General features: G+C 36.1%; 1 protein-coding gene across 1 annotated transcript; it reads right to left on the minus strand.

Moving 5' to 3' along the window:
• Positions 1 to 26,746: 26,746 nt before the first annotated feature.
• Positions 26,747 to 83,664, minus strand: Oct-TyrR (Octopamine-Tyramine receptor). The gene is made up of 3 exons (XM_074099011.1): positions 83,485 to 83,664; positions 29,082 to 29,151; positions 26,747 to 28,988 (listed from the first exon to the last, which is right to left on the minus strand). Exon 3 carries the CDS (start codon positions 28,813 to 28,815, stop codon positions 27,403 to 27,405), a length of 1,413 nt encoding a protein of 470 aa, XP_073955112.1. The 5' UTR covers positions 28,816 to 28,988; positions 29,082 to 29,151; positions 83,485 to 83,664; the 3' UTR covers positions 26,747 to 27,402.
• Between the last annotated feature and the right edge of the window lie 60,515 nt (positions 83,665 to 144,179).

The following is a 144,179-nucleotide window of genomic DNA, read 5'->3' on the forward strand; positions in this document are numbered from 1 at the left end:
CTTGCGAATATCTAAAAATGGTAATAAAAAGGAATGATAAGTAAAACAAGAGATCTTCTGTAGCTAGAGGCCTTAATTGTCTAACAAATTAGATGGAATTACGATCGTTTTCACCGCTTCTTTCTATCACACGGAGAGGATACGGGTAGAAAGAAACGGCAAATTGTATCATGACTGTCGGTGCGTTAGATAATACGACTTCTGGTATGAATGTCTCTGCTGATTGTATCAGAGTGAGAAGAGTCAAATGCACATGCTCGTATTGAATTCTTTAGCACAAATGGACCGTCTCACCAGCATTAATATCTGCCACAGCGGAGCGTGCAAAAATACCTGACACATTATGCACGCTTGTTGTGTCAGATATTGGTGCTGGTGACTGTACTCGAAATGCATAGAGAAATTAATAAATAGAGCGATGAAATACTATAGATATTCAATTCCACGAAATATTTATTAGTGATTTGTAATTTAGGTACGCACTGGCACTAGTTTTTTTCCGATATTCTTTGGTACATTTAGAAAAAGCCATTTTAGAATGAAAACTACGTATCCCGTGAGACACAGAAACTATTATTTATATAATAGATACACGAGCTACAAACATTATTAATATTCAAGGTATGCTGGATATGTTTCGTATTAATTCGTGGTTAATTTTCAAGGTGAGCTAAGCTAACAGTGAACAGCGTACAAGCGTTTTTGAAAAAAAAACGAGTAAATTTACTAGTTGTTAGTAACTCCGTCTGCAAAAAAATAATTAATTGTAAGCCCGCACGAAATTTGGATTTTTTCTGACTAAAAACTATCATAGGTACATATTTATGTCCTTTTCCGCGACTTAAAGTATCCATATAACAAAGTTAATCTAAATTGGTCCAGACTTCATTGTATGATAGAATTAGAAACATCTATATCCCTTCATAAAAATATTCGCAGGACACGATAGGATTTCCACTTCATTGATTATTTTCTCCATATCCCCAGGAGTGGCAAGCGTCCGGGTTCCGGCACACCCTTGTTTGGCACGCGGCCGGCTCCCGGCAGCCTGTCAAACACCCTTGAGTGCCAAGCGACCGGCTCCCGGTCGTTGGTGGGTGTCGTATTTCACTAATAAATATCCACTCCAAGGGATATAGAAATGCAGACGACGCGAAGAGTTTGACTAAACAAATGCAATTGATCTATTGAATCAGGCGTTACTTTAAATGCAATTGAATTAACGAAGTTTGGGAATAGCCTTCAAGTTTGTGTTGCCTCTACTAATAGTTTCATTTTGCGCAATCTACGAGCTCCCACTCTCAGCTTTAGGCATTTTGGACTAGATTAAAGACCTGGGATTCACAACTCACAGCGCAAGTTTCAATTCACTGTTTGTATTTCAAATGGTTTATTTCGTAGTCTGACAGCTCGAAATAAAGTCGTCCAACGAACTGCGAATATTTATAAAATACATATAGCTTCACTGTGTACGACCTCAGTTTCCAAATTTGTCATGCATAAGTATTCGAACTCGTCTTTATTACCCACTAATGTTTACCCGCTGCTTCGCACGCGTAATATTCGATACTCAAGCACATACCCAAGTATCATACTAGCTGTTGCCCGAGGCACCGTCTAAAATAATTTCTTATAAATAAATAAATGCCTCTTATGTACCACGTTCATGTCACTCGTCAAAATTGTTAACTTTACATCTTTACATTTATTCCTTACGCCTTTTCTAGGTAAGTATGGGGTGCACAATACTGCATACAATGAAATATGATATTGTGGACAGCAGGGCTACTACGAAACTCGAAACTTAAATAGTCACAGGGACCGCACGACACGAACTTCGAGTTTCGAGTTTCGTAGTAGCCCTGCATATGATAAGAGAATGGAGCGACATCAAGAGAAAGATTCTTTATATAAATTGAATTCCTCTGCTGGCTTCAAAGTCGACATAATTGCGAAAACATAAAAAAAAACACGAATCAAATAGTTTCTTGTTTACTTTGGGGTAACAATTTATATGTTAGTGTTCCAGTTTATGACCGAGTACTTTATTGATCAACCTCTCAAGGTAATTAAAATGGGAGTAAACCAATTCTTAAAATGGATTGAATCAGTAGATACTCACACACATGTAAATCGTTCAAATTTATTTAGAATTTTCTTTCAAATGTGGCTTACCTACTTCTTCTTTCTTATTTAAGAGTTACACTCTTGTCGGTGTGGCCGATGAATGGCTCTCCACTTATTTCTACTCAAAGCTACCTCCTTAACCTCCTACCTATACCTACTTAAACTTTATTTAAAATTTTAATAATATTTGTTGTAACAGTTTTTTCTTCAGATATTTTTAAAGACGTGCATTACAACCGTTTCAAAAAGACTTAACTTTAACAATAAGAGTTCTATAATAATTCGTGTTCTACAATCTTAATTTCTTTTTAAAGAAAAGGCCAATCACTCCAGTACCCTTGATCGTTAAACGCAGAAATTATAAAAAATTGGAAAAAAAGTCAAAAACTTCCGATATTACGAAAGCGATGCCTTTCTGTGATTTATGAATAGGGGTCAGCCATATCAAAGTTGGGTCCGTTCTCGTAACTTTCCGGAAAAAAACCCTTCGCCGATAAATATTGCTTGTGCTAGAGATTAAAGCCGGTTGAACGTTAATTTGATGCTCGTTTAACAATCTGCTTTGTCCAACAACAGTCGGCTGAGCACATAAAACAAAAAGTCGATAAGGGGAGTTTTAATTTGGAAGGTCGATTATGAGACTTTTTTTCTTTGGGTATCGGGATTTTGTCGGAGTTGATGAGTCCAACGCTAGTAAGGAAAGAGACCAGTGTTCTGTATGTTTTTTGCAAGTGAGGGAACTAGCCCATTTATAATTGAAATGTTCCCTAACATGAAGTTTATTAATACAATAAATGTTTATTAGAAGAACCTTTTGTTCAACGATAAGGTTTTAAAAGGAAAAAAATACTGGTAGTTTTGTTTGCTAATGCGTTCTGATTTTTTGTGATTATTTTAGATTCGGATCTGACTTGACTTGTTTATGTTTTTATATCAAATTGCTCGACCGTAATCCGTCCGTTGTGTTGAGTTTTGTCATCCGTCGATTGCAGCCTCTATTCCGGATAAAGCTGAGGATGGATACATATACTTTATTCGCCATCAAGTTACAAAAATACGTTCCTGAGAATAGGTATTTTTTTCTCCATGGAGCTGTTTTCTGTACTTCATCGTCTTGGATGTAGGCCTCTTCCCTCTTATTCCACTCTTGGAATCTTGTGCCCATCTCATCCAGTCTCGACCTCCGTGTCGTCGAATATCGACCATCCAGCGTTGCGGTGGTCTGCCGCGCTCCCGAGTATCCGCTCTGGCTCTCCATTCAAGGACTCGTCTTGTCCAGCGACTCTCGTCCATTCTCGCAATGTGCCCTGCCCATGCCCACTTTCTGTACCTCCTGTACCTGTTTCTGTACTTACCTCACTTCAAAAAAGAGTCATTCTGTTGTTTTATATTGTTGTGGTAGGCTAGTGGTTTGAACTGTGTATAGCCCTGTTAATTTCATGTGTTTTATATTATTTTATGTACGAGTACAGTAAAGTAATTAAAAAAGTTAAGTAATTATACTTATTTAATAGTAAATTACCAAGTTCATATTACATTTCTTAATTTTAAAATAATAGACGTCACCCGTGCGTACAACTGGGAGCAAGCCTCGGTATTCTTCTCAATTATTTAACACCCTAGGTTCGCGACATAATATCCGTTAATTCATCAGCGCGAAAAACCCATGTCACACTCTAAGCCCTTTGATTCTGCGTTGACGCAGGTTTTCAATGGCTAATTAATGTTCGCGCTGCTACAGAAAACGTCAACACAACCAAATTGCCGTTACATTTTTGTTTCTTACGAAAGAATATTTTATATTATTGTGAGCCTAGAGTTTTGCAATAATTGTTTGATTACAATACAATACAAAGACTCTTTATTGTACACCAGACATAGTAAGTAGTAGTGATTATAGTGCTTTTACGTATTATATCATTTTGGTGTGTGTGAAGTTCTCAGCGTGGATCGTAGCAGCTAGAATGATGATGATGACGAACATTCTAAGGATTCGAATTGGTCTGAATGATTTTTTTATTTATAAATTTATACTAGTTAGATTGTACAGTCGACGAAATTGAATCGCGTACTACCTATTGCAAATGTGTGCACATGAATACATAGGGAATGCAGTTGTCTGTGAAAAGGTTCAAACAAAGGTTAAACGCTTCATTTCTTATTGTACAGCTGAATCGTTTGATCCCTATCCCCGAGTAGAACGTTATTACTCTCGATAATGTAAGTGTCGTAATGTTTTTCCTTGTCCAATGCGACGTCATTACGATATTTTCTATGAAAAGGTTCCACATTCAGTTAATTCGATAGTGCAATAATACACCAACATCACTCAAGTGATCACAAAGAAATCACTTAGATCGTTTTTTATTCAATTTATTTATTCAATCAAAGTTTTTATGAGGCAATCAAACAGCAAACAGAGATCACAAAAACTAACAAGCACCATTCACCTTCAAGCAATAAATTTAATGGAGATGCCGTTTCACACGAACTCGACGCAGTTTTTAGGCATTTATCGCTACATAATTAATTAAATATAATGTATCGTAAACCGCGCAGATCCAGGGCTTACGACCTTCACGCCAGTTCTAACTTTGACGGCTCTGGGAGAGTATCAGCATAATTACGTCGGTTTAGATGCCTTTAATAATTACCTCGCTTTATGAAGGCACTATTTCCTAAGGGATATTACACGGCTGGTACTTGGTTATTTTCCCGACCCAAATTAATTACTAAATTGTTAGAATCCACATTAAATAATATCTATTACACTCGAATTTTGCCATTTTGCCAAAGGACGGTAACTAACTGCGCGTGAAATTTCCAGGTGGATATTTTTAACCTTTATTCCCCTTTAGGCTCCATGGGCCCTTTGGCGTAACAGGGGATGTTTTCGCTGTTAACGAGTCAGGGTACAGAAAACATTTCCTTTATTAACCAGTGGGTTTCGCTCCGGGCTCGTAGCCCTGTCAAATTGGTCTGACCAAGTTGAATTTTTGCTTCGCATTAATTTTCGCGGAGCAACTCAAGGAATATGATTGTTGAATCGATGTAGTTGAGGAGCATATAGTCGTTAGGATCTTAGGCTTTGTTTGCAAACCTCGACATCTACAGTATCTTTAGTGTTATCTTAATAGTTCTTTATTATTCACTTTGATCGCCACGTAAAATAGGCGTTGAGTTGCGGAAATACTATCTCTTACTACATTTTGATCAAAAATGTATTGACGTTTTGGATGAAGTTGGATGTAGGTACTGACACTTTAGATAGAGAACACTGGTAGTTATTTAGTTGAAAATAGTATAAAGAATAGTTGTGTGACAACTAAAAATAAAATAGTTAGGACAACTTTTGTGTCACAACGGAACTTTTTCCAGTCAATTACTTGGTATAGTTAAACTGGTACATATCCAAGTTGCATTTTACTAACTCCTTAATTGAATATCGATGTATATGTGGAGTGGAGGTGGCGATCGGCGCGGAGCGGCGGCGACCGCACCAGCCGGTCTTCCCCACGCTCGTGGTCGAGGCTACACCGCAGATCAAAGGTCAAAGAGGACTATTTAGTACGCTCTCCTGTACAGGTGACTCTAAACCCGTCACGCGAAAAAAGTTAGGGACTAATGTAGAGTCTTGGACGCGTGACGGGATAAGCGGTGAACAGATTTTTTTTTCTTTCTCCGTACCCCTAGATTAAATACTTGCACGTTAGAATATGTAAGAATGTGTAAATGTTGTCCTAATGCTTACGAGTACTTACGTTGAATGATCCTAGACACCTCATGTTTTAAATGAACCTCTTTGTATTTGCTAGATGGAAACGTTCATAAAGACCTTGTGATGTAGATAAGGGGATCATTAGATTGGTCATTTTACTGATTAAAATTAACAAATATTAATCAATTAACGTTAAAATTTTCATTGTAAGAGCGAATTCATTGAATTTACTTAAAAATAACTAAAGCGTTACAAACTATATTTTTTGTGTATCACTCCTAAGTGATGACTCCTAAGTCATCGTGTCTATTACGACGGCTTAGCCTTATTCTTCACACCGTGCACCGTTGTCTTTTACACACACCCAAACATCACGCCTGTATTCCCAAATGGGGTAGGCAGAGCACACAAAACGTTACCGCTTCGGAGCCACTTTTAGCAATTTTAGGTTTTAAGTTTGACAAAAACGGTACAATAGTGACAGGTTGCTAGCCTGTCGCCTACGGTATACCTTAACCTATATCCTCAGTTACCTCTTACGACATCCACGGAAGAAATGGAAAGGTGTAATTCTAACCCAACACCACGCATTTATTAAACTTGCCCTGTTTATTGTTGTTGTTGGGTCAAACTTTCAGTGGTCGGATAGACTTGAAATTTATTATAAATATGTAGGTAAATTGGATGACAATGCAAGTAAAGTGACAAAAAAAAGCTTTTTAAAAAATACAATACAATACAAAACTACAAACTTATTTCCATTTGAATACTGTAGGTTTTAGTTAAACACAACAATAACATTTTAATTTCTAGCATTTCATTTGTTTTTGCAAACTTTTAATTAATGAAGTGTTTGTATATAATATTGTAAATGTGATTCAGTGAGCTGTTTGTTTAAAGGTTTCCTAAATTTTATGGTTCCGTACTCTAAGGGCCACAAATGGAATCCTGCGTTAAGGTCACTGTCTGTGTAAAGAATGACTACGAACATTTCGCTTAGAACCAGGGCTCTACTAATACCGGATTTGGACGTAACTACAAGTTGAAATTTGTACAAAACCCTTAGTGCTCGCGTTCGGCTCGCGCTTCACCGGTATTTTTTCTTAGGTACTTTGAGAAGTCGGTTTTACTTGAAATTTCCAATGAAATTAGTAGACAATGAAATCTTCAGCAGAAAACATGGCATAAGTACCTATATTTTTTTAATTGACTTATTTTACGAGTAGGTAAGCAACGGTTCATTAGACAACGAAACAAAATTGAACAAATCGATAGATTACCAGTCACCACGCAAAAAATCAATACATTGACTCGTCCATAACGTCAAATATGTATACATCGACCTTATGTTTAGTGGCATAAAGGTGTATAGATATTTTTGACGTCTTGGTAACGTATATATATTTATGCCCTTGACTGTAACTATAAACCAACTCAATAAGATAATCGACGTCATGTCATAATAATTATGTGATCATCTATAAACAAGAATTTAAATTAAGTGTCTATCATCATAATCAAAACTTTTCATAAATTCTTGCTAATGTTTATACCATAATGTAATAAAACTAATAAAAGTAAGACATATGGTACTTAAGAACAGGTTTCCGGGACTTACCGGACTGCACAACCGAGGGCGATTCTGTAATATTTATATATAATAACCAAGTTTGAGTTATTTTAAGTTTTTTAAGTTATATTTTTGACTAGGTTGAGTTAAGGAAATATTGCAACTAAAATGCTTTTATGTAAAGTACATTACGCTTAATATTACAAAATAATAAAACAATAACGTACCTAATGACAGTGTATACCTATATTATTTTCCTGTTTAATAGAATATAAATTGGCTGGAACTGAAAGTTTACTGACATTCGAGTCCCTGTGTTAACAAAGGAAGGACATACAAGCTTGATCACGATGTTCAAGCTATTATCTCTCTGCACCGTCATGTTGGTCGTTAATTTTAACGAGGGATACCTGTTAAAAGGAGAATATTTTCCTAAAATTCACGATACAGACAGTCTCCTGTTCGACGGGCCAACTAATGCGGAAGAAGCACCAGTTGAAGAGAGCCCAAAATTGAAAACAGCGGCGCCACCACAACCACCAGCTAGCAATGAAATTATCCATCCTGTGGACGAAGTACACTATTCAGGACCAAAAGAACGTGGCAACACAGATAACTTGCATTATGACTCGAAAATATATTTCCGAGAGTGATGACGATCTAAGTTAACCAAAGTGGATCACGACGACAGTACAAGTAGGTACTATGGAGCAAACAGTAATCTAAAATATTAATGATTATAGATATTTGATTGTTTCTAACAACCTTATTTTTAAACATTTTGGATGATAACTAAAAATCATATGGTATAATAAACGTTTGAATGTGTAATTTGTCTTTTTTTATTTGTAAAAAAATATATAGAAAACTTCCCTATTATTCAATAAATTTACAATTTATTTAGTAAGATGTTGGACGTGTGCTAAGATAGTTTAAACACATGAGTGCTCTTGGATTACGGCACAGAATATATAATAGTACTTACGTACAGAATGGCCAAGCTCCGCCCCGCACCGGTTCGAGTTACCCCACCCCTCAAGCGCAGATTGCAGGAAAACCGCAGGAAAGCAGTCGGGTGCACGGCACGGTTCGGGAGCAATAATTTTGCGAAATCGTAACGGTACCCTACCTACTTTCTTTTTCTAAATAAATAGTGATTTCTGAAATTAACGCGATTAATACATGAAATAACTACCTACCGAATGATTCTTTTAAGTTTGTAGTCGTATATCTATTGTAATTAAAAATAATAATGCGTAAAATACGCAGACAGACACATTTTAAGTAGGTTTAAATAAATCGAGGATATTCTGGCAGAACCGGATAAGTGCACAATATTTATTTTTTATACGGTTTTGCTAGATAAATAAAGCAGAAAACATCGAGTCGAGCTAAACTCGGTTTAAGACGTGAGTCCGTATCCGTTACAATATCATTTAATAATATTCAGTATGCCTATGTATGTAACTTTAAAAAAAGTTGCACTTATTCTGTTTTGCCAGATTACCCTCGAAATAGGTAAGATTAACGATTACATTTATTTGCACATATCTAAGCCATACCTACATATGAGCACCTTTAAATGTCATTGGTAGCACTTATAGTACTATACGGTTTTGCGATAGTCAGCCCTGTGCAGCTTACGCACACATTGACGCGTGTACAGACGTCGTCGTGCCTATGTAGATTCAAGAACGCGTATTTTGTACGGCGTGGCCGCCCTGTGACTACGGTCCTTTTTACTTGACTGCGTAAGGAGTTATTTTATTATTAGGTTTTATCATTTAGAAGCTCCTAGTTTAAATTGTTAGTGGTTTAGAGTTTACGTATATTTATACGTACAGCCAATTGTCAAATAAATGAATTATTCGAAGCTCTTTAAAATTTAAGTAATTTTGTCAGCCCTGCCGTTTGCGGCTTTAGTTAGATGTCTTGTTTTTACTTACTTAGGTATTTGTTTTACTTACATTAGCAATACGCTTGTCCAACTATATCCTGTCTGGCAAATGACCAAAGGCGTTTGTTTGAAAAGGTAATTATAGAATCTTAAGGATTGACACACATACTTGCTACATAAATATCTAGGTACTATTTCAATTGAATTTACTGTTCTAAGAATCTTTAAAAGCACTATTCATTAGCCATTATTTCCGCAACACGTCTTGGTATTACGCTCATATCCGTCTGTATTCTATTGCGGAATAACCACCTAATGTTATCAAATCAACTTTTGCATAAGTAAATCCAACAAGAACGAAGGCCATCGCCATTTGGTCGCGGAGTCATCTTCAGTCCGGACGCGTCATAAATATGTACAAATTTTTGCTGTTCACAGTATTGTGGTTCATTAACCTTACCGTGGGTGCTCCTTCTAGAGAATTTTACCCCTATTACTACTCAGACCCAGATGCTATAGTGTTTAAGGGGCCAACTAATGCTGAGTATGCATCAATAATCGACATAAGATTTAGTGAAAATCGCAATGTTAATGATAACCGAAGTGAAAGTGATGGAAGAGGTAGTGGGAGCAATGGTGATGACAGTGACAGTGAAATCAAATGCCCAAGTGGGACTTTGAGGTACGGTGATACGTGTTTTCCTAATGATTAAGCCGGAGTACTTAATAAGAGAAACTCCAACCTCGATATTGGCGGAATCATCAATAGTATCGATGGAGCTATATTTTCAAGAGTTTAATTGAATTCAATAGAATAACAATAGTGTATGAAAATTAGTAAAGAAAAGTGTTACAACGAGCAGCGACAAACTTTATTTATAAAAGAGGAAAAACGTTCCTGAGATTCCAAGATCGCAATAACCTTGATAGTTGGGCGATGGCACTTAGTTTTTTTAAGTGTGATTTAGCCAGAGAAAGATAATGAAATGTTCAAGTAATTTATAGATTTTTATGACAAAGCTATTTCACGAATTTAGATAAAACGAAGACGTATAGTTATTAAGCGTGACATTATAAAAAGTGACTTTCTACATTTCAACATAATAAACATCAGTTTTAAGTCATAATAGTTTTTATGTCCCATTTTCATGTTGTTGCTATGTGAATCGTGTGCAAAATTAGCCGTTAAGATTGAATATGCATGTTGTAATAATTTGCATCTTCGTACAACATTGAGGTTAAGTCTGATTGAAAAAACAAATGGTTTCAGAGTTTGCTACCAATTTTGTTGATTTAAAAAATTAGCCTTGGTTACAGAGTTAAAATAAAGAGGAATAGAAATATTGTCGTGTGCTTTCCTTCCACATTCAATGTGTCTCTTTTTTCAGTTCTCCCGCTAATATAGCACCATAATTTTGGGTGTTCTTGTGTTTTTATAGCTTTTAGTAGACAAGAGGTACTCAACAATATAAAGTTATTATTTTTGACCCATCTCTGCCATAACCCCTTTTTTGGGCCGTTAACCCGTCGAACGCCCTGCGCGCCACAATGGTGCTTATCTAAAGTACTTGTGATTAGTTAATTTTTGTTGCTAGTTTCGATCACCATTTAACATAGGGTCCTAATCCAAAATTGCCCAAAAAAGTCGTTGGTCGCGCGGCTGGTTAAGTAACTTCATTACACACTGCGCTGAGAATACGAGTATAAATTGTTGCCATATGCGCGGTTGCGTTTTTATCACGCGTGACCTTTCTATTTCTCTTGACTACAATTCTGTGACCTTGACATTGACTTTTGATAAACTTCATGACCTTTGTTTTATTTTTTTAATACAGTGTGTGTGTTTGCTCTTCTTTCTGGGCGAGCTAAAACTCGAAGTCGCGTTTTTATAGGATTACGTCCAAATTTGATAAATTTGTTCACTCGTGAACGTGGAAATACATTGGATCAGATAGATATGAGAGATATGTAGTTAAAAAAATATTTTCGTTAGTCAACACAATTATTAATTAAAAAATATGTATGTAGGTATGTATGTATGTATGATAGTGTTACTGACAGCAAAAATATTAAGAACAGTATTCTTATGTTCTTTATAACTGAAATATATAAATAATAGAAATTTTAAATTGTAATTTTAGTTTATTTATAACGAAATTCTGTTTTTTAATATTCGAGTGAGAGCATGGAACTTTCTCTGTCATTTTCGAATAAGAAATTTTAGTTAGCAACAAAGGCTCCTTTAGAACGCAACAATGAACGATAGTAAGAACGCCTTAGGGTATACGGCTACCGGGATTTTAAGGTATTTTAAAAATATAATGTGAACAATCGTTATTTTAATTTTGTACCAGCTTTATTTGTATCTACAAAAATCAGACTACGGCTGCGGCACTGAACCTAATATAAGGGTCTAGTCTGATTTTTGTAGATACAAATAAAGCTAGTAAAAAATTAAAATAACGATTGTTCACATTATATTTTTAAAATACCTTAAAATCCCGGTAGCCGTATACCCTAAGGCGTTCTTACTATCGTTGAATCCGCTTATTCATTTAATAATTGAATCAATTAATGAATTAATGAATAAGAGGATTCAATTATTATTATTTTTTTTGTTCGCCGCTAGGTAAAACATGTAGGACTTCTTTTCTTTTTTATGTGTACCAACTGTATTTAACTATTAGTCATGTGCAAATAAAATATTTTTGTCTTTATCTTTTTTTATCTTTATCTTTATTCCATACCTGAATTGAATTTTAAACGACAGCAAAGGAGCGTTTAACAAAATCTTATAACAGTTTGTTTTGCTACATAATATTTTGTTGTGTTTTGTATAACTTACTAACAAAGTTAATAAGTATTTTATTATTTTAACGGTACTAACAAAGCTGGATCAATTATGTAATCCGATAAATAAATGAATTATTATTATTGTTATAATTACAGTTAATTTTAATTTTTCAACTAGTTCACCATTCAATCATAAATTTTATTGACAGTCATCTGTGATGCTGTCTCTGTCGTCCCTTTTTGTCGGAATAAACAGAGCCAGCATCACATATTTTATCTGTCATATAGGTAACATTTATCGACGAGTGGTGAAACAGGCTCGAAGTGCTCCAAATTCAAATTTAAAAAACCGGCCAAGAGCATGTCGGACACGCCCAAAATAGGGTTCCGTAGCCATTACGAAAAAATTAAGACGTTCACTGCGGGAAACAATTTCGAAGACTTTAAATCGATGCGTCATAGGGTATGTAAGATCCGACATTCGACTTTTTGTTAGAGCGTTTGCGGGTCCAAAGGACCTGTTTGACATGCTCGTCTAAACAGGTTATTATCTGTATAGTTATGATAAATGTTGGTAATATTTTGAATTGTAATAGGTAGTCATATAGTTGTTCTTGGTACAGTTAAGTTCGTAAGTAGATGCAATCACTTAATACTATTAGAACATATGTGTAAAACTGACGGATCTTTTATGCCCGATATACGCACTGACAGAAAAAACTGTCGATAGAATTTTAGGGTTGCAGGGTAACAGAAAACATCGATATCGAGCAAAAAAATTAATTTTTAATTTCAGATGACGTATGTGTTACATTGTAGCATTCGCGGCAAAGAGATTTGTTACAATATTCACATAAAGTTTTGACTTTTTTGACTCTATTTGCGGTGTCTTTGCTGCTCAAAGTTTAACGTAATTTGTCATAGCACCCAGAACAATTTCGTTTCTTTGTTCCCATTTTTAAGCAATGACCTGTAGCCAAATCTGTATTAATTGTACAAGACACAGCGTTTGTTTTCGGTTAATTTTGCAAACACTCACGGAGAAACCTATCTTTTGTTCTTAGCACGAGCACTGCACTAGATAAAATAGCCAATAATCTAGTGCGGTTATCGGGTCATTGGGCATCGGGTCACTAAGATCCTATACCGCACCAGACGTTATTTTTTTCCTTTCAGTCGGTATAGGGCATAAAGGATCCGATGGCGTTTTTTTATAGGGACTGATTACTTTGAAAGAGGCAATTCCAAAACAGTAACTGTCTCAATCATACTCAGCTACTAACCTATTTAAACTTATCCCGCACCAGCGGTATGTCAAGTAATTTTTTCGCCGCACCGCAGGCTAGATGTGCATATGATCTATTCGACCCGAAACCGAAGTGAACGTGTTAAGTAATGTGGTTCCGTAGCCATTACGAAAAAATTAAGTAATTTTTTTCTAAGGATTTCGTATTTTATACGGAATCTTCCAAGTTTAGGTATATTTTATACCCTAGGCTGCTATTTAAGAGTAAAACTACTAATCATTCTCAAGCAAACTTAGCCGTTATAGCTTTCCTTAAAAGTTTGATATACTTACTACCATCCTGATTTTTTTCAAATTTTTCCGCCCACCGGTTAGATTTTAGAGGGGGGGGGACGCTCGTTTTAATAAAAAAATTGCACTTTAAAATTGAGTATTATTATTAGTATTGAAAAAAAAAACATTGAATCGAAAAATCGTCTTAGCAAACCCCACATGATTTTAAAAGACATATCCAACGATACCCCACACTATAGGATTGGATGAGATAAAAAAAATACCCCTACTTTACGTCTATGGGTGGTACCCAAAAAAAATTTCTTTTAATTTTTTTTTTGTACCATTTTATCAGCATAGGTTACATATAAATCCGTGCAAAATTACAGATTTCTAGCATTCATAGCCCCTGAGAAAAGCTGCGGACGGACGGACAGACAGCCAAACAGACAGACATGGCGAAACTGTAAGGGTTCCGTTTTTGCCATTTTGGCTCCGGAACCCTAAAAACATCCATCATCACTGGGATTCTATTCTCACAGATGTCCTTTAAAAAATCCGCTCCGTATACTGTTCAATTGAAGAAACCGAACCACCTACCAGGCTGGAATCTTTTCTTTGTGTATTATATTGTTGTCTTTACATACATTTGTCAAAGAAATAATCGTGAAATTGATTGTGAAAAGGTTCCAGTCAGTTACTGTTTATAGCTACGGGTATACATTCACATCAGTAGCCTCGTCTCGGATGTTGTCGGGTATTAAACGGTTGTAATTAAGTTGTTGTTAAGACATGTTAAACAAGGTTCACGTGAATTACCTTACTAATTATTCTCTAGCGCAATATGGTGATAGCTTTTAATTTAGTTTCACCTCTCCCGTTGTCTGTCTGTCTAATTTTCTGTAGTCAAATCTTGCAAGAATAATTTGACCAACTTCCAGTACTCAGATTGACTTGAAATTTGGAACACTTATGTAAATCGCGTGACAATACTGGTAGTGACATCCTGGTAGTCCAGCCAGGATCGTTTCCGCAGGACGGAACTCTTCAACGGTTAATAGCATCGACTTGAAATTTGGTGTGCAAATGTAATTTGGGTGACAATGCAAGTACAGTCAACAAAAAGTACAGTTAGCAAAAAAAGCTTGTGTTAAAATGATTTTTTACCAAAAACTTTTTTTTACAGCTAGTGATATGAATGTATGTACCCCGTTATCAATCGGACAGGTTGGTGGCTACCTAAAATTAATGATATGCAATAAAACTATCCAAGTCTCAACGTTGTAGCGATGTGTGGACCTCCAGATATTATCTGAAAACTCAATTAAAAAAAAATGACACTGCGCATCGCTAATATTAAGTAGCCAACAAACTCCCGGCCTGATAATGAGGTCTACTAATATGGTTAAAATGTATTTTTGCCACTCTTCTTCTCCTATGTAAGCTCGGTATATAACATTCATCATTATCACCCCAGCCTATATACGTTCCACTACTGGGCACAGGTCTCCTCTCAGAATGAGGGGACTTAAGACATAGTTCCCACGCGAGCCCAGTGCGGATTGGGATCTTCACACGCACGAATTGCTTTTACTTCAGCGTAAAGCTCGTGGAAAATATCAAATATAGTTTTGCACATGAATTTCGAAAAACTCATGGGTGCGTGTCCGGGCTTGAACCCACTATCTTTTTGAGAGGCCATGGGTCAAACCACTAGGGCGCGGCCATTGTTTGTGTGTAACATTAGTGTCTTGCAATTCCCATGCAACATAATGTCATAGGGCTACCATCAAGTCCTACCTATAGCTACAAAAAACTGACTACAACCAAAGAATAAGTAATCTACAACATTAGTTACATTGAGTGTCAGAATTAGAAATAGTGCGAAAGGGAACGCTGTGGTGTAAATGAAGTTTATAGTCACACGGATTAAGAAAAGGATGCTTGTATGTTTTGGGCATGTTGAAAGAGTGAATGAAAACAGTTTGACTAGCCAGATCTATAAGACGAGCGTGCATGGGGACGTTGCAAGAGGAAGGCCTAGACGAACGCACCACGATCAAATCGAGGACGTTCCGAAGTAAGGTCGGGTCGGGAGTACTCTAATGCATGAAAAGATTCATGGATGTAGAGGAAGCGAAAGTTGTATGCCAGGATCGTAGCAAGTGGAACAATGTAGTCTCTGCCTACCCCGTGAGGAAAGAGGCATGTAATGTAGTTACATAATGTTATGCAATACAATGCTATCGCTACCGTAAGCAAAACTTACGTAAAGCAAAGATATTGGACCTTGATTCAAAGTCATCAATGATCGATCTCTAAATGTGAACAGTGTTGGCAAAGTTTACTTAAGAGACCGTGCTGAGAAATTGATAGGCCAGGTTTATATACAAAGTCAGTGGCTGTTTAGGAAGGATTCGACAGGCTTGAAGCCTAGCAAACTATGTTAAAGGAAATTTGATAGATCGAAGATAAGTTAGTGGTGTTGAAACTACTTGTTGATTTATGTTTAATCGCTAAAGTATTTTCCGTTCTGATTTATATTTAAGTAACTAGTAATTTTTCAGGTGGTAGGACCTTGTGCAAGGTCCGCCCGGATTGCTACCACTATCTTGCTCGCTAATCCTGCCGTGAAGCGGCAGTGCTTGCACTATTGTGTTTCGGCGTGGAGAGTAAGACAGCCGGTGAAATTACTGGCACTTGAGGTATCCCATCTTAGGCCTCTAGGTTGGCAACGCATCTGAAATCCCCCTTGTGTTGCAGGTATCTATGGGCGGTGGTGATCTCTTACCATCAGGAGACCCACTTGCTCGTTTGCCATTCAGTTTTTTTTAATCTACCTAAATTTAAATATTATTATAAAAAGTGTGACGTGATGATTGACTTTGTATGACTAACCTAAAACTAACGAAAAAAGATCCTCACACTAGTAATACCTAAAGATACGGAGTACATTCCACTTTTAGGTTCACAGGAAACAAAGAATTGGGAATATCTTGAGACTGCTAAGCAACATTTTACAACGCAATGCCTTATCTATTAGTTATTTAGGGCATAATTTTAGGGACATGACCGTAATACTGAAGGTTCAATATAAATTGAGCCTATACAGGACGGGAATTCAGCCGTTGATAACCTAAAATTGGTGCCAAATAGTTCCGTCGAATTTCCGGAATTTCCGAGATTGTCGAATTAAATCTCGGAATGGACACTGAATTAACAAATGGTATACAATTTAAATGCCTACAGATCGGGATGTTTCAAATGCTTCGAATGCTTTCTTGAATTGAAAAGGCATTTTTTTTTCCTTGAGTTCATTGATATGGACCTCCGCGAAGTAACGCCTGATTCAATAGATTCTTTGTTTTCATGAACAATCAACAGTAAGTACTTAGATTTGATTTTTATAAAAAAAATATGACGCAATATTACAAAGAATTATTGTCCAAATGAGAAGCTTTTACGTGTTTTTAATATTTGAAGGAACACACAACATAAGAAAGTAAACAATAGATTTTTTATATTTTATTTCAAAATCTTTTACTTGAGTCTGAGATCTCAACATAGTAAATAATTCTGCAACTTTCTGTTCCTTGGTCAAAATGTGACATCATAGTAAACCTGTGGGGTAGGGTTGCAAGGACATTGTCCTGCCTTTTTGTGTTTCCTGGAACGTCCTTGAAAGTTTTTAAAACCTTTGTAGGTTTCCAAAGCACCCCGATAAGGTCATGTATCTTAATTTATTGAATCACGCTCAACTATGCGGAGGTGCGGATCGATCAATAAACTAAAACAAATTTAAATGTTTGTTTTAGCTCGTTAGGTCTAATATTTAGTAGTATGGTGAACGATTGTGATGCTCTGAAAATGAGCTCTGGTTGAGTTCGAAACGCGTCAGTGTAGTGTACATGTGTAGGTAAGTGTGGACCATGCACTTACTAAATAATTTAATGCTTTTTGTTTTCAACATACATAAAAAATAACTTTAATCTCGCTAATACTGGTACGATTATAGTAGTTTTTAATCCCCGACGCATAAAGAGGGGTGTTATAAGTTTGACCGCTGTGTGTCTGTGTGTCTTTCTGTGGCACCGTAGCTCTTCAATGGGTAGACCGATTTGAATGCCGTTTTTTTTTGGTGGTTATAGCTAACAGAGTCCATTGGGGTAGGTTCTGCCCACGTCTCCCAAAGCAACTTATATAGCTCATTGTCTACAGAACAGTAAACAAGTATCCGCAAAATAAGGCAGCGCCAATAACTCCTAAAAAAAACAACATACACAAAACGATAAACCCTCATGGCGGTTAGCTTAAGCGTAATAAACTTTTATGGGGTACTTATAACACGAGGTCGGAAACGGCACGTAATCGTAAACCAGTCATCACTTTGTTTGCTAGGTAAATATTTCTGACGCGTATGGAATATCATCGCAAGCACGTGGGAGTGCCCGAGAGCGTACGCGCAACGGCCGGCACTGACACGGATATATGACTGATACACGCACATATTTGCAGCATGACGCCGACACCTATTATCACAAATTGAACTTTAGACTTAGTTTAAGCCACACATTCACGGCAGATGCAGGTCGCTTTCAATCGAAGCAACTGTACCACCATGAGTCTACAGTGACCGTACTCGATAGCGACGGCGTAAATTATTTGTATGGAGAATTGTACAGCGCCCCTACAAACAATTTACGCCGTCGCTATCGAGTACGGTCACTGTAAACTCATGGTAGTGGTACTGGAAGTCTACAAGGAAGGCCTATGACGATGTTGATGATACTTACGACTTCGTTTTTGTATGGAATCTTGTGTAATGTTTATTTTTGTGGCGATAAATTATTTCGTTCTCTCTATGTAACTGAGCTTTGAGAATCTTGAACCTGGCCGTCTTACTTATCTAGAATAACAACAGAACAATTGGATTACGGATCAACAAATACACTTAAATAAATGAAAGCCATGAAACCGGTGAACATAATTTATTTGCCTCTTTGCAACGTGTCTTTACATCTAGATTTCTTTTTTTATTTATTCGATGGGTTCCCTTATCCTTCCGCTTTATTCTTACTCTTATTAGCACAGGTACAGAAAAAATCAAGCTTTTTCATTTTTTTTGAGAAATACGTATTTATATAAGCTTTAAGAGTACCAAAAAAGTAAACTAAATAAATATAAAAAAGTCAAGTCCGACTTAGATTTTAACATTAGATCTCCAGTTCTCTCCAACATTAAACACACAAGAGTAACTCTGTCTACTTGTTTGTCTGTTACCGCTTCATTTTTAAACCGCTGAACCGATTTAGATGAAATTTGGAACTTTATTACTCTTGCATACAATTTTTCAAATATTTTCTTTCAAACCACGTCCTGACAATTAAGTACAAACGCAACAATAAATTAATAAAATAAGTTTCTTTGATTCCTGTTTATTTATATAGTTACTAGATTTTGCCCGTGGCTTCGCCCGCGTGGAGTTCGGTTATCGCCCGCTGTTCCCGCGGGAACTATGCATTTTTCCGGGATAAAAAGTAGCCATGTTACTCTCTGGCCCATAAACTATCTCTATGCCAAAAATCACGTCGATCCGTCACTCCGTTTCAACGTGAAGACGGACAAATAAACAAACATCCAAACACACACACTTTCGCATTTATAATATATTACAGTACCTATAGTATGGATAGCAATACCTACCTACGTATTTTCCTGCTTTTCCATACTGCATGACCTTGTTCTTTCATCATAGTCACGTAAATAAACTTCAAAGTTTTAGGGGAAATTCGTGTCTGTACCGTTGACCATCGGTGGTGTATCGGTATAGCACGTGGTACGGAATACCGAGGACCTGGGTTCGATTCCCAGTGCTGGTCTTATTTTTCTGGTTTTTCTGTGCATCTATATTTCAGTTTGTATTTTCAATTTAGGTTTTTTGGGATGACCGTAAAAGTAAAAATTTGGAATTTAAATAAAAAATACAAAAAGAATCCAAAAAACCAATCTTAATTTGATAGCTTAGTAACGACATCTCTTGTCCGGGTGAGCGGTTAGTTCCAATGGAGTGCCGAAAGTTTCTCGATGAGGGCTACGGTATAGATGTCGCTAGCGTCACTGCTTAAGTGGCTAAATAAGAAACAAACAAGCTGAGATATGAGGTGCATAGGGGAAATTCGTGTCTGTACCGTTGACCATCAGTGGTGTAGCGGTATAGCACGCGGTACGGAATACCGAGGACCTATATTTCAGTTTGTATTTTCAATTTAGGTTTTATGGGATGACCGTAAAAGTAAAAATTTGGAATTGAAATAAAAAAATACAAAAAGATTCCAAAAAACCAATCTTAATTCAAGAGTTTTGTTTACTTACGAGTCCACTTGCGAAATTTGCGTGTTTACTTACGAAAACCACGTCCGAGTACAAAACATAATCAACAAGCTTTCTTAATTTCCCTAGCACATTGTTTTAATAAACGAATCGTCGCTTGCAATTAAATAAAAGGGTATTCACAAGACACAGCAATAAAACAAGGAAGTGTTTGCTGGCAACACTAATGAGGACGGAAATCAGACGGTGCTCAGCGGGGCTACTACAAAATTCAAAAATCGAAGTTCGTATTGTACCGTCCCTCTCACTCTCGTATTAAATAATATAAGCGTCAGCGGGACCACAAGATACGAAGTTCGAATTTTGCACTTCGTAATATAGGGCCTGATGGAGACGTGGCATTGTTTAACGAGCCACGATGTTGGTTCAGCGCTAGTTCAGCAGGGCTACTATGAAACTCGAAACTCGTAGTTCGTATCGTACCGTCCCTCTCGCTCTCGTATTAAATAGTATAAGTGTCAGAGGGACCGCACGACACGAACTTAGAGTTTCGAGTTTCGTAGTAGCCCTGCAGGGCGTGTATTCACGGGTATGTATCAAACTACATAAAGTTTATTATAATTAACTAGCTTTTGTCCGCGACTTCGTACGCGTCGACAATAACGTAAATAACCAGGGGTCGGACAAAAAGTGTATTATAAGAAAAGTTTATTATAAGAAACAAACAAGCTGAGGTATGAGGAGCATAGGGGAAATTCGTGTCTGTACTGTTGACCATCAGTGGTGTAGCGGTATAGCACGCGGTACGGAATACCGAGGACCTGGGTTCGATTCCCAGTGATGGTCTTATTTTTCTGGTTTTTCTGTGCATCTATATTTCAGTTTGTATTTTCAATTTTTGCATCGGGGGTTATAAAAAGATAAAAATTATCCTAACCATTTTTATCCCCTGTACGAAGAAACGAACGCTGCCCCACTCAGTGTTGATACGGAACTCTTGTTGTGTAAGCCTAACTCGCACTTAGCCGGTTACGCTTATGTCAATGATGGCACTGGTTTTGATTAGTTTGGCGTTTTGTGCTAGCTTTGTTCAAACACTAGTCTTTAAATAATTGATTGATAGACGATATTTTGCAGAAGTCAATCAATAGACTACAATATTTTGACCTAGCTTTTCTGCTACCAAACTATTACTACTACATATACTACTACTGTTGCTGTTACTGTTTCAGTGTTGTGTTAGTCTTTTTTTATTAAATTTTTCTTTATCCTATTTAAAAATATGAGCTTTAATCGGAATCTAATGGCTAATGGCCACTGGATCTGGCAAAGAAATGAAATTTCTGGATTTCAATTTTAATTAGATAGTCTTAATTTAATTAGTGCAGAAGTACCGTTTGTGGCCACACCGTTTATGGCCATTCATTGTTTAAATATACGTTTGAAATAAATTTATAGTAATAAAACATTACAAGCTTACGTTTCAGTATGAACTTTTGAAAACTCACTGAACATAAAATATTGTTTTAATACTATAACTTTTTATATATTACTTCAAATGTCAACTGGCCAAAAACGGTGCCCCTACCCTAAGTTGTATGACAATCAATTTTATTAATTTCAGGTCTAGACTTAACATGTTGGAGATTTGAGGATTTAAGGATTTTGGATTTTGATGGAAATATTAGGACAAAGGACAAACTGAATTTCATCATATTACACCTTATACGCACGCACACACATACTCGTAGACTTCCCTATTTTGAATATAAGTAGGACCTTTTACAAGCGAATTGGCTCGCGTAAATTATTAATGGCCTATTTGTATTCTATTTCAGGAAATGTATTTTTCCTTTAATAGAAATCTAATAAGTAAGAAACCCTAAAAATCCGAAATGTTTGATACTATTTAAATTATAACATCTTATAATTGGACATAGTTACTGACAGTAAATTATTCTTATTCTTGAGGCTGACTGCATGATTAATTTCATTAATAATAAATCACACCCATTCGTACCGATGTTACTATTTTTAACCCCCGAAGCAAAAAGAGGGGTGTTATAAATTTGACAGCTATGTCTGTCTGGGGCACCGTGGGCCGATTCAAATGCGGTTTTTTATTTGAAACCAAGTTTTTCAGCGATGGTTCTTAGACATGTTTCATCAAAATCGGTTCAACCGTTTTTGAGATATTGAACTTTTAACAACCATGTGTTCACTTCACCACTGCAACTAATTGACTAACAAACCATAGGCTCACCTATTCAAATATTAGAAGTAAACTTTAACTTTTTTTTTGACGACAGAAGCGTTTTACACTTCTACTAAATTTTAATGTACTTTTAATTTAGGATAGTTGTATGTAAATAATTACAATTTAATTGTCAATAAGGTACTGTTTTCTGTATTGATTAAGCATATAATTTTAATAGTTATTTATGATTTGAGAGCGAAGAAGACGTCTATTTCAGTGATAAAATATGCAATAAATCACGCAATCACGCAAAAATTAAAGCTAGTTACTTGTTCATGTGAATTAGTACTACATTTCGTGAGCAAAACAAAATCAACCGTCGCAATCATATTTTATACCGAAATAAAGTTGCGTCCTTGAAAAAGATTTCCCTTCGACATGTCAATCGTAACTCCAAAGTTTGCATAAAACCTGTCGAATTTTCCAGATAGAAATACCTGTCAGCTATTTATGTCTGCTATAAAATGTAATAGACGTGAGTTATCGGCAATTTGAGGGGAATCTATGGTGGCATCAGGATGTTTGACGGAGCCGTCGCCCTTGCGTCACGAGCTTATGGCCTGCACGCAACCCATGATGCCGTTAATATTGTTCCATAGTGTGAGGAGGTAAAAAGATATTCTGCCTACAATAGGATAAATGTGGAAGTATGCGAGTGTGTTTGAGTATTTATGTGCGTGTGTGCGTATGAATGAAATATACTAAGAATTTTGTAGAAAGAATTAGATGAAAAAAGTTCTGTTCTGCGAAACATAATTTTATACTATACTTGAAAGGTTTAGGTAAACAAACATCAGCTGCCACATTCGGCACATTCAAGGATTTGAAACATTTTCCTTATCTATCATTGTAATTCAAACTAGACTAATGTATTTTAATACAGAAAAGGAAAATAAATATTTAGATATAATGGGGCAATTTCAATATTTAAAATACCAAAATTGACGTTGTTTTATTTACATTAGTTAATAACCTAAAGGAAGGGTCCCTTCCCTTTCAAGTATAGTAGATTATCATATCGTATTATTCAGTCGTTTTGTATCGTTTACTACTGGTGAATAATGTTCAATCTAATGTACACCACCCTTATTTATGTACATACCTGTGTACATTTAATTTTTTTTAGTTACTATATTTTTATTTTCTCTACAAATTCTCAAAAAGTCTACTAACCGTGCACTACTTACAGCCCAGGCAAAGAGAATGGAAACAAAGTATTTCTTTATTCGGTTTAGTCTTTGTTTATTCGGACAAAACAAACAAAGACGGCATCACTGATATCCGTTACTTAAAGATAGTCGACAAGTGGTGAAACAGGCCCTCAAACTACGCCCAAAGCATTAAAATAACCGAATAATATATTGTAAAAATGTAAACAATATAAATTTGAGACAAGTTACTAATCGACCTTTTTAATTGTCTCTCTACGAACGTTGAATTACAATTTGACTAAAGATAATTTTAGTTACCTATTTACTTTTAAAATGTTCCATTTTCATTTTATCTCTTTTGTTTTCGAATCACAAATTAAATAAAATCATAGTTTTCTATGCATACTAATATTATAAATGCGACAGTGTGTGTGTTTGTATGTTTGTCCGTCTTTCATGACGAAACGAAGCGACGGATCGACGTGATTTTTGGCATAGATATAGTTTATGGGCCAGAGAGTGACAGAGGCTACTTTTTATCCCGGGAAAATGCACAGTTCCCGAGGGACCAGAAACCGCGGGAAAATCTAGTTGTCATATAAAGCTTGCTTCCATACTTTTGGGTTGGCGTGTAATAGTTACGAGTTTTACTTTAGGTTATCAATCTCCCTTATTTCTTAAACATAAGTAATATGCCAACCATGCACTAAAATGTGTCTTTCAGTAGTAACTTGCCATTCATTCACTTGCTTTCAACTTTTCCGCTCTCCCAGAAGCGCCACAAAAGAATTTCCCAGATAAAGTGACTTACATATTTCGACATCGTTCAGCAACGGCCGATCGTGCGTAATACGAAATTTAATGTCCCGTCGTGCAGAAACTTCCAGAAAATACCTTACCCGTTGAGCGGGATACAGTTGCGAATCTACCTAAGTAAAGGTAAAACTTTCGGTTCTTTCATAAGGAAAATATTTGTCCTTCGTCTTGGTGAAACCTACAGAATTTTAGAGATTGTTAGTTTATCAAACAGATTGATAGATACGCCTTAAGTTTATCGAGGGATTGTCCGACGTGTGTGAAATTTAATCGAGATTTAGATTACAACTATTAAGGTGCTTTTCCACCGGCGAGGCGAGACGAGAATTGAAATTAATTGTATGCCGGGGCCCGCTGCGGCCCGCGGCGGCTGCGGGCGCGCGAGAATGCATACTTTCAATTCTCTTCTACCCTCGTCTCGTCTCGCTTCTCCGGTGGAAAAATCACCATTAGTTGTTGGGAAGTTTTACAAAGCCGAGTTTTTATTTTTGACTTAAGGTAGGTGAGGCATAGAAGGCCCAGCGGGCAACAAGGCCCAGTATTAAAAATACCAGTTGTAGTAGGTAATGGTACTATTTATAAACGTAGCTGTTTCGCACGACTTGGCCGGAGGAGCAAGACAGATATTTTTTTTTAGGTACCACCTATAGACGTAAAGTGGGGGTGATTTTTTTTTCTCATCCAACCCTTTAGTGTGGGATATCGTTGGATAGGTCTTTTAAAACCTTTAGGGGTTTGCTAAGACAATTTTTCGATTCAGCGATTTGTTTGCGAATTATTCAACTTTAAAGGTGAAAATTTTCATTAAAATCGGGAGTCCCCTCCCCCTCTAAAATCTAAACCGGTGGATGGAAAATTTTGAAATAATTCAGGATGGTGGTAAGTATATCAAACTTTCAAGAAAAAATATAGCGGTTAAGTTTGCTTGAGAATTATTAGTAGTTTAAGAGTAAATAGCAGCCTAAGGTATAAAATATACCTAAACTTTGAAAATTCCATAAAATACGAAATCCTTAGAAAAATATTACTTAATTTTTTTCGAAATGGCTACGGAACCCTATTTTGGGCGTGTCCGACACGCTCTTGGCTGTTTTTGTGCATAGGGACATAAGAACTGTATCTGTTTAGCGACGTGGCACCTGTGGTGGAGTGTTGGATTTTATAATCTTGATTGTGTATTTGCAGTCAATGCAGTACCAAATAAACGTTTTATCATCTATATACGAGTAACATTAATTTTACCTGAGTAAGCGACCGCCAATCCATGTTCGCGCTGCCTATGTAAAACTTATTTTTTTTCGTAATGGCTACGGAACCCTATTTCAAGCGTGTCCGACACGCTCTTGGCCGTTTTTTTGTATTTTTTATTTCAACTTCAAATTTATTACTTTTACAGTCATCCCGTGAAATCCAGTGGTGGTGTAGGGGGTTCGATTCCCAGCGCTGGTCTCTTTTTCTGGGTTTTTTTTCAGTATATCCATGGATCAGTTTGTATTTTGGATATAATTTTAAATAAAAATGGGCCTTCTATGCCTAACCTACCTTACTGGCTATTAAAAAAAGATCGACACCTCTCGTGCTATTTTAATTGCCAGTATACTTACTCATCCAAATAAAAGAAACCTTCTCGAAGGCATACTTACTCGTATGTGCCATTTTAATAGCCCAGAACATACAAATAGAGACCAATTTTGTTTGTAACATTCGGCACGGATATTCTTACACTCATGCCTTAGCCTGTCTATGTCCATTTATACCATAAATTACTCAACGAGCCACACGATAAAACACTAATTCATTTCTGCAAATAAAAATGTGTTTATGACCGTTTTTGTCGTTTTTATGGTTAGCTCAGATTCGAGAATGACAAATATGACCCAGAGAGGGTATGTTTAAGTGTTGTATATTCAAGTGTTTTATATAGCTGTTACAATGACAAAGTGTTATGAGTATATTATAAAGCAATTCCCAACAGGTGCTGCCGGTGTAATGGCTCCAAAATGATGAAAAAGTGTTTTATGAGACAGCTAGGTACAGTGGTCTGAGGTACGGAAAACTAGCTAAGTGCGATTAGGACTTGCGCGCAGAGAGTTTCAAAGTTTTCAAGCAAGCACAGAGTAACTTCTTTCATACAATTTTCATGAAAATCAAATTTTATTCATATCAATAGTTTTCGGACGTTTCTTTTTACTTGTGCCGTGGCCTTACTTCTTCAAAGATTTGTTTTCTATTCAGACTGGTTTTGATTATATGGTTGTAAGAAAATACATTAAAAAAAACTGGATCTTCTCATTAACTTAGGAACATAAGTTTTACCTACACAGCTGCAAAAGATTGCAGACTTGAGTAGGTATTGGATAGTTCCTATATGATGAAACTGAAAAAAGGGTCTAGACAGACATACAAACAGACAGATGGACAACAAAGTGATACTTTCAGGTTTTTCTTGCGTGATTTATGATACCTTAAAAAGGATAGGAAAAAATCAAATGAAACTTCTGTAAGCGGTTTAACGTAATATCAATGAAAGACCAACCTTCAATTAGTACTTTATTAACGTTCCAAACAATAAAAATTGCAGTTAATATCCCTTTCAAAATACGGGCTCAAATTATTTTAAAGGGATATGAATTTTAAAACAACAAACTTCTACAAATTCAACATAACATCGTCAACAGCTGTATACATAATAATACTGAGAAAATCAATTCCAGTAACAATTATAATTATGACATTATAAACAATATCAAATTCAAAATTGCAGATGCTTATTTACAATTTTAATATTAGAACGTAATTCGTTGATAGTATGTAAAGATTCATTAAATTTAAATTCGATATTTAATTTAACACGAAGTATTTACATTGAAGCCATTTCTTACAGCAACTACCGTGCTATGCACATTAAAACCTGTAGGTGGGTAACCATGTACACCCTATTATAATAATTTAGAGTGACATACTGTAAGTATACTAATAATTTACCTTATATGGATTTAACTGGTACTGTAACTGTACACGAAATTTTAAAATTTCACACCAACCATCGTCTTATTTACATTACATGAGTTATATTCTATGAATTCAAATTAATATTCGTATTCTAATATTATTGTAATGAGTGAGAGAACTAATTAATTTGAGCAAACCAGCGGCTTACAAAAATCATAAGCTTTTTACATCTACAAAATTATGCGAACAGTCTTTGGCACCGAATGTAACAGCTACTGTTTCATACAGAGTAATTTTTTAAAAGCCCTTCTGAAGTCCATATTAAATATTGTGTATATTAAGGGGTTTAGGGCCGAATTAACGTACCCGAGCCACGTAATGAAGTTGATGAATTTGTTGGATAAACAGCAGCTAGCACAGAAGGGTATGACCAAGTAGATAACAAAGAAGGGTAGCCAGCAGACGACAAACACGCCCATAATAATACCCAGAGTGCGTGCCGCGCGACGTTCTCTTGTCAAAGAGATACGCTGCTTCTCCTCGATGAACTGGTATACAGTGTTCTGTTGATTTAACCGAGGCTTTGGTGGCGGTTTTTTCGTTACCGGCTCTACTACTACCACCTCGTCTTCATGTGTTTCTTTTGAGTTACTCTCCGAAGACGTGTTCCTGTTCTCATTATCGGCAACATCAGTTACCGAGTTTTCATTAGATAAGATAGGGATCGTCAACTTATTTTGAGGTTTCTCATCTTTACCCCAATACCTTCGTTTTGCTTTCTTTTTTGAGTTGGATTTATTCGAGGTTTTCTTTTTTTCACTATCAGACATAAGACGTGTCACACCTGGATGTTCGTTGTGGTTCGCCTCGGAACTAACTGAGTCTTGATCATTGTGATCACTATCACGACGCATGCATTTGTTCCGACCGCTAGAAATTGTGCTTATTTTAGTAGCCTTAGCTCGATCCCTTAGTCTCTTTTTAGTGGCCAAATAGATTTCGAAATAGACTACAGTCATAATAAGCAATGGTATGTAAAAAGAGCCAGAAGAGGAAAATATTACAAAGCCCGGCTGAGACGTCAAGCGACAGGGCGTGTCGGGCAAGAACACATCGGGCCAGTCGTTCCATCCTAGAAGCGGCGGGGAGCTAATGATAAGCGACAATGCCCACACTATGCCGATCATAAGGAGAACTCTCTCGAGGGTCCTTTTTTGTGCGTAATTGATGGGATCTGTGATAGCCCAATATCGGTCGAGAGCGATCGCACACAGATTCAAAATGGACGAAGTGCAGCACATTATATCGCAGGTCAACCACATTTTGCACACATATATTCCGAATACCCATTGTCCTAGTATGGAGTAAGCTACGTTCAAAGGCAGGACTAGAATAGCAACTGTCAAATCCGCTACCGCTAAGGACACGATAAAGAAATTTTGGACGATTCGAAGTGGTTTGTAGGTGAATACGCTCAGGATTACCAAGATGTTTCCGACTATCGTTGAAATGATGATGAGAGTGAGCACAATGGCTGTGCAGATTGCTTCCCATTCGGGGACCGCGAGAGTGATGCCAATGCTACTCGGGTACTTGGGATCGTCCGCGACCGCGCAAACGTCATCCGCGTCGAGCGAGATGTTGGCGGAAGTGAAGTTGCTATGTGAAGTCGCCGACTGCCCCATCCTGCCGCTTGCTACATCGCCAGCCCACAATTCACGTCGCACTATTCACGAGAACAGCTAACCGTGAAACCATTTTCGTGTCAGAGATTTTAACTAACAGATGACGCAAATATTTCTTCGTTTGAGACGCAACCGTGAGTTCTTGATGATTTATCCTTTTGTACGCCATTTTTCTGTAATAAAAACAAAAAGGTTCGTTGTAATGAGAAAATATTTGCAATTTTGTCGTCAAAAAATATCGCGTTGGTACGTAACGACTAAATTACCCTCGGCTCGTGATCTTTTCTAAGAACTCCCATTTGCGAGGCTTGTTCATTTTTTCGAGTGTACACAAATCTGAAACAAAAGATGAAAGTATATTAGAGGATATTGCGTGGATCAGAGTAAAATGTGACGAGGCTGGTTTCGATTTTTATGTGCGCTTTCGTACGTTGATCAAAAACTATTCCCTCAGCACACATTCCATTACGGTACAATATACCTGGATAATAATGCCTTTCTCCCGTGGGCATACATACGTGTATAGGATGTTGGTCAATGTAAAAGTTCGTACGTATTTTGTGAGGATTTGATCATTTAGGAGCCGACTAATGGAATACATCTTCGAAGTAAAGTTTTCAATATTAAAACATTAATTTTGGTAGATTGGATTTTTTGATATGTTTAATAATCAGCGAAACTTTCGTACCTACTTAAAAATGATTTTAAATTTTGAGTTAATTTGCCAAATTGGTTTCAATTATATTATGCTCACGATTGCTTTCCTACACCAGGCTTCATGTTTTGAAGTAGAGAATAATAATATTCTTGAAGTCAAAATTAACGTTTTTTTTATTATTAGCGTAATTGGTTTATTAGTAAAAGTTTCGATCATTTACGTAGGGGCCCGTCCGATTTTTTAACGTTGGTGTAACCGCAATGACGTAGTTCAAAGAGAAAAATTACGTTCATTTAAACATTTTTAAAATAAATAACAAACTAAAAATTTTACCGTTTCGGAAATACTAGTGAACAGCCGCGGTTACCTAGTGATAAATATTTATGACCTAGTATTATATAACCTTTGAAGCTGAGGGTCATGAGTTCAAACCTGGACTTGCACCTGAAAATAGCAATTGCAATATACCACGAACATTTAAAAATAATGAAGTGTAAAGACTCTGTGTAAAGTCTCCAATTCCCGCTGGGTCCGTAGCCGTTTTAAAAGTTAACGACGTGAGTAAGTGACGTGTGTAGTTTAGAACCACATAAGTAGTTTTAGTTAGAAACGTTCTGAGTTCCGCTGATCTCCATGACATACCTAATAAAATTGTTTCGTTCATATACAGAAACGTACTTAATAACTTTACAAATAAGCAAAATTTATTTTGAGGTTACAACTTTAAACCGCGAAATCAGATCATCTTATGAGAACTTCCGCGTCATTTATAACACTCAGAAAGTTTCCTTATATCTCATTTACTTCATTTGTTCAAAGTTAACATTTTGCGAAGAAGCCGTGGCTTGTGGTCATTGAACTTTGCTGCTAGATTACTTTTGCTATGTGTATCGAGTTTCAGTAAGTTGGAGTCACGATCGCCGTTCACCGTTAAGAAGTTGGTAAGTTGGCGCAATGAGTATCTTAGGAAACTTCCATATTGGGTGAAGATTCTGTCAATTGATTAAAAAAATGATATGTTTGCGATTGAATGAGGGTATTATCGTAGGCAAATCGATTCATGGGTTCACATAAAAGTCTTGTACGCGATTAAATTTTTCCAACTGTACTGTTTACAAATTGTGTAAATTTCAACGAATATGATTGGCCAATTTTACATATCTCGGCACTGTAAGAAACAAATCCAGGTATACTTATTACGTAAGTAATATATAGGATAGTAACGAGTAGGTCATTAGCTGTCGCCGGCTGAAGGGCTGAGGGCCGGTGTACTCTCACGGGGAGTGTACGGTGCATCATGCTATGAGGTACTATGAAGGATTTTTATATTAAAACTACTTTCACCACGAAAATGAAAACGTAAATTCTGTACTCCTATAAAGGTTGCAAGGCTTTTTTAATGCTATTTTTTGAGGTCTCCGTACCCTAAAAGGAAAATAAGAGATAAATTTGGCAAATCAAAAATAATTACTAAAGAAAAATAAGTCTAGTTTGTATCTTAAAAGTATTTGACAAATATTTAAAATCCAACAGTTGGGACCCATTCAAAATCGTGACCAGTTCTAAAATAAGGTATAATAGTAATTAATAACTCCTGATCTGTATTTAAAATGAAGGTCAATATTTCATATTATAAAGAAGTAGTGAATAATTATTTTCTATATATATTTCACAGGATATAAAATTTGTGTCTAAGTGTAGATAGATGTAGTCGAGGTCGGTTTGATTTTTGTGTCTAGAACACCGTAAAAGTGTAAAACCTAGTGTGTGTAAAACGTACGTAATCCACCTAAGTAAATCGTGTATTTTTATTTTTGTTTTATGTGTTTGCTGTTTTTTTTTTGTTTTGATATTAATAAATAAAAAATAAATGTCTTCTTTCTTTCTAAGTAGTTAATTGAAAATAAAAATAAAAACTGATAGAAATGTCATTTTTAATACAAGTTTTTTTTGCTGACTGTGCTTTTTGTTGACTGTACTTGCATCGTCATCTAAATTGCATATCCGTAACAAATTTCAAGTCGGTACTATTGACCATTGTGGAGTTCCCTCCTGCGGAGACGATCCTGGTAGGACCACTAAGATGTCACTACCAAATTTTGACCCAAACAAAAAAATAAATAAACAGGGCAAGCTAAAGTAAAGCTTGTAAAAATTGGCTCGTTATTGAACAGGAAAAATTGATTGATTGTAACGACGGAAGAATTTGTTAAATAAATAAATTTACATTATGTTCAACTACCATAATTTCGCACGTCACTTAACTGACAAGACAAAAACAAGTTTTCTGAAAAGATAACTTCAAAACAATTTTTGTTCGTTATTAGTTAAAGAAAGAAATCCAATTTTCCGCCGCATAACCAAATTTGTTAAAGTGGAAGGTCAATTATTCAATTATAAAAACGGGAGACAAATTTGTATCGCAGTTGAGTCTTGTTTTTTTAACGTTGAAGCAAATTGAGTTTGTTTTACTTGGAAAAAGTTAACCAATCAATACAAGTTGCGGTGCGAAACGCTAGCAAATCGGATAAAAGCTTAGGGTAGGAAAGGGGGTGAAGACATCTATAGACTTAATTCAAATAATAACAGCCACGAAATACTGGAACTCAAGAATAATAAATTAATAATATCGTTTCAAATAAGAACAATGTACCTATATATTAAGTCATCCCTTAAAGTGATACTTCCAGCATTCTTATCCCTTAAACTTATCCCTTAAAGTGATACTTCCAGCATTCTTGCAGCATTATTATTTTTTGATTTTATTAGTAGAACGTTTGTTCAAAGAAATATAAGATTTTTAAAACCGCTAACGGCACAAGGAACCGTGTTATTCAAAGGGATCTAGGTTGGATACTGTGGGGACTGTAACTTGGTAAGAGCTTAGGTACTGGGGATCTACGCGCGTGACTTTAAACTGTTAAATAATAACGTTGTTTTTCAATTATTTAGATTTATTGTGGAACTTATAAATACATTTACATAGAATGGCACCAGCCGCTTAGGCTATCGGGAGCAATCTGCTCTCCGGCATGTATACCGCTGTCTATCTAACCTGCCAGGTGGTCAGTTACACCACCTGCCAGCGGTATATAGCCTAGTTCCTACAATACACTTCTTTGGTGTACCTACTTAATTAACCAAATAAGTGTTTAAATCTCGCCATACTTGGCCATACGCTCCCGAGCATCTTTGTCATTGTTTAAAACAAAATAAGTCTTGTTAAAAATTTCCCTTTCAACACAAGCTTTTTTGCTGACTCTACTTAGTTAACTGCACTTTGCTTTGTCTGTCATCCAACTTACATTATTTATAACAAATTTCAAATCAATTCGCCACTGGACCTTTGTTCAAATGAACTTGCAAAATTTGACCCATAAAATTCAATTAGTTTATATAAACTAAGTGGAAAGCGCAGTGTGCACCGAGCGGGCGCCGCGAGCCTGTGACGTAATGGTTCGCTGCGTTGAGAGCATATCCCACTGCATCTAAACCAACGAGCTGACTAGAGTAGCCTAAATAGATGTTTGGACAAGTTTAGTTCGAGTAAATGGGCATTTCTATCTACCGTTGTACCCTGAGTTTTTCTCTCCGATTTCAACAGAATTTGGGAGGTAGACTCAGTCCATGATTCCGTGCTGGAAAAACAGGATCTCCAGATGTGTCCCCAAAATATTGTATGGATGTGTCCGTTTTGTTACAAAAAATATTAAGAAAAATTCACCTGTCAAAACGATTGAGTCAAAGACACATATTTGTTTTAATGCTTTTTATTCTGGACTATGGTATAAGCACACTCCGTTGAAGTTACAGGAATGAATTTTTGGTGTGATTAATAACGTCACGTTTTGACGTATAACTGGACTTTGGTCTGGAGTTAACCAAAGTTCCACGGGTGATCGAATTTCGGCAAATGTGCTGCAAGTAAGCAGATGGTTGATTTGTAAAAGACCTGTAAGATTATCCGGTGCGTAACGAAGGATATAACAACAATTGATATAATGTAACAATTGATATAATTTTCTTTTGATATACTTAATGCAATTTATCTTAAAAACCAAACTTATTTCTATTGTTATTAATTCGATTTGATGTACTTTCGGTTTATTTTATAAAAAAAATCTATGAAACTCCTATCCTTTGAAATTATATCAAATGTTGTTATACCGATCATTACACACCCGAGATTACCACATGAAAGAAAAACAATGGTTTTGAATTTTAGTTAAATTCTTATTTTACTTTTGTGTAGAAGTAGAAAATCACTCCTCTTCTTTGTTTTTGCTTGTCAACATTTTATTTTGATCGTTATTATTATTATTAATAATAACGATCAAAATAAAATTCTTATTTCACTTTTGTGTGGAAGTAGAAAATCACTCCTCTTCTTTGTTTTTGCTTGTCAAAATTTTTTTTTGATCGTTAATTCACAATTTTAGAATGAATTTTCATGAGTGATTTCAAAATCCCTTTGTTTTGTAGGTTTTTGTGTGCTAAATCATTACTACCAAATGTCTTGGCGCCTTTGAATAGGTTAACAAATATATACAACAGTTAGTTTAGGAACTAGATCCACTTTTCTTTTACACACTAATGGTGTGATCCACTTTCAAGCACTAACAAGCAAGGGTCCTGTTACTAGGCGTGGGGAGTAGAGATGGTTATCGGATAGTATGAAAATATCACAGAATGTTACAGAATGCTGTCATAGATTTTCATTTTGTAGCAAATTCTCATTCTGCACAGATTTTTCCCAGAAGCTTTGCCGTATAATGCTTAGGAAGGAATAAACAGGTACGAAGAGTGCTGAAGACAAAGTCTTATCAACTTCATTTGAAGCAGAAAATTAATTTCGGAAATTAGAATTGTTGGTGGCACTTTAGAAAGAAAACTTCAACTCATCACGTTGTTAAAATTTCTTCTTCCCGTCTCCATTAACAGCAAGGTTAATTTTGAGGCGAGTTGATGATTTAAGACTTATTAATTAATAACCTGCGACCGGAGCTTTCAAACCAAGACACTGCTTGGAAAAGTCTTTGCGTAAGTGCTTTGGGATAAGACAGATTTTTCTGAATAGAAGTTAGTTTATTATATGTCAAATTAGCAATGGAACTGACGACAAGGTGTCATTATTATTAGGCATTAGTATGTAGAATACTAGGACATTTACCTTAATATCGAAGCTTCATGATACTCGTATACATACGGCCACCTGAACCCCTTTTAATTGAATCAGAGACATCTCTATTCAGTGTCCTCGAAAGTGACGTACAAATTTAATCGTCCTTTACCTATATCAATCATTGTCCACGGTGACTTATCTATATTTGCAAAGACTGGGTGTGTGAAATACCTATTTATAAAATAATATGTGGGAATTTGAGATGCTTATATTCGTAAAGTACTCGTGTTAGGACAAAATTAAGCGACTACCAATTCTATAATAATGTCGTGTCTAGCTGATAAGTTGAAATTTGAGATGCCTCAGGGCCCGATCTAGCCGCTCTGGGCCATAGTACATTGTGTCTTAAGGGCGGTAAATAAGGAATTATGAACGAGAGTCTATTAGAACCACGGGTTTCATGACAAGCACCATTAAGGTCGAGGGTTTTATTTGGGGGGTTGCAACCAAGGTAGCTTGCATGTTACGACACTATTTACGAGCAAGGGTGATGAAAAGATAATTTTCGCCGCCCTATACATACACTAACGGCGGGTGGTGGATGTCTAACGGCTTGATTGGATTCCTATCTCAGGAATTAGTCAATATTGCCGCCCCTCATTCTTTGCCGCTCTAGATCGGGCCGCCTTTAGATCGGGGTTAGTTGCATGATACTCCCATGGGCATATTATCTTTTCTCATGTCTTTCGTCTTCATGTTCTTCTTTTGTTGTTTCTTTGTGGTCCTCACTGAAAGTCAGTACCACGGCTTGCCGTGGCAATATGTTGAGTGGGGACCTATTTAGCGTCATGTATGTCTTGTCTTTGTTCTATTGTTACGTTAATTGTGATGTTTTTATGGTGTTAAATAAATGTATTTTCTTTCTTTATTTCTTTCATGTGTATCGTAATAGGCGACTAACAGACCGTATCTAAGAGTAGACTAGCAGCGGTCTTCACCAGCTACGTACTCCGAACTCCAGGGCCCTGTTTCTCAAAGTATTAATTGTATGAGAAAATGAGACAAAACACTAATATTATTAGACTAATATGCTTCGAGAACCTGAGCTGAACTATTTTTTCCAAGAAAGTTGTCATAAAGGCTCACTACTAATTCTCTCCGAATAACACGACCATTTAGTCAAGACTGTAGCGACTTAGAAGATCTACTTAGTCAATTAAAAAAACATGCCAGAAATTGTTCACCTGATTATATAACACAAAAGTCAAATGTAGAAAAAAAAATCTAGAACCTAGAAGTGGAATCTAGGCCTCTTCAAGGCTAGAGTGAATAGGCTGTTACTGAACCTTTGACCTCATCTGCACTGCACTTAACAGGGGTCAACCACCAGTTATGTAAAAAAAGTGGGATATTACTGAGCTAGCTATATTTGCCGCACGACGGGCGAGTTGTGGGCCAAGAATATAACCAAATGGACGCCCACTAATTCCAAAAAGCGACCCGGCAGACCTAGACGGCGATGGTGGGATGAATTGGATTACTTTCTGGAGGATTGGCTCTTGTACCTAGATATGCAGTGGACAGAGAGCGGTGGAAGTATCGGGGAGATGTTTTTGCTCAGCAGTGGATAGGCAAACAATAATCCATACTTATATTATAAATGTGAACGTATGTGTGTTTGTATGTTTGTCCGTTTATATTTTTGGCATAGAGATAGTTTATGGGCCAGAGAGTGACATAGGCTACTTTTTATCCCGGAAAAATGCACAGTGCCCGAGGGAACTGCGCGCGATAACCGAATTTCACGCGGACGAAATCGCGGGTAGAAGCTAGTTATTAAATACAATACATTAACTGTTTAGTCTTTTGTACGAGTAAAACATGTTTTCTTGGCATATCTTCGCTTAAAAAAAACTTGAGTTGAAAAGAAGTAAATGTTTTACAAAATTCATCACCTTGAATTTTAAGCCTAAATAATTATGATGGGAGTTATTTTATGTAGGTATTTACCTACACGTTTCACGTTTAAAATTCAATTTCCCCAAAGAGCTAATCAATATCATCCACTTCAGTAATAATCGGTTGAGCTAAAGCTAAAGCGAAATTAGTAATTGAATGGATTATTATTAGTTTGTTAACTTTAAACTGATTGGTCAATTAAAGTAATTTACAATTTACGAAGTGTGTGCGGAGTTAAATTTTGATTCAACTAATGAATTTAATTATACGAAACCTCGAAGGTTTGAAAATTATAAAATAAGAAAAAAAATATGATTCACAATACGATACAATAAAATAACTATTTATTGAACATCAACACATAGTATATAGCAGTACGAAAAACGCAGTTATATAGGATTCTCCAAGTAGATGGGATAAAGAATGATTTATTGGAGATTTACTGATAATACCACCGAGCAAAGATCACTTGGTAGACTAGCAGCTGAAATATATTTGAATACAGCTCTACTCTGCTGACGAAGGACGAAAGAAGCTCGTGTTCAAATATTTTTGAATAATTTTATTGTTTTGATTTATCTGATGGCTAAATACTTCTGCATCGCTACGCTTCCAAAATAAAGGTCTCCAAATCTCCGACGTTTATTTCAGTCGTCAGGGCCGAAATGCTTTTATGGGTTAAAAAACCTTGGAAAATTTAGAGTACCAACGGGTTGTCTACTGGGTTTTTTTTTTCATAAATGGATCTTCCGGATCAAATTACCGTTTATCAACTGTGTGTTTTGACCAATTATGGAGAGCAACCACAAAAAAAACTGTCATCACTGACATGATGTAATTAGATTATTTAGAGTGAAAAAGTTACTAGCTGTGTCGAACGATATTCGAACCGGCATCTCATGCTATAAGCATCCGCATGTCACCAACTGCGCCACGACGACATCAATCACCCAAAAACATTAATCGCTTGCATAATTAGGATTTTATTGAGAAAAACGTTTTGCTAATAAAAAACAAATACAAAGGTTAGAGTACTTTTGACACTAAATGCCGGCTTTTTAGCCCGGATTTTCATCAGCACAATGTACAACGGCCAACCGATAGTGTCTTTTTCTACCTCTGCATTGGCGGAATCATAGATACTTTCGATGAAGCTATATTAAAAAGAAATCTAATTGAATTGAATTCATCTGCACAATCTGTATCTGTGTACATACAAACGGTGTTAATAGGTCGCTGAGTTCCCTTAGCTCGAGCTAACTCAGTTTTATTCTGCCGCGGGGTCAACCAAGATTGTCATGGCCACTTTAATTAAATCAGAACTCTCAGGCATAATAAGAAACTTAAGTAGACAACTGGGTGTTATAAAACCAATTAGGGGCGCGGCTACAGTGGCTTTTAGTCATTGCTTGAATCATATTTCATTATTGCTGGGCACAGACCTCCTCTCGGAACTAGAAGGCTTGGGCCGTAGTTTCTACGCGGGCCTACAGCGGATTGGGAACTTCACACGCACCCTCAAATTTCTTCGCCGGTGTGTGCAGGTTCCTTACGATATCTTGTTTCACCGCCAAGCTCGTAAATTACGAATGTAAATTTCGCACTTAAATTCAGATAATTTCAGAGGTGCCACCCACGATCCTTTGCTTGAGAGGAAACAGGTCAAACCATTAGGCCACCACGGCTTGCATTACTTTGCTTATTTTAAAACACCTGTACATGTGCACTTGGTAAGTATCGGTGCCAAGCTTGGTCTTTTTAACCCCCGGCGCGAAAAGAGGGTATTGTAAGTTTGAAGCCAATATCAGTCTGTCTCTGGCATCGTATCTCTCAAACGGTTGGACCAATTTCGATGCAGTTTTTTTACGAGAAAGTGCGTTTCCTTGCTAAGTTCTTAGCTATGTTTTATTGAATTTTAAAATGATAATGTGGGCAGTTATTTAACTGTTCTACGTTACTTAGTTAGATTATATTTATCTATCTCAAGATAGTATGAAGGCCGCTGGATCAAGTTGTTGTAAATTTGAATTGTACTTTACGGATTAGGACCTTTTGCAAGGTTCATTTGGATCGCTACTACCATTTTATCAAAATATAACAAAAAAAAAAGAATAAAAGAAAAGATGATAAAAATCATGCCGCGAAGCTACCGACATAACCCAAAAAATTGCGAAACCAAAGTGGCAGTGGGCCTAGGCGGGGCACATTGCTCGCAGGACTGATGGCCGATGGGGTTAGAAGGGTCTCGAATGGCGTCCGCGGACCGGGAGACGAGCTGTCGGTAGGCCTCCAACAAGATGAAGCGACGACCTGGTTAAGATCGCGGGATCGCGTTGGATGCGGAAAGCACAAGATCGGTCGGAGTGGAGAGCCTTCGGGAGACCTATGTCCAGCAGTGGACGTCTTTGCTTCTGCTTTAACAGCGCTTGTACTATTTTATTTCAACATGGAGAGTATCGACCGGAAAAAATAGTGATAGATGAGGTATCTACTCTACATTACTCCTCTGTTAGTGATAGGTAACGTTTCTGAAATCCTTGTGTTGCAAAATTCAATGAGTGGTTATGCTTAATAACTGTTTGATGACTCATTTGCTTATTTGCCACGTTATGTAGATATGTTTTTTTTTTCAACATTTTACTCACTTTTTCAAAACCATATTTTTTTTAAAACAACATGTTTGTGCACAGAAAGCATAAAACTAACAATTTCGAACGCCAAAAATCGTGAGTAATATTGGATGTTCAGAGTCAGTTCGCACGATTAACCTTTTCCCACGTCAATTGCCGCTTCATCTCTGTCAACAAACCTGCGGACAGACTTTAGTTTCACTTTGCGAGGCTACAATTTTTTTCAACAATTTCCTCGTTCCAAGTCGGTACTTTCAGATTTTTTTTATTCAAAGAACCAATCCTGTTCGGCCGAAGCTAAAGATCAAAGGAGTTAAAACTTAAGTAGGAACGAACCAGTTATTAAAGTTATCTTCGCGCCGACATAAAAGTAGATGGTAATCTCCAATTAAAGCTAATGGTTTGAATTGAAGGGTTCTTTATTAGTTGGTTAGAGAACCTGACTATGAAGCTTGAGGTCACGGGTTTGATCCGCGGTCGGGATAGATATTTATATGAATAATACGAATGTTTGTTCTCGGGTCTTGGATGTTTAATATGCATTTAAGTATGTATCTATCTATTTAAGTTATTTATCCGTTGCGTAGTACTCATAATACGGTCAAGCTTTGCTTACTTTGTGACTAGGTTAATTGGTGTCAAGTGTCCCGTGACATTTATTATCTTATCTACTAGCTTTTACCCGCGGCTCTGCCCGCGTGGTATTCGGTTATCGCGCGCTGTTCCCTCGGGAACTGTGCATTTTTCCGGAATAAAAAGCAGCCTAGATGTCACACTCGGGCCAATAAACTATCTCTATGCCAAAAATCACGTCGATCCGTCGCTCCGTTACAGCGTGAAAGACGGACAAACACACAAACATACAAACACACTTTTATAATATTAGTATGGATTATTATTTATTTATTATTATATAGTAAAGTGAGCGACTATAAATAGGTTGGTAGCTGTATTATATGAAAGGAAACTTAGTTCGCTTGAAACTGTTCCAAACTCATGACAACTGTACGACGAGGGACTGCGGACGGGAGACAGGTAAACACCGCTCTCGTGATATTATACTGGATTTTTTGCACAAATAAATCCTGAGTACATACCGCAAAATGTTGAAATGATTTTACGTAACGCTTGTATATAGATTATGACTTTGATTCATATAATATTTCCAGTCTAAATTTTATATAAGAAAGAAAGAATAAAAATAAAATTATTTGGTTACATTTTACAATAAGTGGTAATATTTTTACACGAGCCATATTTACGCATTTACGAGCTGCATTTTTGACAACCTTTTTTTTTCAATAATTAAATTCCAATTCAAGTATATATTATATATGACTTTTCTGTACAAAAAAAATATAAAAACCGTGGGTCAATTTTTTTAGACATCCCCAATTGCATTGATCGGGTTCATATAATTCTCAATGACTAACTTCCCGTTGCCTTACAAAACTTGAAATTTGGTAGTAATGTTTGTTATTTTAATTATTACTTATGTTTTACTAACAAACACTAATATAATAATATTGACGGCAAATAAAATGACACTACACTTCGTACACTTTGTTTAGAAGCAGGGGTTAATTTAAACTGGATATTTACAGATACGGCCATTGCTTGAGTCCGCTACGCGCTTGGCCGATTTTATCTTAGCGCAATATAAGCAAAATTACATTTTCCTTGCAAACAAGATACTCCAGAAAAATCTCTTAACTAATGAGGATGCTGTTTGATAATAAGGAGCCCTCTTGGAATCAATCGTGATCAAAAATGGCCTTTCAACAAAAAAATGGTATTATAATTTTGCTAATGGAATTACAAAGATCAAAGGTAGGTAAACTTTGCGGTTTTACCTGTATCATCCTCTTTTCCTTTACTATTAAGAATGAAAGTATGGTTAGTTATATTAAATTGAAAAGAAGAAACGTTGTTTTTAGCGATGTAGCTTTGAACTGGGTACTGTTTGAACTATCTTATAACTTACGAAAGATTTGCAAGTTTGTTATATTTGCCGTGGATATTTTCAAAAGACTTAATTTAACAAAGACAGATTTATTATTCTATTCTGCTTATATAGTATGTCTCATTCTTACTACGATTAACTGTCAGATACTTTAGTTTCCAGGTCTCATACTTCCTTATTTATCAGCTTGCATGTAAGAGGAACATGGATAAAATGCTTATGATTGTACATTGTTTTTTGTTAACCAAATACTTAGGCTGAAGGGGCTGTTTCACCACCCATTGATAAATGATTGTCCCATTGATTGGCGGATAAATGTAATGCCGTCTCCGTCTATTCGAACAAAACAAACAAAAACGGCATCACATTTACCCATTACTTAAATAAATTTAATCAATGGTCAGTGAAACAGAGGGTCCTAAAATATTTTCTGATACACTAACTGACAAAGTAAATTATATTTAATTTGGGAAACTACCCAATTTTTACCCGACTGCCTGAAGGAGGGTTATGTTTTTTGAACGTATGTATGTATGTATGTATGTATGTCCATTTCTTTGGTCCTCGCTGCAGCCTAAACGGCTGAACGGATTCTAACATATGCGGTATAAAAAAAAAATGTATGGTAACCATATAATGGGTATCAAATGAATGCTAATAATTAGCCCATTCTAAATACGAGTATATATGGGTTATTCTATACATATATTAAATCTACCATTTTCACCGCTCTGTGTCCGCGTGGCGACGTGAGATTCTGAGAGGAGGCCTGTGCCCAGCAGTGGGACGTATATAGGCTGAGATGATGATGATGATGATGACCATTTTCACAGAAATATCAAAAAGTATAGAATAAAACATTAAATTTAGTTAAATATTAACTGTCCAGTGCTTTAGTTTTCGTTTAGGTATCGTAAGTATAAGCTAATAATGACAGAGGAACATATAAGATTATTCTTTCGATGATATAAAGCTACGCGATTCTTAATAAACTTTATGTTGTTTCAATTTCTCAGATTAAGTTGAGGGCAAAAGCTCGATAAATTTCATTACGTAGTATTACTTCCATCGTAAAAAAAAATATTCACTTCCGTTGAATGTTACTTGGAGCCACCTCGCGGCGACACAGAGAGAAGGTTAGGATAAATCACAACAAATATCTGAAGTCATCGTCGTTTATTGCCGAATGGAATCGGTTTTGTACACACTGCCTTACAAGATGAATAAAAGTAAGTGTAGACGGGAAAAATACTGTCACTAACCTTTAGACATTTTTACTTATTCACTTTTACTTTTATTTATTAGTACTACATCTATCTTGATATGTACAAGTATTAGTTTATTGTGTGTACGAATATAATATATGCGTGTATTTTTACTGCTACATTTATTTAAGTTAAGAATAGGTTTAGGTTTCGGCTCTTTCAAATTTGCTTGACGTTGTTCTCTTGTTTCTGTTGTCCTGCCATCATTCAAAGGGATCCCTTTATGTGATAAGTTCTCCTTCCCTATAAACATTGGTTTATCTACGTAAACTATTATTTTTGTGTGTTTTAATGTACAATATTAAGTTATAAAATTACAATACACTTAGTATCAGTATAGTTGTTTGTACTAGTAGTAGGTAGTATTAGTAGTAGAGCAGTAGTATTTTAAGTTGTGGTAAGATATAAGAACAGAATTTAACAAAACGGACTCTTCAAAAGAAATAAATCTTTCCATCACTGATTATACTTTTGTGGTGTGTATAACATGCTTTATGTCAAAAATGCTTTATTCATTTTTGAATAGTGATAAATAGTTCTGAAACTGAATTTTAATTAAACCCCGCTGGAATTGTCTGCAGCTTTTGTTTGATGTTTCTCGACGAATATTAAATTATTTAACAATCAGTGGTACTTGAAATTTCAATAACGTCGCGTTTCACAAATTAATTTGTTGATCCATCAATTTTGGAAACATTCTGATATCAATTAGAATGAATATTAGACTTGACAAATTAATGAAGGATCATGCTGTGGTCTGGTCATAGGTTTATAGGGTAAATTAATTAATAGCTTTTGTATGGATAGTTATTTAACGTATAATCAGCTTGGTATGTGACGTGTTTTTCGAACATTAAAATATGAAGTACCTGGTCAATCGAGCGAACGCTGTACACTTTGAACATTGATCAATGTATTAGAAGTATTTATTAATAAATAAACGGAAAACAATTTATTTATGAAATTTAACTTCTCGACTCTTGTATTTATTTTAACAGTTCCCCGTAATGAATTATTTTTGTTTAAATTTTATTGTTACTAGAACACATTCGCTGCTTTTATTTGAAAGTGACACAACTCGAAATTCTAGGGCAGTACATTTTGAAATTTGTCACTTTTCATTCAAAGTTCAATTTTAACGCTCCCTTTATTTTGGATTGTGTACTATCAAATTATTTTTGTTTAAATTTTATTGTTACTATAACACATTTTATATTTTTTTTCTTATATTTAATGTAAAATTTAACCTAATGTAAACTAATATACTATTTAATCCATTTCACATATACGTTGAGCGTTGTCTAGTTGTTAGTAGACGACGCATGGCCTAGTGATTGGAGAACCTGACTACGAAGCTTGAGGCCCCGGGTTCGATTCCCGTGTCGGGGCAGATATTTGTATGAAAAATACGAATGTTTGTTCTCGGGTCTTGGGTATTTAATATGTATTTAAGTATGTATCTTTCTATAATATTTATCTGTTGCTTAGTACCCATAACACAAGCTTTACTACGCTTGCTTTGGGACTAGGTCAATGAGGGCTATCGCGTATGAATTCGCCGCTAGAGGCGCTAGTGTAGCGTGAGGTCTCCGAAATGTCAAATCTCATAGTTTTTGGGTGAGCTACGCGGGTTTATTTATAATTAGAATAATTTCGTGAATATTTTGCAATATCTGAAATTAATTATGGCAAATATGCGTTTTGGGGCAATGAATGTCTGTGTTTTGAGACAGTTTTGTCTTTCGGAAACCTTTGTCCACCCTTTTTTCCAAACAAAACGGGGACCATGGAACACTGTGGCATGCTCGATATTTTTATGGTACGGCTTTAAGGTGTATTAAATATGATTTTAATCTAAACTTTGTTTTCACGCCCGTAATAACAGACTTTGAAAGCCATACTTAAAAACCTCACACAACAGTGCGCCTTCTAGTGAGACAAAAAACGATAGCCCTCATTGGTGTGAATTGTCCCATGATATTTATTTATTTAGTGTTACATATAGTACAAGAACCATTGTAAATCTAATGTAATTTCCTGTGTAAACTCTGTTGGTATATCAATGAATAAATAAATAAATAAAAATAAAGTAAAAAAAAAAACAGAAAAGATTCATCAGACTCCTGGATAGTCCCTAACTGATTTCTTCCATCATCATCATCACTAAAAGGCTGAATGGTAGAGATTCTTTAAATAAATTCGTCTAGTATGTGTGTCTCGAAGTTTGTCAATTCTATATATTTCTTTTTTACTGTCGTATATACGATCAAGGATTTACATACGTACATTCCGAGATGCGTGGTTAACCCATACACTAACTATTAGTAGTATAGTAGCTGAAGCTCTCCCAGCGTAGAGACTACCACACCAAAGCTCAAGCATTCGGGTGTAGATTATTCAAGATCATCACTTATAGACTGAATTATTATGCAGAGCGCCAACTAAGTCCTAGCTCTTGGCTCGAGACCCCACAACGGATTTAGTACGCGGCTTTGCACTTGTAATGCGCTCAAGATGTTGGTACGAGACTGCTTGAATCATCTGCCTAAGTGCTTACAGTATGAGCAGAATTAATTTGGTAAATGTACCATCAGCCAAATAAGTAGTCTATTAACTTTTAAGCAAGTTCCTATCAAATGAATATGTCGCTAAATTCGAACTTTCAAGTTGACAGCCACGTCCATTGGCATTATTGTTTTATGACGTGCAAACGATTATCAACTTTAGGGTGGTAGACCACATATTTGGCTGATGGTACAGTCACCAGCATTAATATCTGCCACAGCGGAGCGTGCAAAAATATCTGACACGTCCTTTCGGCGCTAGAAATAGAGTCGTATCAGATATTTATGCACGCTTGTTGTGTCAGATATTGGTGCTGGTGACTGTACGTATATTATTATGTGCCGTGGTTTCTTTATGGTTAATTTTGGGGTTTGAGTCGCTTTAAGGGCCAAAGACACCAGAGGCCGTATTGTTTAACGCGCTGATGTTCGCGATCGCATTCACCATCTCTTTTTGCACTCGTCTTATACCGTGTGACATGAAGAAGTGGTGAAAATTATTGTGATTCCGAGTGTGTTAGACAACAAGGCTTAAAAAGCGGCCTGACAGGGCCGACTCTCACCGGCTTTCCTAATGGTTTAACCTATGTCTTCTTAAGCAAAGATCCTGAGATTAAGCCCGGGCTCGCACTTCAGAGTTTTTCGGGGTTTACGTGTGAAGCTGCACACACCGGTGAAGAAATTCAACGGTTGTGTGAAGTTCCTGATCCATAGTGGGTCCACGTGGGATCGACTGCCCAAGCTGAGAGGGCTTTTTCTGTAGGGATTGTGTCTTGCAGTAGGACATATGTGATTTTGAGGCATTTCTATTAATTTATTTCGAACTTTTTTGTGTCTAGGTAGAGCAATTGGAAAGTAGAAAAAGTGGAAAAGCGATGAATTTAATAATGATTGTCCATGAATTTTTGCCATCATTCGCGCAAAAACTATAATAAAAATTTAGGTAACGCTAGTGTACTTATATATGTGGAAAATATTTACGTAGGTGCCACTAGAAGGTCGAATTGTACGAATGTGGAATTGTGCTAATATGGAAATCGTACCAATGTGTCCGAAGGCTTTTTCCTTGCCTGTATACCTTATCCGTTATTATTGCTGGTAACTGTACTGTACTTAAAAATAAAATATTTTGACGTCATGATTATACATATTAATATATATATTTCAACGGCATCCTGTCAATGATCGCGGGCAGGCTGGACTGTGCCTAAATGACACATTGTGGAAAACTACATGCCCCCACTAGTGACTTAATGTGGTGATTTATTTATCTATTAATTTAATATACATATATGTATAACTAACACTTAGATTAAGTCAAACTAACAACATATTATGTGTCTAAGAAACATGAAATAAATGGATTTTAATTTAATTATAATCTTATAAGCGTATTTGGCCAAATCAACCCAAACTAATTAAATAACACGTAACAACTCCAAGCAAAAAATACTTCCTCTTCAGGTTTTTCCCGAGTTCCGTTTCAGCGAATTAGTGCTGTGTGAGCGATAGCCTGGAAAACTTGCGTGACTAAACTTGCAAGTTGCTGAGCTGGCGAAACGATTTATGAACTGGATTCGCTCTTTTCGAAGTGTCTAGATAGGCTCAGCTACCTGCTGAGTACTTGTGTTGAAGTTAGCATGAGGGTGGTAGTTTTATACCTTACTTGCTCCAAGTAGGGTAGAGTTTAGAAGAAAGTCAAACTGACAACAAAACGGCCAGTATTCAATTATTTAAAGAGTATGCAATATCGCTAGAACATTTAATTGCTGCATTTGATTCGTAAGTTAGACCGACTTTTTGCACAGCAAAAAATGGATTTAAAAACACAAACACAACCTGATTTAAAACATATTGTAATCGATTCTACTCTCGATTCAGACCCAATTCCTTTTTGGTTTTCAATTATTGAATTCAACTAATAATAATATATGGACCAAAGTAACGTCTGAATCCATCAATTATTGTAATAGAAATAGTATACGTAATTGGTGACTATCGTCATCATCTCATCAATTGCATGAGTGTCTCAAATATTACTTCTATTGTCATTGAAATATTATTTGAATTGAGTGTGTGTGGGATGGCAATTAAGAAAAAATTGAAATTTCAAGTCAACTGCCAGACTTAATGATTCATACGAACGACACCGATGCTGGTGTGAAATAACTTTAGGAATAAATAGCTCCTGGTGAGGTCCTTTTCTTTACGATTTATTTAAAAATGTCTTTAGATTAATTTGAAATTTATATATTTAATTTGAAGATTGAACTGTTCATAAATAGTGAGAAATAAAACAAAAAAAGTCACAATTATTATCATACTATTACTAATATAATAATTAATTAATTATCAATTTTTTTAAGGTATTTATAAGAGTATATTCCTGAATTTGTCTGCTCTATGTTGTAATTTAACTAGTAATTTTTCAGGTGGTAGGACCTTGTGCAAGGTCCGCCCGGATTGCTACCACCATCTTGCTCGCTAATCCTGCCGTGAAGCAGCAGTGCTTGCACTGTTGTGTTTCGGCGTGGAGAGTAAGACAGCCGGTGAAATTACTGGCACGTGAGGTATCCCATCTTAGGCCTCTAGGTTGGCAACGCGTCTGCAGTACCCCTGGTGTTGCAGATGTTTATGGGCGGTGGTGATCTCTTACCATCAGGAGACCCATTTGTTCGTTTGCCATCCAGTCAAATAAAAAAAAAAAAAAAAAGAAAATATAAAAATTCAATATTTTGCATGTTCAGTGGAGCAAAGTATTTATGCTAGAATAATAAATATATCATATAAATATCTGTATCTATCTTACTAATCTCCGCAAATACACATTTCATTTTATAATTCCAAACTTTTTCAAACATTAACCTAACCAACAAATAGTTCGAAAATCTCCGACTTTGTCACTTCAAAGTTCAATATCTCAAAAATGGCTAAACCGATTTTGCTAAAACATGTCTTAAAACCATCGCTAAAAAACCTGATTTCTAATAAAAAAACGCATTTAAATCGGTCCCCCGTTTAAGAACTATGGTGCCACAGACAGACAGACAGACAGACAGACAGATAGACAAACAGAAAGACAGACAGACACACTAGCGTCAGGGGTTAAAAATATCAACGTAGACTTGAAATCAACGCATATTTTTTGATTTTAAAGCAAACATTTACACAGGGTTTATCTACTTTCAAAATAAACTCTATAAGACGCTTGGCGGTTGTAAGTGCCTTTAACTTAAAGTTTATTCGAAGTGCCATTATAAGCCAAGTATCGATCGATCTTATGCGGTGTATCATGAAAAATGCATCGAGCCTGAGGCACCGTTATATTCATACTATCGATTGCCATTCATTTGAAGCGTTCAGTAAATTTCATAACTAGGGTATCTCGTCGACCTGAATACTGAATGGAATACTCTAGACGAGGTTTATTAACTAAGAAATATGTACAGTTATATTGAATTGTTCGTAGAGTCTGGCTAACGTAATCATAATGCATGGTTTTGTTTGTTTTTTTTTTGTCTATTCTTTCTTTTTGTTTGGAACAGGAAAGGTAAAGGCTTTGACATCTATGCCGTAAGGCACATAGATGTCAACGGGTAAAGGAGACTTGCCTGTGCCTATGTCTTCTTTTTGGTATGCGTTTGCCTATCCAATTTGTTTTCACTTCATAAATTGCGGTCTCACTGTATTTAATGATGTAATTTTTTTTTAATGTATGATGACCCCGATGGTCCCAAAGGAAGACCAGCGCCGTTCGCAAGACCGGCAGATTGCTGATTTGGGACCATTTCGTGGCATACATAAAACTATTTTTTTCTTATTTATTTTTTATTTTTTATTCATTGTTCTTATGTTTGCCACGAATAAATGTTTCTTTCTTCTTTCTATAAGTTTGCAGGAAAAGAGACTATAAAAAAAAGATTGGCGACACATTTTTTTAGCAGAACTAGCATGAATGGAATAAACGTGTACTGTAATAAAAGTGTACCCTCTTACACGTAAGGAGGGATGGTTTTTTTTCTCGTCTAACCCATTGTATCGTTGTGAAAGATCTTTTAAATTTTTTGCAGCAAAGTTGTTGCACCCTTGCGAAATATGAAGACAATAATTTGGTAAAGAGATCCCTCAAAAGAATAGGAGTAATCGCGAAAATTTGTTTGGTTTCCGCGGGTGTACGATATCGTCTATTGTAAATTAATAAATATTTATTTTATGTGTGCCATTTTACTAGTCATTGTTACTAACAAATGGATCTTAGTTATTTGAATAAATGACCTTTATTATTTATATTAGGTATCCATACTAATATTATATATGCGATAGTGTATGTGTTTGTATATTTGTCCGTCTTTCACGTCGAAAATGAGCGAGGGATTGACGTAAATCTCGGCATAGAGACAGTTTATGGGCCAGAGAGCCACAATAGGCTACTTTTTATCCCGGAAAAATGCACAGTTCCCGAGGGAACAGCGCGCGATAGATACTAAACGAATTCATCGCAGACGAATTCGGTGGTAACAGCTAGTGAGAATATAAACTCGAATTACCTACATTTCTCGAATCGTCGAAATGAAGCTTTGCATGGGACTGGTTTGGCGGCTTAAAAAGGGAAATACGGAAATACCTACAAATCGCGGAAAAGGGAAAGTAAAGAGGAAAATCTCAGTCAATCCGGCCGAAACTGGTTCAGTAGTTCCCTTGTCCTTTGAAGATTTTAATTTATTGTTATAACACTTCAAACATTTCTGGGTATGTTATGAATATCTGTTGCCAGCAGTATTGTCCACATCCCGTGGGAACTTTACATTTTGCGTTATGGGATGGGATATCTCTCGTATCGTATCTCGTAGTCGTGATTGTAGTGGCAACGTGGCAAAGGCGATAAGCAAGGAACCTTACTTACCGCCCTTAAAACACAATGTGCTGTAAATAGTCTCATGCTTATAATTTAGGGTTTGGGTACTAGTGAAACGGTGAAACCCCATACATAAAGCAGTGTTTAAATGAGTTTAGCTCGCAATTTACTAAGATCTCCCTTTTTCAGACATTATGTTCAATAAATTCACTTGAGTTTATTATTAACCTTGGAAAATTAGAAGTTGTTTTAGCGCTTACGTTTATTCTAATTTAAGAGGAACTTCTTCACTTTGATTAAATCTCGCAAGAAAGCGAAAGGGTTGACAAGACTTCGCATAAATTTCGAAAGTAGGTCTGTTTCTGTGCAGGCGACAATGATAGGTACTTGAGCTATTTCTTCTTTTTATTAGGATTCCGTACCTACATGAAGTATAACAATAGAACCCTAAGCCGTTACTGTCGCTCCGCTGCCCATATGTCTGTCTGTCACTGGGCTTTATCTCGAAAACCATAATAGATTATTATGAAATTCACACAATACATGATGTGTATTTCGACTAATGTGCCCAGCACTGAAGAATTACTTTCATCATTGACAATTACGAGAGTTTTCTAATACAATTTAATTTTGAACAGTTAGCACTCGGAGTCGATTTTTTTTTAATGGAAACCCCGGATCGACAAGAGGTAGAACATCCACCAACGAGACGGATGATCTGGTTAAAGCTACTGGTTCACGTTGGATGCATGCCGTTTTTTAACCGAAGCAACTAGAGGTCTATGGAAGAGGTCTATGTCCAACAGTGGACGTCCTATGGCTGATATAACGCTGATCATGATATAGATAAATATAAAATGACACTGAACGTTACCTTCAATATAACCAATCCCACCCGTCCCAGTATAAAGCCGATTTTCATGAATTGAAGTTTGAAGAATATCCTGGTATAGAAATGTGGATCCACTGCAGCGTTATTACTCTATCGAACAGATCCTAAATGGAGCTTTTAAGCTGCGATACGTATACGCAACGTCTTTATGAGATCTCCGAATGGTTTTTATGTCGTTTGAAAATGAAGCTATCGGGTCACAAGAACATATTAAATGATATATGTACGATCAGCGATATATGTACGAGTACATGTAACATCGTGAACTGGAATAGTTAAGCTACTCGCCAATTTTCATAATTTATCTGAGTTATGTTTACTCATTTTAATGCCTGACTACTTCATCATTAGGCCTTCGGTAACATTCTAGGTCAAAGTACACGCCTTAATATCGACACCTCCTAAGTATACTGGTACAAGTGCATAATCATAAATTTACAGGAGAGCTGTTCAAAGGTTCCAAAACCTGTAACTTTCTCATTTGATGATATAATTTTTCAAAATTTTGCATTGATTCCAAAGAAAATATTTGCTTTCTACCTGTATTCATGGAATTTTGAAATTTCTTATAGTTTTTGAGAAAATTGCAGATACACTACTATACGCGTATTTTACATCTTGTAGTTGTGCGGTATACTGAGCTAACTACCACTTGCTCCAGTATACGGCGTAATGCGTAGATTACTGATCTAACGATATTTTATATTGTATATGAATTTTTAGATGAAATACTTATATGGCTTGCAATGAACAATAAACAGATGCTCTTTTACCTTCATCTATTGATTTATAAACGTTTTTATCACTTGCATCAATATACGCTAACATTAGCATGCCACTTGTACCAATATACCGCTAGTAATGTTTTAAACGTGCTATACAAAATACAGAAATATACCTTTATAAAAAACCTCACTTGAAATATAAATGGTTTTATTAAGAAAAGTAATTGTATTAAGTGCTTTAAATTAATGGAAGCACATTCAATGGATTCGTATTCCTGTTCAAATGTGTACTCGTATTTTATTGTGAAAGGTTCCTCATGTGATACATATATCGCATCGCACCCATTTGTATCCACATAACGTTTTAGCTTTTTGTGCCTCTTCAGGGTTCCGTACCCAAAGGATATAAACGGAAACCCTACTACTTTATACTACTTCGCTGTCCATCCGTCTGTCACCAGGCTGTATCTCATGAACCATGATAGTTAGACAGTTGAAATTTTCACAGATTATGTATAACTGTAGTCGATATAATATATATATAACAAAAAATAGATCAGAATAAATATTTAAGGGGCCCCCATACAACAAATGTATTTTTTTGCAATTTTTTTGCTAATCCTAATGAAGTAGTATAGATGGTACGGAACCCTTCGTGCGCGAGTCTGATTGGCACTTTGCTTACATGATACAAGCTTTGACATGAAATATTGAGTCAAAGTCAAAATATCTTTATTCAATTTAGATTGTAACAAGCACTTATGAATGTCAAAAAATATACCACCGGTTCGTAAAAACCTCTGTTGAGAAGAGTCTGGCAATAAACCTAGGTATATTTTGTAAACAGATTTACAATCATATTTTAGTGATATCTATACATCACAAGTATTTAACACAACTACATATTTAAAACAGTTCTCAATTCGCTATTTATTTATTTATTTATTTTTTTTTTTATTTGGAGTAAGCACTCGCCAATGCGGATCGGAATTATTTCCAAATTTCCCTATCCATGATATAATCATTAATTTTAATAATACGCCTTATATATTAATGTCTTCTTGACAATAGATTTAAATTTTGTGTCTGTTTCTGAGTCTTGGGAAACTTCTATAACTTCATATGGTTTACCCGTTTTCGCCATATACATAGCCAGGTACCATTTCTTAGGTGTTTATAAAAAAATGTGTATAGGGTGTTATTAAAAACCTGTACTATAATTTAAACCACATTAGGGCTACTAATTACTAATATGATCCAAGTAGAAAAATACTGTGATACGAAAAAAAAAAGAGTTTTGTATGGAAGTGGAGTCGCAAGAAGACTTTCTAATTTCGATGTTTTCCCACTTATATCGTATTAGTAATCAGTAGCCCTAATATGGGTTACAGTATAGTACAGGATTTTTTTTATCAACCTGTAGGTATATTGAAATTTACTGTTCTCATTTTAATTAAAGCATGCATGCCTTCGCCTTCTTTTTGGGGATGCTCAACTACCAAAATGCAATGTAATACTGCAATGTTATATTTCTAGCACGAGTACATGTAGGTATAGCCGAGGAAACTGAATCACGTACTGGTACTGGGGTGGAACCGTTGTACTACCAATGTTATGTTGACATCCCATACATTTGCCAAAGAAATCATAGCGAAATAGATCACGAAAAGGTTTCACATTGGATTTAGTTTCCATGGCTCTCTATGAGAAATACGGCTATTGTGGTCTTGCCAAACCAAAACATGTTTTTTTTTATATATACTATCAAATTATGTGCTCCTAGAACAGTTTAAACGGTCCGCACGCAGCGACGGCTAGCGCGTACACTGAGGCAACTGCCAGTTACACTCGACTTCCCCGCCCCGCGACAATATCGGTGCCGCGTATAGTGGTGCATGTCGGTTGCCTCAGTATACGTTGTACCGATTAGCAAAACGGTGTTAGATGCATTCATATACGTCACTTTATTTCCAAAACTAATAGGAATATCCGTCCAAATTTTTTGTGGTAGGTAAATAAGGAAATATTAATCACAAAAATGCAAAAAACTAAAAATCAGAAATTTGTCACTTGTACCAGTATACGTAGGAGGTATCGATATGACTAGGCAACGTTGTTCTGACTTCATCGTCAGATTAATTGGATGACACCATATAATTATTCGTGTGATGATTATCACAAAGAACTTGATTAAGTTCAACGATTCCTGTAGGTACACACATATTATAGAACTATATAAACAGACAAATAAGCCTCTTTATGTCGAAGTTCTAAGCTTTTTAGGTTGACTCTGACCATTTTTGATTCTTGTAATAAATTCCATCTAGATGAAGTACCTACTTAAAGTACCTAAACAGTGTTATGCCATATAAAAAATTATCACATTTTGCTATCTTATAAATTTGCAAATTTGAATAATTAATCAGGACATGGGTAAAAATTTATTCCACACGGGAAAAACAATATAAGTGAATTCCTTCCCAACATATTTTACGAGGTCTTGTTCTTCCCTTTTCTTCACTGAAGTAACTGGAAATAGAAGCGACGTGGAAGTGACAGGTACACAAGCACTAGTAAACAATATAAAAAGCTTAGAGCCAACGCATTTTCCTCTTATTTCCCTTTGTCGCGGCTGAAATCTGTCACAGCAGCTGTCTATTCCGCAAAAAACTGCGTGAAATTTCGGCTGAAACACCTATTAAATCGCTTTAACTCGTTTTTAGATAGTATTTGGATTTAAGCGAAACCAAATATAGAACCTAAAATTTTAAACTGAAAAATTTTACTAAGCGAAAAACTAGGTAGTTAAATAGTCTGACCTTTCAACTATCAACATTCTATTGTGTATTTTATAAAATTGAAAAGTAGTGAGTAGACAAAATAAATAGCTAACTTAAACTTCAACAGTCGGGACCCATTAGGTACTAAGAATTTTTGAGCTGGTTCTAGACCACTACATCCACGTCTTGTTTTTTTCTTTTTAGTATTTTTAACGCAGGAATCGACATACATACTTACATACGGGTCAAACACATATAACCCTCCTTCTTCGCAATCGGGTAAAAACAATGTGTAAAATATTAGATTGATTTGGACATCATTGTGATTTGCATTGCGTTAGAGCAGCTAGTATGGCTATGTTATTTAGGGCCTTATAAAGACTGTCGCACCAAATAAAACGTGATCTACTATAGAACAAGAAGAATATATTTATCTTTAATTTAACTGACATTGGCCCAAGCCTTATGGCCGCCATTAAAAGGAATTAATAATTAATTAGTATCGTGAGGTCCGTTTGACGTTTGCTTGCGATTGGCTCATTTAGTTATTTATCACGTTACCAATCACGAGCAAACCTCAAACGTCAAACGGACCTTATATACGATACTAAAGCCATCTAGCGATATTTTGCCTCCGTGAAAACCCTCATTTGCTTCTGAGCTCGAATACTTAGAGCAACGCGGGCTCCCTACGGTAGGGAGTAGCCATTCGCCGCGTTCCCCTCTGACAAAGTATACATGCCCAACTGGGCACACCAATTTTATAAAACAAGGCGCGCTCGGATCTCAAATTAGACCGAATCGGGTCGCGCGAGTGAACGCTGCAGTGCTAAAAATGCCGAATTGTTCAGTTTTCTGCTGTAAAAAGAGATCTGGGACATCAAGCTTGCAAAAAGATGGTGTTACATTTCACATGTAAGTAAATTGTTATCGTATTATTGCTATTTCATTACTAAACAACGAAGTCGTACATTTTATCACAATATTATTGTCGGATTCGTTTACCAACATTGAGTCCGCTCTCCCGTACAAATTTCGGATCGGTCAAGCGATAAATCCAACTTTTCGCCGATGAACAACTTGTCAATGTGTGAGTTTTGAGTCATCTGTAAACGAATTATTAGTGTATTTGTTGGATTATTTATGTGTTTACATCGTCATTACAGTCAGGTGGCAGTTTTGTTTTTGCATGTAAGTAAGTATGCGGAACTGCGCTTGTGTGCACATTTCCCCCCGCAACAAACGCCAGAACTATTTTAAAGGTAATCTACCGCTTCCGATAGGAAGCCCGCGTTGCTCTAAGCTCGAATGCGATAAGCATTCTCGATAGCATCTTAAATTTTTAACACGCTTATTTATATGTTGTGTTTAAATTTTAACTACTACGTCGCTGTCACTTTGTGATTGAACTTTTGTATAAAATTGACAGAAGGCAAACAGTGACAAGGGGCTAAAATGCACTGACGTGCCAAAGGAAACTTTCAAAAATTGCTGAATTTTTCATATTGGAAAATTTCGGAATCTTCTCACAATTTTGTATGGGGATTGAAACATTCCGTTTCTTAAATTTAAATTTCCTATATTTCTTGCAAAAAGTTCCAGAAATTTCCGAGAACTTTCCCAAATTTTTGGAAACTTTCTGCAACTTGCACATCGCTCCTTATAAACAAAATAGCCATAAGTCAAAATTTTCCAAAATCTTTTTTAATTAAAAAATGTGTCCAAAATTAGCCTTATTTTCATATTGCACGAAGACACCCGTTAAAATCGGCCTATTAACGTGAAATATACGAATGTGCCCCTTTGGCATTTTGGCGCATTGATTGCTAAGTTCAGACCAAAGGGGCCATTTTTTTAGTTGCAACCCATTCTCGAAAAGTTACCAAGTTTGTGAGTGAATTTTATGGGCAAAAGGGCCACGTTTGGGAATACGTCCGCTTCGCTTATAATAAACAAATAATTGAACAATTTTTTTTGAGATAAAACTGACACATTTTGGAAAGTGTCCGTTTCGCTTATAAAAATAAAAATAAAACAATTATTTATTGGACAAAAATGCTACATTTTGGAAAACGCCCGTTTAGCAATAAAAAACGCCTAATATATTATTATTGCTTTATGCTAAAGAGTTTTTTATGTGAAATGTCTGTTTTGCTCAAAACGAATGCTTGGTTTGATTGTGATAATTTCCTTTAAAGTCAAAATGCTTTGATACATACTTTGCTTTATGATAATTGTATAACAAATTATGTTGCACTATAACATAAGAAATACTACATAATATAAAAATGCTTCAAAATTCACACACTATAGCTCTGATGAGAATATGATACCATTGATCTGATCTGATGATGACATAGGAAGCTAGATACTGGAACTCCACAGCCAGAGTCGAAGAGTGTATGAAAAATTTGTACGGAACCCTCGCTGCGCGAGGCTGGTTTTTCTCAAAGAGATGAGACACACAAACATCACGCCTGCATTCCCAAATGGGGTAGGCAGAGCACACGAAACGTTACTTTTAGCAATATTAGGTTTTAAGTTTGACAAAAACGGATAGAGATCAGACTCTTGCATTTTTGTTTTATACCTAGGTACTACACAATTCTGTCTATACAGTATTACATACATTGCTTTAACAAATCCCGACTTTATTATTGTATTATTATAGCACTCGAATCACCGATAGAAAAGGCAGTATCCGAGGTAAATGCGCGTATAGGCCCTAAACCCGACCATTAGAAATCCATTCCAACCCTTTCAGAGCTGAAACAATACGGTATCGCCGTAAAATGTACTGAACATGTGTTGTGTGTGTGCGTTCGACTCATCGATAACTGATTTATTTTCGATTACGGAGACCAATACAGTTGTCAGTCCTAGTCAGTCGTTCTATTAAGCTGTCGATTGGTTTGCTTGCTTTATTTTATACGGTAAAGCAGAAACAAATTTCTGATCCTAATGCTTTTATCAATTAAAGGCCCCACGGAAAGAACATGTCTACTCACCTATTTTAAACTAAAAATATTTAATCACAAAATTTAGAGCTCGCAAAGTATTTACCATTGAATAAAATAATCTGAAGCAATATAAAATATATTTTTTTACTTTTAAAGAAATAGTAGTCATAGTAATTGTTCGGTGATGTGATGACTAACATTCAAACCGCTATAACTCAAAAAGTTGCTTAGGTGACTGTTCTTTCCATGGACTTTTCAATTATTATAAACTTACTCCAATATGTACTGGAGCTTAGAAAATGAGATATTATACAGCTAGATGTTATTGTCGCTCGGGACTCGTCGGTATTCTTCGTTCAAATGAGAAAGAATAGAAAACTAATTGTTACGAGTTCCGTAAGACATTAGAAAACTAGTTTAACTGTATACAATTACGAATTGTCTTGCTGCCCTGTACACTTAGTATTATTTATAATGGGCTTAGGTTTGCACATAACATTATTTCCATACACAATATTAAACATACATTTTTTTAAAGGGCCTTATGAATTAGTGGTAATGTACAGGTATATGTCTAAGCAGAACCAAATGCAATCCCTCATGTACCCCAGATACCAATTGGCATACCTATTACAGTAAAGAAAAGTATCTCATTTCCTTAAATAGATTACAGTTAATTTTAAACCGAAAATCTTACTCAAATTTAAACTAACTGAAATCTCTTGCATTCCACAAATATTCAAAGTTATCTTTCGCCTAATTTTCTATTTATTCGTATATTTTCCAAATAACCATTAAATGTCAGTAAAATCATCAATATTCAGGCTGGAAACTGAAAACCTCAATAACGCTTCGGATTACGTTTCAGATGGGATTAGTAAATATTATTGGAGGCATTTTTGAAATTGAAATTCTGAATCGATAAGTAATTTGGCTTCCATTGTGTTCAGTGCCTTAAGCTGCTAGTTGATTTATTTTTGTGAAGAGCAATTGCATTCGTTTATATTTGAAATTATGTTATTATGGTTTATGTGTAGTAAAATAAGTAAATAATTGGAAACTTTTATTATACCTAATTGTAATTTTCGTGGTAATTGTCATCAAAACTTGTAAGTTGAATTTCATAGATTTCTAGTGATCAGATTGACTTAAAGTTGTAATGCAGGTTTGTAAACGGGATGTCAATGCAAGTACAGTCAACAAAAAGTATAATCACCAAAAAAAGCTTCTGGCAAATATTGTGATATTCTTAACAAAAACATATTTTAAAAAATCACTTTGAAGTTTTGAAAATTGTTTATGATATTTTGCATTCCATAATCTTAAATTACATAATTTAGAAATAAAGTCAAATTTAGTAGGTACCTATGAGTATTAAAGCGAGCAGTTCAATATCTTTGCATGTTTATTTAAAATGGTACTTCTTTTCACTTTTTTACAATTAAGTAGGTATTATTTTTGATTTGAAGATTGATAGCAATGTTAGAATGAAAATAGTGTCCTCAATTTTCCAACCAATTTTCACGATTATTCTATCCGTTTTCTATTTAAATTATATGAGAAAATTATACAAAATAGACTAAATAAACAAGCATTTCATGATTACAAATAAGTAATACCTATCTTAAAAAAATCTCATCAAGAAAAGGAAATTGCAAAATGTGAAAAATGCTCATTTTCTGTCCTTAAGTATTCTGCTAACTATTCGTGTCAAACGTTTAAAATATTTTATTTAAACCTTTTACACAGTTAAATGCGATCGTTACTAGCAAAGACTCGCTTGGCATTTATCTACATTATGCATGTCGTTGCTGACGCCGTAAGACATCCATCAATCTAATTTGCTGGCGGTCCACAATTTGTATGCTTATCAGACGTAAGGGCGAAATACCGCGCGTGGTGAAATTCAGTACCTACTCAGTGCTTTTAGTGATGATGAAAACAATCTAACTTCGGTTGGGAGTTGTTCAAAATTGGCTCCTATTTTGTAAACCGGCCAAGCTCGAGTTCAAGTCGCAAACGAGGAACTCGGTCCTACTGTATGAAAATAAACGTTTCATGTATAATTAACTGACTTGAATACATTTACCTACTTTGCTCTAGAGGTGAGACGTATTTACTGGAATAGGTTTTGGCTTGGACGCGTGAGTAAGCGTTCCCGCCCGCGATTCTTTTAGCGTACGAGTATTTAGGAGTACGGCGGCTGACAACGTTCCGCCAACTTGAGAACAACCATTCAAATAACACTTTTAGCATGAACACAAAAAGGTTCAGTTTCTTTCGATGACATTTCTGTAGTTCGATATTCGTAAAACTACTAAAACTAGTAAGTACCTACAGTGTATACGCAATCACGGGAGCGTATTTGCGGGAATCATTTTGTGTAATTGAGTTAAGTACTCGTAGATACTCGTGGTCCTAGTCTTTGGATGTAGTCTTTTTGTGGACGCGTACTCGCAAGACTCAGTCCGCGTTTTGTCTAGTACGTCTCACCTCTACTTTGCTCACCCGCGACTTTGCGATAGCTACGTCTATATAACAAATGTGTGTTCATGCAGCTACTTCACCTTCACACTGTAAGCACACACATTAATGACACAAATCTAACTATCAGAGCAACACAACCGTTCAGTAATATTAAATTGTTATTAGGTATTATTATTTACTAATAAGATGAAGCGGAATAAAAATACTCGTTTTTGTTTGTGAACAAGAGACAGAATTTAAAATTGAGCACAGACCTACAGACATGTAGTTCAGATGACTATGCAAGTAGAGTGTCAACCGAAACTTATACTATTAAAAATGACTGTGTTATCTTTTTTATACTTGGTTATTTGAATTGCCATTTTAAACTCGGCTTCAACCTCGTGTAAATTATTCAAGCTCTTGTCTGTCGAATATTTTTTTATGAATGACAACATTTAAAAACGCACCATTTCATTCGTTAAAACTGTCCGTTCGACACCAAAGCCAACTTTTGTCCGAAGAAAAACGAGTTTTTGAAAAAACAGGAAACACGCACCAGTGCATTCGAATAACTATTTTTTGTGTGCAGTATTTTCCATTAATATTTTCAACGGTTAAAAATACAGAGTAATCACACAGAAAATAAACCAACGGAAATAGATTTTACTGTCAGGCTACGTCGTTCACTTTTATTTTGAAATAAAACTATCTCGGGAATTGCCTTTAAATCCTCTATAGCCTTTCATAGTTAATTGAACGTAGGAAAACAATCATTTGGAGCCGCCTAGAGCTCTCATGTTAATAGGGTCTGGGGACTCAGTTCGGTTGACATTTGGTGGATTGAGCCTCTATAAGTAGTGGGATTGAATATTTATCCCAAGGTAAAGTTGACGAGAATAATTGCGTCAAGCCAAACAAATACTATCTTCAGTGTATGTTACTTCCGGTCACTAATTTCTGTAACACGTTCACGTTGTGTGAACAAGATGTCATTTTAGCCACCATCCTTGTCATGTCATAAATAGAACATTATAAACTATGTAAAATTTCACTGTGTGGAAAAAATACACTTTTTTTCTGACGACAGTATTAAATAAGCCTCATACTTAACATATTATAACTTTTCCTTCCTAAAGAGAGGGATTAGTGCAATTTTTCTGTTCAAGGCTTTTCTTAGTGTTTTTTTTTGCAAATGCAATTTTATGAGATCTGTAATTGTAGAACCTCGTCATTTTTATGCTGGTTACTGGTTTTATTTCAATTTTCATCATACTCGGTGTGAAAAGTTGTATGAGTCACTCGGGAGCAAAATTATTTTCATCTTGGGCGTTAACTTGAATCATTCATTATGCTCAGGATTCTACTTTAGAATCCCTCGCTACGCTCAATCTATAAATTGTACCTTCGCTACATTCTGGATTCAATGTACCGCCCTCGCCGTAAATACATCATTTTGCTCACTTGTAACACAAAATACTATTACAGGTCTTAATAAACTACTGATAAAACATTTTCTTACTCGACATTATAGAATAATTAGTTATAGTATTTGAAAACTTTGGTAGGTACGTGCCATGTTATAGTAAATTGTACATAAATTAATTTACTCTACTTTATGAATATTTATCAAAATTATCAATGTATGTGTCATCATTCCGTGGAAATCAAAATTATATGCCAGCACGATTAATTTGACTGATGATTAATCATTTACACGCCGGGAGCCTTATTATTATGAAGTGGCTAAATCATTAATTCGATATCGTATTAGGGGAAAGGAAAAACGTTTTCTGGGAAATTGTAAAAGTCAACAACAAATGAAGGTCATGGGACACTTGACACCAATTGATCTAGTCCCAAACTAAGCAAAGCTTGTATGTACTATGGACACTCTAGGCAACGTATAAACATACTTATATAGATAAATAAATACTTAAATACATATTAAACATCCAAGACCCGAGAACAAACATTCATATTATTCATACAAATATCTGCCCCGGCTGGGATTCGAACCCGGGACCTTATATTATTTTTTATTCTTTATATGGTTTTATATGGTAAAGAAGCCGTGGTGGCCCAGTGGTTTGACCTATCGCCTCTCAAGCAGAGGGTCGTGGGTTCAAACCACGGCTCGCACCTTTGTGTTTTTCGAAATTCATGTGCGGGATTACATTTGAAATTTGCCACGAGCTTTGCGGTGAAGGAAAACATCGTGAGGAAACCTGCCCAAACCTGCGAAGCAATTCAATGGTGCGTGAAGTTCCCAATCCGCACTGGGCCCGCGTGGGAACTACGGCCCAAGCCCTCTTGTTCTGAGAGGAGGCTTGTGCCCAGCAGTGGGACGTATATAGGCTGGGATGATTATGATGATATGGTTTTATAAGTAAAGGGGGAAACAGGGAGATATACATAAAGCAGTAGGTCTTTGATTACCCGAATTAATAATGAAGCTGCGCTATAATTTTTAATTTACAAACTAATGTTCCTTTTGTTTCCGGTAGTTCACCTTACTTCACCTGACCTTATATTTTTTACTAGCCGTTACCCGCGACTCCGTCCGCGCAAAATTCGTTTTTCGCTATCCCGCAGGGACTATGCGATTCTTTGGGATAAAAACTATCCTATGTCCTTCTCCGGGATTCAAACATCTGTATATCGAATTTCATCTAAATCAGTTCAGTGAAGACGTGATGAAGTAACAAACAAACAGACTTGCAAACTTTCACATTTATAATATTAGTACGATCTCATATTATAAATGTGAAATATCTAATTCGATATATAATCTAATTCGAAACCCATCAAAATTTAAAATAGTTTTGGAAATTTACACTGTGTTCTTTTTTAACTGATTTCATAAAGGAGGAAGGTTGTCAAATTTTTTTTATGTTTGTTATCTCTAAACTCTGTCATTTATGAACCGTTAAGATTTTTTTTTCTCGTATACCCAGCGGTAGTATAAGCAGTCATCATAACTAGCTACTTATTACCCAAGTTCCAACAAACGTTACGATCTTTTTTCTAACTCAATCAATTACCGGAAAGCGAGAAACATACGAGTCCGCATAATTTGATACCCGAACAAGTTCCGAAGAACATTCCCACAATTCCTGGGAGTCACGGAAGGTTGCCTTGAGAAGTGACCGTCGTTAAGTGCGTCCCTTCTCACTTAGCCGCCCGTTCAACGGCCACTCTCAACTTTTAATTAACTAATGTTGCCAGCTGCCCCTCAATTTACCGAACATTGCCACTTTTTTCCAGAAAAATAGCAACCTCGTCTCAAAATATTTTTTTAAATTTATGATTACAATCCGGCTATCCAATTTCGAGATGGAGTTTCGATTGTTTATTGTTTCAAAGACTCGAACCTTAAATTCTTTTCATTTTAGATAACTTAAAGTAACTTACTTGTAAATTTATCCTTTTACTCAGCAATTGATTGAAATTGTAGAGTCGTCGCGTAATAAGACTTGTTGTCAAAGGGATTCATTTGTAAAACTTGGCGGAATTATTAAACGCCTGAATAATTCTCTTTGATTCCGTATCGCGAACGATTTGCTTTTACTCGAAATAATAAAATATTTGACTTTACTAAGTTGCTAGTTGAAACCGCCAGGAGTTCAATGCAGACCATAAAAAAGAGCCACTCAATTTGAGTAATTGCGTTTTGCTGTTGAAATCGTGAATTACTTATTACTTTAAATTAAATACTGTTATTAATCACAGATTACCTATAATTTTTTCCTGGGCTAGGAGGTGAAAATGTTGCATGAGTTTAGGTCAAATGTTTTCAAATTCATAGTGTTACTTTAAGTACCTACTACATATACACACACACACACACACACACACACACAACACAGTGTATATATATATATATATATATATATATATATATATTGAAACCATGTAATATGTGTATTTTTCAATAATAATATTTAGTGTTGCCATTTAATCTACACATAATATGTATAAAATTTTTGAGGCGATCCGACTTTTAGCAGTATTTGAAACTTGCAAGATCTGACCCAAACAAACATACCAACATTTCCAGTTACATAAAAGAAATATAAATAGGAATAGTTTATTAAAAAAGTATCACCTTACAAATTGCTTGCCATTGGTAACACATTAGGCAAAGCTGGTAATTATGCCCATCGATTTGTAACTAAACTATCTAGTCGTTCCTGTGATTAAGGTTACTAATCATCTAGTGGTCTACATTTGGAATAGATTATTGATTTTCGTCGATCTGTCTATGGCGACCCAAACGACTAAGCTGAACTTTGAGGATGTTGAGTCTTTTATTTGATCGGTCCATCAGGTCGGTCTCGTTTGCCATTTGTATTCCCAACTATCAATCTTCCAGGCTTTCTTTACCCTTTTGTATCACATAACCGAAACATGGAAATATGCATGAGAGGATCAACACAGTTTGCGGGGCTAAAAATAATAGTCCTACAAGAGCATAAAACGACTCATTTTACCCAAGACGTTCATATACCCGAGCCGGTACGACGGATAGAACGTCGAGGGGAAAATGGGTTTAATGCTCGAGTTTGACACTCTGCTTTACACTTAGATTGCGAGTAAACAATTGTTCGCTTTTTATTTTCCATGCATTATTATAATAATTATATTTTTTTAGTTCTATTGATTTATTTTGATTTAGTTTTATTATAATTTAAATAAAAGAAAATACCTATCTATGTAGAAACTTTTTTGTTTGTGGCTGTCGACACCTTGTCTACCTTAACTGTCGATTGCCTTGGTCTTAGACGAAAATTTTACTATATGCACTAAAACATAAAACGACATTTTATGTCGCCTAGATCCAGCATAAACACGAACTTTACGAGCATGAGAAGTGAAAAATTTCTTTTTCTACACAGTGTCGTGATTATCGGTTGAAGATCAGTAGTGAACTTATATACGACTTTTTTGGGAAATTAGTGTGGTGGTTTCCTTTTGACTTCCTCACCGCAGTGCTGGAATCTGGAGATCGTAGTTTGCGTTAAAACGCGTTCCTGCCCATTCTCACATTATAATGCAATACGGCCAAGGACTTTCATGAGCCACCATTGTACCGTTTGAAAGGAAAAATCATAACGATTTTCCTTGTTAATTAATACAATCTCACTATGACATTTATATATATATGGTGGCTCATAAATAAAAGTCCTTGACCGTACAATAATTGCTTTCAAACGAGTGTTAATCCCAAAAAAGGGTGTTAAAAAAGCTCGTAAAAGAATTAAGAGTACGCCAAATCCAAAAAGGTTATTCGATTTTTAAAACGCAGGTCAATAATCGTTTAGCACTGTAATGAGACAAAGGCTCGTTAGCGTCATCGTAGGGGCGTAACGTGACACGATTCATAAGGACGCGCTCACGCTAACGGAGTTTAACGGAGCGGGGAAATGCGTCAATTTTTCACGCCACGACAATAAAATTAGACTCGAATATGGCACACGCCTGGTAAGACAGTGGAGCTGTATTTTGTGTAAACAAGAAAAGGGATAAATAACCTCGTAATGAACACATAATATGGATTGTGGCAAGTGTAGCGTATGCACAGATTAAACATAGGATATTTGATTTAGAATCCCGAGTGTCAATGGAAGGTATCAAAAACAAGCCAAATTCCACGTCTTGATGCTTGCTCGTCTCAGTGCTGCATACAATAACTGAGTTCCACTACGCATTGAAGGTCGGACATACTGATGCCTGCGAATTAGCCTTCGGTAAGGGGGCGACTAGCCCGCACCGCACAGCGAAGTTGCCCTCTGAAAATGTTAGAATTTCACTTCATTTCACTGGTTATTATTATTTATTATTATACTTCACTAGAGGCTACCATTAGAGGGAACCAGGGTCGTATTAAATTTGCTACATCGTCTATCAAGCACTGTAGCAAGATTTCTCTAGTTTCCCTGGCACGAATTTGCACACCATTAAACAAATTACTCCGGGAACTCGAGCCAAGCATGAGTTATAAGCACATTACACCGCACTAGACAGCTAAATATCAGTTTAGTCAATGCATGTTTTAGTTGGATTGGACTTCAAGCTGGTAGAAAATAGTCGTAAATAGCTATGTAGACAAAGCTTAAGTACTTATGGCATACTGAAAGATTTTGGGCATTTACAAGAAAAAAATAACAATTACGAAATCTGTAAAAGGAACTAACTTTCTTCGTATCGTCGTTTTAAAAATAGCTGAGACCTTGTTATCAGACACACTTGGATCACATTAATTTCACCTATTTTTTCTATCACATGGTATTAGACAAGGGTAAAAATAGAAGGGGAATGCGATCGCCAACGTCAACGCGTCAAACAATATGGCCACTGGTCTTATTTCTTAGAATCCAGAAACTTTCAGTAGTGGTGTATTTACTAACTCTATCATCATTCCGTATTTGAGATTTGTATATTTAACCGTAACAGAGATTGAGCGAAACAAAAAATAAGGCGGTCTCATAAAATCATATTATTTACGGCAGTACTTAATGAAGTTAAACAGTTGCTAGTCACTTAGATTTTTTAGAGATGTACCTACGGAACCCTCGATGTGCGAGTCCGACTTGCGCTTGGCCGTTTTTTTAAATATTCAAAGTTTTTTTACGTAGTAGGGTTTTTGATTATTTTAGTTAATCCCTTATCGCATCGTAGTACACTCGCCATCAGATATTTCGGAGCGGCAAAGGTGGTCAAAAATATCGGCACATGCACTCTATTATTAAGGTATTAGGGTTCATGTTTCGATATTTTTGATCACTTTGGCCGCGACAGAGGAGCGTGCAAAAATACCTGACACGTCCTTCCGGCCCTAGAAATAGAGTCGTATCAGATATTTATGCACGCTTGTTGTGTCAGATATTAGTGCTGGTACTGCTGGTGACTGTACCACTAAAGCTAAATGACATCTCTAACGACAATCGTCTGACGTAAAACAGATAACTCCGCAATCGCAGCATTTTATGAAGCTGTGTAAAGACATCCTTACGCTTGTCATTTGTTAAGCTTATGACCGTCTGCTGTTAGACGACTGATAAACGGAGTGAAGCCCATTACTGCCGTGATAGCGGCAGTGCTTATAGGTCTTTAGCTCATGTGCCTAAATAAGCCTGCATATAATACACCGTTATCGCAGGAGCAAAAACGATTTGTCAGCACTGAAGATTATGACAAATAAGCAATAACAGAAGTGACACTTATACCGAGCAACATTTTATGCCTACGAGTTTAAAATTTATCAACTTTATTTCTAATATCAGATCTCCACACTTGACATGACATGATTACCTGGTGCTTGCTTAAAAAGATTAACTACGCAATCGCAACGTAAAACTTTTCAGTCACTTTTCCTGTTTAACATTGTCATTTAATTATTATTCGTAATAATAATAACTGTGTTCAAACCTAAATATCGAATGCTTTTAAAAATGCTGCGAAGGGAAAACGTGCGATAAATTCTGCTGCAGCTCTGGTTACAGGGCTACGGCACATGCTGAGCTGAGTCCTTTTGGCATCACACTACAGCACAATATCTCTTATTTTCTTCTCTTTTCCTATTTATGTTTTTACTGTGTTTTTGTTGTGATGTAGTGTGTTTCTCTTGTCAATAAATGTTGTGAGTTTGAGTTTGAGTTTGAAATTTGTGGAGTTGTGGATAAAGGTTTTTCCTAATTACAGGCTCGTGATACAAAATTATATTGCTCTAAGTGCAACGTTAGTTTCCATTATATAAAATCTTCTGTGGAACATTTCAACTCGCAATTTCAACTACTTAGAATCTAAGACTTAGATGCTTAGAATTTGTAGGCAGAATAATACCCGTTTTACTAAATAAACATTCTCCCGCGATAACGATGTATGCCATAAGATTATAATTTTTATTCCAGACACGCGTATTCCATAGATCTGGCCGTTGATTGAATTAATAAAATTTTATAAGTCTAGGCTCAGCGTTTGATATTACGATATTTTATTCCTATACCGTAGTAATATTGGGATAAAACCTAGCTTATGTGTTATTCAAGACGTCATGACATTGGTATGTAGATATATATAGATACCAAAGTCATCTAAATTTGTAAAGCCATTTTAGTGTGAAAACGTAACAAACATAAAATATACATAATATACTCACAATTTTTCACATTTATAATATCAGCTGCTTTGTGCAGTGCAATAATACGGCCAAAATGACGAAATTAACAAAATAATAAATATCGAAAATACAAACTGAGACATGGATGCACAGAAAAACCAGAAAAAGAGATCAGCGCTGGGAATCGAACCCAGGTCGTCAGCAATCCGTGCTGCGTGCTATAACCCCTACACCACCGCTGGACAACCAGCGTGTTGTCCAGCGGTGGTCTCTTTTTTCTGGTTTTCTGTGCATCCATGTCTCAGTTTGTATTTTCGATATGGTTTCACGGGATACCCGTAAAAGTAACAAATTTGGAGTTGAAATAAAAAATACAAAAAGACTCCAAAAAACCAATCATAATTTTTGTCCATCTGTGTTTGTCTGTCTGTCAAGACCCTTTTTCTCAGGAACGCGTAGAGGTAGCAAGCTGAAATTTATATCAAATACTGAGGTCTACTGTCCTTGGAGCTGTGAAAAAATCAAACTTCTAAACCAACGCAATCAAAAGATGCAGCCGTTTATGCTAAAACCTACAGGGACTTCCCGTGAACTCAGAATCTTGAAATTTGGTATGAAGGTAGCTATTATAACTCAACCAACTAGAAAAGTCTGAAAATCTCGTTTTTTTATGTCTGTCTGTAAATATCAAGGAATGACCAATATAATCTGACCCCACACTGCGTAGATTTTGCTTAAGAGTAGGGCTCTGCAATACTCTGCATTCACTGGATGTATTAAATCACTCGGAAAAAGCGAGAAATACCTTCAAGACACGATTCCCGTTTACTTACATACCTATAAATGTGTAAGGAACCCTCGCTGCGTGAGTACGACTCGCACATGCCCGGTTTTTTTAAAGTCATTACCAACTACGACAAAAACTTGAACTCTATCATTATCATCCCAACCTAAAAATCCCCCTGCTGGGCAGAAACCTCTCAGCATCCTCAGCTTGGTTCGTAGTTCCTACGCGGGCCCAATGCAGATTGGGAACTTGGTACGTACTATTGACTTGCTTCGCTGACTTACGTAGGTACCCTAACGGTGTTTTCCTTCACCGTAAACTTCGCAGTTAATTTAAAATGTCACTTCACGTATGATTTTTAACCTACGATTCTATGCTTGAGAGGCCATAGGTCAAACTACTAGACGACCACAGCTTCAAACTTAAAAGTATGCGTAAAAATAATAATATAAATTCAGTATATTGACGTATTCCATACACATAACAGAAATTGATTTTTTTTTTAACTCGCATCAATGTGTGGCTCAAAGTTTGACAGCTCTTTTGAAAAGATAGTAAGTTTTCTCAAAAACTTTTTTGATTAAGGGAAGATTTCCGGAAATAATCGCTCCCAAGTAGCAAAAATTGTGTCCCGCCTCTATCTTGTAAATCGTTTGTCCAAAAAATATGCAAAACGAGGTATCAAGCTGAAATTTATATCAAATACTCAGGTCTACTGTCCCTTGGAGCTGTGAAAAATCAAACTTCAAAGCCAACGCAATCAAAAGATACAGTCGTTTATGCCACAAATTTCCACAAATTTTCGAAACTCCCAAGGGAATCAAAACCTTCGGGGTACTTCCCGTGAACCTTGAAATTTGGTACGAAACAACGTCTTATAGCACAGATAAAGGAAACATTGCGAAAACCGTAAATTTTTAGTTACATATAATAAAAATATTTTTAATAATATCCACAGGTTTGTACGGAACCCTCAGTGCGCGAGTCCGACTCGCACTTGGCCGGTTTTTTCAATTTGAAAGCCAGACAGTTACTTTTATGATTATTGACATTGTTCTCTATCGTGTTCCCGAATCTCATATACCTAACAACTTCCCTGTCCAAGGAGTCATATTCTTACAAGAATTTTAGGATAGGATTAAGAGTTCGTCGGTCTAATTTTCAGTGTCAGAACAGTATAATGTTAGTACTGTTAGTACAGTGGAGATTATACCTTATTGAAAAAAGCTAGTTACACGGTATTGCAGTATCACCGACGCTATATGACTCGTTTTTGAAGGAAAGTTTGAATTCTTTTTTTAGCTGAAGGTAGTTAAATGCCCCAGTTTAAGCAGCATGAACATGATTCATCAGGTCCGGGTTACCAAATAATACTTTCTGAATGTAAATGCTTATCTTAATGCTAAAAATGCCAAAATCGCCATAGGTGTGCCTATAAAATTAGAGGCAACCTCGATTTCCCTAGGATCCCATCATCAGATCTTGACTTGGTGACAATGGAGCTACCTCAGAAGAATACCCTTTCGAATAAAAAAAGATTTTTTTAAAATTGGTAAACAATTGACTGAGTAATCGGTGAACATACATAAAAAAAATACAGACCTTGGAACATAGAACCTCCTCCTTTTTCGAAGTCGGTTAAAAACAAAGGCGCGTTGGGGTCATATCGTATCGGACGCGATTTACTTCGGAGCATTGAGCCAACGGAGTAAGTAAGTAACTAACTAAAAATAAAGAGGTGAAAAAAGCATAACAATGTGAAGCGAAATTGTTAATATGCCATTTGCCATAAAATTACCCATTTCTGAAACAGTTTATTTTAGGGTCGTTATTAAGCCAACATAACTGACCCTAACTATATTACATACGTTACACATCTGCATTTGACTCATAGAAACATTTAATCTTTTGAGGTACGGAACTCTACAGTAAATACGAACATCTTCATCACAAATTCAACAGCTGTCGCGGTAAAACCTGAAATATTAAATAATATTTAAGGTTAAAAAAGGCCAAATCCATAGCGTGAAGCGGAATCTAATCCGCACCACTGGAATACTTTGAATTATTCAGAGCTTTAAATTTTTTCGCCCATTATTAAGATTCCATTAAAACGAAGACTTTGTTGGCTAAGTGTTTGTATCCAATGGGGGATTCTTGAAATTTACGGATGGGAATTGTATATTTTTAAATATTTTTACATGACACGAAACCTCATTATCTTCTTTTCGCGGTTTAATTTTTAATATGATACGAAAACGTATCTCATTTTCAGATTTTTCCAGTTGCAAAGGCGTGCAACTTCATAGCAAATTCTTCTCTTCCTTTTATTACCCTTTTTATTTATAGTCTTAGTATAGCTACAGTCCCTCATAGATCCTCTGTTTCTCAAAAAATATCCTTAGAAGTCGTCCCTTTTTACTATGTACATATGAGAAGTTGACAGTTATTTTAAACAAAAAAAAACTTGAGACCTGCTTTCGAAACTTGAGTGCGCTTACAAATTATATTGTTGTCTAGTTAACAACTTTTTAAAACTGCATTAATGTAAAATAAAGGAACAAAATTTTAAACATCAAATAAATAAAAAAAAACTTATATATATTTTTTTTTACCTTTGTCTGCAAATAGCTTCAGGTATTTTTTGGTAAAAAGTTTAGTGATAATGATGAGTTTAATCCGATCTTATCGATGCCGCGGAAACATCGGAATGGAAATTTAAAGCAGCCTTAATATTCTCTAGATGCCTACAGCTGACCTTATTCATATACACACCACATAATAACTGAATTAACAAACAGAAAAACAAACAAACAAACACACACACACACACACACACACACACACACACACACACACACACACCAATTCTCGCCTTTTTAATTTTAACAGAATTTGAAGTGGAACTCAAAACCATTAATTAACCTCACCGCAAACGTAGTCTCAATTTAAACTCAACTCATACCCACCAGCTAACCTTTAAAGGACCTTGTGCCTTATGATTATGGCCCACTTTGAGCAAGATCCGAGCGACGGTCTAATAGTCATTGTATCCTTCTAAGTTCATTGTGTAGCCTAGCGGTCAAGTAGGGCTAATTTCCTGAGCATTAACTCCCCGGCGACGGGTCCATTCTGTCTCCCATACAAATGCCTTAGTACGACAATAGAGAGCGTTTAGACTATATTCCAGTTACAGTACGTAAAGATTTCTTTTAATGAGAATTTGACTAAAGTTTTTCATCGTATCGGCGGACAATATAATTCTTTTTTTACAGCATTAGAAAGAAGGTAAGCGATCTGGACATTTATTTTTATTGAAAAAAAAAACTTTTAAAAAATAAGTCACAGCAGATGTGTAACAAGTAGCAAGGACATATGTGACAATCCGTAGCAAAAGGGTCCTTATGGCAGCCTGCTATAATCAACATATCACACATAAGGTGCCATAAGGACCCTTTTGCTACGGATTGTCACATATGACTATTTAGGTACTTACATGCTTTTGATATCATAAGTAGGTACAGTCATTCACGATGACGCGTGCCGTGTTTCATATTACAATGTTTTTAATGTCTAATTTTGACAAAATCACGCGTCTTCGTGGATGGCACTAGGTATAGTATTAGTTACTGTTTTTTTTTTTCACTAGATATAGTATTGTTTACCCTATTTCTAATGCTAAAAAAAACGAAGTAAGTAGAGAAAACAATGCATGTATGTCCACGGGCAACGAGTAATTATTATTGGATGTCTATGGGGAGGCCTATGTTTAAGATTGGACATACGGCTGACATGATTTATTTGTAACGTGTCTGTTGTTTTTATTTTTGTCTTTTGTTTTTTATTATTATTATATTTTTCCTACCTTTTTGGACATTGTGTAGTTCTAAATTTTCGTTTTATTTAGTGTGTTTTTGTTATGTGCATTGTATTTTTTTTAATGTGGCAATAAATGTCTTTTTATTTATTTATTTATGATAATGATGATGATGTCAACGCGCATGTGGTCATCAAATTATTCCAGAATATTATAGTAGATTAGTGTGAACTTTTGTCGTTAAGGCACAGAATAAGTAATAGTATGTTAGTTAGGGTATATTTTGTGTTGTAAATAATTAGGTTTATGTATTGTGAAAAAAATTAACTGTCGAGTTCATTGTTGGTGTTACGTTAAACTGAGATTCAAGTGGTTCCAACGGAACCTAAAGTTGAACGCAGCTGGAACTTCAGTTGGGACCATTTCGTGCTTTTACTCGTTGATATGATACTTCGGTCTCTGGGGGTGAACCGATAAAGAGGTAATGTTACTAAACTGTCGATAGATTCACAATCGATAGTTTTCAATTAAAATCTTATTCGTCTTGAGCTGACAAGTATTAAGTATAATAAAATTTAGGAATAGTGACTATCGCTTAAATATCACAAACTGTATGACGGGTGTCATTTGTCACCGTGTACCATCATCAGCATGCTTTGCAGCGGCCATTATTGCCATTTTATTTTGGAATGCGCTTCGAGTGTCCTTTTAATGTTATAAAGTTAATCATTGTTTAAAATTATTGTTTTTAACAAAAAATTGAAAAAAATCGTGGTGACCTAATGGTTTGACTTATGGTTACTCGGGTTCAAATCCGGGCCAGCAACTCGTGAGATTTATGAAACCCATGTACGAAAAATTACATTTGAAATGTATGTACAAACCTGCGGAGCACTTCAATTGTGTGTGTGAAATTCCCAATCCGCACTGAGCTCTTGTGGAACTATGACCAAGCCGTCGCATTCTGGAAGGAGTCCTGTGCCCAGCAGTGGGACGTATATAGATATAGGCTGGGATGATGATGACGATGATGATTTGTAACGAGTAAACAACTCCTGATTTTCAACCCCGACGCAAAAAGAGGGGTGTTATAAGTTCGACCGCTATCTGTGTCTGTCTGTCTGTTACACCGTAGCTGTTAAACGAGTGAACCGATTTGAATGCGGTTTTTTTATTTGAAAGCAGGTTTTCTAGCGATAGTTCTTAGATATGCTTTATCAAAACCGGTTCAGCCGTTTTAGAGATATTGAACTTTGAAGTGACAATGTCGGGTGTTTTCCAACTTTTTGATGGTTAGGTTATTATATTTTAATGCCAAGTCTCGGACAATATACGTATTTAATTTTATTGTACGTTTTACCCTCGCCTAAATACCTGAGATTATAATATATCGATAGACTATCGACTTGCAACTGTTTAGCAACACTATATAGAGCAAATAATGACTTTCAACGTAATTCAATATTGTTTGCAGCTGATGCTAATCGAGAGGGATGGCGTGAGCGATGTGAGCAATTCAGAAATGGCGCTTCATTGCGTATTTCGCAAATTGTTGAGTGTAACAGTGACGGATTACTAACATGGTAGTGGTAAGATGTGAACATATTCCGTCTGCATAGTTGGCAATATCTTAATGTAGGAACTTTGTAGAATGTAAGTAGGTAAAGAAAAGACGTGGTGGCTGAGTCGTTTGACCTATGGTCGTTTAAAGCAAAGGATAGTGGATTCAAACTCGGGCTCGTGCCCAGCAATGGGACGTATAAGTATGTATATAAGCTGGGATTCATCATCATCATCATCATGAGGTAGACTTATGCTCCTTTTGCATACAATAATAAATAAATAAACAATGGGACAATTGACACGAATTGACCTTATCCAAACTAAGCAAAGCTTGTACTATGGTCACAGTATAAATATTTAATTCTTGTAAAGATAAATATCTACTCAAATATTATACCTATACAAATTTACTATAGAGTCCAACGAGGATATTAATTTCAAGACGTTCGTCATAAGTTATCTTGTCTATTCTTTTCCTCCACAGACCTGCTTTGAAGTATTTGTATTAGTTTATAATATTTATCTAAATGTCAATCTGCCAGAGTTCGCTTTTAAGCGTTTAGACCACCTATTGTATATCCTGGTTTTTTTTTGTTAACTCAATATAATTATTCGTGGTGTTTATTAAAGAATATTTGTATTGCACTGTATTGGCTTTTTTCGATTTTCTCCACCCACTAAAATTAGCTAATTAATTACACAAATCTTTATCAAACTGTACAGAAACCTTGCTAATAATTTAATCAAGTAGCCGCCTCTAAAGTTATGAATGCAGGCACAATGGGCACCTGGCTGTTGTACAGTCTGACCACAACATCTACGATAGACAGAGCAGAAATAAATTTCTCTGTTCATTGTGCCATCGGTAAGTTCACCGCAGAGCCAGAGCAGGTTAACTCGCGCAATGTATTGTAAAACTGCTTATTGCGTCTCCCGTCCATCCTAGTGGTACCCAGGCATATACACCAACCTACCTACTCACTTTTCAGTTTCTTTACCCATTGTGTTCTTGGTAAAATTAAACCATTGTTCAGATTTTAGGAACAATATAAATATCATTTGCACGTGTAAAAAGTGACGCTCTACGAGTATATAATTTTCGTTTTTAGAGGCGTAATGTTATGTTATGTGGATTTGTAAGAGATTTTTCACGTAAAGTTTTAGTTGGAGTTTATAATGATGCTGGTGTGATTACGGAGCTGTCATTATCGTCATGATGTTTTGAAAAAGAGATAGTACTGCTTTTGTAAATATTTGAGCGCAGGGTGTGCATTGAGGGCTATACTGAAATTCGAAGTGTGTATCAAACTTTCCCTCTTTTTATTCATCAATTGCAGACACTGACTACAAGCTTTCCTTACTATGTCGGTTTGTCAAGTAGTAAAGATATTCACCTACATTTGAAAACAAAAATATAAATGACAGTGAGAAGTGGGTACTTCTGTGCCGGTATTAGATTCGTCGTGGCGTGTGTTCCTAGGGGAAGCACTACAAATTAGTTCGAAACATGTCAAGCCAAATATGAATAAAGACTATATAAACACTATTAATAAAGTTATATATGAGAACACCTAAAAATACTTCTACATATTACGCTTATTTCCCTATTACGACTTCACGACGACAACTTTCCAAAAAGATATAGTCACTGAACTAAAATAATTTCCTTGCTCACCCGCGACCTTACGATAGCTAAGCTTATGCAAAATATGCGTGTTCATGCAGTTCCTCCACCTCCATACTGTAAGAACACACACAAATCACACAAACCCATCTATCACCACCACCACACTACACTGACGCGTTTCGAACTCAACCAGAGCTCATCTTCAGAGTGACACAACCGTACACCATGCTACCAGTTGTTAGACTAACGAACCACAACCACCGTTTTAACTTGTCACTGTAACTCCCCAAGTAAGTGTAAGCTTAGCTATCGTAAGGTCGCGGGTGAGCACGGAAATTATTTTAGTTCATTGATATGGACCTCCGCAAAGTAACGCCTGATTCAATAAATTAGATATAGTCACATTTTGTATAACGAAGTGAATATTATTATTCGCCACTTGTGCTTATGCTACAACCCCAATTTATTAGTATAACAGATGAAGCGCGCCAGTAGGACAATTAGGTAATGAGAAAGACAATCAAGTGGCATCGGAAAATACAATCTCGATGTTTATCAGGCATTTTCATTAGTGAAGGCGCTGAGCGAGGCGTGAGGTGGAAAAATTATAGGCACAAGGGTGCTCTTACAGCACTCTGCACCTAAAATTTCCAATGTTATCACTTTTGTTGCTTTCGGCACTTTTTTATTACAAAATTGCTGTACTTTTTCTTAAACTTTAATAATAACGGATTAATCGCGATAATTCTTTTGGCTGTTACTTCGAAGGAACTAATGCTTTTTTTATAAGATTTTATTTAGTTTCACCTGTCCCTTTGTCTGTCTGTAATCAAATCTTGCATTGACCAACCTCCAGTAGTTGGATTGTCTTGAAATTTGGTATACTTATGTAAATTGCTTGACAATACAATAATCTGGTAGTGACATCCTGGTAATCCGGCCAGGATCGTCTCCACAGGACGAAACTCTTCAACGGTTAATGGCATCGACTTGAAATTCAGTACGTAAATTTGGTATGTAAATGATTTTTTTACCGAAAACTTATTTCGCACTAGTTCCTTCACCATAGATGAAGGGAGAACTGCGTGCTTCGCAGCAGCACCTTCTGTTCTTGCAAAGGAACTAGGGCAACTATATAAACGCATTTCTTCCTTAATCGCTGATAAAGGAACAAGTGCGAAAGAAGTTTTTGGTAAAAAAATAATTTACATACCAAGGTGTGCAATAAAGAGTCATTGAATACAATGACTAATGAAAAGTATTGTATTGGAGCCTAAGCGCGAGGCAGGGCTTTAGGTAATGTCCATTCGGTTAAATTTTCTTGTTTTACTAGCTTCACCCTCTTTTTGTTTTTAGGTAGTCTTATGATATTAATTCACGCGTTGTCTATTTTAGATGCGATTCTGAGGTCGTATTGTATAACGCACGCGGAATCATGATCTTTCCCACCACTACTTTCAGTCACACGGCACAAGATGTGGGCAGAAAGAGATGCGGTGCGATCGCAAGCACCTGAGCGTTATATGATGGCCTCAGAGCATCTAGAGTATATATAGAGCTCGGCGAAATTACTGAATAACGTCTAATTATAACCTAACCAGTAAAAAGTTGGGAAACTCCCGAATTTGTCACTTCAAAGTTCAATATCTCAAAAACGGCTAAACCGATTTCGATAAAACATGTCTAAGAACGATCGGTAGAAAACCTGCTCTTAAACACAATAGTTGCATTCAAATCGGTTAACCCGTTTAGGAACTACGGTGCCACAGACAGCCACACAGACACAGATGCACATAGTGGTCAAACTTCCCCTCTGTTTGCATCGGGGGTTTAAAATGGATGGTGTCTTTCTTTACTTAAAAATCTTCTTTTTTAAAATGCTTACATAATTAAAAATATGTTGATAAATTACTCATAGACATACAAAACTGTCCGTAGATTGATAGAACCAGTCGAAAATCGATCAACATATTTAGTACAAAGATAATAGTTGTTATTCATCATCAAAATAAGATAATTACGCACCAAAATATTTATACTAAGCTCCAAATTATTACCTACTTCATTAAATTTACTAGTGAATGTGTTGTAATAATGAATTTAAGCTTGTTTATCACTAATTGGTAATCCAATAATAAGACATCGTGTACAAATATGCCTCGCGGGAGTAAGCTGGTTCTTAGAGCTTTATTATTGTGAAGAATAATGTAGATGTTTCACGCTAAGTAATAAGAGCAGAACTATTGTTAACTCGTAAGTAATGACTTTATAACAGTTATACAGTGCTTTAGACCATAAATAGACTTTAGAGTCATAAATATATAATATACCTATTTTAATTAATTTCAAATTATTATTATATTCACTATTCACTGTTAGCCTCTCGGAGAGGCCCTGAGTCTCGAAACGAGGTAAGGAAGGAGCTATGCTCGGAGTCTTTGTTTTTTTGCGCGATATAAGCCGGGATACTGAAATTTGCCGAAGAACTAAATTCACCGACTTAGCTCGAACAATAAGTTTTTGGTAAAAAAAAAAACAATTTTAATAAAAGTTTTTTTGCTGACTACTTTTTGTCGTCTTTACTAGCATTGCCACCCAAACTACATTTGCGTACCAAATTTCAAGTCGATGCCATTAACCGTTGAAGAGTTTCGCCCTGCGGAGACGATCCAGGCTGGGCTAACAAAGTGTCTCTAGCAGATTATTGTAGTGTCACGCAAATTACATAAGTATGCCAAATTTCAAGTAAATCCGACTACTGGAAGTTTGACTACAGACAGGAAGACAACGGGACAGGTACGAAACTAAATAAAAGCGTGTAATATGGACGAGCCTCATTGCGCAAGTAACACCGTAGGGCGAAAAGTTTTCGAGTGGCAACCAACTGGAAACCGAAACGTAGGCAGGCCTCCCACTAGGTGGAGTGACGACATCGCGAGCGTTCCGGGCTAATGATCATGATAATGATGGCGATAGTTACATTACGAAATAACCTTACCAACAAAAAGTTCGAAAACCCCGACTTTGTCAATTTTAAGATCAAAATCTCAAAAACGCCGTGGTGGCCTAGTGGTTTGACTAATCGCCTCTCAAGCAGAGGGTCGTGGGTTCAAACCCCGGCTCGTACCTCTGAATTTTTCGAAATTCATGTGCGGAATTACATTTGAAATTTACCACGAGCTTTGCGGTGAAGGAAAACATCGTGAGGAAACATGCACAAACCTGCGAAGCAATTCAAAGGCGTGTGTGAAGTTCCCAATCCGCACTGGGCCCGCGTGGGAACTATGGCCCAAGCCCTCTTGTTCTGAGAGGAGGCCTGTGCACAGCAGTGGGACGTATATAGGCTGGGATGATGATCTCAAAAACGGCTAAATCGATTTTGATGAAACATGTCTAAGAAGCATCGCTAGAAAGCCTGATATTAAATAAAAAAAAAAACGCATTCAAATTTTATGTTTAAAAGCCGTTTAAGATTTACGGTGCTACAGACAGACAGACAGCGCACAGAAATACAGACACACAGACACACATAGCGGCCAAACTTATAACACCCCTCTTTTTGCGTGGGGGGTTAAAAAAAACGCACGCACGGATATTATAGATTATTCGATTAGCAAAATAAAATAACTATAAAGATACTTTACATTGTATGCGAAACTTTGTAAGTCTGTTTGTTTGTTTGTTTTGTTACGTCTAAACCAGTGATTCGATTCAGATGAAATTTGGAATACCGATAGTGGCCCCGTAGAAGGACATACGATAGTTTTTATCCCGTAAAATTGCATTGTTCCCGCGGGATAGCGATAACTGAATTCTACGCGGACAGAGTCGCGGGTAGCGGCTAGTCTTTAAACATCTTGCAGTATTCGTACACTGCAAAATGTCTTATAACAATCTAGACTTACTTACACTAACAACGATCAGTGTAATATGGATTGTGATAAATTTGTTTCAATTCAAATCATTATTCTGATTACAACTTGTTTTAATTCCACGCATTAAGCTCGTTGACATAGTAATCATAAAAGCCCGTATTGTGGGCACGGGAATTAAGATCGCTTTAGTTTTCAATAGCAATGTAAACAGACGGGCTGCGGGATTTTCGGTAACCGCCGCATTTTCCTACCTTTGACAACGACTAAAATCAAGCTGACACTCCTAACGCGTTGTTTTGGAATGGATTTTTATTTCAGCTATTGTTTAAGGTTTAAGGTTTAAGATTATTTATTTCTCAGAAGATTTACAATCACTAACTGAAAAAACATATTTTCCTTAAGAACTAAATTAAATGCGCAAACGGTCATGCTAACAAAATCAAAGTGGGTAGAAGATAAATACAAACAAGTACAGTGAGTTAGATTGCAAGTATACAATGCATAGCAAGTTACACTTTCATTTTAACTGTCGTTTAAATGTTAGTTAATGGAAAAAAAAACGTTTTGGTATAAATAGTTTTAACAGTAAATCTAAAAGTAATTTATAATGAATGTACTATTTCATGACGTACTACTCTATTATCGTATTCGTATTGTTGTCTTCAAAATATTCCAGAATATTTCTTCAGGTGGTTGAATTCTTTTGACTTAACACTCTCGTAATTTTTGTCTCTTTTTAATTTTATTATAGTTAGCAAATATTTTTATATATTGATCGATGTTCACAGTTTACCGCATCAAAGGCGTGACGACACTGAGTCGAAAATTCCGTTTAAAAAGCTTCACAGGGGCGGTTAGTAAAACTCGCCCAATAACCTGCTATTTTCCGGAAGAATTCAATGATAACAAATTTCAATATTTCAAAGGTTAACTGGAAGAGATCCCTTCAAGGAATAAGTTTACCTTTGTACATATCTTTCTCTTGTTAACTGTTATTTTCATGTGTTTTAAGTTCAATGAACAGTTGAAATTTTCACAGATGATGTATTTCTGTTGCCGCTATAACAGCAAGTACTAAAAACAGAATAAAATTTTTGTTTAACAAAAAAGTAAAACCGACTACAAAAAAAAAAATATGGAACCGATTACAAAATCCTCGAAAGCATTTTTCTAGGTACGTACTTACATATTTTTTTATTTTTTTTGGAGTCGGTTTTACTTTTTTGTTAAAAATTTTCCTTATTTCTCACTTTTTAGTGATTCGTAGCCAAAGTACATCTTACAATGATTCCATTAAGCCCAAACACGACTTAGTTACGTTGTTTTATAACAGAGTTCCGTTGACAACCTTCTGGCTTCAGCATTAGATCAGTTCGAATGAATCATTAACTTAAAGCTTCTTCTTAGTCGCTTATCTAGGTATATTAATCATGATCGTTTATATACGAGTGAGCATTACTTAGCTTTGATGAGTTCCATTGGTCGTCTACGGTCTTCTTCATCAGGTCCAGGTTACCAAATGATACTTTCTGAATGTAAATGCTCATTTTAGTTCTAAAAATGACAAAATCGCCATAGGTGTGCCTATAAAATTTGAGGTTTGCCCTCGATTTCCTTAGGATCCCATCAGCAGATCTTGACTTGGTGACAATGGGACTACCTCAGAAGATAACTCTTTCGAATAAAAAAAGAATTTTGAAAATCGATCCACAATTGACTGAGTAATCGGCAAACATACATTAAAAAAATACAAACGTTGGAACATAGAACCTCCTCCTTTTTGAAGTCGGTTAATAAATATTTATGTCTAATTTTGACAAAATCACGCGTCTTGGTGGATGGCACTAGATATAATGGAACGGAACCCACCGTGTGCGAGTCCGACTCGTACTTGGCCGGTTTTTATTGTTTCCTTCTTTATTTATTTGTTCTCGTAAACCGGATATGTATAAATAGTAAACGTCTCTCTCTCTCTCTCTCAAGACACGTTAAAGAAGAAGTCTGTAAATCAGTGAGCGTCATAAATAAACTATGTACAGTATGTTTTACTCATATCTAATTGTTAATTACAAATGATTCCAGCGAGTCAGTAAACACGTCAGAATTTTAGAATGGCGTAGAAACTGCTTGAGTACAAACTTTGCTCAAAATGTGTGCTCAAATGTGTGCAGAGCGCAAGTAGTTCCAGGAAATGTTTGCTTAGTGTATGTAATGGGTATTGGAATTTGTTCTCTAGCGCCAAGTTTTGTATGGGCAAGCCTATCCGAATGGTGGATTTTAGCACTGGTAACTCTTTAAGTATGTGTGCATGCCTTAACCCTACAAATATTGGAGCTATCTCAAAAATTTATAGACACAACCATATTGTTCATCGCGTAAGTGCAATATTCAAATGTTTTAAGTAAATAGACACGCCCAAACTTCATAAAATGGAGATTTCAGAGCTTTACAGTATCATTTAGAACAGACTTTGTATTCCACGACTTTGTGTACAGAATCCGTTTATCGCTATCCCACAAGATCTGTGCAATTTTCCAGGATGATAAATATACTAAGTCCTTTGTTGGGTATCCCATTTATCCATACTAAAATCTAAGTCGAGTCTAAGAGTGAAATTGAAATAGACAAACGGTTTTTATAATTAATTATTAGTATCATGGATATTAATTTTATTACATCTCCTACACCTAAAATTAGTAAGTAGAGCAACTAAATCAGTTGATTATGAGTAAGTAGTCAGACAGCAAATCTTACAATAACCGCCTGAGAAGAATGTAGTTCCCCGCTAGACTCAAGCAGTTATTGTAAGTTTTTACGAGCTTTTATTTAGTTTCACCTGTCCCGTTGTCTGTCTGTCTGTATGTCTGTCGGTCTGTCTGTCTGTCTGTCTGTAGTCAAATCTTGCAAGTTAAATTTGATCAAATTCTAGTAGTCAGATTGACTTGAAATATCTGATGACGATTGACGATTTTTGTCCAAATTATTATGCAAGGCTGGATTTTTGCTTTTAAGGCGTGTCATTGTCTGTTTCAAATGTATAAATTAGTGTCTCAGTAGTATTTTAATTTATAAAATTACCTATATTTAAGGAAAAAGGTTGTGTATACTTTTAAGTAAAATTTGACAGTTAAACGGTAAAAACATACACTTTCTTTGTAATATTAGGTACAACTGATTTACCTACCTTAATTCCTTTTATAGATAAACATTCAATATAAATCATCCTAGAAAAAAAAGAAAATAATAATTTTGCTATTTCCGGAATAAAATGAACTTTACTTGAATTTAAATCTTAAAATATTTTTGAACGTGTCTAATTTAATTGTCCGCATTCACGATAGTTCTTCGACGTATTTAATAAATAATTACTATTTTTTTTTGTGAATTCCCCTATTTGTATTTCCCTAAAGAACCATCAAATTCGGTTCTAATTTATCAATTTTATTCATATTTGAAGGCGGCTCATTTTATTTCAGAAAACAAGTTATCATTATAATTAGTACCAGTATAATTCAGCCTGTTAACTTAATTACTACTGTTCGGCTGGCTCCTCTCGTACTGAAAATAATTAGGCCGGCTGGGATTTCTTTAGATCGGTGAATTCACAGAGGAATTGAATGGCTACGTAGATATGTGTGTTCCGTGAAGATGTATTTTATATACCGAAAAGATCAATAAAAATTATAATAAATTACGAATTAAAAGTAAAATAAGATTTAAAAAAAGTATGATGATAGTTAAAGCTTACATTTGAAAAATAATCCACACCCGAGATTAACTTAAAAAAATTGTCAAAAACTACAAATTACGCATAAAAATAAAAAAAAATCCATTGTAAAATTTAGATGTTATCATCAAGACGTTATTTTAAATTTGAAGTATGTTAACATTTACTTTTGGAATATTTTAAACCGGATCTTAATAAAATTATTAAAATAATATTTTTTTGCATACCCCAACGAAAAAAATTCTTTTTACTAACTACAATTTTTAATTTAGTCTAAAGATAATCAAATACAATCAGTGAAAGCAAACTTACCAAACAGCTTTTATTTTCTCAAACATAACAACACTTACTTCAAAAGTGTCAATAAACTAAGTCACTGTCCTTTGACATCACTAATCATAGTACAATGTACACAAAAACTTAAACATTACAGTTACGAACTTTCTTCACGTCCCGTAGCCGTCTACGAGCATCTACGACCGCCTCGCGTAGCAGCTGGCTACGAACTGTCGCTACGCGTCTACAGACGCGGCAGACGAGACCGTGTAGACGTAATTTTTTAATTAAATGGCTAAATTGAAAATAACAGTTAGAATATATTTTGGGGGTTTTTTGTCCTACCGTTTTGTTGTACCGGGTATTTTTGTAATAAGAACTATAAGATCGGGAAAAAATTACAAAATCTCAACTGCTGGGTTTAGAGTCGTGAAATTTGTCACTTTTATTTATATATAATATAACGACAATAAAGACATATATGTTTGCTATAATTGTTATCAGTGATGTTACGTAAAAAGATAGACAATTTAGTGGAAATTGAGTTGTTACGGCCATTTGTTACTGCCAGTTGTAGTTCAATATAATAATTTGAACGGCTTTTTTAGTGCAGAGGAATTCCTTTATAATTAGAAGAAACATAATAATAATAAGGACAATTTCCAACTGTCACCAACGTGATAGTATTCTATATTGAAAATCCATGGATCCGCAGCTAACGTGCTAAAATTCCAGTGGTCCCAATAAAAACGTGACCGCGGCTTGGGTCTACCGCAGCCGTGACTCGTACGCCTACGGGTTCCAATAATTTGGGCCATAAAAATAATTGAGGTAATGTCAAAATCCATGTAGAATGCTTTGTTATATTTTATAGGGATTGTTTACTCTCTTTCGTTTTGGTAAGACGATTTGGGAGTAAGGGGGTTCGAACAGTGGTGTGAACTGGTTTGTTCTTACGAAATATCACAAAAGTTAGTTCTTTCTGTCTTTCTTCGTGGGATGGATGGTTCCCTTGCAATGTGTACGACCCAATAGTTAGTATTAAATAAAAATACTTTAAAAACACCGGGTGTAACAGGAGAAAATTTAAGAACGACATTAGTTCTGCGGCTTTTAAAAATAAGTTGTTTTTTTTATTTCTATTACACTTTAAAGTTTATTGAAAGAAGCAATGTATAGCAAAATTTTTGATGTTTGTAGGGTTACAGGTGACGTCAATTGCACTTTAGGATGGCGTACATTGATAACACTATTGAATTTTTATGAAAAAGGGAAAAATCTAAAGATTCCATTGTTTATTAAAAGTCGCTGAACTAATATTGCCCAGTCTGTCGAACTCGAGCTATTTTTATTTGCTCCTATTACAGGCCACACCCGGATGACGGTCCGCTTCAGTAGATACAGGTATCCCTGATCCGGGTGACTGTCATTATGAGATATGGCATGTGATCTGCTGTCCTCAAGCGTTTTAGGTTATGGACATTGGTTAGGATTCCCAACCCTACCGGAATGCCCCCGTTCAGGAATAATGTTCAACCTGTCGAGCTCCCGAGCTCAGCATTGAATTCTTTTTTTTAATAAAATAGTCTCGAAGTTCAAAACTAAATTTCGTACCAGAGTGTAACTTTAAGCATACAAGTGTCATGTTACATACTATACAAACGTAGTTGGTAAACGCCAAAGGTATCAAAATGTTTCCACCCTGGCACGCAGCTCAGTGAAGCAGCTAAGTCAAAAAAAAAATGTAGAAACATTCAAATATTTAGGTTTAAACATTGACAGACATTTTAACTGGAAACCGCATATTAACGATGTGTGCAATAGATGAAGATCTGTGCTAGGCAAATTCTACCAATTAAACAGAATGTTGAGTAAAAGAACACTAATGGTTGTCTACTATGCTCTTACCGACTCACTTATTAGCTATGGTCTGGTTGTGTATGGGAGAACATTCATGACATATATAGCAGATATAAGAAACTTACAAAAAAGACTGCGAAAAAGACTATGATAAACTATTTTCCTTATGTAAAATTCTACCCGTAGATAAAAAAGTCGCATACCTTTTAGGATTAGAGCATTATTACAGTGATATGTACAAATTATTAATTAGTAACAAATATAACACTAGGAGTGTAAGAGAGAAAAAGCTCGTACAGCCAAAAATTAAAAACTATTATGGTAAAAGATGTTCACAGTACCTGGTACCAAAATTATTTAATAAAATTAGCTTATTAAGACAAAGTCCTAAACTAAGTAAAGCTATGTTAAAGATCAGACTCAAAGAATATCGTCTAGACTTGCCTTGAATGTATACCTTCTATGTAAATACCTGCCATTGCGAATCTGTTAAGTACCTACCTACCTAGTTTATATTATAGGATAAGTTTGATAGGATAAAATTGCATGAAAACTGAGCGCGTCTCCCCATCAAACGTAGCAGTTTGGCGAGAATATATAATGTGTAGTACCTAAGTTGTAATTTGAATATATAAATAAATTAAAAAAAAAAGTTTTCTTGAGTCGTCAGGTGATTTACCCGCTCATGTCATACATAACATACTCGTAGTATACGTAGGTTAACTTCACTCTGATCTCAACATACAAAATATTATATAAGTTCTCTAGCACAGTCTCCAACTTTTGGAAATCTTGTAGCCTTTAAGATTAATAAAGCGTTTGATTGAATTGTCCCTGTTATAACTTCGCGGAGAACGTGACTGAATTCAAGTCGCTTGTATTTTGGAAGCTGACGAGATTTCAATATACTTAATACACGTTGTTACTTTAACCTTATTATTTTACATTTAATATTATACCATTAACCTTTTTTTACAAGCCTTTCTTTTACTCTGTTTGTTGTTGTTGTTTTTTGTCTGGGTTCACTCACTTTAAGTGGTCAAATTGACTTGAAATTAGGTGTATATGTAAAATGATTGACAATGCAAGTATTGCCTAGAAAAAGTACAGTCAGCAAAAAAAGCTACTTATTGTATTTAAAAAAAATACTAATATAATCTTTTACATGAACTATTGGAAATAACTATGCTCAGAGCATCTTAGCGATCTAAATAAAAATTAAGAAAAGAAGTGTACGGTGTAGTTCAACAAATAAAGTTGACCTAGAAATTATGTTACCACCGAAAGTTTCAATGTCAGTGGTTATAGTTGGTTTTAAACGTCGGTTATTTTCACTAACAAGCTAATATGACAATTAGCCTTAATAAATTTTTATTCTGATATGGGCTCTGTGATACAAATCTAACATTCCGATTCGCTTCTGCCCCTAAAAGTCTTGCTCGCTCGCTTCGCTCGCTGCATTGCAAGGGTATGCGAAGTGACGTATTTTTTGTAACAAATTATTACCTACCTATTTGCTCAAAAAACTTGCCTGAATAAAACTAGCTAACTAAATAATACGATTCTTGTAAATCCCAGCTGTCTATCTACTTATTACGGTTCTCAAGACATAGCCATGTAACAGACAGACGGGCGGGTAGGCGAAGCGACAATAATTCCGTTTTGTTTGTCGCGAAACCCAAAAATATCAATTTTTGAAGTACTAAAACAAAATGGCTCTAGGAAATTAATTAATCCAACAGGAAAACAAAAATAGAAAATGGTCCAATTTCACCGGATACCACTTAAGTTACTTTTAATGCCACAGTTTCCGAATAATGTTTGCAATTTCCACGTGGAAAATGCCGCTGGCCTGGTGTTCTAGAATAGTTATAATTCTAGGCACCTAATTCTGGATAGTATTTAAGTTTTAATACGTATAATTTCAATTCCTATGCCAGCTAAATTTAACCAACCGCTCATTAAACCAACCGGAGACGTCTGAATAAGCAAAAGACCACAGGCGTATTGTATTAAATTAATCTGTCATCTCCCAGGATAACAGGATCAAAGGAATTTGGGCACAAATTTGTGCCTCTGGGAGAGGACAGGTTAACTATCTATTGCTATCTAATTATCTAAGCATTGCTAAAAAATTTGATTGGCGCATGTTGCATGCGTAACTTTTAAACTGAGCACAGTAAAAAAAGGAAATCAAAAATACAAACACATCCTGATTTAAAACATAATGTCATCGATTCAGCTCTCAATTTTGTGCAAACTACTTTTTTGGTTTTTAGTTATTTAATTAAGTTTTGAGATTAATTAGGGAAATGTGATTGTGATCATGAAGCTACAGTAAAGTTGACCACCATCGATGTTTTTGGGCGTTTTCACAAACTTTAAGAGCCAGTTTTGTGACGCTCAATACCGAATGTATGAAAAAAAAACGTCACAAAACTGTAATTTCTGATTGGGACATTTTCAAACCATCGGAATCGATTGCGCTTTCAATCCTGAGCTGGAAATACCATATTTTTTCCAAAATTGAAAAAAAAGAAGGGGTAATCAATTGAGAAATGTGTTAGCATAGTCGTACGAGCACGCTGGCTTGCTCCATAAAGATAGAAATTCCTTTATAGATATTAGTACGCATAACGACTCTGGTTGAATTAGTACTCCACGTCACAGGTTCTCTGCTCATTTATTTATTTACCGCGTGTTCTTTTAGAACGCGTATATAAGCCCATGGCATCATTAAATCGTCAAAATGTCATGTTTGCGTGTAAATATACCGAGTAGGACACTTTAACGTCGACATTTTAAGGCAGGTAAATATTTGAACGAATTAAATGACATATTTTTATTTTTTCCGCCGAGAGGGGCCTTAGAAAGTTACTTTTTATAACGTTACGTTTACGATTCAGTATGAATGACGTTACGTTTAACGTGCTGTATGAGTTGGGTCTTGAGTTAACAGGAAGAGGATCAAGATATTAAAATTTATACCTTGGTATTTTTTGTTTGTGGCTGTTGACGAAGATTTTACTTTATGCACTAGAGCACATTAAAAGTTATTTTATGTCGCCCAGATCCAGTATAAATATGAACTTTACGACCATGAGCAGTGAAAAAAAAATGAAGATGGGCCCATGACGTGTCCCTACTCCCGCACTTTGTATTTTTTGTTTGATTGACAAAATGTGTCTGTAATGTGGTTGAAACTGTGGTAATTTGACAAGGTACTATGATTGATAAAAGAAAAACCATGTGTCTAATAATGTCGATAACTGATGGACTAAATAGAATATTTTTTTTTTACCCAGGCAACCATCTAGCCCCCTTGTTATTTTAGTAAAATCCCGGAAATTCACTCAACGCGAAGCCGTGGTGGCCTAGTGGCTAGACCTATCGCCTCTCAAGCAAAGAATCGTGGGTTCTTCTGGATGGATTCAAGTTTTTCTCTTTACGGTGAAGAAGAACAACGCGAGGAAACCTGCACAGACCTGCGAAGCAATTGAATGGTGTGTGTGAAGTTCGCAATCCGCAGTGGGCCCGTGTGGGAACTATGGCCCAAGCCGTTTCATTCTGAGAGGAGCCCTGTGCCCAGCAGTGGGACGTATATAGGCTGGGATGATGATGATGATACGGGCGAAACGGTGGGTAGAGGCTTGTATTAATAAACATGTCGAGCCATATTCAAAACGACTTATGTCAGCCTCCGTTACTTTCACGGTTAATGGTTTATTGGCCTGAGTTCGTCTGGCCATAATGACTGGGTACGTGGTACTAATATAATCACTGCTATGGAGTTATTAACATAGGTACCTACCTATCTAAATGTTATCACCTCAACTCGTTGTGAAAATAAAGGCGAAATAAATGACGGGTCACTAACACGCATAAAAGCCTAATATGAAAAAAGTGGAGGAAAAAATGGGGGAGACCTATGGCCAATAGTGGACGCCCTACGGGTGATATAATGGTGATTAAGAAAAAAGGAAAATTCCAAGAACAATATTTTATAATAGTAGAAACAGGAATGGGATAGGAAAAAGTTTAAGGTTTGATGTTTTCCTGATTTTTACTCACTAACAATTACCGGACTTAAAACCTTTTAATTAACTCAATATTTGTAACCACTGCTTTAGTAAAAAAAATGTGCTATACACATACATTAACGTTACACATCAGTTGCCACGAAATTTTTATACTTCGGAATATTATAACAGCTCATTTCATTAATACTCGTACAGTCAAGGGCAAAGATATCGACACGGCCAAAGTTACAAAAATATGTATATACACGACTTTATGCACTTAACATTAAGGCCGTGTATACATACATATTTTTGCAACTATGGCCGTGTCGATATCTTTGCCCTTGACTGCACATGTTACAGCGCCCTTAGTGTAAGTTTTTGGTTACAAAATACGTCTCGATCGTGTTCGCGTTAAAATCTCAATTTGTAGGTATGAAGAGGCGCTGTTCGTGTCTCCATATAAATTTAGTTCTTAACTCGAACGCGATCGAGACGTATTTTGTAACCAAAAACTTACACTAAGGGTACAGGATACTTTTAATTATAACGTATATAGAACTACCCGCTTATAGTTAGTTCTACTATAATGTGCCCTAGAAGTGAGTTACAGAACAAAGTCATAACTTATTAATAACATAAGCCCATTTCAGCCTGGAATACAGACTGGTAATAGGCTTTCAGGCGAATAATGGCCCATTACGGATGATTGCTTTATTGAATAAGCGTGTTTTTTCATCAAACTGAGTCGAACTTATCACAAAAAAAGTGAAAATTATTTTGTATTTTGTTTTCTGAGGTGTAGAATGATGATGTGTGAAATATTATGTGAGTTATGGTAACATTTTCATCGATGATCGATGACCGTAAATAGATAAAATAAATAGACGGATTCATAACGAAACCCCTGTCTGTCATAATTCTCGCCCCGTCTTACAGAATAAAGATTTAGGGTAGAAATAGCTCTCAGTGACTTTCGGAATTATGGAATATTTAAGTATGTTAAATTCAAGTATACATAGTTTTTCCGAATAAAGACGCAAGTATTGCCGTCTCGTTCGCTCTCTCTCTCTATGGCGTCCGAGCCGGGAACGTCGCTCCCAAAGTCGCTCTTCATTATTTTGTGTTTTGAACTAATAAAAGAAGTGTTGATCTACACATCACATCAATAATAATATATCACAGGTAAAAACGGATATTTCATGCAAATTTAATACCACTCTAGTTTGACTTACAGGAAGCGAAATATTGGGCGAATAGGCAAAGTCAGATGCGACGGAAATTCCAAAAGTGAATTATGCCTTAGACTGAAATGGATTTACGCCAATTTTCATTCACCTGGATGTAGGTATATAATTATGAATATACATGGTGTTAATTAAATACTCAAATGAAAACCAGGAAGTAGTTTGCTCAGAACTTACCATGCTCAGAATCAAGAGTAGAATAGAATACACTATGTTTTATATCATGTTATGTTTGAGTTTAAGAATCCCTTTTTAGAGTTCCGTAGCCAAAATGGCAAAAACGGAACCCTTTTAGTTTCGCCATGTCTGTCTGTCTGTCTGTCCGTCCGTCTGCGGATTTGCTCAGGGGCTATCAATGCTAGAAAGCTGTAATTTTGCACAAATATATATGTATATATGTAAACTATGCCGACAAAATGATAAAATATATATTTTTTTTAAATTACCAAATCGAAAAAGTACCTCCCATAGACGTAAAGTAGGGGTGATTTTTTTTCTCTCATCCAACCTTATAGTGTGGGGTTGGATAGATCTTTTAAAACCATTAGGGGGTTGCTAAGACGATTTTTCGATTCAGCGATTTGTTTGGGAATTGGAATTTGGTATTGGTGTCTTAAATACTGATTAAAATTCATTAAAATATCTTAACATTTACATTTCTATAGTGAAATACACTAGTCTAGTTTGTATTACGATAATAGATAAGTAAAATGTACGTATATAAAAACCTTGAATGTACCAAATCTGGCAACTGAAGTTTGTTTACATTTAGTTAAATACCTATCCAAACCAACTATAGTCTAAAAGTTAAGAATGCATCATATGCTATTTAAATGTTTTAGTGAGGTTGCATTCTATTTAGATAATTTAATACTGGCCGTTTCGCTGTCAGTTTCATTTTCTGTGCATTTTCTTCTAAAAACGTCGAAGCGCAACTGACAAAACAAATGATGAGTGTAGAGATAGAAATCAAGCAGAATTACGGACTTGACACACGAATAATTTTGAATTTATCAGATACCTTGAAACATTCTTTGCATTCAACGCACTGTTACACCTGCCAACGACTTAGTAGGATCCCTGGGCCGATGAACGGGGAGATGAACGGATTTGGATGAAATTCAGTGTAATACGTACCTATCTAGCAGACGTCTGGAATAACGCATAATGTTACTTTTTATTCCGATATTAGGTATAAAAAAACTTATAAGCATACTGAGAATTTTCTAGTGATACCTAGTATTTGAAAAAAAAAACGAAATTACTACATAATAAATAATAATATTATTTATACATGAAATAGCCATGCACGCACATACGCACACACGCATATCCACAGGCACACACACACTATTAGTTATAATACTTAATCATTGTCCTTGTAATCAAATTTGTAACTAACATTGAAATCTATTACGGGGCGCTCCTGCTTAGTTTAGTTTATTTATTATATTGCAGGGGACGTATCTGAATATCGAAAATTAAAATATCGACGGTCAAAATATCGAACCTAACCTACTTTCGCTATTTTGACCGTCGACTTTTTAACATTAGAGATATTAACGCTAATTACGCGCTATTACGCGTTATTTTTAACGTTAGATATATTAATTTTCGATATTCTGATACGTCCCCTGCAATATAGTAGGTACTTATCCAGGTTTTCTAGGTACCTATTTAGGGAGCGGAGTTCTAGTTTTAATGTAAAGATATTTTTGAAATAAATTTACTAATTAATATTATTATTCTCAAGGGATAAAATCCTGGAATCTCAACCGCTATGTTAAAACAAATACATAAAATTTGGCACTGGTGTTTTTTATGTAACGTCAAAGTCTAATATTACATTGTGTCTTAAGGGCGGTAAATAAGGAATTACGAACGAGAGTCTATTAGAAGCCCGAAGTCGAAGACTAAGGGCTTTAATGAGTCGATGTTCGTAATTCTAGTACCGCCCGTGCGACATATAATGTTTTTCATCACATTTGCAAGTAAAATTTTATATTTGTAAAAGAAAAAATATAATTCTTCCAAATATTGGCGATACCTTAGGCTGTGCTCTTGGCAGCGTCGCCCTCTACCTCCCCCTCCCCCGGCATGCGCCGCAACGTGCGTGTGCATGTGGTCGATGTAGTCCTGCAGCAGCGCGCGCAGGGCCATCAGTACGGGCACCGACTCATTTACCGACCTTGGGCTTCATGACAAGAAAATGTGTACGCGCAATGACTCATTTACCGACCACGGGTTTCATGACAAGCACATTAAGGTCGAGGGTTTTATTTGGGGGGGTTACAACTAAAGTAGCCTGCATGTTACGACACTGTTTACGAGCAAGTGTGATTGATGAAAAGAACATTTTCTTACACTGTGGCAACGTCAATGGTAACTACGATTTAACTTTTGTGGATAATTCAAATACTAAATCTAATGCTAACGTGAACAAAACCACGGGTAAAGACTAGTATAAATAGAGAACATAATTGTAAAAATTTAAAGCTTCCAGTCTCGATTCTCAGGGAAGACGGCAACTTTAAAACGAGTGATTCGAAAGACTGAGCTTCAATTTCCACTCGACTCAACTTTTGTGCAATTGACAGGATTTACTCTAACGCAGAAAGTTTTCAGACGACTTTTTCTTTTAAACACGTTATTCGACGATACACGTTATACCCACAAAAATACATGTAAGTACATTTTAATAGAAGAATTCACTTGGTGGTAAAGAACTGCCACTTCTTACAACTGCTTTTCTGCTACCACATGTATGAGAACACCATGCCACGGTCATGAGCCACGTTTGTGGGTCAATCAACTTTTTTACCGACACTAATCTGTCCGCGACATTTTTCAAACAATTGCAGATTTTTGTAAGTAATCATGTTTTTTCTGTAATTTAATAGATGGTGTGCATGAATACATGCCACCTATGTAAGTTCAACCTATTAAATCGTGAAATATCTTGTTGGAAGTACGATTTTTTGGTAACGCCAGAGACAATTTTGGTAACGCAGGAGACGGCCAAAGTGTCGGTAAAATAGTTGATTGGCCCTTGTGTGTGTGTGTGTGTGTGTGTGTGTGTGTGTGTGTGTGTGTGTGTGTGTGTGTGTGTGTGTGTGCGTGCGTGCGTGCGTGCGTGCGTGCGTGCGTGTGTGCGTGTGTCTGTTTACGGAGGACAAAGGGAAATAGTCTAGTTCACTGTTGGTTATATTCTAGTTATTTCATTGATAATGGCCCAACGCTAAGTAACTCTAAGGTTCTCATCATCAAATATGAAATCACATGCACACTGGTTTGTGGGAAACACAGAGATACATGAATATTTAAATATGCCAACGGTCAAAGAGGAGATCAACAAGTATTACACTAAATACAAGCAACGGCTCCAGAAGCACACAAACCAACTTGACAGGGACATTGACATAAGTAGTGACACATTAAGGCTGAATACGAGTAGATGGCAGTTACTGCAGTTAGATCAGAGACACTAGAAGAGTCTCTTTGCAAGTCAAGTGAAAGTGTGTTTGTTGGAATACCCCACGAAAAGTTAACAAAATTCAGACTATCTTATTATGACTCAAGTGGTTGATTGCAGATTTAAGAAACAAACAAAATAAATATATATATGAAATCTAATCATTAACAGGGTAAAAATTTGACATAGTCCTAGACTACTAGACTTGTTTTTTTTTTAGCTTTTATTAAAAACCTTTCTTAGTGCTGACGGGTTTTTGGATTCCTTTAGAGTTTATTTATTCGAATATTCGAATAAACTCCAACGAATACAAGACCATAACCAATAATGCGTTTATTTTATTCACAACATAAATACTGTATCTGAGAACACGATAAAAATGAGACATTAAACGTCGTGTGCAAATAAAAAATATTTATAACCTAAATACTCATTTCCATGTTTTCATACGTAATTCCGTAAGCTCTTACATAAAGTTCCTTTAATTTTTTGTAAGCACTCGTATTTTGTTTGATACGTTTTTGGCTTAGAAACATTCACGTATTTAAATTATGTAAGTCGACTTTTAAAAGAAATCTTGTATTTTTGATGTCCGTTAAGATCCAAATAAAATTATTTAATAAACACTATTTTTTTCCCGCGGCTTTTCTCACGTAGGTCTGGCAGTTATAAATTCCCAATGGAATTCCCGATAATACATCGTGATTTCCGTTTACGTGCGTAATTTTGTCTATTTAGACTTAATTATACGGATATTTCTCATTTTCATGCACACATTCACTTTCAAAGATGTCACCCCTTGACGTGGACGGAACAACTCACTAAAATGTTTGAAAAAAAAAGTTAATCTTACGATGAGTTCCTGTATCATAAATAATTTGTGAATCCATCATAAACATTAGGACTTTCTCAAAATATAAGAAAATGAAGTTACATTCACGGTAGGTAGTGACATACATGGAAGTGATCTCGGTGTCATCTCGGCCCCCTGCGACGCAGGGGGGCGGGGATGCTGTATCGGGGCTGTTTCCCCCTTCAGCGGGTGCATCAGGCTTCAGGGTTCATGAAGAAGAAATGCCCCTACACCCAGGTCCACAGCTACATGCCTCCCCCAATGAGCGCCATTGCGCCCTGTCCTCGGCTAGACGCATCCAACTTCTACCAGCAGCCTTTCGCAGATCGTCACTCCACCTGGTCGGAGGGAATCCTACACTACGTTTGCCAAGACGCAGTCTCCACTTTAAGTACTTGTTTACTCCACTGGTTGATTCCCAGGGGAATATCGAAATAAAAAGTAATTAAGATTTTTTTAATTAAGATCTTTTAGATGGTGTGTTCTTTTTATAATTTTTATTTTTATAGTAACATGTTTATTTAGTTAAGATTTCTTAGAATGGTGGTACTCTTTGTCTTCTTTTTAATTGTAAATTTCATGTTATATGTTATTTTATGTACAGTTTTTTAATTAAGATTTAAAGTCTAAATATATTTATTCGATTTAGGCTGTAACAAGCACTTATTTATGAATGTCAAAGAAATCTACTACAGATGTTCGGGAAAAGCCGTGCTGAGAAAAATCCAGCCAGAAACTCAAATAGGTGTATATTTTTTAAAATAAAATTTACAGTGTCGAACTAATAACCTACATTTTTAATAGCTACATTTTTAACACAGCAGATTTGCTATTTGAAGTAAGAGATCGGCAATGCGGGTCGGAATTATTTCCAAAGATTCTTGTCCCTGTCCATGATATCATTAATTTTATAAAACGTCTGAGATATTAATGTGTTCTTGACAATAACTTATCAATGATTCAGTCATCAAAATAATATCAAATTTCGTTCGTTTTAGCGATTAATAGAACTAAACAAACATACACACAAACTTGAGCATTTTTAATATAATAGTAAGATTCATCAAACGCGTATTAATATTAAAAATCCATTTTCCGTTTCTCGGAAGCGCCCGTTTGAAGGGATCTTTAATTATTTTAGGAGATGTCGCGTCTACAGCCTTGCACCGCCATTACTGGGAATAATAAAATCATCCATTTTTTATTGAATGACAGCTAATAATATTCGCGAAAAATGTCTTTTTTTTTGGATTAAAAAAATACCATTTCTGTAATGTAGAAAGAAATAAAGCCTTCTCTAATCTTCACCTATAAAACAGTAATGTAACTGACTGGCGGACTATCGCACATCCTAAAGGACTAAAATTAGATACTGAAATACTTTTTGACGATCATAGAGATGTACTATGAAGTTTTTTTTATTCTTACGCAATAATTTTCGATTCAAAATGACTCTAAAACTTTTTTTAATGGATTTTCCAAAATTGTTACGGAATAAGGAATAAAGAAGATTTGTACATATAAAACTGAATCAGACAAACGCGTAGGTTACGTCACTAGAGCTGGCCATATTTTAAAAAAAAGTTTTCGGAAAAAAAATCATTTTTAATACAAGTTTTTTTTGCTGACTGTACTTTTTGTTAACTGTACTTATATTGTCACTCAAACTACATTTACATACCAAATTCTAAGTCGATGCCATTAACCGTTGAAGAGTTGCGTCCTGTGGAAACGATCCTGGCCAAACTACCAGAATGTCACTACCAGATTGTATTGAATCGCAATTTACATAAGTATACCAAATTTCAAGTCAAATCAACTACTTAAAGTTGGTCGAATTTTACTTGCAAGATTTGATTACAAACAGACAGAATGAGAAGACAACGGGACAGGTGAAACTAAATAAAAAGCTTGTAATAACTTAGTAGATGAGTTCCCTGCATTAGAAACGGATTTTTCAAAACTCGCGCGTGATATTTATGTGTATTATAGTGTCCAAGCTGCTTTGATATAAAGCGGCAATTACACTGCGTCATTCACTCAATGCGTTCGCCGGATTTGTTTGAAACTACTTCGGCGAACGAACGTCGTCTTTACATTAGTCTGTCCGTCTACTGCGGCGGCCATATTAAGGCGGCCGCGACTACCGCGTTCTTTACACTTTTGTGGTCGCCGCATACAGCATGCGGCGAACGACTCAGTGTAATTGCCGCTTAACCAACAAAAAGTTTTCAAATCCAAATCCTACTCTAAATTCTTCTTCGTGCACGCTGTGAGTCTGTGGAATCGGTTGCCAGGTGATATCAGGCGGGCACAGTCGGTTGCCACCCTGCGGAATCGCTTAGGGGCGCACTGGCTTGACAGTTCATCGTAAATTCTTAAAGGAGGCAGTGTTGTATGTTCTACTTTGTGTATATGCGGTGTATATGTATATTTGTATTTTGCATGTAGTTTATTTGTTTTGATATGTATTAGTTTGTGTACCTATACATGTATGTGTATTTGAAATTTTTTTTTTTAGTTAATTTAAATTTCGGCTCTTACCTTTTCATTGCACTTGTAGTGTTGTGTTCACGCTTGTGTCTGATATCCTGTCAATCGTTCAAAGGTTAACTGGAAGAGATCCCTTTAAGGGATAAGTTCGCCTTTGTACATCTTATTATCCTGTGTTCTGTTATTTTCATGTGTTTTTATGTACAATAAAAAGTTTTACAATACAATACAATACAATAAAAATGTATTGTCGGATTGTCAACAACGTAGAGCAGTCCGTACGTATAAATGGTGTTGGCGGCTTCTAAATTGAGTCGTTAGGTATTTGCCGGTAGGTTATTGTCGCACAAAGCCGACATTGCCCACGTGCAACCGTTATTGTCACCGTTCCCCGCCCGTAGATACCTGTCTCAGAAATTAAGCGGCTTAAATTAACGAGTTTTCGAACAAAAGAGTCCAATACTAGGTTATTTTCTTACGATCCTCGTGCAAGCGATTATTTTGGTGGTAATTTATGGTCCTAATAAATTAATTGCTTCGGAAAATAGTATTTTTTTTTCAGGATTTGGCCCGTAAAACGTGCTACCAGCCTGGTAGTATATTAGTGAGAGTAATGAAATCGGATAACTTAATAACATGACGGTCTTGATCATCAATAGATTACAAATTACACAAACAGAAGGCATAAGTACTTGACTTAAAACCGGACAAGTGCGAGTTTCAATTTTAAATGAACTAAAAGAATTTCTTTGCTCACCCGAGACCTTAAAGCCGCGCCTGAAGCCCTTAAGGCCTTAAGGTCGCGGGTGAGCAAATAAATTATTTTAGTTCATTTCTGATATGGACCTCTGCAAAGTAACGCCTGATTCAATAAATTAGTTTCACTTTTATCCTTTTAAGTGCCTATAATTATTATTATATTTTTTTCTAAATTGCTTAAATACTAGTTATCCTATTAAACGACACATTGTGTCATAGAACACAAGCTGTAACAACTTAAATCCTGTGTCGTTTAATAGGAGTGATTATTCACGATACAATACAAGAAACACCTACATCTATAACTACAAAACACAAGCTGTAACAACTTAAATCCTGTGTCGTTTAATAGGAGTGATTATTCACGATACAATACAAGAAATACCTACATCTATAACTACAAAACACAAGCTGTAACAACTTAAATCCTGTGTCGTTTAATAGGAGTGATTATTCACGATACAATACAAGAAATACCTACATCTATAACTACAAAACACAAGCTGTAACAACTTAAATCCTGTGTCATTTAATGGGAGTGATTATTCACGACACAATACAAGAAACACCTACATCTATAGCTACAAAACACAAGCTGTACGAGTAACAACTCAAATCCTGTGTCGTTTAATAGGAGTGATTATTCACGATACAATACAAGAAACACCTACATCTATAACTACAAAACACAAGCTGTAACAACTCAAATCCTGTGTCGTTTAATAGGAGTGATTATTCACGATACAATACAAGAAACACCTACATCTATAACTACAAAACACAAGCTGTAACAACTCAAATCCTGTGTCGTTTAATAGGAGTGATTATTCACGGTACAATACAAGAAACACCTACATCTATAGCTACAAAACATAAGCTGCACGAGTAACAACTTAAATCCTGTGCCGCGGCGCCTTTCTCGACAGTGTTGGACAGCCGCTACGTTAAGACTTGGCATGCCACTAATACTGAACATTCACAGTATAATAAAACCAGTAACTTATCTACATACAGCGCGAAATTTTTTGTATGTATGCAGTATGTATAAAAAGCCCTTTATTATTTGATTAAATCTACTTGAGTCGTCTGTATATCACAATATAAGTAAAACTCAACTATTACTATAGATACAAGGGGCACTCACGTTTTAATAGGTAGCAGAGGCATATCTGACAAGTTTCGAACCAATTTGTGGTTAACATCCTCACGCACGAGTGAATGTTAGCGAGGACAGATGAGTGGCGTAGTTATAGATCAAGTCAACTGACTACAAATGCTACAATATACGGGTGAAGACCAAAAAGTTGCACACCGTTAAAGCTGCGTTAGCAAGTAGTTATAACTTTTCTTAACTTTTTACACTGTGACACGAAAATTAATCATACATTTGTATGGATTTGTATGCCGCACTTTTATAGACGTGTACGGCCAAATATTTTCTAGTCCGGCTTTTTCGGCATTTCGATTGCAGCAACGTACAGTATCGAATCTGCAAATAACGCTTTAAGTTTCGACACTACGTTGTCACAGTCGTTTTGTTATTTTTTTTGTCTGGCTGCCGCTCGATTTTTCAGTCGTGAGTCGTGAAAAGCCACTAAAAAGAAGAATACAAGTCTAGTGGCCTAGAACTCTGTTATGTAGCTTACTTAAAGTTCAGTTGGGACCCATTAGGTATTAAGAATTTTTGAGCTGGTCATGATTTGAATGGACAGTCGGGCAAAAAGCTTTGATTAGCTATTAAAAAAGGCATACAGCTCTTAGGGTAAAAAGTCCAGCTTTTTTGTTTTAGGTCCTGGTAACCCTACTCGTATAGTCACTCCGCGTTCGCACGTACCTACGGCTTATTTTCAGAGACATTTAACAAGTTGGTACGAGTTTGCGGATATAACGTGATAGCACTTCTCTTTGTATAACTACATCCTTTAAATGCGAGAGTTTGCAAGTGTATGTTTGTTACTTTCATTGGCAAGGCAGATTTGGATGATATTTGGTACGTAGATGGCTGAATCTTGACAATAGACAGGCGACTTTAAGACCGATTTCAAAAAAGGGGGAGGTTATCAATGCAGTTGTTTTTTATGTTTGTTAGCTCAGAAGCCCGTCATTTATGAACCGTTTTTTTTGTTTGTTTGGGAATACCTCCAATTAGGTACCATAATCACCAAATCAGGATTGATGGTCCTCTGACAGGTCTAATTAGTAAAGCTACCACGACTTTCCTTAATAAAAAAAATATAAAATCAATTATACTAACAAATAGATAGAGGTGGTTAGAGAACCTGACTACGAAGCTTGAGGTCCCGGGTTCGATTCCCGTGTCGGGGCAGATATTTGTATGAAAAATACGAATGTCTTGGGTGTTTAATATGTATTTAAGTATGTATCTATCTATATTTATCCGTTGCTTAGTACCCATAACACAAGCTTTGCTAAGCTTACTTTGGGACTAGGTCAATTGGTGTGAATTGTCCCGTGATATTTATTTATTTATAGACACACAAAGAAGCAATTACTTATAGTTTACTGTTTACCTCATTAACCCTCTTGTTCCGTGGCCCAAACTAATTTATTCTGGTTCGCCTCAATAACAGCTACAAGTCTGAAAGCTCGTCACATTGTAGGTAACCGTTCCGTCTTCGCCTCTAGGATATCGGGTGACGTAGCTTGCCTTCCTTTCTCAGAAACACTTTGAAGAGAACTTATCTGGGGTATGGCTTGCTTCATGAACCGTAGTGTGCCTGTAAATAGTTACTGTTTGCAGAAACTACTAGCGGTATTCTAGTAAAATATGTATAAATCATGATAACTGTAAAATAAACTTTTTAGGGTTCCGGAGCCAAAATGGCAAGAACGAAACCCTTATAGTTTCACCATGTCTGTCTGTCTGTCCGTCCGCGGCTTTTCTCAGGACTATCAATGCTAGAAAGCTGTAATTTTGCACGGACATATATGTAAACTACTGCCGACAAAATTAAAAATAAAAAAAAAATCTAGGGTACCTCCCATAGACTTAAAGTGGGGGTGATTTTTTTTCTCATCCAACCCTATAGTGTGGGGTATAGTTGGATAGGTCTTTTAAAATAATTAGGGGTTTGCTAAAACGATTTTTCGATTCAGTGATTTTTTGCGAAATATTCAACTTTAAAGTGAAAATTTTCATTAAAATCGAGCGTCCCTCCCCCTCCTAAAATCTGAACCGGTAGGTGGAAAAATTTGAAAAAAATCAGGATGGTAGTAAGTATATCCAACTTTCAAGGAAAACTATAACGGCTAAGTTTGCTTGAGAATTATTAGTAGTTTAAGAGTAATTAGCAGCCTGAGGTATAAAATATACCTAAACTTGGAAGATTCCGTATAAAATTCGAAATCCTTAGAAAAATTACTACTTAATTTTTTCGTAATGGCTACGGAACCCTATTTCGGGCGTGTCCGACACACTCTTGGCCGGTTTTTTTTTTGAAAGAAAGAAGAAATCAAGAAAGAAAGTTGGTTCCATAGGTACCACTTTTCAGTAATAAATTGGCTTAGGTATAACCTACTAAATATAATAATAATAACCTAACCAACAAAAATTTGGAAAGCCCCCGACTTTGTCAGATTCAATGTTCAATATCTCAAAAACGGCTAAACCGATTTTGATAAAACATGTCTAGAAACGTTCACTAAAAACCGACCAAGAGCGTGTGAAATTCATTTGTTTTTTTAGACAAGCATCAAATCACCGAGCATAGAGCACCGACCATTTATCAAATTTAATAAATGTATCATAGACCCTTAGCAATGAAGTCTAACATAAGCTATTAGCAAAACGCTCGTGTTAAAAATGTTTGAAATCAGACAAAATTTCTCAGTTTAAAACTATTCTTTGGAACGTATGCTGTGTTTCATAAAACTGTAGTTTTAATATTCGGGGCTGGCATCACGTAATATTCGGGGTTTTCATCACAGACGTGTTAGAGACAAATACCGGCCTGCAGCCGCAACACAGATTAAAAAAGGCCACAATTGTAACCAGTGGCCGTAATGTCTAACGCTCTGATATGACGCTCGCTGTCACATTCACTACCTCTTTCCTATACCGTGCGATAAAAAAAAATGTGAAAATGATCATGATTCCGAGTGCGTTAAACATTAAGGTCTCAGTTTTCGTTAGTAGCATTCTAAAAAAATAAGCCTAAGCTGAAGCCAAAATAAATCGTATCGAGCTGAGCATTAGACTTTTCGAAGAAAAAAGCATGACCTAAATTGTGATGAAGAGAGCCGCATTATAGCCGCCCATATACAAAACGTATGAAATAAAAAAAAAAAAACATCTCTTTTTGAAGGAAGCTGGAGTGGGACAAAAGAAAAATATGTGTCGAATATTTTTTTATTATTAATTTATAATCATATTTATTTTACCCCGAAAACTACCTACTCAATTCGAAACAATAGTAGATTGTACAACAAGAGCATAAAACGAGCCATTTTATTGAAGAAGTTCATTAGCCACCCGAGCCGGCACATTGGGTGGATAGACAACATCGAGGGGAAAATGGGTTTAATGCATTGTAAAACTGGAGTTTTACAATGTTTTTCAGTTAGATTGCGAGGAAATGAAATAACAACAGTGGAAAGAATTGTTCACTTTCTATTTGCCTTTTATTTTTCATGAATTATTATGTAATAAGATTTTTTTAGTTTCATTGATTAATTTTGATTCATTTCAATTGATTTTTATTATTATTCATATAAATTAAAAGTTATTCAAATAATATGTAGAAACTTTTTCGTTTGTGGCTGTTGACACTTGATTACCTTGGTCTTAGACGAAGATTTTACTTTATGCACTAGAGCATAAAAAGTCATTTTATGTCGCCTAGATCTAGCATAAATACGAACTTTACGAGCATGAGAAGTGAAAAGAGTATTTTCGACATGTGTAGAAACACTAAAAGTTGGCCTAGTAAAAGTATTCACTGCCAGTATTAATTATATTATAAGAACTCTTAGGATAAGGACCAATTCACTTTATTACGAGTAGCAAGTACGAAGCTCATGATCGATGACATTCGTCTTGGCCTAAAGATAATTTGGTCTATTTCCCCTGGGCAAAGTTGAGGTTTCTGTCGCATTCCCATCTAGCGTCGATCCAATCTTCCCGTTTCTATATAAAACATAAAGATATCTTCACATGAACCATCTAGAAGTGAGTAAAGAAACTAATCATCATCGTCATATCACCCGTTGGATGTCCACTGTTGGACATAGCCCCCCCCCCCCCCCCTATATATGTTTCCAGGCTATCTAGGTAGTAGAAATACTGTGTAAAAAAGAATCGAAAATGTCATCAAATTCTATCAGCATAACGAAATTGGACTACGAAAAATGAGGCGCTTAAAACTCTCAAATAATGAATAAATAATATATGCGTGATCATGCAGTTCATCCACCTCGACACTGTAAGAACAGACACAAAATCACACAAACCCATCTATCACCACCACTACACTAAGTACACTTACTCGTACATTTCGAACTCAACCAGAGCTCATTTTCAGAGCAACACAACCGTATACCATCCAGTTGTTTACATTACAAACATTTTTCTAATCAACTTTATGACTGATGTCTCCTGAAAAAACACTTACAAGTTACCACTCGACCCTTATGTTAATTTTATTCCCCTGCTCAGTCTTAAATTATTATTTTTAGCACGCAATTCTAGCTATTAACAATAAGCTATTTCTTTCTTTCATAGAACATTCGAAAAATCCCTTTTTAGGGTTCCGGAGTCAAAATGGCAAAAACGGAACCCTTACTAGTTTCGCCATGTTGCCACTTTAAAGTGAAAATTTTCATTAAAATCGAGCGTCCCTCCCCCTCCTAAAATCTGAACTGGTAGGTGGAAAAGTTTGAAAAAAGATCAGGATGGTAGTACGTACTTATATCAAACTTTTAAGGAAAACTATAACGGCTAAGTTTACTTGAGAATTATTAGTAGTTTAAGAGTAATTAGCAGCCTAAGGTATAAAATATACCTAAACTTGGAAGATTCCGTATAAAATACGAAATCCTTAGAAAAATATTACTTAATTTTTTCGTAATGGCTACGGAACCCTATTTAGGGCGTGTCCGATACGCTCTTGTCCAGTTTGTTTAGTGTATTTTGATAACTCTCTAGTAATTTATTGCAACAAAAAAAAGTTACAGCATTACAGTTAGACACCAATGTGCTGTTAAATTCAAATTATACAAAACAAAAAGACATAAAATACATAAAAAATCTATGAATAGTTAGCGATTTTTGATAATAAATAAAGCCAATTTTAAGTGTCCTAACTGTAACACTACACCAAGTAAGGGTTTCTATTTTTAAGTAGTTTGGTTTTGGTAGCTGTACAGTTTGTATAAGCCGGTAGAGAATTCAAAACCGGTTTTTATTGCATAATATTAAAAACCGATTAAATAAGTTTCGATAAACAATAAAAAAACCATTTTTGAACACCCTAGTTATCAGTAAAAATACTTTAAAAATCTTCAATCAAACAAAAAAGAACTTTGTTGAAGATTTTTTTTTAAATTGCTTACAAAAGCACCCGCTGTTATAAAACGTGGCTGTGATATGACCCACAAAGCGTTTTTCCCCACGTCTCCTGTGACATCACAACTGGGTCACTCCGCTTTGTTCCGCGAATCTAAGCTAATGCGTTATTAAAAGATATTTTCACTTCTCATGCTCGTAAAGTTCGTGTTTATGCTGTATCTAGGCGACATAAAATGACTTTTTATGCTCTAATTTTATGCTCTAATGTGCATAAAATAAATTCTTCGTCTAAGACCAACTTAAGACCAAGGTAATCAGGTGTCAACAGCCACAAACAAAAAAGTTTCTATATATATCTTAATATTTTTTAAATTATATAAAACTAAAAATCATAATAAATCAGTAAACTTAAAAATAATTAACTATTATAATAATGCATAAAAATAAAAGGCACATAGAAAGTGAATCATTGTTTCCACTGTTGCTATTTCATTTCGTCGCAAACTAAGCGAAAAGCAGAGTGTAAAACTCGAGCATTAAACCCATTTTCCCCTCGACGTGTCTATCCACCCTTGCCGTACCGGCTCGGGTGGCTACATGAACGTCTTGGGTAAAATGGCTCGTTTTTTGCTCTCGTTGTACAGTCTACCATTTGACTTTGACTATTGCTACTTAATGGATTATAATCTTTAGGAAACGTCGGTTGGTAATTTGACTGAAAGAGCCAGGAAATATCGTGGTAAGTATCGTGGTTGACAAACGAAGGTTTGATACTGTTCTATCATGTCGGCCTATATATGCCGGCTGAGCACAGGCCTCCTCTCAGAATGAGAGGGCTTGGGCAATTGTTTCCACGCGGGCCTAGTGTAGATTAGAACCTTCGCAGACACTATTGAATTTATTCGCACAAGTCTGCAGGTTTTCTCAAGATTTGCACCGTAATGTTCATGATAAACTTCATTAATAAAGAAACCTAAATAATAATAATAATGCCTAAATAAAGAAATTTATTATTATTATTAAAAGTGAGAGGCCTGCCGCATGTAATTTCTTTCTTTTCTTTCTTTCTTCATTCTTTCACTTCAACTTGCATATTCATCGAGCTACATATGTCAGTAATTTTAGATTTTCGGCGAACTTACGTATTTTGCGACTCTCGAAAAAGCTGTAATATATTAATTCCTTAATCATTGTTTAGAAAGAAACACGTCTAAAGTCCTTAGAATAATAGTGTATTGTTTACGCCAACTGCAATTTCTATTCTCTATAAATATACCACCTCATTCGATATTGGAATCCTAAATTACAGGCTTGATTCACATACATACTTAATCGCTTTGAAAACAGATAATTTCTGTTACGTGAACATGTTTCAACATTTTAATATTCAAATACTGATACTTTCTTTTTACTACCCATGTCAAAAAAAGCTGTAGCAACCCAGCAATTTGATCTGTGGCCTGTCAAGCACAGGGTTGTGAATTCAACCCGGGCTTGTATCTTTTGAGTTTTTCGTTTATTTCCGTAATTCTTTGGTGCTCTATTATCAGTACAAAAATCAATGATACGTACCTTTGTCGGCTAGAAATAAACAAAAAATTTCAGAAGTCACGTAATACCAAGCTTAAGTTTATAATTCTAAAGTTACGGGAGGTAACGTGTAAGCTTTAAACCCATCGTGTCTTTTTTAATCAACCCATGACTCAGTCAACCTCTCCTGACTTCCATTTTAATCATCTGCACTTTGCTTTAATCTGTGGATACTGATAACAAGCGAAGGAAAGTGATCCTGGAAGCCACGTGGCACAATACAGCTATCCATTATCGCGGCTTATTAAGTTACGGGAAAAATAGGGACGGATGAGACGGAAATAAATCGCCAGTGATGTGCTACTTATCATAGTAATTTATTGTTGGGTAAAATTGTAAACGTGAAAGTTTGTTGATTAGTTTGTTTCTTACGCAAAGGTGTCATGGTGAAAATAATGGGTGCCACTTGTTTCATCGCACAGAACACCTCAGTATCAAAGTTTATTTCATTGGCGAAAAAAAAAACCGTGAAAAAAGATGGGTCGAAGCGGAAGCGACTTGGAAAAGTTAAGTTTAAAGACCACCAACCAGAAGCCACAATTTTTCATCATTTCCGGATAATATTTTCATAGACGTAATTTCAAAAATCGATTTCCATTTTGATTGAGTCTTCCACGTCTTTCCTTAAAGTTCTTGTCAATTTATGCGATGGATGTTTAAGAGGACGTTTATGTTTTGTTCAATTAAACAGAGACGGCATTTGATTACAGATGGGTGTGTAATGATCATTATAACAACATTTGATATAATTTCAAAGGATAAGCTTAACAGAACTTTTTTATAAAATAAACTTAACCTAACCTAACCCAGTACATCAAATCAAATTAATAACAATAGAAATAAGTTTCGTTTTTATGATAAATTTAATTATATCAAATGAAAATTATATCAATTGTTGCATTATGTCAATTGTTGTTACGCACCGATTACATGTCACTATCACTAAAAATATCAGGAACTTTGATAGCATTATCTGTCTTTACTTACATTTTAGCAGCTGCACAAGTTTGCTGTACGCGATTGTTCGACGCGAATGGCTAAGTGGTTAGAGAACCTGACTATGAAGCTTGAGGTCCTGGGTTCGAATCCCGGCCGGGGCAGATATTTGTGTGAATAACACGAATGTTTGTTCTCGGGTCTTGGATGTTTAATATGTATTTAAGTATGTATTTATCTATATAAGTATGTTTATCCGTTGCCTAGTATCCATAGTACAAGCTTTGCTTAGTTTGGGACTAGGTCAATTGGTGTCAAGTGTCCCATGATATTTTTTTTATTTTTTTTTTTAATAATTGCGAACTAAATTAGAATGAATCTAGTTTGTCAACTCGACTAACCGCACTAGTATCATTTAAGTCGCGCTACACTGAACGCCCGATACCCTTCGGATTCTTGGCCTTAATGGACATAGCCATGCTTTGAATGACACTGTAATGTTGATTGATTTCTTTAGGAAGTGGTTTGAAAAGAATGAATTTAAGAATGCATTAGGAATTTTTTATCCGTACTTTCGTTTTATTGACATTCTCTAGCTCCAAGTAAGTAATAGAATTTTTTATCCCGTACTATTGAATGAACAATTTTTGTATTTATCTTAGTAAGAGTATAAATTTGTATCGTTAATATCGTTGCTGTAATGATTTCGACAAAAATAAAGGGATACCAGATTTTAGCATGATACTTACATAAATTATTTAGATTAACTTCTCGCTTTTAGTTTTAGTTAGCTGACGAAACTTTTTGTGGATGAGTACTACTTATTTGTAAATTAACTATTCCTTTACTTATTGACAAAAATTTAGAGATTCTGGTTTTAATTAATGGTGTATGTGTGTGTGTATTTTATTGTAATTTTCCATATTTTTGATTTTATTTAGATCAATAGTTGTATATTGTCTTTGGTTATCTTCATCATCATCATTTGGCGAGTAGCTGAACTATCGCGGTCCTGTATTTATCACTCAACACTTTATTATAAGTGTATAATTTTTATCATCATGATCATGATCAGCCGTAAGACGTCCACTGTTGGACATAGGCCTCCTTGAGGACGTAGGCTTCCCCCAAAGTATAATAATTTTAAAACACATATTTCTTTGTTGCTGAAAGAATATTTTAGTTAAAGCTACGGCTTGGATACAATCAATTATAAAGAAGTCCCCTTAAATAAATATACAATTTTTTTTTGCCTTTTTTCTGGGTCCTTGGTAAGCTAAGATCTTCCGATATAAAAGAGGGAAAACTTTCACGACTTGTATTTCACTATGGCAATGAGGCAACCAGAGTTTGCTTCGAATTCGGTCTCAGCACTATTAACAACACAGTAACGACCAAAGTTTCGAAAGGTATCGGATTCTCAAATATGCTAATCACTCGGTATCGCTTATCGACAAATAGATGTTTAGAAAACATGTCAAGACGTTGATATTGACTAACGGCACGGAAGCTAAGTAAGAAGATCCGTAGAGGAACGTATCAAGATGACAAAAAATTATAACAAAAAATTTAACCGACTACAAAAAACCATGAAAATAATTTTCTTCCAGTCTGAAGTCGGTTCCTCAGCACAAGCCAGCAGGACCTATAGTCGTCTACCTCACCTACATACTATAACTATATATTGGGCTTCAGTCACTTCAGACTTGTAGAAAAATATTTTCATGGTTTTTTGTAGTCGGTTAAATTTTTTTTCACGCTTTTTAGTGTAAATCATCTAAGCTACACTAGTTTAATGTCAACTGCTGGTCACCTTTTACAAAAGATTGTTTTTCCTGATGCAGAGACGTTAATTATTGAGGAGTCCTGGTTGCTTCACCACCCGTTTCATTTCGCCATAAGTAATGCATTACGATGACCATACATGGCTTAGCAACTGTGTTAAAGTAATTGAAATTCAACCCGTGAAATACCTGTTATTGAGTACACGTAGTAACTCCGATGGTCAACTGTGGTCTTCATCATCAGTTCCACTTCACCAAATGATGATTTTCAAAAGGAAATGCACGAGTTACTACTAAATATATCCAAATTACCATAGGTGTCCCTAGAATAATTGAAGAGTTCCCTAGATTTCCTTAGGATCCAATCACCAGATTCTGATTTGGTGCTTATGGAATCTAATTGAAGGTATTCCGATACGAACGAAAAAAAATCAAATCGGTTCACAAATGACTCAACTCCGTATGAGGTAACAAACATAAAAAAATACAACCGTATTTATAACTTCCTCCTTTTTTTTCAGCGGCCAGCATCCACCGTGAAGCCGCGACTTTAACCAGTCATCCGACCATCTCGTTGGTGAACGTACGCTGCGCTTTCAGATCCGTGTTCTCAATTCCAGAACATTTCTGCCCCAACGGCCATCTGTTCCCTGTCCTATGTGGCCTGCCCATTGCCACTTCACCGAGCTAATTCGCTTTGCTATCTCGGTGACCCTCGTTCTTCTACGTATCTCATCATTTCTGATTCTGTCCTGCAGAGAAACCCCGAGCCTATTAATAGGGCTTAAGTGAACCACCATGTACCAAATAGTCTTCGTTACGGTTTACTATCGATCGTAAGCTCAAGCCATAAAGCTCTCTGACTGATTGCCGAAGAAGGACCAAAGCGGACAGGGAGCAAACGCGGCGGATCTGACTAGTATGACCGGAACACACAAAAAATTACGTATCCCCTTTGTAATATTACAACAAATACACATTTTAAAAATCAACTGATTACTAAAGATAAATTTATGACTAATTTTGAAATGTCTAGCATCAGATTTAGGCAGTAAATGGGTTACAAAGTCGAAAAGTGCTTGAAATTTGTGTGACCCAAATTCATGTAGAAGCATTCCATCCATATTGACAAATTATTTTTATATCCATCAATCAACACCAATTTTGTCAAGTATTACGTCACACTTGTCCTATTGCAATACTATAATTGGTGTTGATGTGATGAGGTTATTTCTGTGGACTAGTTTTTTTCCAAGTTACACTGCTATATAACTATTATAATAAATAGTAAATATTTAGTTGATTAAAATTCGTTATTTATAAGGAAAGGACTTAAGTTTTGATGAAAAGCAAACACGGACAAAGGAGTTTGAAATTTAATTCATGAAGGGCCTTTGATATTCGACTTTGACAAGCGCCTGTAACCCTGCAGAGGCAATATTTGACCAGTTATAACTTTGAATAAACAACAACTTAACATGAAACGTTGTATAGCAGAGCAACTTGAATCGAGATCTGCTGTGGTAGCTTTTCAGAGTAGGTATACATTCATTTTTAGGCCCATAATGACTGGTGTTCCGTATTTCTATAGATTTACCGTCTAGCTAGCACAAGATGGTCATTTGTTTCTAACTAATTTTAATTCAACTGAATCATCGATAGCAAGTTTGAATGTAGATACGAACCAAACGCTTTTTAAAAAAGGAACAACGAAACGCAGCATCCTAAAAGACAGTGCTGCCAACATCAAATTTTACTTCTTCGAAAACCGCCTTACCGCCGTGTGCGTGCAGCGTCACCGCTCCGCTCAAAAATCCAATCCAAAATTTCTAAAAAACCTAGTACGAGCAAGAAATCAGTGTACTCAAAGCCTGATATAACGCCTGTGGACGACCAAACACCGAGGGCTCCCAGGAGCAGCGTTCCTGAAACTTCGGTGAGTGCATTTCTCTTTTGCTATCGAAGAAAATTCCCCAACAACTGGAAAATAATAATGCCAAATCAGTCCTACTGTAGTGTACTGTACTGTACTAGTCCTGTACCTGCCTAGGTTTCTTATTTATGCAGAACTGATTGATTTGACTACAACTTTGTAGTGATCATCTCTTTATAATTGCATCCTGCACCGTTTGACTGAAATAAATAGTAAATGTGACTGTGATTCAGTATTGCAAACAATTTCTAGCTTTGAATGGAATGAAATGATGTCATTTGTGTATGGAAGTATACTAAAGGATGTATAATAATTTGCAAGGTGGAAAACAAACTCAAAAAAGTTTGTAAATCCTTCTTAGAATTGAATGTCAGGAACAAAGGAAATGCAACTTTCCCCTGGTAATTATCGTTCGTTCTTTGTCATCGTTTCCGAGATTAAGTAAACTCTGTTTCTCTTATTTTATTATTTTCCTTTTCCCCATTTACATCCGATTAAATTCCTTAGCTTAAAAATAATAGCCATTCTCTAAGCACTTTTGTGTCGCTATAAATTGTATCTTAATAAATCTCTAAAAGGAATGTAGGGTCCAAAACAAATAAATAAAAGTGTTTGAATTGACGTACATCAAGCGACTTTAATCCTGTCGGAACCCTTCAACATAAAGTACTGAGCGTTAACCTTCACTGAAAAAAAAATACAACCGAATTGATAACCTCCTCCTTTTTGAAGTCAGTTAAAAAAATATTTACTTTGTTGCGTGTGTAAAATAAACAAGCCCTCGTGTCAATTTTCGAACTAGCAGCATTCAGTCGAATAGCGATGGAAATTCGTCGATTTCCATCAAACGGCTCGCATCGCATCGGATCGGATCAGCACGAATTTTACAATCTTTAAACAATACTAAATCTTGTATACAGTGTTTAAAGTCTATATTACCAAGGCGCGCGCAGCAGTTTCACCGATAGTATATTGTATCCGATCGCATCCTTTCGGCTGTCGTCACGTACGGTTGAAGCCGCTACCACTATTCACCCACTATTTAGCCACTATTCATTAGCGACGGTGCGGGAGGGAACCGATCGTATGCGTCGACATCCTGCCGGACGCGATCGGCGGTCGCCGCGTCCGTTCGTATTCTTTCCGATCCGATCCGAGCCGTTTGGTGGAAATTATGCTTAAGAGAGATAGCTGACAGCACTTTGGTCTCTAGTTTCATCGATCAGACAAACGCTTTTGTTAGGGTTCCGGAGCCAAAATGGCAAAAACGGAACCCTTATAGTTTCGCCATGTCTGTCTGTCTGTCTGTCTGTCCGTCCGCGGCTTTGCTCAGGGACTATCAATGCTAGAAAGCTGTAATTTTGCACGGATATATAAGTAAACTATGCCGACAAAATGGTACAATTAAAAAATTAAAAAAAATGTTAATGCTATCGTGTGGGGTATCGTTGGATAGGTCTTTTAAAATCATTAGGGGTTTGCTAAGACGATTTTTCGATTCAGTGATTTTTTTGCGAAATATCCAACTTTAAAGTGCAAATTTTCATTAAAATCGAGCGTCCCCCCCCCCCTCTTAAATCTAAACCGGTAGGTGGAAAAATTTGAAAAAATTCAGGATGGTAGTAAGTATATCAAACTTTCAAGGAAAACTATAACGGCTAAGTTTGCTTGAGAATTATTAGTAGTTTATGGAGTAAATAGCAGCCTAAGATATAAAATATACCTAAACTTGAAAGATTCCGTATAAAATACGAAATCCTTAGAAAAATATTACTTAATTTTTTCGTAATTGCTACGGAACCCTATTTCGGGCATGTTCGACACGCTCTTGGCCGGTTTTTTAAAATAAATTCTACTGATGTCAGTTTTTAGTAAGTTGTAGTGAGTGTAAATTTGAACATAGTTATGATGATGTCCTCCATGTCGAGTCCAGTAAAAGTGAACCTGTACACTTGTTTATTATGTGCAAAGCCAAACTTTGTTCTAAAGTTTCTATTATAGGGCACGCAACGTACCTAATGAGGGTTTTCACAGAGGCGAAATATCACTAGATGTATGCTTGCGATTGGCTCATTTAGCTAGTTATCACGAGCAAACGTCAAACGAACCTCATGGTACGCCATGGCCAGTGTTGTTATGTATTAAGTGTAGGAAGGTCTAAGGCGGGTATTTATGATAAGGCATTTCGCATCCAGGAGGTATTCTAAGCGATGCATTTCAAAATTGCATTTCAAAGAGCTTCGCCATTCCAGTCTCTGTTTGCGGGATCTTCCCAACCCTCGCATGGATATAACATGACAATGTGGTGAGGTAGCGCTTTAGGACGTCCTTTTAATGCAAGAACTGGACTCCACTGGAATCCGCTTACCTTCCTTTAATTGAGAGTAAAGTACCGCCGTAGGGAGTCTACCATTTACGTATACCATCTATTTGTGTGTGTTCTTTCAACTTGATGCATGAAGCATGTCACCTTACGCGAGCTCAGTATTTCTTTTGATGCCCTAAAAATAATAGAAACGACTCTCCCGGCGCCCATTGTTCAAATATGTTGAAACTTTATTCATCTACTCACACTTTCAATAGCTATTGTATCTAGCTCTGTAACATCTAGATACTGTTGTTTTACTTACATTCTAGTTATATAGTTGAGTATCTTAAATTGCTGTTCAATACCTACTGTTTTGATTGATAAATCAAACTTTGGGTACTGAGTATTTCATTGTTCTATCAGATTACATTTGACGTTTGCTTGCCACGTGTTTTAGGCAACGCTACGTGACTATATTTGTTTTCACTTTCCAATTAGAACAAAAAACACTTCTAAAGCACCTAGCCTTGGTTGAAAGCAATTGCCAATGTACAACTCTAATTTTACCAGGTATTAATCGTGTATGGCGACTATTGCGTGATTTGATTGAAAGCTTATTATGTAGAGCCGAGGAAACTAAAACGCGTTCCAGGGTGGAGCCATTTCACAATCAATTTTAAAACGATTTAATTTTCAATATACACAGTGTTTGAAATATCAATATGACATTAAAATTTGTTGTAGCAAAAAGGTTCTGCCATGGTGTGTGATTTAGTCCTTCTGGTTGTATCTACAACTTTTAAACTTGCATTAATCCTTTATTTTTTTCAAAATGCAAATAATAAATGAGAAAGAAATCTTTACGAATAAAAATAAGCATTTGATGGAAAAATATGTATAACGTACTGCAGAAAATTTACAATTTCACAGCGCTCACGAAGATTAAATCGTAAATAGGTGATTTCTTTTCAAATGGTGTTCCAGAAAAAATATTAAATATTCACAAATCACAAGATAAAGGTAAAAAGCATCCACAAATCATAATGAGGCAGAGAGGAAACATGCTTTGGGATAATAAGAAAAATCTGTTTTTTTAACAGCTACATTTAATTTGATTTATTCGTTATTTTAGTATACTTATACGATTATTCTTTATTGGAAATTAAAATACTTTCTAAAATACAGAAAAGTGGTTCATGAAAGAAATTATAACGTAGATAAGCAATAGGTTTACAACAAAAAGCAATTAAAAACACAGATACAAAACATCTAACTACATACTCGTAATACAAATAAATAAATATAAGAAGTTAAACTATTTAAACTGAGAATTCATAGTACAACATCAGGACTTATCTAACAATAATGGAGCGAAGATAAATTGTTTACCGCAGATTAAATTTTATTAATCCTATTGACGTTTTACAGGCCTTAAATTACGCCTAAGGCCGACATTAATTAATTTTTCTTCAAAATATAATTACAAATAGAAACGTGACTGATGCTAATCTCCGAGACGAAATTGTAAGTATCCGGGGCTCCCAATAAATTCCCCTGGCTATTATTACGGAGAGCTCTTAAACTTCTGAATAATTCAAGTCCGAAAGTGACTAAGCAAAAAATATTTCTAAGCCTTTGCCAATCTCGCTTCAAAAGTGATCTACTCGAACTTTTAATCTGATTCTTTCCTCTGTTTGCACGACTCCAGTTTCAGTTGCTGCTTTTTAATCTCGTTAATTAAAATTTTAGTTCCAACGATTTTTGTTTAATTAATGTTGACGTGGACACTTTTAATCGTTCTTAAATTAAGATAGTCATCAAGAGCACATATTGTTAATTTTACTTTCAATCCGTGGACTTTAAATACGTTTGCAATCAAGAAAAGCGGTTCAATATGCTATAGTGTGGGGTATCGTTGGATAGGTACTTTAAAACCATTAGGGGTTTGCTAAGACAATTTTTAGATTCAGTGATTTGTTTGCGAAATATTCAACTTTAAAGTGCAAATTTTCATTAAAATCGAGCGTCCCCCCCTCTAAAATCTAATCCGGTGGGTGGAAAATTTTGAAAAAAATCGGGATGGTAGTAAGTATATCAAACTTTTAAGGAAAACTATAACAGCTAAGTTGCTTGTTGCTTGAAAATTATTAGTAGTTTAAGAGTAAATAGCAGCCTAAGGTATAAAATATACCTAAACTATGGAAGATTCCGTATTAATACGAAATCCTTAGAAAAATATTACTTAATTTTGTCGTAATGGCTACGGAACCCTATTTCGGGCGTGTCCGACTCGCTCTTGGCCAGTTTTTAATCCCAGGATTATCGTAAGGAGAGCTTGGGACCTTTTGTAACTACCACCAATCAGCGTGCACCCTCGTCCTTGACGTAATGACGGCTGCCGAAAACTCGCCATCGAGAAGATTGATTGTTGTTTGAGTATTGATCTGTTTAGGGATAACCTGAAATACGCGGCCATGGGAACCGCAGATACGATTACGTTATTTCACCCCTGTAAAATTAATAATAAATAAAAGTAATTGCATAATGTGTTAGGGTGGGCGTCTCTTATGATCGTCGCAGACGGAGACCTCGTGTAGGGACTCCTAGCGAAATCTCATCATCATCATGTCAGCCGAAAGACGTCCACTGCTGGACATAGACCTCCCCCAAGGCTCTCCGCTGTCACAATGCACACAGGCGATCGCTGACATCTTAGTTAGCTCAGTGTAAGCTAGATGGCGCTTTCCTCAATAGGGATCTCTGAGCTGAACGACGGACGAACTCTAGAGGTCGCCACCGTAGTTTTCCCTTGATTCATTTATTTACGTAATAATATGTATTTAAGGGGTTTGCTCCTGGTTAGCTCATGAGCAATGTCCCGTTAGATGGCGCTGTTATCAATAGTTCCTTTTTTCAGGTTTTTTTCGTAAATTATCAAGAATTATTTCACCAAAAACTAATGGCGGGAGTATCTAAGCGTAACCGATTTTTTGACCCCACACTCGAAATGAAATATTCCGCCAAAGCCGCAAACGAGGTGCTTTACTTTGAACGTCAATTGCGGCCGTATACGGACACTAGGAGCTCACGCACACACTCAAATAGACAGCGCCAGCTAGCGAAAGTCTATTGCGACACTTAGCTACCCGATCGGGGTACTCCTTCGAGTAATATTCACATATTTTTATCGAGTCACGAAATTTTGTACTAACTGTACTTTACTCGAAAAATTTACTACAACCTATAAAATCTATAAGTAATTTATTGATAATTAGAAGCAGGGTCTTGGATAACTGTTCGCATATTATAATACGAGCCAAACGCCTTTCAAGTGGTCATAATATGTGTACGATAAATTGAGAAATTACCGAGATTCTGACCACGGTTTCTTGTCTTGGTTGATGGTCTTGCTATTATTCAGGTTATATTTATAGTTAATTTTCGTAGTTACTACTCTTGCTAAAGTGGTCATGGTCGTCGGTTAAAAATCGGTAGCAAATCTACAGGACGAGTTTCTTGGGAAAATAGTGCGGTGGTTTGTCCTTACCTTCCACGCCGCAGAGCTGGAGTTTGGAATTCGTAGTTGGCAATAGAGAGCGCTGCCACCAGGGCTCTTAGTCATCTTGTACGACACGCACAGGAATGCACAGGCAATCAAGTTTATCAAGGGCATCCGTAAAGCCAAAGTCCCTTAAGACACTGTTACACATGCTCTTTAGTAGCAAGAAAGCATGCTACTATTGAGCAAATGCTAGCTAGTAGCATGTGTGAACAGGACATGCTACTATCGAGCATGCTTATTAGTGGCAAGCTCGAGACGGGGTGGAAGGGGGAAAGGTAATAAGCAAGTGTGAACGCGTTTGCTTCAGTCCAGTAACGAGCATGTGTAACAGTGCCTTTAGACATACCTAATATTTTATGAACAGTGCTTCGTGTAAGCTCTTTCTATCAAAAGAGGTAATAAAATCCATACAGAGTTTACTATCCTAATTATCATCATCATCATCACTCAATTTCTGTGGTAAGACTTTTGGTAGAGAATTAGTAATCATAAACTGCTAATATCAATTATTAATAAGTTGCTAACCATGAAAAGAGTTGACGAAGAGTTTATCTAGGCTTCTGCATCTGGATTTCTCAGTTCGTATATATAATTACTAGCTTAATCCCGCGGCTTCGCTCCCGTTGAAGAAAAAAATCTACTCTGTAGTGTAGGTATTCGAATTAAAAAAAAAACTTCTTGCACCTCTGCGATCCTCAAGGAATACGTTTGCCAAATCTCATGCATTTTTAGGCCATGTTTTGCCTTTATAGGTATAAATAAATACTTACGAAATACTTACATAACAGCAAAAGTTCACCCACTCGCCAATAACTTGCGCCGATCAAATTGCGGTAAAAATTATCCCGTGCTAATTTTGTACCTACTTATCTCTATAAATTGATTTTGTTAGGATATCATAACCGATGATTTGGCACAATCAGCAGAAGACTAAGAGCAGTTCCAAAATCATCTACACTCCCTTTGACCTTCGAGTCGAAAACAGTTGTCGATTCGTATCATATAACTACCTATTGTAAGTATTATCTGCTAGGATTTTTTTCCGATCCAGCAGGCTTGTAGTCGTGTGTACTGGATTATTGGCAGTGTTTCCTTTGGATGTTCGTGCGATGAAACTATTGCGTTTTTTTTGCATTAGTTCCTTTACAAGACTTGAAGGAAAAACTGCATTTATTTTTTTGCCTTTGTTCCTTTCGCAGTAGCATCTTCAGTTCTTGCAAAGGTACAAAGGCGGAAAAATAACGCAGTTCTTTCTTCAAGGTCTTGTGAAGGAACTAGAACTACCGCAAATAATCCGTCGTACTTGCAGACTACGGGCACGTTCAGTTTAGCTGACACGTCATCATCGGAGACAGATGTTGCATCAAACCTAATTCGAAGCAGTCAAGCTCATAGGTAGCTGAACAGTTTGGTACTTTGTCACAGCAAGCTACAGTGCTAAAATGAGCATTTCTAAAAAAGTTTGTACATTTGATTTGCGACTCCGATTTGGGTAAAAATTTGCAGGTAGATAGTCTCCCGAAATGTCCCAATTAATTTGTATGGAAAGTTCCTTTTTTGTTACCGCAAATCCATAGTTTTGGTAACAAAAAAGGAAATTTCCATACAAACCAATTGGGACATTTTGAGAGACTATGTTATTACGACTCAATATCGTTCACTCTACAAACCTGCAAATTTTTATCACAAATAGGAGTCGCAAATCAAATGTACAAACTTTATTTGGAAATGCTCAAATAGTTTTACATGTCCTCAAATACTAAGAGTAAAAAGGGAATGTCTTTACTTTGCTACTTTTTGATCGCTCTTTGCCTGTAGTATCTACGGCTAACTAGTCTGGTTGACAGGGCAGTGGGTATAATTAATTTGTAATTTTCCCGCTGGTACAGTAAATTCATATCCCAATTATCATGCCAATTATTATGCATTATAAATCAAGTAACTATTTTGGAAACAATATATTTTTAGACACGAGTAATATTTACCTCGACGTTTCGGCAACATTACAGTGGCCGTGGTCACGAGTAGACTGAAGTGTGGGGTGTCAAGTCTGCCTAGCAGCGCGAGTCCTTCGAACTACCCGCACTTGGTCATTTTTATTTGTCACCCCACACTTCAGTCTACCCGTGACCACGGCCACTGTAATGTTGCCGAAACGTCGAGGTAAATATTACTCGTGTGCGTTAGCGTGATAAGTCCTGTGCGTGGTATTTTGATTAATTCCAGTTTCTTTTAATTATTTTGTTGCTCTATTCCTCTCATCTGTCTGTGCACGCGAGCAGGCTGCAATTACCAGGCCCATCACTGCCGTTCCGCCTGTGACAGTTGCAGTTCTACCATACAATCTTTTCTTTGGGGTAAGTAAAATGCAGTACGTCGCATTAGACAGCGTTTGAGAATAATTATCAGGATCAGGGGGTCAGGTCTGCTAGTGAACAACGTCGGCATTAGATTCAGCTAATACTTTGAGAACAAAAAAAAGGTATAAACTTTGTGATACAAGTTAAATATGCCCGCTGTCCAGTCAATCAACAAGCCAACCGTACCACTAGCAATTAAATTTTTTTGAGCTTGACTGTTAGTCAGCATCTAGAACCTACAGTATTTAATTTTGCCCTAGGTTTCTCTGCTATCAACCGTGCGGCACAGTTAGATCTATGTGATACGTTCCTACATAATATAATAACATGCAGTACACGCCCTCCTCCACCTCCCTCCTCCTACATGAAATAATATATATATCACACAATACCTAATAATAGTTATATAGTAGGTATTTGTGACAGCTAGTCGAGCTTGTGTGACATATACTATACATACATAATAAAATATTGTTTTACATCGAAGAGAAAGAGAGCGGGCGTGTATGTAAACTTATTGTATAGATATTTCACATGGACGTAGTTGTGGGGCACGGTTCGTAGCGCAGAAGTAAAGTAAAAAATATTGTTGTCAATTTATATGAGGTTCCGCAAATTAACAAGTTCTCTGTCCCGAAGCAATGTGCAGCGTTCTTTTGACACGTCGCCATAGTAATGATAAGGTAATATAATATCCCCGTAGCAATTTTCATTGTTTATCTAAATGTGGTTCAAGAATAAAAATAATTATTATAATGTATGTAATAAAGTTTATTATTTTTTCGAAAGAACAACTCCATTATTTACATCACTGGTCATATGGTACATGTGCCTCATGGACGTACCAGTAAAGCCACGCATCAAGGGTCAAGGAACCTGGTAACACCGAAACCACTCAATTATTCAAGTATTTATTTTGTTCATCTCTATCCACTCAAGACAAGATAGATATACAATCGAACCAATCAAAAATATCACATATTATTACACGTCTTTCTAGGTCAGAATAAAAGTATGTGAAATATATTTTTGAAGCATTATATTATACTACACCTCGTTGTTTCGGGGGGTCAATAGTTTGAGCGGCCCATTTAGTGAACGGCATAATGTCATCGTCTACTAAATGTACAATTTATATGATATTGGAAAATTGGAATGGTAGGTGTCCGTTATCTCACTCCATATCTCGGTAATGCTGTATGCGGCATCCTATTAACGCCATAGCCCACTCCATGTGAATTACTGTCCGGATCTGGCAACTGTAGAGGCCTGTCCGCTAGCACATCCTTATAGTGTATTAGGGGATAGACCTCCAAAGTTCTGCTCATCTCATCTATATTAGATATGTTGGCTGTGGTCCCATGCCTTTCAAATGACCGGGTCCAGATGGGTTCGTGATCGAAAATCTGAACCAGCTATTACAATAATAAGTAACGACCTTTATTTCGGACAATATGGCCCAGATTTTACGATGTAAACATTTCAGTCAAGCATATTGAGTGATTTTGAAAATTGACAAATTTGAAATTTGGGACACTAGATTAGATGAAAATTAATGTACAGCCAATATGACAGTTTTGACCAACCTAACTTCTATACTTACTTAGTGCCTATAATATAATGCAAACTCAAAATCAAACATTATTATGATGCCACTATAATAAAAGCAGTGACGCGAAAGATACAATTTGTAAGCGGAGATCTTATAAAACTAGCTACTAGCCGCGTGCACCTACCATGCAATAGTCCTAAATACAAAAGTCAAGGTACCAGAAGCTTAAAAATATATAATTTGTAATAATAGTTACACATAATTAAAAAAAAGTAAGCTCACAATAAAAAATTATCAATATATGAACTTATACAATTCTTCTGATTTTGGTTCTTGATTCTGGGTATCTGTATGCGAGATTGTCATTTTACATGAGTTTACTTTTCTTCTGTAAGGCAACCTGACAGTTCAGTAGCAATGACACTCTAAAAAGAACGTCATACTACCTACTACAGTTATCGCGGCCGGCTCAGTCAAGAATGTCTCTAAAGCTAGACATGAGCAAAGTCTAAACATGAGTGATATTATTATCGATATCGATAGTCAATATTTAGTCATCCTGTGACATAGAGCATAACACTAACTCGTTTGTTAAAAAAATTGAACATATAATAATTCTACTATTTTTCTACTACAATGTTTCACGCAGAAGAAGATTAAAACTATCGCGAAAAGACTTGTGCTAGCACGTTACTAGTGACAAAACAATAAATAAGTTAATAAGATTTCAAGTAAATATCGATCCACGCAATCTCCAGGGTGAGACAGCTTCGAAGTTGAGTGTCATACTTCCTGGCGGTGACATGGTGTCGCATGGAATTCACTGACATCAGAAAATGTAGGTACATGAAAAAATTTTTTAACAAAAAATGGAACCGATTATAAAAAAAACAAAAAAAATCTACTAATTTGAAGTACTTTCTGGCGGGCGCTATCTTTTTCACTATGAAGCAGTCGACTTTTCTAATTTCTTGTAAATCAGAAAAAATGTACGAAATTGTACGCTATAGTTAAAAAAAAAAACTACACTCATAAAAAGTCGAATTACATATGGTAAAGGCCTAACAAATAAACATTAATATATATTTAGATATTTTGGTTGTTTTTGTTCTGTGAATATTTAATCGTCACTTAGAACACCAGAACACACATACATACAGAGCAGCAAATTCACGAGCTGCTGCTGCTGCTGTCATGTAACACTATTAAATAATTTACCTACATACATCATCATCATCATCATCATCCCAGCCTATATACGTCCCACTGCACCTACATACATAAATTTACAATAATTTACATAAATTACATTTTCTGTTATAAATAGAAGACTATTTTTTTAGTACCATAAAACCGTCCAATTTTGCCGTTGATATTTATTTTGCCCGCGGAGTTAAATATAAGCTGTAACAAAAAGGCCTTGGCAGGATAAAAAAAGGTCAAGTTCGAGTCGGACTCGTACATACGAAGGGTTCCGTACGTACAATGTTTTTAAAACAGTTCACTAATAAGTTTTAGCAACGCCTAGTAACCAAAAAACGCTGGAAAAAAAACACGTTTCTTGTATGACAACTCCATTTATTTTTTAATTTTACTTACTTTATTATTAGTATTTGTTGTTATGGAGGCCACAGTAATACCTACATAATCTGTCAACATTTCAAGTGTCTAGCACACACAAACATGTATGCCTAAATGGGGTAGGCAAAGCACACGAAACGTTACAGCTTCGGCGCCACTTTTAGCAATTTTAGGTTTTAAGTTTGACAAAAACGGTACAATAGTGACAGGTTGCTAGCCTGTGGCCTACGGTCCTCAGTCGCCTCTTACGACATCCACGGAAGAAATGGAGAGGTCTAATTCTAACCCGACATCACACGGGTAGCTATTACAGCTCAAGAAATAAAGCCCTGTGACAGACGGATGGACAGATAGACAGACAGACAGACAGACAGCAGAGTCTCAGCAATAGGGTCCCGTTGGCACCCTTTGGGTACGGAACCCTAAAAAGAAGAAGTAACTCCCGTCAGGAATAAAGAAATATTCTAATATCGAGGGAAAAAAATGCACAAAAATTATTTAGAAATGTGCATGTCACAAAGTGGTCACAAATCAGTCAATTTTGTTTTATTTCAGATATTTAAAAAAATGACAACTTGGGCAAAGTTATCTCAAAAGTCAAAGTTGTACGGTTTTATAGTACTTTATATATAATGTACCCCTATTATCTCATCATCTGAAATTACTGTAGTTTCATTCAACAAATAAAAACTACATACCTGTTGGTATTCTTGTTTTTAGAATCTCCACTAAAATTTCCACCCACGGAACGCTAAAAGAAAGATGCCTACGAAGACTTTATTTCATTGTGTACATCATATTTATTTAGAACAAACTTTTTAACACAGCGTTAATAAATAAATCTAATCAGTCGGATATTCCTAAATTTCTTGCATATCAACATTAAACGTTTCTTCTTTTCTTCACCTTGAATATTGCATGACAGCACCATGGCTACTTTCGCAATATAATGATTCCAGGCAAAGTTATATGCAGTTAGTTAGCATTGAATCTGAAAGGAATTGTGCATTAATAAATACAGAAATAGTATTAGCAGACAGACTATAAGATACTTAGGTGGAGGAATAAAGTGACCGATGCCTTTTAGTTACAGCATAAGGACGTAAATCAGACTATCAGTAGGTAAATTCCCTAATGTACATACTGTTGCACGCAACTCTGTCCGCGTAGAATTCGTTTATAGCTATTCCGCGGGAATTATGTGATTAAAAAAAACTACCCTATGTTTTTCTACGGGACTCAAACTATCTGTATCCCAAATTTCATCCTAATCGGTTCAACGATTTAGACGTGAAAAGGTAATAAAGAAATAAACAAACAGACTAACAAACTTTCGCATTTATAATATGAGTGGGATTATTGTCTTATTTTAAGTCATCATCATCATCATCATCATTATCGGCCTATCTTAGCCCACTACTGGACATAGGCGTCTCCAATTGCACGCCACTGAGCACGATCCTCGGCCACTCTCATCCAGTTACTGTCAGCTACCCAGTGAAGATCATCGCTCCACCTAGTCTGAGGGCGTCCCACGCCACGCTAGGCTTTTACTCGTTTACCCTAGCAGTTATCGGTTCTTCGGCTGATATGGCCGGCCCACTGCCACTTCAGTTTGCTTCAGTTTTAAGTAATCCTATAGAAATAGACGGACGGACAGCGTAATATCAAACTATCTGAACTAAGTCTTTGTGACAAAGTTTCTCCATGTCTTTCATTGAATAAAGTAAGAATTCGGCAGCGATGACATACGACCATCATCATCATCATCATCATCATCACCATCATCATCGTCATTAAGATCGGTTTGTGAACAATACTTATCTTTTTCAAAATATCCTGATATTGAATTTAGATTTTTGCTATTCCTTTCTGCCTGCATGTCAATTTACAGAGATTAGTGATATGGAGATAGAGTTGTAAAATTAAATATATAACATTGAATTCCATGCTACCTACCCTGGGTATTAAAAATAAACTGGCCAAGTGCGAGTCGGATTCGCGCACGATGTCTTCCGTACCATTATCTATACAACATTAGACATAAGCAAAAAAAAAACGGCCAGAAAAACAAGTTTGTTGTATGGAAGTCCTCCTTAAATATTTGTTTTATTTTAATTTATTTATTTATTTTTAAAGTAATTATACAGCTAAATATTCTGTGAATATTTCAAGCGTCTACCTGTTGCCGTTATTAACATCATGCAAAAAACGGCTAAACAATCACGTTTGTTGTATGGGAGCCGCCCTAAAATATTTATATTATTCTGGTTTGAGTATTTGTTGTTATAGCGGCCACAGTAATACATAACCTGTAAAAATTTAAAGTGTCTAACTATTACGACTCAAGAGATAGAGCCCTGTGACAGACGGACGGACAGACAGACAGACAGACAGCGGAGTCTCAGCAATAGGGTTCCGTTGGCACTTTTTAGGTACGGAACCCTAAAAACTAAATAATAGTTACGAACCAGTAGAATTTTATGTAGGTACATAATAAGCCCATATTTTCCTTATCTTAAATTTCAGCTTTTTAGGATAAAAGGTTTGGTGTGTGCGTTGGTAAACAATCATTAAAAAAATAGGACAATGATTCACTTCGAAACACAGACAGACAGACAGACGGACAGACAGATGGACAGATCAACAGACGGACGGACGGATGAGGCGACGGAAAGGTACACTGACAGACTCACAGTGGCGGATTTATGTTTTTTTATGAGTGTAGGCCACTTTATATCCGCCGCCCTATGTAACTTTCTAAAATAATATTTTTTTAAATCTGCCGCCCCTAGGCCGCGGCCTATACGGCCTATTTATAAATCCAGGACTGCAGACTCACATACGCATAAAATTAACAACCTGTGTAGTGACACCTGTGTTAGGAGTGCCTAACAGAGACAAATCTAACGATACCTCTTCTGATCTCTCTATCTCCTAACATGAGCTATTTCCCAAGACTGCTTCTAATTATCAATAAAATACTTATAAATTTTAAAGGTCGTAGTAAAATTTTCGACTAAAGTACAGTTGGTACAACTTTATTCACCATCATCATCATCATCTCAGCCGTAGGACGTCCACTGTTGGACATAGGCCTCCCCTACAGACTTCCAGTTGCTTTGGCTGGCAGCGGCCTGCATCCACCGTGAACCTGCGGCTTTAACCAGGTCATCCGTCCATCTTGTTGGTGGACGTCCTACGCTGCGCTTGCCGATCCGCGGCCTCCACTCGAGAACTTTTCGGCCCCAACGGCCATCCGCTCTCCGTGCTATATGGCCGGCCCATTGCCACTTCAACGAGCTGATTCGCTTGGCTATGTCGGTGACCCTTGTTCTTCTACGTATCTCCTCATTTCTGATTCGGTCCCGTAGAGAAACCCCAAGCATAGCTCTCTCCATAGCTCGCTGAGCAACTCTGAGCCTATTTATAAGGCCTAAAGTAAAGCACCACGTCTCGGATCCATATGTCATCAATGATGTAGTGTTCACTTCGAAAGACAGACAGACAGACAGACGGACAGACAGATGGACGGATCGACAGACGGACGGACGGATGGGCCGACGGAAAGATACACAGACAGACTCACATACGCATAAAATTAACAACCTGTGTCACTCCTAACAAAGACTTATTATACATATGCTCCAAAACCATAACCCTTGCCGTTTCTCACACTTATAAATAAAATAAAAAATCTTGAATCACTTCATAATAGAGTACATACAGTACATACTCGTACATATGCAGACAGACGGTGGGAAGCGACTTACTTCTATGGAGTGAAAATGTTCACGACGCAACTAAGAGTTAGGGAAATTTGGTATGTTTTCGTAGTAGGTTGCTGCAGACCACAAGTTTGGTACACACGATAAGCCATACTTTGGCCACCCAGTAGGAATGAAATTCTTACAGCCCTGTCTCTGGTGTTCTTGTAACAAATATTAATGTTTCTGACAAAAATGATAAAATTAACATACCCGTGTATTCAATTACATATGTTATCCTCATCATCAAATCGTACATACATAAATAGTTTAAGAGTTGCACTCTTGCTAATTTCCTCTCGTCCGCCAACTTTTTGACTTCTTGATTTGTGTTCAAACCATAATTATTCAAACATAATTGCTTTGAATATCAATCTCATTGACTTGACGTTGTGACAAAAATGTATTATAATGACGTTTAAATTTTACTTATCTAGCCAGTAATAATAATAAAAAGGTGGTACGAAAAGTACTTCGATTGTGAAAACCTTTTTATTCACTGAGCCTAGATTTAGCGGCCGTAAAAATGCCGTGATATGTAGGAATTTATTTGAGCCTCACTGTTAAACTTGATATTCATACACATGCAATGTATGTTGAATGTAGACCTTATTTTTTAACTAATTAGTTTAGTGATTACACCTAGCACCTTTTATTGTGAGAATATATATGCTTTATATAAATTAGTGGCGCTACTGTCTACGTAAGAGTAAATAACTAATATCTGTTCAGAATTTGTAAGTTGAATTTAAAACCACTTGTCCTAGATCGAAGCACCGCATTATAATGTATGTAAAGTATGCAATGAAATAATTTTTGCCGAGGACTGGGTCTGTTACTTAAATAATTATTATTTTAAATGACAATTTTAAAAGTAACTTACCTGTTTTTCGTCCTGCTTAAAGTTTGTGTCCTTGCATTAATCAGAAATAATAGTTTAGGCGTTTCAACTTCCGAAAATAACAGATTTAAAAACAAAAAAAGTAAAACTAGACTCAGAAACTTGAACTTGATCTCTCAGTGATCTCATGCTTTCTTCATTTAGTTGTCGTATTATCTGAGCCAAAGGTGATGGTCACGTGACCACACGAAATAGTCGATACCTATTTACAATAGTTTGATTTTTTGACACTGACTCACGCACCCATATAAGATGTCACTACATGCTCGCTGCGAACACTGTCAATTGTACTCATACAATGGTAAAATGCATCAAAATTTACTGCATCACGCTGCACTTTTGATGCAATAAAGTTACTTTTTTTTGGATTTTGCTTGAAGAGCATATTCATAATTTACTATTCTCAAAAAATCCTCTAAGAAAACATGTCCGTGGAAGCTATGCGGGGTGTCCGTAGGTTTGTATGGAAGAGCAACCCCCTTAATATTTATTTATTATTTACTTATTTATTTTATAAAAGTAGGCATTTTATTACATTCATTTACTACACGAGTTGTACGACTAAATATATCTATAACCAACTCACCCTTGACCGTTTTTGTCGGCCAAGGGGGGTGTTGTCGATCAGCTGTGACCGGGGGAATCTAACTGTAATATTCTCGCCCTTAAAAGCTGAAGCACAGCTGTAAAACACACATTCAACAGCTCACACTACACTAAACAGCTCCCTCGAAAGCTCCATACGGCTACAACCTTCACAAGCTCCGTAAGGCTTCAACTCTCACGGCTCAGGCGGCTCCTTTACGCCCTAACCTGACACTAAGCCCTGACGGCCTTAACTTCCGGAGCTCTGCATATCCTTCCTGGCTCGTCCAAGACCCTGATCGTTCCGGCGTGGAACACTTGTCCAGGCTGCTCGTCCTGCCGCCCTAAGGCCCCTTTTGACCTCGGCACCGACGACCACTCAGCTGGACCAGGCCCCCCTGCTGTGGCCAGCCCTCTTCGCTCCGGGTTCTTCTCTCCGACTCCAGGGAAGTGTAGGCCAGATAGACCGAATAATCAGAACCGATCTCAATAAAATCGCTTGAACTTACTACCTGAGATTCTCGTAATACTTTTACTTTTAATTTTGTCAAACTAGGCCTGTTATTTTTTGTGTTCAATTTTTAATTAAAAAATTGTTAAAACGTCTTATTGTTTTACTCAAAGAGTAACCTACTAGGCCTCCCTTAAGGTCAAACCTCCCCTCAAGAGGTCTGCCCTTGACACCACTCAGACCGGTCTTTTGCTTTCCGCATCTACCGCGATCCCGTGATCTTAACCAGGTCGTCGCTTCATCTTGTTGGAGGCCTACTGACAGCTCGTCTCCCGGTCCGCGGACGCCATTCGAGTCAATCCGCCCACTGCCACTTCAGTTTCGCAATTCTTCGGACTATATCGCTAACCTTAGTTCTACTGCGGACGGAGCATAGACCTCTCCATAGCCCTCTGAGTGACTTTAGGCTTCCTCATGAGGCCCATCGTTAGCGCCCACGTCTCAGATCCGTATCACTGGCATCTAGTCAGCAAATATAGAAACTCTAATATCCTGCTTCGTGCTATCGATGTTTCTCAACTCTTCCTTCAGTTTTCGGTCCCCAGGCATAATATCTGCCTGGAGGGAGATCTCTTTATTCTAGCATCTCCTCTAATTGCCTTGCAGTGTTGGAGAATACCCTTGTGGTTTGACCTATAGCTTCTCTAACAGAGGGCCACTGCTTAGAGCCTGGACTTAAAGTTTTGACGTTTTTGAAATGTATGTTCGCAATCACATTATTAATTTACACATTCACATTAAAATATCGAAGATAAACCTTGAAGCAATCCCAATTCGCACTGGAGCCACACGACAATTACAGCCCAAGACCTGTTAATTTGATGTCCTTGCCAAGCTACAAAGATGAACGAATAATGGTTTCCTTTACTTTAAGAAGATTTTTTCATGCAGCACTTTTCAATGGCATCATTTTAAAAACTGTCCACTACCTTGCTTGTTTGGCTAAGCTACTGTTAAACTTATAAAATCTGCCGATTAGTAACGTGTGTGTGACACGTTTAAAAAAATCTGGTATTAAAAACGCAAAATTAAAAAAAACGGAAATTTCTTAGCCATTGTTTGAAAATTTTCCTGGCGCCAAGCCTCTTTATCTAGAGAGCAAAGTCTAGTTAGCACAGCACGATACACTCCATCGCCGACGTCGATTAAACTACTTTAAGCAGTTGTCCGACCGCCGACGATGAGCGAGAAGCGAGTAAAGCTAGAAAGTAGATAAATAATATTCAGGTTCCTCACCTTACTAGAAACTTCGCAACAATACGCCATAGCCAATTCACATTCCAACGGAATAAGTTTTTGTTAAAAATTTCATTTTTAATATGAGCTTTTTTGCTGACAGTACTTTTTATTGACTGTACTTGTATGACAATACAAGAACACGAAAAAAACGAAAAATACGAAATTGTAGCTTGGATGACAATCCAAGCTACAATTTCGTACCAAATTTCAAGTCGATGCTATTAACCGTTGAGGAGTTCCGTTCTGCGGAGGCAATCCTGGCCGGTCTACCAGGAGTTCACTACCAGAAATATATTTTTCACCTCAGCAGCTCAAACAGGCAGGTTTTTCTATTAAAAATCAGTGAGCAAAATCGCATTTTGCTCACTCCGTGAGACAAAGTAACTTTTTAATTATTTTTTTTAAATGCTGAATACAGGGCAGGGTTCACTCGCTGAATTCCAAATATTTGAACTTGACTTTGATCTGTCACTTTCACTTCAACAGAAAAACGCGAGAGATAGGATCAAGTCGATACTAAGTTCGATTTTCAAATTCTGTAGGCCTAAAAAGAAACAAACAATTCAACTTTCGGATACACATTATAACCGCAAAATTACAATACGTCTGTAATAGTATAGTACAATACTAGGGATTTAGTCCTATAGCACTTATTTTTTGAAGGTTTACGATGCTTTTCTCAAATACAAAACAAAAACTACAAAGATATAGCTGAAAAACGAACATAAATGAACGAATATTCCGCTCAATTTTACTTTTTTCTAAGTTTTTTATTTTATTTTAATTAAAGAAGAAGCATACACCAACCTAATAAAAAAATACTGTGTTGATTACAATCTTAAATTATACTTACCTTTGGTTTTAAAAATATATATGTAACCTCGTTGCTCGTTATCTCTTAAAGTTGGAATAAATATTTATCAAATTGAATAAATTTGCAACTAATCTATTTTTATTTATTTTTTAAATAATAGAAATCCTAATAAAATCATATTTAAAGGTAGTTTTTAATAAAAAATTAAACGTTTATTGTTCAACCTTTTTAATACATATTTTACAAGGAGTTCTAAATATGTTCAAATTACAATGCATGTTATGAACTGAGTATGAGATTTGTATCGTACCTATTACTGGATACTTTTTCGTTCCGTATTCAAAACATGTCTACTTACCGGAGACTTTTGGTAGTTGTCTGCCATTCTTAAGTGACTTTTAAAGATGTAATGGCAACTGTACGAATCATTTTTGAAAAAAGGTTTGAAATATGATTAAGTACTCGTACTACCGGGTGTGGCCTGTAGTACGAGCAAATAATTAAAATATAGATCGTACTCGTCAAACTGAACAACATTAGTCCAGCGACTTTTAAATTTTTATTACACTTTTAAGTTAATTCGAAGAAGCAATGTAAAGCAAAATGCTTGATGTTTGTAGCGTGACAGGCGACATCAGTAGTGTTCTAGGATGGCGTACATTGATAGCAGTATTTAATTTGTATCAAAAAGGGAAAATTCAAAGACTCCATTATTTTTAAAAGTCGCAACTAATGTTGTTCAGTTTGACGAGGACGATCTTTTAATTTTTTGCTCGTATTACAGACCACACCCGGTATATTTGTTTCTTAACAATCGGATTATATTTTAAAGTATTTGATATTGTTTGTTTTCTAAATATATGTATGTTGTTATTTTAACCTTTATATTAAATGTTCTCGCTGCTGAGGTGAAAAGTTGTATGTGTAACACAAGACCAAAGTTTTTTGCATCTCGTGAGTTTGAATACCTCGCTGATCTCAAGATTCTAAACCTAGAATCACTCGCTATCGCTCGTGATTCAATCAACACTCGCAGCAGAAAACGACTTTGCTCTCTTGTTGCACAAATAAATATGAATCGGTTCACAAATGATCAAGTTCTGAAGTTAAAAATATAAAACATATTTAACAGAATCGATAACTTCCTTCTTTTTTTAAGTCGGTTAGGTATAATAGGAAAGCTATAGGCAAGCTTACCTTGAATTATTTTCTTTGTACCTTTGTTTTCTGTATTGCTTAAGTAATTAAGTATCTACTGTATGGTGATTAATAAAGAGACATGGAATTTATTGTATGTACTATACAAAATAAAGAAATTGACTGCATGACTGACTGACATTATCAAAGCGCTATCCAAACTATTGTACCCAGGAGCCCTAAACTTTGCACAAGGCTTCTTTTATCATATACCTAGGAGAGAATTTAAGAGAAGTTTTAGAAATCCAACCCCTAGAGGGTTAAAATAACGGATGAAGTACGAGTATTCCGCTTAAGCTATCAAGTTTTATAGCTACACCGTTCATTGATTTTGAAAAGGGGTGCATATTGGTGCGGTAAATTTAGAGGTTAGGAGGAGGAAGGGTTATTTTTTGCGTGAACTAAGCCGCGTATAAGTAAATCGTTTATAAACGACAAGCACAATTTGAGTCAGTTATTTCTTCTTCCGTGAAGCCCAGCGTCGCACAAAGGTTAGATCGTTTCCATAATTTCAAACATTCCGCACACTACTTATTATCCTAATAGGGGTTACCATAAAAATAATCATCAGTATTTAATTCCACTGAAGCGTATAATTGGGTAAAATTCAGAAGCGTTTCAAACGCAGTTTTGTGATGCGAAAATAGACGGTGTTCACCCTCTTGCTACGCTGGCCCTTGCTACCCCGCTACTACACACATCATACTCAAAGTCAAAGTCAAAGTCAAAACATCTTTATTCAATTTATGCTATAACAAACACTTAGTCTTATGAATGTCAAAAAAAATCTACCACCGGTTCGGAAAAACCTCTGTTGAGAAGAATCCGGCAAGAAACGCAACGAGGCATATATTTTTTTAAACAGATATACAATATTATTAAGTGATATCTAATAATATCTATACATCATAAGTATTTTACATAACTTTATTTTTAACACAGTAGGTTCGCTTTTTGAAGGGATCGCTAATGCGGATCGGAATTGTTTCCAAATATCCCTGTCCATGATATAATCATTAACTTTATAATACGCCTGAATGTCTTCTTGACAATAGATTTAAATTTTGTATCCGTTTCATTTATAAATTTTTTTTGAATTTTATTATAAAAACGTATGCAATTTCCCAGAAACGACTTTTTGGTGTTAGCCAGTCTGTAAGATGAAACTTTAAGCTTCCCTGTGTTTCTAGTAGCCTTTGGCTTATCGACGTTAGTGGGAAAATCACATATGTCCTAACATACATGATTATTTCAAAAACATAAAGCGACGGCAGGGACTCCATGGAGGTACTTGGTTTGTTTTACGGAGATACTAGTTCTTACGCGACTTCGTACGCGTAGATAATAACGTAAGTAAGACAAACGGAATTCTGAGGGAGGGTTGGTTTTTGATGGAAAAGGAAATGATCAAACTTCATGCAAAATATTTTTTGTATGACGCACTGGTTGTACTGGAATTACGAATATAAAATTCTAATAGATTCTGGTTAGTAATTCCTTATTACCACCCTAAAGGCAAAATGTACTATTGAAGTGGTCAATTGAGGGGCACAATGTACACAACTAGCACGATTTTTCTTGCAAATCTAAACCAGAACTCTAGTATTATAAATACGTCCAATGCATATTGTTTGTGTCTCTGAAATATCACTCATGCTTCCCGTTACGCAAAATAAACTCCGTTTTGAAATAGGACACATTTCTTTGTTATCTATTGTATGGAAATATGTGCAGTTTCGTTCAAAAGGAATTGTTTTGAAACGGGATTTTATTTGATAGAGATTTAACGTCACAGCAACGAGTGCTCTTGGATTTCAAAGATATTTGTATAACTTACATTATAAAATTTATACGAGTAAAGATACATTTTCTTGTACGGTAGATACATTTATAGTTTTTTAATACAAACTTATATCTAACTTCATCTGATAATTTGTTTATGTGCTTAAAAACTTTGAGTGGTCTCATTGATTTGGAATTTGGTTCACATAATAATTATGTAGGTTCGGTGGCAAAGCAAGTATAGTCAGCAAAAAAAAATGTATTTTTCTAACTAAAACTTATTTCAATTACTTTTACCTTTATCTTGCAAGTATGTTAAATTATTTTTTAAATACCTAGTTACTTAATATTTTACTTTTGTCTTAAAGTATGATTCTCAAAGTGACCACAGACTTAACCAGACTAGCCAGACTGCAGTGGCAGACCGCGGGCGACAGTAGGTAGGTACTGGTTTCTACGGATTTGTATATATTCATTCAGAAAGTCAGCAGAAACTGCGGATGCAACGGCGAGCAACAGTATTGCTGCCATCTAAATGTATTTAATACAGTTTGCGGGCAACGATAGTCTTTGGAATCATACCTTCATTGTTTGCAGAGTAGCAAGCTAAATTGTAATTGATTGTAGTACCCGGGCCTCATTGTCGAACACACTTGAAATCTCAATCATATTCACCTCTTCTTTCTATCACACGGTATAAGCACGGTGTAAGACTAGGATGGAAAGAGATAGTGGATCAATTGTGAACGTGAGCGCGTCAGTCAATATCACGTCCGTAGGAGAATACCCACCGCTTCCCTACACGTGACCCCTGGGTGGTGCCTAAAAGTGCAACAAACTGGAAGCCGTACCTTGTTCTCTTTGAATCTTGCTCTTGTCACTGCGAATTGAAATGCTAAATCAATGTCAAAATGAGACAGTTTTGCAGTGACACGTATCCCATACGATAAATAAATAATCAATGGGAATATATATCAAGAATATACTCATATATCAAGAATAGACTTGAGGCGCGCAAAGTCCTTGCCTATCTTTAGGTCTATGCTTAGGGAGCACTACCTGTCATCTTGCGTATAAATGTTATAGTTAGCTTATTTATGTGTTGTTATGGTATCCATCTACCTATCTATCTGTTTAGATTTGTTGTGTATGTGTATTGTATGTGTTAGTTTTATGTATTCTTGATACAGCTCTGATCTACTGTAAATTGCACCACCTGCTAAAATGTATTCCTTATTTCTGTCCATTGTAAAGGTTGCCTGGAAGAGATCGCTCTGAAGCGATAAGGCCGCCTATTGCTTACCTTAGAAAATCTCTATGTATATACTTGTTTTCTCTGTACTGTTTACTGTATTGGTGTGCAATAAAGAGTTATTGTATTGTATTGTATTGTAATATATATCATTTCTTACTCGTACTAGTCGTATTAATTAATGTGACACAATTTAATTTAATCTCCAAAAAGTTACCTTTGAGGCATAAAACACTTAACTAGTCAATTTACCTTCTACCTTAATTGACCCCACTGGATTTTTTTCGTAATAAATCACAGAGTATTTCCACACTGATTGGTCCCATTAAGATTAAACGTGCCATCTGGGTGCGATTTTCAATATTGTTTGAAATCAATGGCTATGAAGTTAGAATAGTAATGAGTATTCATGTTCAAGAGGAAATTAGGTACTTTCCGAGAAAAACGTGTGTTCTCGGATAGCTTTCCCTTTTAGGTCGCATCAAAGAAAGTTATGATTTACAGCGCTTGTGATTCACGAATACGAAAGCCTTAGGTAAGTTAGGTATACCTATATAAAATTAACGTTTAGCTCAGTTAATACTGGTCAATACAATGCATTGATAAAATTTGGGGTCTCCAGCATTAATTTTGTAATTTACATATTTTTTTCTGTGATTAAAAATAGCTACCCGATAGTATAATCAAATCTTTTTTTTATTGATACGACGTTTTCTAAGAATATAGACAAGCTGATTTCGGTTAACACAAAAGTTGTACATATTTTGTACTTGTCAAATAAATAAAGGATCCATATCCACTCTGCTACTAAATCTTCAAAGGCAACATTTTTGAATACATAAATACTGAGAGCAATGCAAATGTTGCTCAATAAATAAATTATGCCGGCTGCTGCCACGTCTGATTTTCTGACTTAATTCCGTTCACATCGATGGAGAATACAAAAAGTCCTCGTTTGATCTTGTTGAGTCTGTCTTTCATTTCAGTCTCAATTCGTGACAAAACACGCTTAAAATAAATCAGAGACATGAATATCCTAGGGTGTAATATTTCTTACATAAAGTTATTTTATTTATACCCTAGTTTCTCTTTCCTTGTTTTCAATGAAGGGCAATTAAACTTGTTTTTTAGGGTTTCGGACTTCAAAAGGGAAAAACTTTTTGAAGTCGGTTCAATTTTTTTGTTAAAAAGTATTTTTTTCACGGTTTGTTGTGATTTTTAGCCAAAGTGCATCTCACAACGACTCCATTAAACTCAAACACGGCATAATTATATTATTTCATAACAGAGTACCCGGTACAGGGTCTTCTTTATCAGGTCCAGTTCACCAAATGATACTTTCTAAATGTAAATGCTTGACGTGGTGTTAAAAATGCCAAAATAGCTATAGGTGTGCTTTAAAAATTAGAGGTTTGCCCTCGATTTCTCTAAGATCCCATCATCAGATCCTGACTTGGTATCAATGGGACCACCTCGAAAGTATGTCCTTTAGAATAAAAAAATAATTTTGAAATTCCGCCCACAATTGGCGGAGTTATTGCGTAACGAACACAAAAATTCCTTTTTTGAAGTCGGTTGAAAATAGAATTGGAACCAATACCATGGTACGGTTACAGTAGCAATACGGTATGCTAACCAGTCCGTTATCGGGTTACATCAATAAATTTACGCGGACAAAGTTTCCGCCTAGTTCTAGAATAATTTGTTTCAGAACGGCTAAGCGCTATAGGAATTTTAAATCGACAACCGTCGACCCAACTCACAACAACCCCAGTGTTGCCAGCCAGAATATTACAATGAACGCTTTTAAGAATTTTCGTAACACACCCTAACAATGAACAACAGCCTTTCTTCAGGTTATTTCATAAATCACTTCAGTTTTTTAGGTTTTCTACTTAGTTTTTGGTCCATTTTTGCCAAATTAAAATAGTAGTACATAAGTAATTTTATTTCGCAAACCAGGCTGACTGAACTGGCGAAAAGGTTTTAAAAAGTAGTTTGAAGTTGCCTTCATGTCAAAAAACAAAAATCGTATCTTCTTTTCAGTAATTACTCCTCTTTTTTATTTAATAACTTAATCTCTAAATAAAGAATGACAGCAAAAATATACATACAAATTTGATTAGTAAATAGATGTTAATTTTAAGCCTTAAAAGTATCTTAATATTTCTTTATAACTTTACGGAGAATCTTTCACTAAATTAAAACAGATAAAATAACTTGTTCTCAATAATCACGAAAGCACAATTTCGAAAAAGTAATCACAAGTCCCAGAATGCTCTGACGTAATTACTCTTGCTTGTTTCTACCTTCAATTAACACACCTACATAGTTAAGTTTCTATACAAATGACGACTAAATTGCGTTTAGAAGAACGTTAATTTTGTTATGTACTTGTTTGCTTGTTAGAGATTTAATTTTCTACCTCGAAAATTTCAAAACTTATTTCCGAACTGAATATAATTTAGTCCCTTAAACTAATTTTGAAAGCTCTTTATACTTAATTAGTACCTTGTTCAAGGTCTTTCTAATTGCGATGATATTTTTGAATTTAATTTTCGTGCTTCTATTAGTCTGTAACTAGGTAGCTACTTTAATATAATATTTTATATGAATGCTTATGGCAAAATTGGACACAGCCTATGATGAAAGGGATACCTACTTTAATGCCGAAACACGTAACGTTTCAAAATTGAATGTGAAAAAACGCTTTTGATTAATCCCCATCTAATCCGCAGGAATCCAAACATTTCCGAAATTTGTTTGAGCGAGCAAATGGAAGAGTTGTTTGAATATACCCACTTACAGCAAACGATGTTTGGCTACATCTCAATTGATAATTTGTTGGGGAATTATTGCATTAACCGATTCAAAAGTAAAGTTTGAAATTGCGTTACATCGAGGGCATCGTAGCTAACGAGTTGTAATAATCAAGTGGACGCCGCAGTAACCATCACAATTTCTCTTGCACTTTTTGAAGTAGATATAACTTTTTCTTTTTTTTTACTAGCCTACAATAGTGTCCCACGGCTGGACAAAGGCCTCTCCTCTTGATCTCCACACCTCCCGGTTCAGTGCAATGTCTAGCCACTCCCTTGCATACGCGACTAAAACGTCCCGCCATCTCCTTCTCGGTCTGCCTCGCCGTCGATGGCCGTCCTCCGGTGCCCACCAAGTGACTGTGTGAGCCCATCTCTGTGGGTACATGCGACAGACGTGTCCAGCCCAGTCCCACTTCAGCTTAGCAATCTCTTTCCCAACGTCGTCTAAACGTGTTTTTGAGCGCAGCGTAGTGTTTCGGATTCTATCTCTCCTTTTTACACCTAGTATGCTGCGCTCCATCGCTCTCTGGCAAACCTTAAGCTTGGACTTCTGGTTTTCGGTCAGAGACATGTTTGTGCACCATAGGTTAGGACGGGCATGATACTCATGTCGACGAGTTTTCGCTTAAGCGATAACGGAAGTTTTCCCTTCATAAGTTCTTTCATGGACCAGTAGCTCTTCCAAGCGTTTTCGACGCGCCTTTCAACTTCTTTGTCTTGTCGGTTGCTGAAAAAGACTACCTGGCCCAAATAAATATACTCGTCTACATATTGTACTACCTGCCCATCTACCGAGAACCTATTTTTCGTACTATTGGTCATGAGTTGGGTTTTTGATCTATCCATCGCTAGTCCAACCTTAAGGCTTGCCGTGCTGGGTTCTTGAGGCATCAATTCAAATTCCTGGGCTGTTTGGAAAAAAGAACAATGTCGTCAGCGAACCAGACATTGATTAATCTCCTTTTGCCAACCACAATGCCCCTGTCTTGCCAAGAGACTGCCAAGCTTTTAAAAATTTCTCCGAGGGCACCGGTGAACAGTTTGGGAGATAAGGTCGCCCTGTTTAACGCCTTTTTCTATCGGAAAGGATTGACCTCAGGATTGAAGCTTGATGTCCGCTGTGCTGCTGTTGTAAATGGCTTGTATGAGGTTTATATATATGGGCTCTATATCTTGGTTACGTAGAGATGTGACAATTGCAGTGTGTTAAGCTGTCAAATGATTTTGAGTAATCTACGAACGCAAGATACAGAGGTCCATTGAACTCATTCACCTTCTCCATTACTTGGTTTAAGGGTATGAAGGTGGTCGGTGGAGAAAAACCACCTGTTCTGTGCCAGCCAGATATAAATATAGGTAATAAATCAATTTATTACGGGCAACTTGGGCCATATGAGGATTAACCAATCTGTATTTGGTAGTATTGGGATTCTGTATTTTTTTTTTTATCTCACTAGGTAGGATATCAATCTTATAACAAATTTGAATCAAGCGAAATATTTCAGAATTTTCAGAGAAAAAGATCACAATTATGATTGATGCTTACAATTACTGTTAATCCAAAATGACGACCAGCTCTTGAGTTTTAGGATGGTATAAAGGTAATCTTAAAAACACTGGTCTCGTTAAACTGGAACGTGTCTCAAAAACTGCCGGCCGTAATGTTAGCCTTTAGCACTTTTACATTCTCCCGTTATACCTACCCCAGATGTAAAGCATTTTATTATTATTTCTACATCTCTAACCTCTTAGTTAGATATCACTTTATGAAGCTTCGAAGCGTTAGGACCCCAAGGACTGAGCGCCTCGACACCGAACGGGACAAAGTCGTATTACGTTATATACTTTACTAATATTTCCAGAAACGAATTCCTCGCAATCTGTTTGTATGAGATAAGCCCAAATGACCGTAGTACGACGGATCCTTGTAAAAGTTAGTATCCGTCCCAGAGACATGTAAATCTGAGATAAAAGCAAAGTTTTCAACATAAAGATGATAACTCACGACCACCACTCCGGCGGGGAAGTACTGTCATTTCATTTTAGGTTTCATTTTTGTGATAGTAAAACGAAAAAAATGCTTTAGCAGAAAGATGCGTAACTTTTTGAGGAAGTAAGGCGTGAGTTAAAACGTTTGTTTGAATTAAGCAGCTATTTTATTTACGTTTTACGCAAAAAATACTAATGTTAGATTGGAGAAAATATCTATCTACTATAATCATGACTGATTTCACACAAAAGTTTTCCGCTGACGCAAATATGGCTAAATTTTTTTCTGCTAACCGCACACTAAGACGTTTAGTTTCTTCATGATCCCATTGAATAACTATTTGACGTAATGAGTGACCACTTTTTTGAACTTTCAAAATGTGAATCTCACAATAAGAGGACTAATTGTGCTGTAGTTCCTACGCGAGCCCAGTGTGGATTGGGAACTTCACACCCCGTTGAATTTCTTCGCAGGTATGTGTACATTTCCTCACGAAGTTTTCCTTTATCATAAAGCTTTTGATAAATTTCAAATATAATTTTGCAAATAAATTCCGAATAATTCTAAAACGTAAGCCCGGGCTCTAACCTATCTATGTTTGGGAGGCCATAGGTCCAACCACTAGGCTACTATAGCTAAAAAAAAGAAAAACTCTGAAGTTATAAAGTAAATGGCCTGTCAAAAAAAAACTAGGAGAAAAACGATGTCATCGTTTTCTAGTTTTTTTTTTAATAAAGGACTAGCAGTATAATTTTATAAAGCGACTTGAATAACAATCGCACTCTTCCCAACTTATTCTTCTGAAACTCGACAGCACAACCTTGTGTGAAACTTTGCACAACTCGCTAGCCGTTTCCAAGCTGTCCGAGATCTAAACTTATTCTTAAACATCCTTTGTTAAACTTGTCGTTAAACTTCTCTCGTGCAGGTGACGTGCGTTAGAACTTAAACCACTCTTAATATACTGAGCAGCAAAAAATGTGGTCCTCAAATGTATGCAGTAATAGGTAATTTTGTGGGCCAAATTTTATGCCACTGAGTATTATTATTAACAACTGATTTCGTCTGCGATGAGTTCGTTTATTATTATCCCGCGAGAAACATTTCGGGTCACAGGGGCCGCTTTGGAAGTCGTCGGTAACGTGTAGGGTTTGCTAGGCTTCCTTCAGGAGATAGGCTCGCATAAATAGTACCTATAGATAGATCTTCTGAAAAAAAAAGTATATAAACACAAGTCAAGTAGGTACCCAGTTACCTATAAGAAATTCACAAAAGGATCGTCAAATATTTATAAATATCGTCATATCAGCTGTAGGACGTCAACTGTTCGACATAGGCCTCTCCCATCATATACTTTTGTTTGGAAGCCACCTGCATCCATCATGAACCCGCGGTTTCAACCAGATCATCCGTCTATCTCGTTGGTGGACGTCCTACACTGCGGCTGCGCTTGCCGATACGCGGACCCTATCCGCAAACTCTTCACTTCTAACGGCCATCACTTTTTCGTGGTATATGGCCTGTCCATTGCCACTTTTACGAGCTAATTCGTTAGGCAAGAAACTTGACAGAAAACGTTATTTTTTTTTCAAAACAAAAATTATTTATATTGCAATCGCTACACCAAATACCGCATTTCTATTGCATACAAGTAATCTCCCTTTGATTATGCAAACGGAGCGTTCAGGCCGTTCGAGGTGGAAACCAATAAAAATGTTATTCCAGGCACTTTAAGGTGCGACTGGCTTTCAGACGGTGCATTCCAAGCAAGGCACAGGAGGTAGCGAGAAGTTACGGTTGTACAGTCAACCATATTTATTATATAGTCATTAGTGAGCATTTCTGTACTTGGTCGCTTTTAGTCGTTACATAATTTGTATGGCTTTTCAAACATGACGTTAAAGTGACAAGGTACAAAAGAGATCACTTATTTATGACGTTGACGTACGTTGTTTTACAGACAACATTTTAATAGAATTTCGTTTCGCTTTTTCTAATAGTATCGTTTCATAGAATAATCAATAAGCAGGAAACTTACTTTGGATAAATGTAATTCAATGATTTTTGACACAAATAAAATTTATTTTTACATATTCATCTCATAGAATAACAAATCAAAATATTTTGAACATGAAACTACCGTGAGACTCACTAGCGAGTCGCGTGCTCCTGAGAAGAAGGGCTACGAAATAGCCCGAAACATGTCGAGATAAACTCGGTTTAAGACGTGAGTTATCCGTTGCAATATCATTTAATCAAAATATTATTTATTCTCATATTATTTAGTTAATACAAAATGAATAGGTACCAAGAAAAACATTCAATTCATTTTCTGGTGAGGTCACAGTTCTAACCTAACCTAACCTAATTTTCTGGTAGCAAGTCGTTTCTGACTGGGTCGCTGTTCTAACCTAATTTAAAACTCCTTTTTTATAACCTATTCTAACGTATTAAACCGAACAAACAATCATCATCATCATCATCATCCCAGCCAATCCCGCTGCTGGACACAGACCTCTTCTTAGAATGAGAGGTCTCTCATTCTGAAAAAACAATATTTGTTAAAAAATAATCCTACAGTTTGATTAGTCTGTTAAATAAAAAAAAACATTGAATTGTTTTTCTAATAACTATGTTTCACACAAGTAAATAGTCGATGAAACAATAATTGATTAAATATCTGCGAAACAAAATTCTACGAAATTTCTGTCTGCTAAAGAAGGGAACACCGAGAAGTTACAGATGTAGTGCATAATGGTTTTCCATCGTATTTTGTCGGCAAAGTTTGTATTTATATTGCTCTCTCAGTATGTTTCTTTACTCATTGTACAATACTACTCATAGTTAAATACCATAAATGGGCCTTATCACGCTGAACATACTAGTAACATGTATTTACCTCGACGTTTCGATGACATACAGAGGCCGTGGTCACGAGTAGACTTAAGTGTAGGGTATGTCTAGGGTATGGGTGTAGGATGTAGGTTGTGTGTTTAGCGTGGTAAGTCTCGATTATGATAATTTTTATTTTGAAATTTGAGCCCAAATTATAAATTTTCATGTTAATTAATGTGAAAATGTCACTCACTTAATACATTAATTGATTGACACTTCGGGTGCCGTCCTATTCCGATTGAGATCCGACTTTTTTTACAAGCTTTTATTTAGTTTCACCTGTCCCGTTATCTGTCTGTCTGCTTGTCTGTCTGTCTGTAATCAAATCTTGCAAGTTAAATTCGACCAACTTCCCGTAGTTGGATTGCTTTAAAATTTGGTATACTTATGTAAATTGCATGACAATACAATTACAGTCAACAAAACGTACAGTCAGCAAAAAAAGCTGATATAAAAAATGAAATTTTGAACAGTTTTTTTTTTTTCGATGGAATACCATTATTCACTACCATCTGTACGAATTATTGTTTAGTTTGGCTTGCTGTCACTTTGATGTAGGCCCTGTTTATATTAATGCTGCAAAATCGTCTGTATTTTATGTCCAATGTTTCGCGGACCTTAAAAGCAGAGGTTGACTACATTTTCCATCTCAATGAGGATTGCGTTATGGATTGCAATATAATTATTCGACTAGGAATAGCCTTTAAATATTTAGTATTTTAATGAGGCCATTAGCTCAGAGGTTAGGCTCTTAAATAGAACAGGGCTTGGAGGCTAAAAGGCTAAAAATTAAGTCTTTTAGCCTTCTACACGTCAAGAATCGAAGTGAGTCTTTTAAAAAGGTCTTCGTTTTTTTTTGGCTCCTCACAATCTAGCCTACTGTGTAACAGACAAAGAGCAACAGCAATTCCTTTATCCAGCTGACTATTTGTCGCTTGAATCCTCATCTCCTTTGGTATACAGCACAGACTGAATCACAAATGGCGCTCTTTCAAATCGAATTTACTTGCCAGTGCTATATAAACGTTTAAACAAATTCTGAAAACAAAAAGTTATAAAATTCGTAACACAACCACGATAATAATTTTATGGGAACGATTATTTAGAGTGCCTAGGCAGGGGGGTGTGTACGGTTGCCCAATTTAATATCTTTTAACAATGGGAAAGAGTAAACTGTGTTCTTTGTTTCAGAAATCGTCGAGACTTGTAAGAAAACCGACGCACACTTGCTTAAAATTATTTTAATACAATTCTATCGTGAGTTTATCGAAAAATGATGTTAAGTACATATTCTATTTCCAGGATACAACCGGGCTGGTGTCAAGTCAAACAGAGATGCATTTATTCTCAAACGCGGCCAATTTCCGTTTCAGCTGTACAATGCTGAAACTAACGCTGGGAAAATGATTCTTCATTTTATGAAAACAATTCTCCGGTTTATCGTTTTTAACTCCTATTTTATGAAATAGTATAAATATCTGTATTGTTTTCGTAATAATTATTAGTTTTCGATATCTTAAAACTAGACTACTATTTACTAGATCAATAAAATTCCCGAGTCACACTTGTTTCGTTAAAAAAAATTGACTTATTTTCTCTTCACAAACCATTTTTGGCATAATTTCATTTGCCATATTATTACTTTGACAAATAAACTCTTCACGTTCATCTCACTACTGACTGTAGGTAGTGCTAAAACTAAATAGACACTATAAGGATCATAATGCTAAATCACGGCAGAACCGTCATAACTAGCATATCTTCCCTTGTTGGATACGACAGTTCGCGGAAGGGGATGAGAAGTGCTATGTGTCAGGGTGATAAGATAAGATAAAGGTTAATTAGGTATATTATCTGTGGACTCGGTCTTGGTCTTGGACTTGATAAAATTGATCTGGTTGTACATAATGGTTTTTACTAAAGATAAAAGTGTTATAAGGGGTAATGACTTATTGTAACAAACGAGAACACTGTATATACCTAATAATGAAAATGTCATCTACAATTTCTCTTACTAGAGTCAACTACATTAATATCTGCGATAGCGTATTGTGCAAAAATATCTGACACATACATCCTACCAGCCCTAGCAACAGAGTCGTAACAGATATTTATGCACTCTTTGTTGTGTCCGATATAAG

The sequence above is a fragment of the Choristoneura fumiferana genome, chromosome 16 (assembly GCF_025370935.1).
Source record: "Choristoneura fumiferana chromosome 16, NRCan_CFum_1, whole genome shotgun sequence".
NCBI classification, from domain to species: domain Eukaryota; kingdom Metazoa; phylum Arthropoda; class Insecta; order Lepidoptera; family Tortricidae; genus Choristoneura; species Choristoneura fumiferana.

Excerpts from the sequence above, each read along its gene's own strand:
- Oct-TyrR (XM_074099011.1), bottom strand. The coding sequence starts at position 28,815 with ATGGGGCAGTCGGCGACTTCACATAGCAACTTCACTTCCGCCAACATC.